Below are 112,770 nucleotides of genomic sequence, written 5' to 3'. Positions count from 1 at the left end.
CACGTTATTCATTCGGCCCGGCAATGGTATTCTGTAAATTTTGTATTTTTGTATAGCTATCCCGATTTCAATTATACGTTTTGTACTAAGGTTGTGACACCAGCGCTTGACATTGAAATAATTAATGATTATAAGGACAACAGTATATCGATTACTTTTGTTATCGAAAGAAGGTTCTCACTTGCTCTCGTGATATTTAAGTAATGTCGAAAGTCCGTCATATTGGAGTATAATAGTTATACCGAATACAGAGTGCATTGTGTCTCTGTGCATTAAAGTAACTCCTGCATATTGCAAGCACGTAAGATACGTCTTGTCGTCTAAATGTTATATTTAAACCAACAACATGGATTGCATTTGTTCAGAATAGTTTGTAGAACGTTTCTGAAACAACCTGTAGTATTCCTTATCAAGATAAGGTTATCACTGATTAGACGTCCATCGAGTTATCTTTCAACCAAAAGAAATAGTTTTACATGAAAATGAATCACGTATGTATAGAAACATGGGATTGGCTTGAATTAATTTTGTTTGAGTGATTTGTGTGACATTGTGACTACTTAATACAAAATTATGAGAAATATTAAAAAATACAATGTTTTTAGAAAGAATGTGAACCTGATATAGATACGCGGTGAAAAAGTTACAGCAGCGTAAATTTTTAAGTACTTAACCTGATATTTTCGTTTTGTATTATACTTATGTTGTGACGAAAATAGCAGTACTTGTAATTATTTTAAAAAAGATTTACTTCTTATAAATAAGGAAACATTGATTAAAACACATAACACTGTTAATCTAAGAATGGTTAGAAAACTAATTTGGGCCTGAAGATAAAGATTTGTGAACTGTGTACAGTTTATTATAAATATCAAAAAAGCGTATTTTATGATAAGTTCCCGTGCACTTATTCAAGTGCATACTTATCATAAAATATATAATATAAGATTTAATTGACGGGAAAAGGGGAAATAAATGTTATTTATAATAATTACAAAAAGTATAATAAAATTTATTCGTTACTCCATTATGTATTCATTTAACGGCAGTTCGTATAAAAGATCGATTCAGTGAGTAAAATGTCATTGTGTTTGTGTCATTTAATTAAACAGTTCTCATTGAGATTAGAGCAGTGTTGGCCTAGTGGCTTCAGCGACTCTCATCCCTAAGGTCGTAGGTTCGATCCCCGGATTTTCTTTCTATATGCGCATTTAAAATTAGCTCGAAAGGTGAAGGAAAACATCGTAAGGAAACCGGCTTGCCTAAGACCTAAAAAGTCGACGGTGTGTGTCAGGCACAGAAGGCTGATCACTTACTTGCCTATTAAATTTACAAACGGTCATGAAACAGATACATAAATCGGAGGCCCAGACCTTAAAAGGTTGTAGAGCCATGATATTTATAGATGGTAGCAAAAAAAAATATTCAGAAATGTAAATAAGATTTTTAGTGAAAACAAGATAATAAACTGTTTATGAACAATGTATAATAAGAATAAAACGAAACTTTATTATGTATTTGACAGTGTTAAAATTTCGATCAAAGTACCTTAATCCTAAGTGGTAAGATTAAATTCAGGTAGAAAAACGACACGTCAGCGACGCCTGTCTGAACTCATTACACAACCCCCCACTTTCCCGGGTTGTATTAAGCTTCGTCGATTATTGAAAAGCGCCGATTTCTATCGCAAAATTTTGTCTATTGTTCACATTTGTAAAATGTAAATATTTTTTTAGTTAAGTTAAGAAAACGAAATTATCTATGAATTTTTGAAGTGAAGAATCTTCTTTATCGTGGGAAAAAATATTACCGTCACATTTTTCGGTTACGCGTCACATATTTCCGTTACACATTTTCTTGTCCGTACCACGGTTGATTCGAAGACATTAATAACAAAAATATATAATAACGATAACAATGAATTATATAAAAAATTAACTATTACAATTAATGAAATTCTGTAATAATATTAGTAGTAATAAGGTAAAATGAAATAATTGTATTATTTGTATTCATGACTATGATAATAAAAGCCTTTTGTTAAACTTTATCTAATTTAACTTTATTTAACCAATTTCTGTAAAGAAGTTTCACTTCTTACGTGTGGACACGCACACGTCTTTTTTTTTAAATTATAACATTAATTCGTAATTTGTAAAACAGTTGTTATTTGAACTTCTGTACAACACAACATTGATGAAAAGCGTTCTTTCTTTTAAAATTAAAAATACGAAAGCATTAAAGCTTTTGATTTGTTATTAAATTTTTCAATTCCAATATTTGGAAAAATGTCTAAACTTGAAAATAGCGTTGGTAGTTCAATAAATAAGGATAAAGCCCATTAGAGACGGTCCAGCAAATCTTCGCCCGCCGAACGCCACTTACTTAGACTTAAACTGTTCTAAGAGCTATTTCGTTACAGATTTGGGATTGCAACGTCTATTACATGAACTTCTACACAAGCTACGTAGTGACTAGTCATAAAATAAAGACGATACGTTTAAAAAAACTTGAACCCTTTAATCTAGCACGATTAAATGACATACCTACTTATAATTGGTATTTACATTTTTTTTAACCTACAAAGTAATATTAAAAAATTTATTAAAAACAAATTTAAAAAGGTTGGTCCCTGTGGCTGTTTTCTTCGCTGTATTGCGATACTTATTTGTTGAGCCAGGATAGCATCAGCTCTGGAGTCACCGGTACTATCTACCAGGCACCAACTCAAATCTTTCATTAGCTCCTGACAACTTGAACCCCATGGCCCAAGAGTCTCTATTCCAAAAGGAACAAAATCGAAGTTGGAAGAAAGACTCTTATATTTGAGCCGTTTATTATCTGCCTGCCTTTCTGCTTGTGCTAAGGAGGTGAGACGGGGCAAACGTGTCCACACAAGTAGCATCCCATACTAAATTCCGTTCCATTTTCCGAGTCAAATGTTGGCTCCAAAATTGCCAGAACATTGACGGAGGCAAGAGAGCGGCGTATAATGTCGTTTAGCGCGGCGTGGCGTGAAAAACGACCTGCACTCCTTTGTCAATGTGGCCATGGTGTCCAAGGCTTTTCACTACTCACTTTAAAGCCACAGCGACACCTATGGGGACTATATACTTTTAAAATAGTATGCGTACCTTTTGTTGTTTAGCACAAATTAACATAAACAATATTGTATGTGCATACATGTTATTTATTTATAATAAGTTAAGTAGGTGTAATATTAGATATAATAATAATAACATATTCAAAAATAGTAATAATATCTCACATATTATTTATTGGCCCATCACTAATTTATCGATCATGTTTTCTTCTAGGCAATCAGGTCGTTCCTTCTTCGTTAAATCAAAGATATTCCCGCTTTCTCAGTATGAAAAACATACCTTCATACATTCACCGCATAAGTTCATTCAAAAAATTAATTAGGGTAAATATAGTACGACTTAGGGTGAGAACTAAAATTAACACTAATGAATCTATATCTAATATTCAAAATGAAGTATTGGTGTGCAGAGCGGTGGTGGACATGAAACATTTCTGTTCAGAACCACATTTAATGTAATAACGCACATAATCAATGATGTTTTTAAGAGTCCTATGCAATATAATAAGATGTCGATGTAATTACGTAAACCTATCAGCTTGCAAAGATAATGAATTTGTATGGATTCATCTTATTAAATCTTCATTGATTGATTAATAACGCATAATTAAATATATTAAAAACATTAAACTAGATAACGATTATAATAACTAAGTCCCTCTGAAGTACACAGAGCAGCTACAAACTTTGTTTCTAATAATATTTCAAGAAGCGGGACTTAGCCTTGTTTAGCAGTAACAATTAAGTTCTTTCTTTAAAATATTAATTATAAATTTTTATATTTCAGGTTTAATGTGTAATTTCCCTTTTCTTTTTTTTGTCTATTATTGTACTTTTCTTTTGTTTTTAATAAATTTTGTTTATCAGTGAAATCTGTTTTGACATTGTATTTTGTCTGTGTTTTGTTTTATAGTATGGGTATGTGTTAGCCGTTAGAGATTTAAAAATAAATAATAGAGCCTGTATAATAAATGTAAAATAAGAAAAACAAATACTCAGCCGTCGTGCAAACCTCGTAGACTACATTTGCATTCAAGAAACAATTAACAACGTTATACCAATAAGCATTTGTAATTTTTACAAATAATTTTAACAAACATTTTGAATATTGAGTAGATTCGTGTAGTTTTAAGATCGGATTTTATTTTATTTTCATATTATTTATTTCTAACCACCCAACACCAGACAACCCAAGTTATCTGGAACGAACTGGTTTTAGCAGTAAGTCATTTACATAGCTTGCCATTAATTGATTTAATTTCATATTTCTCCTGTTTTTATTAATGTGACAAAATAAAGTGGTTAATTTTGTACTTCCGACACGGCCGTAAAGCGTTTTCACATTCTACAGGGTTACCGCCTACAAAGAGGTTCTAATCCCAGAACCTTTTCCATCTTTAAAAATATCAACAATTGCTTCTAAAAGCGCCTTACTGCCCTCAATTTTCAAACAATAAAGAATAGGATAAATCGAATATCAATTGGGGTTGAAACGCTGACCCCTCGATATCTTAATACCCGAGGATCACAAATAATACGCCCACTAAGGATTTGCCCTTCATATGTTTGACCCTTGAAACGAGATAATGGTTATTTTCTGTAACGACCTGTCTGACCAATTTTGGTTATAATTGCTTGTAGTTTAGTTGGATTGTTTTTTTTGAGTTTAAGGTACATCTTCTATATACAGTAAGATGAAGAGTTTGTATTCTAAATCAAATTGTTGCGCTACCTCAGAGTCCAGTCCAGTGTTCTAAGTTAAATAAAAATGTTCAACTGTAAATTACGATGTCTATCCAAGTTTATTCTTTATAATCCTAGCATAAACTTTGTACCTAATATATATTTAATTATAAAAGATTGCCAACGCTCGGTACTCGATAAAAAAATAATAATGATAAAAACTAAAGAAAAATTGATTTCATTTGAATTGATGTTTAAATTATTATATATTAAAAATATATGTAAAGGGTTATTATTAAATAAAGCATTTAATTTCATTATAGTCAAAGTATATATGTTTTTACTAATTGCAACAAATCTATTGCGACGTTAAAAGGCCATCTTATAAATCTATAGGATAAATAACTGTATTGTGAAGATATTAGACAAAGGTTTTCAAACAGATGATCATTTGAATATTGGGTGGAACATTTACCCTTATGATTGAAGTTACCCCATTGAGGGGGTTTCTTGTCTCAGACTCAATCCGCTACTTCGATCGTTCTCAGGCTCAAATGCCAATCCTTTTACAATAGGGATGGAAGTTTATCGATAAAGCTATTAAATCAAAATCATAGTAAATACAATAGATCTGAGTAGTAAGTTATTTTAATTTAAATTAACGAAGTGTCTTCAAACAAAGCTTTTAATTTTAAAAAAGACAACGTTGTTCAATCTCGATTACGTTACAATCTTATACTACTAATAATTTTGTACGTAATAATATTAAAAGCAAATACGATAATTGTATACTAAAAATATTAAGCAGAAATTACATTTGAAAAATAATATATTATTAATGGTTTGAATTTATACTAAAAATGAAATAAAAGCCTTATCGATCTCTAAATTCACATCACGAAACCATTCACAAGCATTTTAAGTATTGATGGTAGCAGCATAAAACAGTATTGAGTCTATGTCTCGTCTAAACCTCTTGGTTGTGAAACAGGCTTATTCGATGAGTGCTATCGCTGGTGGCCTTTTAGACCTGCTCCCGTGGGAGCTGAGCCTTTTACAGTGTGTGCTCGGCTGTGTATCGACATCAATGTGACTTTAGGATATATTGTAAGCCTGCGTTTGACAAACAACATTTCAATTCATTTTCTTAATACGGCTTGACAATGTTTCGGCTGTGTGTTTCTTACAAACATTTATCTAAGAGATGTTAAGCACGACGTAGCAATAAAGTCTGTTTTGTTAAGTGGTAAGGTTAGTAATGTTATACGTTTCTAAATAGATATCAATAAATTTTAAATAAATAATTTCTCAATAAGTAAGCAAATAAAACGACCAAGCGATACCGAAGCAGGAAAATATTTACGATAAACTTAAAAGAAAAGTCAACATATCAATGCGCAAGTCGTAACGAAAATTAAATGTAGCTAAATTGTTGCAAAAGCCGCATCTGACTGTAAGTTTCCATGAAGTTATAGTTCCTCAAAGCTCGTCGGAAAACTAAGGAACATTCGAGAAAATGAAGAAGCAAGGCATCCGAGTGAAACGAAAGCTGAGGGGAATAAAGTTGACATTTTTGCAAAGCTACGCTAGAATTTCAACAATATTAAATGTGGCACTACACGAAATGAAAATAGTGTGAGGCTCCACCTTTCCGCGCTGTAACTCCCCCTTCATTTTTGTTAACAATTTTCAGTCGGTGAGTTAAAGTTTTGAAGGTATAAAGTTGAATTTATTTCTCGTACCAGATAGCGGAGATACCGCTGCAAGTAACGAATTCCTACTTTTGATATTAAATATTTCTTTAGTTGTAGTGAAGAAATAAGTTTTGCATCTTCAGAACTGATTAAACATATCTAGTCTTTGTTCATTCGATTGTAATATTAATAATAACCAACCACCCGAAATCCATTTATATCATCCTTCAAAAAGCAGTTATATTATATAGGGCTAGAATAAGCCGCAAATATCTGCAACATAATACCCATAAAAAAATTGTATGCCTTTGTCTTAGGCCTGTGTGAAACAGTTTACCAGAATTGATTCATTCCATCTTGAGCTAAAGTAAATAATTACCAAACATAATATTCAGAATACTATATTTACAACAATAAGATAAAACTAAAATTAAATAAATGAAGACAAATTGTGATAATGAGCTGGGCTGTCTTACTGAAAGCCTTTTCGATAAATGGACTCACACACAGGTAGTTTTTTCAAACCAATTTAGGGCGTTAAGTTTACCTTATACGATAATAATAACGTAACGTAACAATAGACATTTATATTATAAACAAATATTTAATAAATAAATGTACGTGAAATGTCACGGTTTCGTAGAACCACTTAAGTTTTCCGTAAAGAGTAAATAAACTCATGTATTCTGCAATTCTTTTGGTAATTTTGGCAAAACCTCGTGGAATATAAATGCAAACGAGTTGCAAGCGCACATTAGCGGGAGAAAAGCGCCGCCTATCGGGGCAGACATAAACTAGCCCACACATTACTGTACTGATACATACGGCTGTATTGTTTGGTAACAACGTAATTAATTTACTATATTTCATGATACACTAGCTAATAAGTAAACTTTTGACGACCAAGTAAAACCAAATATAAAGCAATGAGTTTCATCATTAATGCTGTGGTATTTTTTTTTTCATGTTTTTTTGTGATCATACCTGATGAAAAGGTTTTGTTAAACAGAAACGTGCAAAAAAATATATAGAATTTGTGTATCTGCAAAGAGCGAACTTCACGATTTTTAGCCGCGTATGAAATGGTTTGGATGAGGATTTTTATACATTTTCAAAAACACATCATAGATGAAACTCATTAGCATACTAGCTATATCAGTATCCAAGACGTCATTACTCATTAGTCAATAGCTGATATCGCGATATCACCACATTTATCGCCGTTGCCAAGCTAAATGTCGACTGTAATTGGCTCCGGTCCATCTGGAGGCAATTAGGAGGCGAGGCGTTTAAAAGATCCATATTTATTCACAAAGCTACAGCTAACATCGCAAATGGCACCGACTCCAGTGATTACCAGCAACTTGCTGTATTTCTGAAGTTAAGTTAAAATTTATTTGCAATATTTACATTTTGCAATTTGAATATAAAAACCTAGTGGTTAAGTGTACGATTCTCAACCCTGAGGTTGGGTGTTTAAATATCGCATCATTTATATCACAGTGATATAAAATATCATGACGAATCCGGCTTGTCCAAAATTGGCAATATGACTTGGCCTTATATCGTGTATAAGCAAAATTAATAATGTATTTATTAATTTTGTTTTGTAACATCAAACACGGATAAACTATTTTTAAATAGTTGCCATACATTGTGATGTACAAGTAATATTATTACTAAAGGCAATGGGAATGTTAAGTTGTTTTTTATATAAAATCAGCGAACACGATGTCTGTGAAGGATTATGACCTTTACGACGAATACAAATGTTAAAACATATTTATCATTCCTAAATGCGCTTTGGTAACATACATTAAAGGCGAGAATAGCGTCCAATAAATGTCAGTGTAGGCAAAGACAACATTGTCAATTTGTGTAGGACAGAACACAATGCACTAATAATATCAGTGTCTTAGAAAGCCTCTAACCAGCCCCTTAACAGTTTTCCACGGTATCGGAGGGCATTAGTGCATTTCCCAGTAATGCTCCTAAAGACGGTTGGCGCACGATGACCAGAGGAAATGAGCAGTTGCACTAGCAAGTAAATGTTGTGTTTAAACATTCGTTTAAGTTGTATCGATGTTTAAAATTATGTAACGCAAATTTCAAGCAATTATAGATTTACCGGAAAACTAATTGTGGTCATTTTTTTTTATTGTGGTCATTAATTATAACCAAAAAGTGACAAAATGATTTGTTCTAAAAGTTCTGCTTGAAATTCAGACCTAGCATAGGTACTATTGATCTGTAAGTATTGTACACAATCATTTCACACTTGAGCATAGATCTTTATGTTTAATTCAGAACTTTCAGTGATAAAATAATATATATTAAATAATATTTTATTTTTAGTGTTCTAATTACTTTAAACGGCAGTTCAACTGTGTCATTAGACTTATAGTTAAGGAGGCAGCGAAATTCGTCTCGACAGCGGTTAATTTAGGAGCATCGCAAGCAAAGTGCTCTAGTGTCTTGCTCGGACGGTCGCAAGAACTTAAAACGGAGTTACGGTCACCACTTTGACCAATAATTTCAATATGTGATCCTTTGATACACCAATTTGAGGCCTTATATATCGTAATGGTCTTCGGAATTGTTTTGATCAACCTTAACTGTCACATTTAATACATTAAAGCAACATTTCAAATCAACAAAACTATATAGCATTTAAACTTTTTTTGATTGCGGTCGATACACATGAGGACATTCCTGATTTATAGAGCTAGTGTTGATCATACAACTTGCTTTGTATATTACAATTAATAAAATGAATGAATGTATTAGAAATAACGACGTATAGTAAGTATTTCAAATACATACAGAAACAATACAAGAGCGTATTTAACATCCAAGATAAATATTACAAACTTCTCTATTGGTTCATAAATCATTTAATTACATTCTATATCCCCTAATTGGCATATAAGGGATCCATCTTCAGCAAACCGTTAAAAGGATCTAAGTGCAGGATCGAGGGTTCGATTCCCCGTTTTCTAATTCGATTGAAACCAATTAAGAGTTTAGTTGCCGGTAGAATGTCTTAGAGGTAAGATGAACTTCGATATATTGTCCATTTGTGTCCCTTTGTGTGATTAAGACGACATTACGTGAGAGGGTTAGGTGTAACTACGACTTGATATTTGTAGATATTATCAAAGAAAACATTTTTTGTGTAAATAATATATTGATTAGTACTCTTCTACAATGAAAATTAATCAGGACTACAAACAAACCAGACAATCTATCTTAAGTAAACCAAAATACTGAACTTTAGACAATATAGGTATATACTGATAGAAGAAGAAGGCTTATGAACAGTTTACGTTCATAAGCCTTCTTCTTAATAATAAGTAAACGAGTCTTGAAAAGTCAGATGCAATATTTTAGTGGGATACGACAGACTCATAACAAAAGTTAAATTTGAATAAAAATGATGAACTTACTCTAACTTAGACAGATTTATGTCTATAACGTTCGATCATTCAAATAGTAGTATGTGTAAACTGGCCCATATAAGGATTATAAACGGCTGGGCGTAAGGCGTGGCCGGGATAACCTCAATATCCGCGCATATCCGTGGGCGGATCAGCCGGATCAACAGGTGGGGATGAGCCTCACTCGATCCGCCCACCGAGGCCACGTGCCAGCATTCTTTACCTAGAACCTTCATCGGTAAGGTTAAGCGCTTAACGAGATTGACCGAGATTGCGTAAATAGCAATTAGTCGAGAATTAGGCGACTTGATGGGTTTTCTTTACCCTACTCTGACATTAGCCTTTAACGAGTATATCTTAATAGTGTTTTTCCATTTTCAAAAGTCTGTGTAATTCGAATTACAAAAATCCTAAAAGCCTTAAATTGAGTTATGTATAGAAATACGAATTGACTAGATGGCAAAGTTTTCCAATATATTCAAAAAGGCTCTCCGTTATCACATAAAACAAAGTTACATTATTGCTAACAGATTACCAAATTTGAGTTAAAATGCTCACGTTGAAATTTATTAGAATTATTAATACCTTAAATTGATGAAATTATTCATTTTGTATGGGGTACTTTAAAAGTCATTAATTTTGAATTTGGAACGAAACAGCTCATTGCGTATTTAGGCAGGTAGATACTAGGTATTGCACGAGGGAATTATACAATAACATTTCCGTTATAATACTGAACTACTGTTGTAACTATTTTATGAAACATTATATAGAATCAATTTATCATCGAATGTTAGTTTAATTTACACTAGTATCAAGCGATATTCCCTTTACTACGATTTGTTCTATTTGGAATAGATAGTTTGGACAAGATACAAGCGCTAGTCAAAGAATTAAGCAGGCCCTGCCAGAAACACGGCCACTCTCAAGGAAAGTGATTTTTAAAACTGTTTGAAATTTTATCTATACGATTTATCTCATGAACATATAAATTAAAAAAAATTTTTTTTCGAAATATTCAAGCTACGACCGACTTAAAACCTATTTCAACATTAAAACACCTTCTAGTCCTTTCTTCTTCTTGTGGTGTTCTTCCAGTAATGGAAAGGTTACTGGAGGTTGGCCGTGAAGCGTTTCTCGTACTATGCCGAAACCGAATCTATAATACGAAGTTTTGAAAAGCTGTGTAACTTGTGAAATGAAGTTATACTGATAGCCCAAAACAATAAATTACATCCAATTTCTTTTAAAACAATTATGTATATTTGTTATAATTCATAGCAATTTAGTACACATATTCACACATCCTTATTTGTCGGCGTGCCTTCTAAGACCCAAATTAATAGTCTAAACTTGGTTGGATCTTGCGCGCTTCCCCGTCTTACTTCAACTTAGTCGCCAATTAATTTATTGCTCCAACTTTGCTTTCTTTAACGAACAATATACATAGGTAATGTGTTGCTGGATTTAATTACTAAAGTTAAATAACGTTCACATGAACAATTCCCTTTGACATAGTTTATCTGCATATAATGAGACATTTTTCTTCAGGATTTCCATACACCATTCAATAATATTTTAAAAGCAAAGTATTGTTAGTTTTTGTAAAATCTTAAAAAAAAAAATTTTTCTTTTTACGTTACAGAAATTGGTGAGGTGTGGTCAAGATTATTTGACCATAGACCATTTGGCGAAATTATGTTTTTGCTAAAGGAATTTGAGGTAAGCATCTGTAGGCAGCGACTTGAATTATTCTTATTCTTTAATAATCACTAACATTAATCATTATTTCAGTAAAAACATGGGGATAGAGAAGTAGAAAACTTGTTCAACATTCTTGAAAACATAACTTATATAAAAGATACTCAAGTTGACAAAATCCACCGAATTGGGTCTAAAGCACTACCAGTGTTAAGTGAAAAATTACAACTAGCATTGCTGTTAACAGAAGATATTGAGAAGGTTTATACAGACATACAGAAGGTAATATTATGATACACATTTCAATTTATTTTAATTTTATAATATTTTTGAATACTTGTCATAATTGATAAGTTAAAAAATGCACACACTATTTATACACTAATAGGATATTTACTTCCCTTTCACACCTCTAATAGACTCATAAGGTATAATACAATAATACATCAATATAAAATAATAATTAGATTTTTGATGGCACAGCATTCATGCGATAACCACACAGGGTGAAGATTTATTTCGAGAACTTGTTAAAACTTCATAATTTGTCCGCATTATCGGGGCGCTGCGTTACGACATGTTATCAGATTTATGTGTCGTCTTCGAATTAATTAGTTCGTATCGAGTCTTAGGATTATTAATTAAGAAGATTTCTTATTTGTTAGAATTAAAAAAAAAAGATACAAGTTGGCTACGGCCACCTATATAATAAGTGAATAAAGTTATAATTAATATATAGATCCTCCAGTAAAATTATTTATAGATTATGTCCCTCATGCTTTTGCATATTGATACGACCATTCTACTTTATAAATAAAATAATCATATCTACGTATCACATATAACATATCTACGTCATTCTGGCATTGAAAATAATAGAGGGTTGAAGTGGTATGATATATGTTTATACTGTACTTTTAAAATGTTGTGCTGGTTATAAGCGTAGGAAGGCTACGAAGGGTTCTCTAGAAGATATTCATCATTGACTTATTTGCTACGATACATCGCTAAAACTATTTCAAAACATCAATATGTATGAATATAATTATGTCAGTCGATTACTACGTGCGATTGTAAACCATTTTTTGTCGACAAAGTTTTCTATAAACGAATCGAAGAAAAATATTATCTGAATCGGCACATTGTATTCAGTTGCATATATATTATTATCAAAATAATAGATGTAGAAATCTGAGTCCAATACTTATAATGTGTTTATTTATATATTAAAGTTTGTCGCATCATGTATAATGCTATATCTACAGTATATGTTACAGCTTTCTTTTCTAAAATATATGCCAACGCCAAAATTAAAAAAAATTAAAATACAATAGAAATACTTCTGTTTTAGATTTGACTTGTAATCCTTAGTTTCTTGTTAAAACAGCTGAGTAAACAATTAATAAACAATAAAAAAAAATACGTATCAAATAGTGTAATTCATATAAAATCAGTCTATATCAAACATGTCAAGCTGTGGATAGGTAGTGTTTATTCTGTCACAGCAGTTTGTCATTGCAAAACTCGTAAAACACCTCGCCTTCTTCGATATTAATCCAAGAAACCCATATCCATACGTCTTAATACAAAAGCAATAGCTCGTACAATAAAGCAATTCTAATTAGTCCCTTATTTATGATTCATAAGCCGATGTACAATAAATTCTCGCGGAATCTTTCCGTCCCACATGTGCGAGTAAGCCCGGGCATTAGCGAATGGTGAATGTTGCTACTCGCCTAATAAGAACGGGATGTAAGGAATCGCCCTGATTACTATATTATTTATTATGCTACGTGCCGGTCTTGTATACGCTTCCTAATACACACTATGTCCTGCGATACGCTTTTTACATTCGAAATACATCTGAACGAAATGTGTATGTAATTGTACAATATCAGTATACATTTATTGAGAAAAGAGCGATGTTCTAGTATTATTTTAATAAGAGCGATAAAAATGCTGTGTAATTATCAGATGCCTTTTCAGAATATTATTATTATTTATACATGTGTCTTCACTAGTAACTAAGTAGGGCTAATAAGTCTTATTAAGTTAGGCTAGATCGTAATGTTCCATGATGTCGTAGAGAAGACATATGTATAAAAAGAAAAAAATCCCCCAAATCTGATAATTGCACAGCATTTTTATCGCTTCTAATAAAATAATAGTATAACATTGCTCAAGACACTTTCTCAATAAATGTATACTGATACTGTATAATTATACATTTCACATTAAATGATGATGACTGATGCTTTTTTAGAATATAAAAAATATTATTATTCCTATTCAATGAATTCGTAATGCTTTACTTGGATATTGATAATACTTCATCAATGGATGTCTCTCATTAAAATTGACTATAATTAACGACAAAATAGACACAACTTCTACCAAACTATCTAACGTTGAGCTGTATCAGCGCTGTATTACCAGATGACCAATAGACGTGCGTCTCTCTAAGGGACAGCTAAATTTAAGTGTACTTTTACATATGGTTCCATACTTGTGTCCCTTTGGAAAAAATATTTTGTTCGCTCAAACTATCCTTGAACTATCGTTGTTAAAAGTAATTTAACAAAGTTTTTAATAGTGTGATTGAATGTTAATGCACGATATAAATTTGTGTTATGTAGAAATCAAAAATGTAAATACAGTTTACATGTTAAAAGGAAGAGACTGGCTGCCCACATCACAGGGAATCCTAGTATGGGGGCCAGTACACTTTACCTAAATATCCTGTTTATTGGGTATAATTTTTTTTTCTTTCTTTGTTTTCTTTCAGATACCAAATATTTCTATTCTCTAAAATCCCTTTAAAATTTCTGTGAAAACGATCACTATCAGCGGTTTTGTCGTTTTCGTATTAAAAATTCTATTGACGAAACGTATCCAACTGCTGAATAGAATAATCTTAAATAAATTCAATCTGATATACCCCATGTAGGTAATGGCTTTAATATTTTCACTTCACGTTTATCTCAATATTGCCGAAGGGATATTGTCTGGCAATTTTCTTGGTCGTGTCTTTCAGCTTATTCAGCCTTAGAGCCGCGAGTATGGAGCGTTAATTTTAATGAATATTTATACTGTTTGTGTATTACTTTAACTTGGATGATAACGTGCTATAGACTTAGCGAGTGGGTAAATATCGGGAAAGTTTAAATTGAGTTTAAACAATTATTTCTAAGAGTTTTTTAATTAAACTATGTGTAAGACTGTGTTGGGCTAGTGGCTTCAACGTGCGTAGTCCTAACGTCGTATATTCTTTATACTATTACTATTATTTATACAATAGACTTTCTTTCTATGTGCGCGTTTAACATTTGCTTTAAGAAAATAAACAAAACATAAAAACTGACTTGCCTTAGATCCAAAAAGTCGACAGCGTTTGTCAGGCAGCCTATTAGATTGACAAATGATCCATGATGATGTAACAGTTACAGAAATCTGAGTCCCAGACCGTAAAATTGTAGCGCCGCTGATTAACTTATGTATGTGTAAGACATAACCTTTAGATTGGTACCTTTATTGGCAATTGGATGGAATTTTTATAAATTGTCTATTTGATCAAACTATATATTTAAATGCTTACATACTAGTTAATACAAAACGTATTCACCTTGTACAATAAGACCATCCCAACCTATATTAACACCATTAAAATAAAAACTAATATAAGTAAATATGAGTGTTTATAGCTAGTACAATGTTATTTAAATCTTAAACAGCGCCCATACATCAAGACTCTAACGGTAATCTACGGCGCGCTGAATTATTATTTATGCGGTAATTACAAAAACACTCTCACGCACGCTATCTAATATTATTTATGTGGGGATAAACGTGGATGGGTAATTTTTGCATATCGCCCCCAAAATATCGCGAATTGAATGATAAGGGAACGTCTTTGTAGGAAATGGTGATATTTGTCTTGGCAGACATTAGATGCTGAATCCCGCTTATGGTAAACAACGTATAAATTGATTTTATTTCGTTAATGATTCTACCGAGAAAAATATTTAAATCTTTTCCTTTGCTAAGATGCCTTATATGTCTTTTTTAATTTGTCTTTTGTAATGGTCTGACATTTACAGATACGTTAATTAAAATGTAATTTTAAATAAAATAAATATGTCTATTCTACTTTACGACTTACATTTGACTGATGATTCAAGAAGTTTAATATTAAGTGTTTCTTTATTCTTATTTGTGCTTGCATATTGGAAAGTGTTTTGTGATAAACTAAAATTAACCCCATAAACTTCATAGTACAATAAAATATTTGTCCGGACTTTTAGAAGTCTTGGAATGGTGCCCATAGGCAGGCCTTTCGTGGCTGTCACGTTATCTGTTTAATCCTTAACTTATTTAAAATTACTTATATTGACTTAAATAAAAAGTCACAACCAACACAGTAAACACATTATTACAAAATCACGGTTAGGTAAACATCTATTTGATTGTTAAGAAATATCGTCAACTGAGGTCTCAGAAATCTATTAATTTAATATATTCTCACTACGCCGACCGTCTTAAGAAATCTTCGTATTCCTCTCGCCGTAAGCAATGTAATTACGAAACAATGCTATCGATAAAGCATTTTCGAATAAATTCAAATTTGGCTCTTGTAAAAGTTGGGCCGTATAACTTTATTATCGGTTTTCGGTAAGCAACGTATCCCGAAGTTATTTTGCATGTTAGCCAAGATAGCGTGTGTTGCACTTCTGAAAAGTTAGATGAATTATGGCTTTACTCACATTCCTATTCCTTGAACAGCTTTTAAATTATAGTATTTTTAGAGTGCAAAGGCTGAATTTAAGTTTTACGAAATCCTCATGCATTTTTGAGTTTAATTTTTATAAATAAATTCGAATGTGAAATTTGACTTAATAGTTAGAAAACGAAGGATGATAAGCCTTTAAATACATATATTTTTGTCATATATTCGAGCAACAGTTGCATATGTATATTTAACAGCTATATATTAATTAACTGAAAAACTGTTTTTGGGTAAAATGCAAGACAGTTTTCTCACTATGTTTTTCTTCGATCGAGTGTTAAATGCGAACTTGGACAGAAAGTCTATTGCCGGGGTTTGAATCTATGAGCCACTAGGCCAACTCCTTATACAATTCACATTTCATTTATTGACGGTATAATAAACAACTCTGAATTTATTTTAACTCCATATTAGAGCCAAAGTATTTTCGTTAAATAACAAAAAATGTTAAGTATTTTAGCAATGCGTGACATTAAATACCTCAAAGAAAATCATATTCATAGAGGTGATAAATTCACACCGAAGCCACCACACCTCTTTAACTTGCTACGTATTATTTTAATATACATAAACCGTAAACGCTTTGTCCCACTCTAACATTAAATATAATGTATTGCTCCATCTCCTTCGGTTTTCGGAGGATATCTTAATAAGATTCATGAAAGGACGCCATATTTTATATCCGACTCTGTCCTCTATCTTCTTATATTATCCGGGCAAGAAGAGCGTCTTTGAAATATGAGCCTGCTTGGGAATTTCCGATCTTTCAATTATACCTTTGTTGCCAAGTTTCACTGAGATATTTTGAAACTTATTCAGAAAATAGCGATGCCGTTTTATGATAGCAAAGCCTTCAAATAGGTGTAAGCGATTTTGTAGTACTAAATATTTATGAATTATTAATAATGTTATTTTTGAAAGTGTACGAGTTTAATCAAAAGACATCTTGGCACTATGTAGTATATAGATCAACTTTGTGTCAATCAATTGTTTATATTATATTGTTTTGTTAATAGTTTCGTACAAACATATTTTGTTTGTGAAACGCGTGTAAAATTACGGGGCTAAGTTTATAATAAACACATTTTATAAAGAAAAAGGAAATCTTAGCCTTCTATTGATATTACTTTGTTAGACTCTATATAAGCGCAGCTTAAAAGTTTTGTTCGCGAGACAAGGTGTATCAGATATTAAATAAAGTTACTGCTATAAATATTCCTTAACTTATAATATAGAGTTAGACGTTGAGATTATAAGATTCCACACCCAGATCTGCTCGATTCAAACAATAACTACATTATGGGTTACGCTAGTTATATATCTAAAGAACCTAGTACCCGATTAGTTAATGATTGATTTAACGAAGCTTAGAAAAGCTTATTTTGCTTCATGGTGATTTTATTTAAAAGTCTACTACTTAATATCTGAAGTAACCGTCAACATGACAAGTCTACTTGAGCCGACTGGTATTGCAAGAGACGATGGCAAGACACCGGACAGTATGAGTTTGATTTCATGGAAGATGGGCCGGGTGCTGGCACGGTTCTAGCTGTTCAGACACGCTGGCCCCTCCCCTTCTCATCTACATGGAACTAACAACAGAGCTGGAGCGGCTGAAAAAGCTAAAGCTAAAGCATGCAAATACAGGGGTCTATGCTTCGAATATGATTTTGTTGCATTCGGTTTCGAGACCCTTGGTAGCAAAAAGTTTTGTCGACATTACAGGAGATCGAATACCTGGCAGTTACCGCGGACAAAAAAATTGTGTGGAACGCTACCAGTATCTCCGGAACCTTGCCTAAAGGGACTCCTTTTAATAATATATTTTAGTTATTATAATTTAAGGTTAGTTATTGTTTTATTACTAAATGTTAAGTTACATAACTATAATTTAGTTGATATTTACAGATAATTATATTATATTTTATCATTCTTGTTAATTGCATCGATAGATTTGTTTTGTAAGTATAATTTACGTGTTAAAAGTCGTAAACATTTCTATCTTGGAAATCCATATTTGACACGTATATAAATCTTAGTTTACAAAATCGCCATGTTTCTTTCACAATAAATTCAATTTATAGAGAGATGTTAATGAAACTGCGTAAATGGATTGATTTAGCGGAATTGTGTATTAAAAGCGAAATCGCAAATAAATAATTTCGGTGCAAAACTTGATAATATTCGCTAAATTTAAGAAGAATTCCATTAAGCCGTCATCCCATATCAGAAGTATGCAAACTTTTTTCATTGACTGCAAGCTTACACCGCGGCGAAATAATACTTAAAGTCGTAAATCTTAACTTTAAGAGAACCCGGAGGGGGGATTAAAGATCAGTAATCTTACGTACAGATGAGTTATGGCATCCACCGCGATCCTCTTTATTGTGACTTTAAGAAACTAAGAGGAGATTTTGTTAGGTTCGAAATTAATTTAGATAATGATTAATGGTATCTCTGGAACCAAGCCCTCTTGGGTATTTGCATATTTTGAGGGCAAATTCGTGAGTTGCCGAATTGTATCTACGTAATACTGTGTACTTCATTGTGACTCTACGTTTACTTACGGTTTCGTGTGTAATTTGTATGTGAATACCGTTTAATGACAACAAAAGGTTTATTCTTTTACCTTGTGACATAAAAGTGTTCTGTTACCGCATTGTTTGGTGGTGGTAATACCTTTAGTTTGGTGCGTAAAATTCCATGGTTCCTGCTTTAGCAACTATAATTGACGCGAAAAGAGTGTAAGACGGACAAAGTGGTCGGGGAACGAAAACTAGGTTCAATAACGAGAAACCACGAATTTTATCTAAAATAGGACCAGCAGATAAATAATTGAAGATTGAATGGCGTCCTAAATTTGTTTCAACCGTTTAATTTCGACATTAAAGTGTACTTTTTAATGGCTGGTTCGACCGCTCAATAGAGCTGAGCGCTGCACTAGTGCTATATTATATTATCGCAACCTGAATTTGTGATAAACAAATTTCGTGACATTTCGTGTACTTATTCCGCGACTGAATTCGAATAGAATATAGTCTATAGTCAAACGGCATTTATTGGAACAAGATTACTTAAATATTGATTTTCTTAAAGTTAACAATAATGACTCTGGAGTCACGATATCGACCATTGAACAGTCGTTAGTTTACTGATGTAGTAATATTGGCAAATCGAATAAACCAGAAGTATTAACGGTTGGCAGCTGATACCAGCACTATTTCTCTGACATATGTATATGTATTAAGTTTAGCTTTGGTATTGATAAAAAATTACATTTTAAAAATAGGGTACAACAAACTTAGACTAACGGTTGCGTCTCAAAAGTTTGATTAAGCTGTATAAAGTTTGCGACATTGTCCTAATTAAACAAATTGCAAAACCCGAAGTAATTCCATAAAATTACGGAAACCACGCATTTCATAATTTACAAAAAGATTAATTAAGGACATCATGAACGAAGAAATGAGTAAGGCTGGTTTATCGCTGACAATCATCCGCCTAAACAAACAGCTTATTCATAAATCTTTGGCGCATTATTCGCGGGAAGGTGAAACAACAAACGTTACCCGAATAAATCTGCGAGGTATCGCGCTGCAGAATTATGTTTGGAATACACGGGCTTTAAGAATGTGACCTCTATAGTAGATACCTTGTTTATGTTTCATCATAAATTGTTCATATCATTGTTCTTTAAGCAATTCTATGTGTCGCAGATAGACTAATAAATGTACGATACCTTACAGATGAAACTGTGAAATCAGTACTAGTGGCAGCGTTAGATCGGCGCCAGCGCCGCACTTTCTCGTTATTAAAATCAAATTGACGGACCATCTCTAACGTATCATCACTTTAACCACATGGTTAATAACAATTTCTTAAAATCTGCGACATACTCGTATATAAAAATTTTGGCTTAAAATTTGAAACATTGAGTTCAATATTATCAATATTTCAACTGTGTCACACATTGAGAATCATCAAAATATGAAAAGTAAACTAATCTTTGTTTCTAAAAATATTAATACATTATTAATTCCACTATTGATGTAGTCCAATACTAGGCAATTTTCAAGATGAATATATTTCGTTTAATTCAATAAAGTTTAATTTGTGAATAAACGCTAACGCAAGGAATTTGTTATTTGACTTGACATTTGAGAATTGTAGTTTAAAGAATTTACATTTATTTATTTATGTTTAATACATTCGAATACGGGAAATATTAAATTTGTTTAAAGATGTTGTTGAATGACACTGGGTTTTTAATAAAATATTCTGGAAATTTGTAATCTATTTTCTGTGCCTGTATGTCTCTTTGTTATCGGGCACCGTCGCGCCATAAGACAATAGTAAGGCAATAATAAAAATGTTGAATAGCCCCCGTAATGATATTGTTCCCATAATGCATTGTCCCTGATAACGGATAAACTGTACCCAGAAGTGTGCTAGACGTTATGAATGCTTTTATCAGCTTACAGGAGGTGATATATTTCTATAAGTGATTCGTTAATCTATGGGTGCTACTCTGTTGTTTTTGTCTCTAGTGTTTGTATATACAAATCTTATAAGAAAATAAAGTAAGTTTTTTAATCTCGTATCTCGTTATAGACCCCCAGATCTTAACTTGGTGCAACACAGTTTCATGTCCTGGAGTCTTTGTTACGGAAGCGTAAAGTAGTGAAGATTCCAGATGTGCTTCCAGTGAAGTTATTTTAATATACTAGCTACCTAAAAAGCTGCCTAATTCTCTACAAAAAGTATGGAATAGTACCAAGGTCCCATCATACTTAGGGCACTCAAAGTATGTATACATTGAAAGACGGTAACTTCCCAACGTTTCGTTTTTTATCCTCGACGTTATCTCGTCAATTGTTAAAAACCGTGATGACTTAGGAACTGAAAGTAACATTAAGTCCATTCAGCTGTAAGGGACAAATACGGAGTTGTTTAAAAATATAACAAACGGGTGTTGGCAGATAAGGCTCTGTTTCCTGTGCCTCCCCCGTCACAGAATTATTTCAAAGTCCGATGTCGCACTGTCGAATTCAACACTCTTTTAAAAGTAAAGTAGTGATGTAATGTCATCGAAATGGAATTATCGATAATATACAATATAATGTATGATATATTGAGGTACATTGTCAATATACTTACAAATATGCCTTAAAATCTTTTAATATATAAAAAATAGTAATGATTTTAGTTAGTTAGTTAATAGGATGACAGAAATAGTAGTTTTCTCTTAAAGTAACGTTTTTAACAATATTTATATTGTTTTAATTCTTAAACTCTCTTGAATTAATTGAATATTTATGGAAATACATAAATGTACAATAACAATATTCTTAACCCACATCGTAATAATAAAAAAACGTGTGTGTACTTACGCGTGTACAGCGTTATAAGTAATACTTCTTTGGCGTAACAAGATAAAAATCTTTTCCAAATGTTTATTCTACTAGAAAAAACGAGTTTAACAATTAGGTATTTAATACATTGAAAGCTTTATTATAACGCATTATATAGTTAAATAAAGTTTATTTAATTATCACAAAAAACTAAAACTAACAACAGCTAACTTCAGGGTGTCGGTTTTATGTGACGTTGTGCGTGGGCATCGTAAAAAAATACCCTCATCATTTTTCCCTAACGCGCCTAAAGAAGTATAACTTCAAAATTAAAAAATGATAAATAGAGAACATATCTAAAAGTTTAGTCTGTGTGACAATGCACTTCTGATACTGGCAGCATTTCCTCGATGTATTGCGATACTTCTTGGTTGAAAAAGGAATGCAGCAGCGTTCGGGTATATTTATTTAGTTTGTGTGGATAATTATGAAAAAAGTAAATATATTTATGACGAATCGACTAGCTAAAGTATCACGTGAATAAAGTATCGATATTAATTACGAACCCATCCCTTGTAATAGATCTGTAAAGAGCGCCATGTCAGATGCTCGCCGCTGTTTCTTAATTTCCTCTTCAAGATAAGATTGGCTTTTAGGTTTTTATTGAATTTTCTCTTAGACGTAGCACTTGCAAGTTACTGAGACTGCAGACTATTTTCATAAAGGAATTCTTTTAAGTAATCAATACGGTATTATGTTGTGGGGTTTCTTTCTTTAATGTAGACCTTTACTAAAATACTGGTTTTAAATCGAAAACGTATATAATAAATATACAGAAGGGAAATCTACGTATTATTTTCATCGGGCTACAAATTTTGACCCGAGGCTATTGAACTCTTTAAATTATATGAAATTTTACAAACGATTGTAGAAATCTAATAAAATAATATCTTTATGAGTCATCTTAACAATCAAATATACAGTATGTCCAACTTTCTACTACATAGTATATACCTAAATAATTAAAAGAAAATTAAAACAAATATAAAAACTTTGGTCTCTTTAACGCTGTCAGCATTACCTCGCTGTATTGCGACACTTATTTCTTGAGCGAGGAAAGCACCAGCTCTTGGATCACCGGTACTATCTACCAAGCGCCAACTTAAATTTTTAATTAGCGTCTGTGCCAAGTGCACGCCACCTAAGAGTCTAAGAGTCTTTACTCCAAAGGAAACAAAATCTAAGCTGGAGGAAAGACTCTAATATTTGAGCTATTTATTATTTTTTGTCCGAGGGAGGTGATATGGGGCAAACGTGTCCATACAAGTAGCACCCATACCAAAGCCAGTACCATCTTCCAAGGGATTAACGACATCCCATCCGGCCGCTTGCTATCGTCTCTTGCGATCTATTGAAATCTTATACTACTAGCTGCCCCCGCGAACTTCATTTCTCCTTAATGTGGTTTTAGTTAGCCTTAATACTGTGACACAAAAGAATAATTTCACCGTTGTATCGTCACTATAATTTGAATTTGATTTACACTTCGGTCTAAGTAACACGTGGTTGGCTATGCTAACACCAAGAAAATACACGGTATTTCGTTTACTACAAAATAAATTTAATTTATACCTTAGCCTCAATAACACGTGGTAATCATGATATTGAATTGTAGCTTATATGACACGTTTGTCGGTTTACCATAGCAGTGCCATCTATTGATTACTTACTCAATCCAGTCGAAAAGTATCGACATCTGTTAGAATCTTTTGGAGTTAACAGATAATTGTGACTGTCAATTAATTATAGACAAATAATTTACAATAAAATAAAATTTCGACTATAATTAAAGATCTAAGCTATCCTATCTCTTAAGTTGGACCAGACTGCTCACAGTGTGCCAATTTAATTTAAAATCGGTTAAGTAGTTTAGGAGTCCATCGCGGGCAAACATCGTGACAGGAGATTTATATATATTAAGATTGCTTATTCGCTAAGACAGCAGCCAACTGAACACCATAAGATAAGTAAGAAATTAATTCATTTTAATTTGTAAAATCTCGTACTTTACAAAATGAATATATGAAGTAAAGAAATCTGAAGGCCGAACAATTCACAAAAATATTTGTCGATGATTTATATTGATACCATATAATTGAAGTAACACTATAAGTAAGATAAGCTAATAAAATAGTTTCCAGGAATGTTGTACTAAAGTGAAATATAAAAATGACATTAGAAATGATAGCTTCATCAGCCATTCGACGAGTCGGTTTATGGGCGGGCGGTTGGGCGGGCGGGCGGTATAAAGATTGTGCATCTGAATACATTTGCTCTTATCTCGGGAATAAACCGACTTAGCTATCGCTGCACATTTCCTTTTTAACCTCCGAAAATACTTTATTTGATAACTTTACTTTAAAAAAATATTGTTAATTTTTCAACAATTAAATTTTACATGAGGACGTGAAGAACACATATTATATATCTTTAGGAATTTGAAAACTAATTGTAATTATTTCTAATTTGCGGAAATATTAGTAAGAAATAAAATGCCTTATTAATGAACTTATCTATTCAACACTTTACTCGACATTCGACTTCTTTTTTATTATTTTTTTATTGCAACAGAAAATACAAAAAATATGTGACGCTGTAACATAATTTGTTCACAATAATAAGTAATATGAATGTGCTATAGCTGAAATGTACAATTATAAAATTAATTCAACATAAAAATATTATAAGTATAAAAAAATTAACAATTGTTTTTTCTTTATTTATCTAAAATCAACGAGACGCCAGCGAATGATAATGGGGCTTTGACACCTCGCTGACTGAAGGGACAAGTGGAGTTCAATAGGAGACAAACAAATCCAACTGAACTGATAACACTTCATACATTTGTAAAAGTTAACTTTTAAAGAGATATAATTATTGTGAGGTTATTATGTATAGTACCGTGATTTCCGGAAAGAAAACTACATTATATATATTTAGCATTGTTTGCTCTAAATGTCCATACTCTTTGCAAATAAACGTTTATTAAAAATAAATATTTATTATTCATTTAAAATTGATCTTATTAATATAAGCCTTACATGGTTATTAATATCTCTGATTTTCTGTTTTACACGCACATAGCGTGGGAGTCTTTAATTCTTTTGTTACGGCTAAAGAAGTAACATCCTAGGCACAAGTTGAAAGGCTTATACTTATATATATATAGATATATTTGCAGCATATTTATTTAAACTGTAAATATCTATATGTATGTAATTGCAACAGCGTAAATAAAATATTTCATTAAAAGAACCAAATTTTATATAATCGACGGAACCCATATTCCAAGGGTAACGTTTACGCTTTGTTTTTTTATAAGAACTAATTTCCTGAGGTTGTCGCTTTCTATGAAGAGGGAATCAGGTCTTTATCATGGAGTGTCGTTCTTAAACGGTTGATTAGCGGCCTCCCTCAACCTTCGTTTACGATTAGGCCCACTGGGACGTAATTAAACAAATTTGATGAGTGATCGTTAAAAATTAACTTGTTTAGTCTTAAGGGACTATTAAAAAATTCAGTGTTATTTTTGATTTAACGTTAAGCAATGAGTGAAAATTATTTGATGACTTCAATGAAATAAATAAGTTATATTAGTTTATAATATTACGTATTGCATCTAATCTAATAATCTTAAATAAAAATCTAACATCTAATATATTAAAAAAAAGAAATTAAATTTTCAACGGTACTAGGTACCGTAGAATACCTAACCTTATACGTATGCAATCACGCAATAAATTTAATGATTTTTACCAAAATAAGCTACCATTACAGATTAATCCAATGCGGCAAGCAAGATGTTAAAATATTTACACGAAAGGCTTACTATTTAGTATAGGAACTGAAATGAAGCAGATCTTTTGTCAGATAACTCAACGGACAATAAAAAAGTCTATTAATCTATGCAATTCATTTTTCATTTTCATACATTGTCATGTGTCCATACGAGAGTAATTGTATTGCCAATAATTAGAACATTTTGATCAAATAAAATTAATTCCTTTTAATGTTTAATATGCAATTGTTCAAATCGTGCATTAATTAAAACTGACATGATCCATAATACAAAGTGACAGATATTATGTCGTGAGTGGGAGGAAGCAGTTAAGCTGGAGATGCAGACGTCGAGCGTGGGATCTTTTCACCTGAGTCCGCGGTATACTCGTGGAAAATCAAGAATATAACACTAGAGTTGTTATTACGTTGCAAACTTCCAATTTGTTGTATACACTTTGAATTTATACTTCTTTTTGATGATTAAAACAGATACGAGTGGAATGTTATATGCTTTTATTACTTCCATGAAAATCATATTAGATTTACTCAACGTATCAAAACAACACACAATATGTATTGTGCAAGATTAAACTCATATTTATGAATATCATGTTGGCTAATTATTAACATATTTATGATCTTAGATACTGGTGTACGCAATAAAATTAATCGTAAACATTGACAGTGTTGACCTAGTGCTGGTAGGTCTCATCCCTGAAGTTGTAGTTACGTTACCCGGCTAACCCGGCCCGGGCGCAAATGTCCCTTTTGTCTATGCGCATTTATTACTCCCTCGTACAGTAAAGGAAGGCATTGTGCAAAAACCGTAAATCGGAATTAAACCAAGACGACCTCTAACAGCCACTGAAAGCTGATATATACACTTACTCGTCGATTAAGAAAAATAAATTATGCCGAAACGTATCTGTTTGATCTTAGGCCAGGCCAAAAAGGTTGTAGCGCCACAGGTATTTGTTATATCAGCTCTATATAATTGACCAAAGCCCGATGCATACGTACGATTTAGCGAGATGTCAGGGCGGGCGGCGTTACTCATGCGTTAATTTCGCACGTCGCGACAAATTAATTCGAGCGCAGATTTAGACGCGAATAAAATGCACCCCGTGGCTTGCACTAACAATACATTTAGCATTGTTTATTCAATTCATAGTAGTGGTTTTATAAAATATGCTTGCAAGGGGAATAAAAATAAAAATAATTCGGTATTCCAGTACCCGGTCCGACACTATCATTTTTTTATTAATTTCTAATATTATAGCCGATTTATAACATTTCAATTTGCTGTGTTTTAAATATTGTTAAAGTAAGGATTAAATATTAACGTAAATATAGATATAGAGCTAGAGCTAGAGCTTCAGCTACAATTTGTATGCGAAATTGGAGCCAACACCTCGAAGGCTCTAACGGTTTAAGCCGTGCCATATTGAATAAACATTTCTCTTCGAGTTCAATCATTTGTGAAAATTGTCAAAACGCAACATGATTTCGCTTCGATTATCTTGAAATATAAATGAGGGTGGATAATTGAATGCCCCACCCCGATTGGCTGCCGATGCAATGAATAAAAAATAAGCCGCGGTTCAACCGAAAAAAAAGCGAGGGAGTAAAAAAATAATATTATCCTCTGGAAATGAATTAAGCATCTCTGTATACTCCGGGGCGGAGACTATGGCATCGACATTTTATTTAAGCTTGTCATTGGCCATAGATTCAGACTTTCTCAAGCGAAAGAATATGCGTAAAAGTGGATTGTACAGATTAGAATCCTTCTAATCATTCTACGAGATGCGAGGCTTCTTGCTTTTGATCCAATCTATTATTTATTAAATGATGATTTATAAACTAACGGAAATTTAATGCATTTCATAACATAATAGGAAATACCTAAGTACGGCTCTTTAAGTTATTTTCTATTGTGTATTATATATGTACATTAACATACTCAAAAATATTGTGGCCGAGGTTGTTGTAGACTAAAAATATTTGTATTAACATTACAAATAAAGGTCCTTTAAAACAAAAAAAGTATGAAACAGTTGTGAAGTATTGTTAATTATGGGAATAATAAAACACTCTTTCCTCAGTTTTGTATCCGAAAATATCCCGATCCCTAGCGGGGTAAGTAGGGAATAAAATTAACCGAGGATGATCGCTAATGAAAATAAATTGGCGACGGGAGATTTGAGATTACACCGTCGGCCAAACGACACTCGCCGTAAGGAAACCTCAACACGCTATTATAAGAAAATCAACTTCAGCAAACAATTATTTTTAGGAATGTATGTAGCCTTGAAATTGGATCTTTGAATATAGTATTTTGAGCAGTTTTGGTGTGGCGCTCGCAAATCTCAACACAGATGTCGTGTGTTGTAAACCCTTTGTTACGTGCTGACAATAAAGACATCGCCGGAAAACCAAGACCCAAGACGAAAATGTGTTCCAAACACAGGAAATTGTATACTATGGATTAAGAAAATCAACTACAAAAACCCATTATTTTCAGGAACGTTAGGTTTTTAATTATTATTGAATTAAATATAGTATTGAGTACTGTACTAGTAGTATTTTATTGGTGTGGCGCGCGCAAATATCAACCCTGATGTTGTGTGACCAAAAGCGTGACCAAAAGCAAAGTCGAAGAAGCCAAACATACATTTTTTTTAACGTGAAGAACAATTTCAAGCTACAGAAATCTTCGAACAAGACAAAGAGAACTGTGGTTTTTCTGTTCATATACATACAGTCTTGAGAATTATGTTCTACTCCTATTTTCATAGTGATATATATATATATATATATATGTATCGGTGTTGTCAACTACCTTCCCAGTATGGGGCACGGTGATTCCATTTTGGATTACTAGTCCTTTTTTTAAATAATTTCTTCAAGATTTTATTCTCCGGCAACGAATTTGTCGAATCTGACTGTTGTACTTTTCTGATTAGTAGTATATATAAACTTCATAAATTGATTCAATGTGCATATTGCAATACATTTCTAGATCTTATAATGAATAATATTGAATATTTCGTACATTAAGTATTTTGTTTTTACACACGCCACAGAGAAAGCCACCTTGATCACTTAAAAAGTAATCCACCTTATAATTATCTTCAAGAAATAAATTGCTAATAGGGCGCGGTTATGATAAGGGGAGACGAAATGAGCAACATATCCTTGGAGGTTCATCTTAAGTCGATGTGGATCAACCCTGAATTATGGCCTCCTTGGCTTATTAAATACAATTTTACCGCCTGTAGACTTAAGTATATTTCCATGAAACGGGACACAGATTTTCTACATTTGCGCTACTTTATAATACTAGATTTTCAGGTTTTTTTACCGTAATTTAATTAAAAATATTTTTTTTCTTACTTCCTTAATGGCGTTACGGATTTTAAATAAGAAGTCTGCATTACATTACATGAAGACATAAGAAATATGTTTCTGTAAGATAAAAAAAAAACTTTTTGAAAGAATGTACTGAAATAACCCTTAGTAAAGGTATAACAAAATACTAAAGAACTTAAGAAATTATTAAATCCTTCGCAAAGCAGTTGTTTACGTTGTTGCCAAAAAATGTCATGTCAATTAATAAAGTCTGCTGTAAGTCGAGGCTTAGCCGATTCCTTGTTATATCATAACTAAGGCTTGGACGGGCCGACAGATAGGCTTTTAAGCTCACTTTCCACACAAGCGGAGATATTAAGGAATATATCTTTTACTGTTATTGTTCTGTATAGTGTCTATATAACGCTATCAAGATAGAAACTGTGTGGACTGTAGTATTGGAAGCTATATCCACGGTTCCCTCCATTACATTTATTTTTAATTCCACTATATCTCTGAAAATACAATGAAAAAAAGTTTAAGAATCCAGATTAAGGAATAAGGGATATATTTTTTATTAATTTGTTTATTTTACAGAATAAGATAATAAAATGTTACATTAGGTTCGTATAAATTTGACGCGACATTTGAATATAAAAGTAGTTTTTCAACTTACTTTTTATGTTGGTTAACTTTAGGCTATCTAATAACTAGGTACTCCTTTATTAATAGTGCACTAGGTTAAAATACTAAGATTTATCAAAATGTATATCCTTTATTAAATATCTAATAGTTATAACATCCTTTAATTTCGTTACATGATAGTTATTCATCTTTATTTGGATAAGATCAAAAATTACCCTTAAGTTTTTAATATAAGTTTGAGTGTATTTTGTCTATTTAAGTATTTCATTGTGACTAAAATAGTCTATACAAGAAATATTTTGTCTTAAACGAAATAAGTTTATTTAGCGTTCGCTTTTAGTATGAAGCGGGGCTTACGAGCGATATTACGGTGTATTAAGTTGCTGGAGTAAATCTTCCCGCTAGGCAACGGGCTTAAGAGTTTTATTGTCATACAACAACCGGCTGGTTAGCTGGCATTTTCTTAAGATGTCACTTCGAAAATCTCTGATTTATTTTTTTAATTATGGCGTAAACTTTTAATTATTGCCAATATTTTGGCATGAACATTTTAATCATGATTATATCTTAAAGTCACTGCTGCCCACTGAAGTATTTCCGAACCAATTCGACTTAAAGTCCTTCAAGAAAAGAGCGTAACTATTCTTAAAAGCAACGCACTTGCGAACCGTCTTGCATTGTGAGAGTCCGTACATCAGTTGAGCCTTCAGCCTGTTAGCCCCCAGACATATAAACAATTATAGGTGGGAATTTTATGTTTAATTTAACTGTCTATTAGTTCTCTCATGCTATTCTTCATTACTTATATTATTTTCACCAAGTCGGAGACATTTGAAATTGCAATCTGAAAACTGAACAGTGTTACGATAGTCGTGAAAAACAGACAAATACATAAATGGTAATTAAAGTAACTATTCTATGTAAAATAAAATATATTGATAATAATAAACTTTTAGTAAATATTATAATTTTTTGGACTGCAGTTGTTGAACCTTTAATAATTAGGAGTATTTTTCGTAACCTTTTGGATAATCATTATCTTTATTTCCCCGGGAAAAGTGGTCGTAAGACACATCTATTACCAGTATACTTAGCGTGTAATAAATTACTTCATTACAGGAACGTCATAATCCGTGGTTAACTAACATAAATGCGCAGGGAAGGCAGTTTGTTTAGATTAAAACTTCATGCTTTGATATTAATTATGGCTTATATTTATAACGTTTACGACAGATTACTTTTTACGCGGCTAAATATTTCGACTGAGCAAAATTGTATGACGCGTAAAGTCAATGCCTTAGAATTTTCAATTAGCAAATATTTATAAAGAGTTTAAGGTCTTAGAATCTTGCTGGTACAATATTATTTTTTTTTCGCACAGATACATTATATATTTGTTTGCACTGACTGTTTACAACACAACACTGTTGGCATACTTTTTATCGATGCAGGCAGATTATTTAATTGGCTCTCGCCGTAATTCGTGCGTTTCTCGGTAAGACACTGTAACTTGATAATGTTTTTTTTTTTGTATAGTAAAATTAATATGGATATGGAACAGGGACAAACGGATGAAGGCTCACCTTATGTTAACTGATACCGCCGCTGTACGTATAAATTTAATCAACATCAACCCTATTTTTAGAAGTTGTCATAAAGTAATTTTCGTATTTTATTTCTTTTGGGAGATTTTCGTTCTTTGTTTCGTGTTTTACTTTGATGTATGAGCTATTGTAGAGTACATTTAAGTACGCAGTGTTTGTGTTAGACCACTTCTAATTAATACAATGATTAATCTTATTTTAACCCATAATATTAATAAATATGGTATTTGATGATATATAATACATACGTACTACGTATATATGTTCTACGCTATACTACTGTGGGGTACAGCTGCAGAGTATTTGTGCTGCAGAAGCCGGCTGATCGGGGGATATGTTGTGTTTCCCTAAGGGAATAACTTTAAGTAATTAAATATTATGACACTATCTGGTAAATATATTCTTGAAGCCTTGTTGTATGTACAAAAAAATATAAACGATTTTGAAAAAAAATGTGACATTCACCAGTATAATACTCGAAACAAAAGAAATCTACGCGGGCCAACCATGCTCCAGAAGATAAACCACTCTCCATATGGAAATTATAATCGTTTTTACAACAAACTACCAAGTTAAATAAGATAATTATTACTGAATAAATTCAAATCTCTCGTTAAACGTAAATTAATCAATAAAGTTGTTTATAAATTTGACGATTATTTAAATGATCCTAATCCTTGGGATTAATTTGTTCCAATTCAAATATTTATGGCTGCTCTGACTTACAAACAATTTGTATGACTCACTTGGCAATTAAAAGAGTCGCAGAGAGTTTTTTCCCAGTTCTTCTAGCCTGCTCTACGCCCTTGTCTTGCGCACTAGATGTAAATGTAAATTTTGAATCAATTTAACATCTTTTCTGCTGACGTTCATAAGTATACTAGGTTACCTATATGAATGAAGTTATTTTGAATTTGAGCTTAACAATTTGATTTAGTCTTATATATTAAGTGGAATGAGTAGAAAATAATCGCCTTACTTCTTTAAATTGGTTTCAAATCTACATATTTCAAAGATTTTTTTTTCATAGATATAAAGACGGCTTTTGTTTTCACTAATCATTCATTTGATATAAAATTAACATAATTAGCGAAACATCACTCAAGGAGAGATAAGAAAAAGATGAGTAGACGATCAAAGAAACGTTATACGCGAGTCGGAGTTGAAAATCTCCTGCTAATTGGCTTAATCCACATAACATGATACTCAAAGGTTTTTGTATAAGATGCTGCAGTGATGTTTTCATTAAAGCGCTTGTTTTTATGTTTTATATACAATTATTTAAGCGTCCTAATAAAAACTAATATACGCATAATAATATAAAGCAGTTTTTTAATTATTGTGATGTTTGACAATTTTGTCTACGCTGATTTGAACTTCGGTCATCTCAGAGACAGCCAGCTTTTAGAAATTAACAAAAGAGGGCATCCTTGTGCACGCAAACATTTATTTACTAAAATACTCCTTTTTACGCCATGTTACAAAACATATTACTAAATCGTAAAATAATATTTTCTTAAATCATGTTTTTAGCCATGTCCGTATCTTAATACTTATTTATAATAGGTATAAAGACTTTTAATATTCTTAATCAAGTAAAATCACAACAAAAGTGTGGTGGAAGATGTGTAGATGTGGGGGATGCCGGGGTATGTTTGCCTCCGGGTGACTACCCGGATGGCTCCAAAGGAAACAATGCGATTGTGATTGACATCTTTATTTGACGTGCTTACGCGTCAATCGCTAAGTACAGACTGTCCCTCTGTGTTGTTACATTGTCCTTATAAAACTACGCACACAACTATATAATATATATATAAATACCCCTACAACTACTCCCCCCTTTTACAAAAAAAAAAAAAATGTTTCTTAAATACACAGTTATACAAGAATTCATAACACACAATTCTACAACACAATCTAGTAATAACTTCGAGCAATCACGCGTACTGCACTGTAGGTTGCATTGCCTGTGCCTTATCGGTAGGCGGCATCGCCATCGACACAGTCTTCATGGTTCACATTGCAAAAAACTAACCTACTTACGTATATCCATAAAGTAAACGCTACAGTGCAGTATCGTAACAATATCTTACATCGCTAGCTATAACTTAAGCAAAAATACTTAATCTAAACATAGCATTTTGTAATTAGCTTGGCATAGCATAGCTAAAACTGAGCGCTTAGCTTTAATTCGCGAATCGTACCGGCTTTTTAATAACACGTCCCGAACGCGTCTTTTTAACAGGCTTGGGTTCGACTTCTATGCTGGGTTCAACATCGGGCATTTGAACTAGAGGTGCCGGTTCGATGTTTTTCTGAGATTCTAACTCCGGCAACACATAAGCGGGCTTCAATCTATCTATAGATATACTACCTGTACGATTAGGAAATTGTATGACAAATACTTTGGGACCTCTCTTAATAACTCGATATGGACCATCGTATGGCGGTTTCAACGGCTTGCGCACCGAATCGTCTCTGATAAATACAAATTCTGCATCTTTTAAATCGGGATGCACGAAATATGGACGGGAATTACTATGCGATTTCGGGACGGATTTTAACGATTTTATATGCTTTCGGATACCCTCTACTAATCGTTGGGGCTCTGCAGACCCTACCTGCGTAGAAGAATCGTAAAAATCACCTGGTAATCTAAGAGTACGCCCGAAGGTCAATTCAGCAGCTGACACGCCAGAGTCGGTCCGCTGAGCTGCTCGTAACCCTAATAAGACTGTAGGCAGCTCTTCGACCCATGACTTATTTGACAATCGAGCCATTAGGGCTGCCTTCAATGTCCTGTGCCAGCGCTCCACCGCTCCGTTAGCCTGCGGGTGGTAACTAGTTGTTCGGATTCTGTTTATACCTAATAAGTTCATGAGTTCCCTAAATAACGAACTTTCGAACTGACGACCTTGATCGCTCGTGAGCCTTATTGGACAACCATAACGGCATATCCAGTTTTCATATAAGGCTCTAGCAACCGTCTCCGCGTTCATATCCCGCAATGGCAAAGCCTCGGGCCATCGCGTACAACGGTCTATCAAGGTTAAACAATATTTAAATCCGTCTTCAGTAATAGGCAAAGGACCTACTAAATCTATGTGCACATGCTCGAAACGATCGGCATGCGGGAACCTGCCCACTCCGGTCATCGAATGCCGGTCTACTTTAGCTCGCTGACAACTGATACACGTTTTGGCCCAAAGATTGATGTCAGAATTCATTTTTGGCCAAAAGAACTTTTCCGTTATTAACTTCCGGGTGGCTCGAATGCCCGGGTGACTAATATTGTGTATGCTATTAAAAACTGTTCGTCTGAACTCGCTAGGTATATATGGCCTCGCTACATTTGACGAAAAATCACAATAAATTCTTTTATTACATGTAGGTACAAATACTTTTTTAAAATTATCATTGCACCACAGTTCACTTGCATACTCGTCGGTTAATTGCGATTCGGCAATTTTTTCATAATCTAGAACATTCGGACAGTACAAAGTCTCAATGCGTGACAGCGAATCTGCCACAGTATTATTACTGCCAGTAACGAAACGAATATCTGTAGTAAACTCACTAATATACGCTAACTGCCTAACACGCCTCGGTAGCTCTTTCTCGCATTTAGTTTTATTAAATGCGTAAGTTAAGGGCTTATGATCGGTATATACTATAAGCTCTCTTCCTTCTATGACATCCTGAAAATAACGAATAGATAAATAAATAGCTAAAAGTTCTCTGTCGAAAGTAGAATATTTCCTCTGAGCCTCACTCAATTTCTGAGAAAAGTATCCTAAAGGTTTCCAACTGTTGTCAATATACTGTTGCAAAACGCCTCCGATGGCGATATTTGATGCGTCTACGACGAGAGAGATAGGTATATCGGTTCGCGGATGCGCTAACATCGCTGCGTTTTGCAAGCTAAGTTTGCACTGCTCGAATGCTTCGTCAGCCTCAGGTGTCCAAACTATACTAGTTTTATCACGCTTCTTCGCGTTATGCAAATAACGATTTAAAACTATTTGCTGTGTAACTGCATTTGGAATATGCGCCCTATAAAAATTAAGCATACCTAAAAATCGGCGTAATTGTTCTATCGTTTTAGGTTTCGGGAAATTTTTAATGGCTTCTATTTTATGTTCTAACGGCTTAATACCATCCAGAGACACCTCGTATCCTAAGAATTCTAACTTTGTCTGACCAAAACTACATTTACTTAAATTTATCGATATACCGTATTTATTGAAACGCTCAAACACTAACTCTAAATGTTTTTTATGTTCTTCAACGGACGAACTAGCAATAAGTACATCGTCTATATACGTAAATAAGAAATCTAAACCACTTAGTACTGTATGACTCATAAAACGTTGATATGTTTGTGCAGCATTACGCAACCCGAATGTCATGCGAGGAAACTCGAATAACCCGAAAGGAGTAGTGATCGCTGTTTTCTCAATATGCTCTGGAAATATAGGAACTCCGTGGTAGGCTCGAACTACATCAATTCGGGACATAATTGACTTCCCTTCTAAAATATATGTAAAATCACGGATACGCGGTAAAGAATACCTATCTGGCTTCGTGATCGCATTTAATTGTCTAAAGTCGCCGCAAGGACGTATTTCCCCATTCTTCTTGGGTACTACGTGTAACGGACTAGACCAACAACTCTTAGAAGGCCTACAAATCCCTAACTCCTGCATTATTCGAAATTCCTCCTTAACTTTTTTATACTTGTCGGGTGCTAATTGTCGAGCGCGGGAATGGACAGGAGAACCCGTCGTCTCTATATAGTGATATACGTCATGTGACGGCGGATCGTTAAAATTGCATGGTTTAGTAATGTTAGGAAACTTATTTATGACATCACGGTACGGGTGATCTTTATTAATAGTATTTAAACTAGAGCAACTAGTGTTAACTATGGATGCCAAGGAATTAAAATTAGTTAATTTATCTATTAATTTCCGGAACTTTAAATCTACCAATAACCCAAAATGTGTTAAAAAATCAGCTCCAATAATTGCCTGTTTCACATCGGCTATAATAAAATTCCAACGAAATGCCCTCCTTAACTTAAAATTTACAACTAACATTTTTGAACCAAAAGTATTAATAACCGTACCATTAGCAGCATATAACTTAAAATCACTACATTTTGATCTGGCACTGTTTTTATCTACTGGAATGACGGATACGTTTGCGCCGGTATCTATTAAAAAATTATATCCACTATTACTGTCCAAGATGCATAGGCGTTGTGCTGGGGCGATGGTGCAGGCATCCGCCTCCGTGACCTGCACCTCTAGGGGTTTCCCTTCTTAAAAGCGCAAGGGGGCACACATTTGGTAGCACGGTCTTTGAAACGGTAATGGTAAAAACATACCCAATCACTCGGCGCACGGGACTGCGAACGCCGTCGCTGCCCACGGCTGTTACCTCTATAGGGCGGGCGAGATGATGTACGGCTCTTCAGTAACTGGTCGAACTTGTGGCTCAGCTCCGCGATGGCCGCATGCACGTCGTTGTCCTGGTCTTGCCGAAGACCGCCCCTTGTCTTGACCTCCGCCAATTGAGGTGGCTGGATGGATTCTGCTACCTTGTCTGCGACGTTGGCCAGTTGATCCAGGTTCTTGGTTTCCGTGACTGCCAGAACTGCACGGACTGCTTGCGGTAAATGCGTCTGCCACAAAATACGGAGAGTATCGTCCGGAAGCTTCTCCCGAGCCAGGTCCTTCATCCTGCGTAACAACTGAGACGGTTTCTGTTCTCCCAAGTCCATCTCGCTGATGAGCTTCTGCAGCTGCCTCGTTTCTGATTCCTCAAAAATGTCCAGCAGCTTCTTCTTAAGAGCTCCATATTTGTCTTGTTCGGGAGGTGAGAAAAGGATGTCTGTGATTTGTTGTATCACATCCTTTCCCAATTTCGACACCACGATGTTGAATTTAGTATCCTCTCCCATCTTTTGTGGTAACAGCACGGATTCCGCCCTGACAAACCATACACGGGGCTGATCTGTCCAGAAATCAGGAATCCGAGAGGTGACTGACGTCACCGCTGCGATTTCTTGCGTAGCCGTCGCGTGCGATTGTGGCAATGCCATCCTATCGTCTGAATTTCGAAGTCTGGGTTTCTTGTGCCGTCGAGGTTGCTTGTGTAGTCGGGGTCACCAATGTAGATGTGGGGGATGCCGGGGTATGTTTGCCTCCGGGTGACTACCCGGATGGCTCCAAAGGAAACAATGCGATTGTGATTGACATCTTTATTTGACGTGCTTACGCGTCAATCGCTAAGTACAGACTGTCCCTCTGTGTTGTTACATTGTCCTTATAAAACTACGCACACAACTATATAATATATATATAAATACCCCTACAGATGTTTTAAAATTGATATTACGTATATAGTAAAGGTAAAATAATTACTTGTGAAGTCCCGTGTCACCAATAATTTGATGGGCTATGGGGTAGATATTTTGTAGTTGTTTAACTTACTAAAGGGCATAAGTAACTTCCAATTCTAAAATAAAAACCATCACTATTGTTCGATTCCACGATCAAAGACATCTTTATGTATCATTATTAATTAAGACAGGGTTCAACAAGTGGCTACAGCGTGCGTACCTTTGTACCTTTTTAAGAAACATAACACGAAATAGATAAAGAAATCTGAAGCCTAGAGATTGTAACGCCACTGCTTTTCTAAATTTACTCATTCTTTCTAAGATAACATAATACTTACATAAGCATACCATTTAAGTATTATTAATATATGTTTGTTGAAAATTATATATTTTTTATGTTAAAATAAAGTTATTTATATAATCTTTAGCGCTTTTCTGTTGTTTTGCTCCTCTAAAACGAAGTGGCGCAGGCAATAACAAGTATGTCACATAAGCCCTTGTTGAACAACATTGCTAAACAGAGTGCAATAAGTTAACTATTAATATGTATAAGCCGAATTGATGAGAAGTACGATAAAGGATTCACAAGATCGAAGACGACAAAGACTAGATATCGCAAGTCGCAACTTTGACAGGTGATTTGGGTCTGCCGGACTCCACCGTCGTCTACAAACGGTATCTATTGACACACGGTAGTCAATTGTACGAAATGACGATTAATATTGATTGTGTAGTATTATTGCAGACTGGTTTTTGCTAGGCGCATACTTTTTGGTGACTTCAAAAATTGTAGTTACAGTTTTGTAGTGTAGTTTTTGAAATGTAATGCGTTTCGTTTGCTTCACTATTCTGTGAACAGCTTACCCCTAAAACAAAAAGTTCTTTTTTAAATGGTGTTATCCAAGTAATAGTTGCGGCACTCTTGGTAAAAGCAAAAAAGAAATATCTCAAAATATAAAACAAAGATTTTTATGTTGTAAATGGCTACCATATCATTGAAGTTAAAGGCAAAATTTTACTTAGTTTATATCTTAGTCAGATTTTAAATTTGGAACTCAGTGTGAAGTTTAAAAAGTGTACTTTTAAACAATAGAATTATTTTTTATATATTTTTTTATTAATCTAATATAAATATTTAATTATAATTTTTAAGTAAACTTATTTCGTGTAACTTATATTACAAATGACTTTTTACGAATGTTTAGGAACAGGATATTTGAATAAAATATCATGTGATAGTATCATGTAATATTTTAATCAATAAATTTTTCGTTTATACTATAATTGAATGGGATAAACATTTAGCCAATAATTATACAAGCTGTAAATGCCTTTTGTGAGCCTAATGACTTAAATTTAGAAAAGATTTTTCATCGATTTATCTAGATTAAATAAAGTCTTCCTGCTGATGTAACCTTAACAATTAAATACATTTGGATCATCACAGCTCCACAAAGCATAACATCAAAACAAAACAATTTACCTCTATATCTTTAAAACTATAAAACAATATATGATGAAACTGCGAATAGTTTCAGCCGATAAATGCGTAAATACTGTAACAGTAACTTGACAAAGAAACCGGGATTTCAACCAATGAACTAGGCTCTACATTCATGTAAGCGTATATACATTTATACCTAGTTTGACAATGTCTAGTTTGGTATAACATAGCCTTTAGTCTAGTCAATCTTTGGATTGAGAATTCTTAATTTAAGGAATGTGCGTATTCTATAACTTTGTAGACTTTACAAGTAACGATATAATAGAACGTATTCTACAATGTGCGATACATCCTAAAGCATATTGACTCATTATACTAATCACCTTTATATGTCCTAAGTATATATAAACACGAATGTGTGAGATTATTCGCAATTTGCTTCTATAAAATAAAATTTATTTAAATTTAATAAATAAATTATAATACACACATATAACTTTATTATTGTACAAAATATGTTTGAGATTCAAATTATGGTGTATGAGTTTTATTTTTACACTACAAGCAGATGATTTTTACAATGTATCGCTGGTGGTATGGTTTTTCTTCTTCTTTTCAATGAAACGGTTTTTCTAGTAATAAATCAATAATAGACGATAATACGTTATAGTATGCAATATGCAATAACTAGTACTAACATGGCACTACACACCATCAACACTTTTCTTCAGTCTTTCTAAAATGACACAATTCTAATTCAGACCATTTTCCGCTCTGCCATTGCATGTGGATGACCTGGGTGCACATAATGTCCTGGTGACGTAGGCTCGTACAGGGACATCTTTAGCCTCTTACACTTTGCTCGTCGGTTCTTGAACCAGAATTGCACATTTTTCGATTCAAGTCTTGGAAATTTCTGTCTGTATGGCATTCTGTTTAGTTCTTCTGTATACTTTATGATGAGATTGTGTGACGGGTGTGTGTTCATGGAAAACCACTGCTCGAGAACGGGGACTTCTGAAACGGGATCGATGAAGGTTCGATTGCGTTTGCGTCTTTCTTCTGATGCTCCTGCTAATGCAAGGTTGAGACCGCTAGCGCCTTCACCGGGGATCGGGCTCACGCCTGGAAAGCCACTCATATATTGGCTCATGTACATTATACCATGGCTGAACATTGGGTGATTTGGCACCATGGGAAATGGCAGCCGATCAAGATGTGGAGAGGCAGGATGGTAATGCCGCTCTTGATTAACTTCGTCGTCTGAAGCCAGGTCTTGCTCATCATTAACGCCGTTTTCATCGTCATTGTTATTGTTGTTATTGTGCGAACTGTCGCTGTTCTTGGCCGGTGAACGCTGGGGCGAATGTATTCGTTCTGACTTCGATAGGTCCCGTGGCTCTTCTTTGATGTCATGTTCCTGAAAAAATTACAAATAATTGGTTTATACAAATCTCATAGTTTAGAGTTTATTAGTGTTCACACAAATATTTGAAAGTAATTTATAGTAGAAATAAATAATTTCCCTGCTGTCGATATTTATACAAAAATAATTTGATCCCAATCTTAAATTTATTTACCTTGATTATATCCGGTGGTTTCGGAGATTCCTTGAAGGAGTCATCTTTATCATTCTCATTGTTGTTTTTCTTTATCGTAATAAGAGATAAAGGTGCATCTGGACTCTCTGGCCTATTGTCCGTGTTCATGTCAACACCATCGTCCTCTAAATCAGACCCAGCGTTTGACAGATTATCTTCTGACATTACTGACATAGGGTACCTTCCAGGGCTGCCAGACAACTGACCCATTGGGCTCTTTAATATATTATGATCGTGGGGTGAGTAGTTTTCATTACCGACGAGTAAAGAACCATTCGATGGGCTGTGACTTCTGCTGTTAAATCCATTCATACCGAGGTGACTTAATCCACTAATATTACGTAATTCAGCACGTTTTTGGGCCGCTCGTGCGTTCTTGAACCAATACACAACATTGTTGACATCTAATGGTTTTCGACCCCTCCTCGAATCTAAATTATTTAACTCGCGAACATACTGCTGTATCTGTTGTCTACTTGGGTGTTGGTTTTCCGAAAACCAGCGCTGTAGTTTAGGTAACTCCAGTTCAGGATCAAAACTCGTTCTCATTCTAGTTTTCTGTGTTGGGTATTGACTTTGAACAGTCTGAAGAGCTGGATGCAAATGATCAGGGATTGTGTTCAAAGTTGGAGATCTCTTTAGTCCTGGAGAAGGATACCGCCTAGGGCTAAATGGAGGTGGCCGCGGAGATACTTGGGCACTCCACCACGACTCAAACTTTCTGCGAGTTTCTTCCGTCGGTTCATGGAATATATGCGGGCCCGCAGATCTATCTTGCCCCCGACATATTTGCGCCAATGTCACCTATAACAACAAGAAAAGTATTTCAGGTCTCACGCTACCGGTACCAAAGTTTGTACAACTTATAAAAAACAAAAAGATACCGCAAACAATTTTAGATGGTTTTAAAGAGGTCAGTCTAACCAGTAACAGATACAGAGATAATTGTTTGAATAAACAGTGAGCATTGTTTCACAGAACATCGCCATTAGATTATGAAAATATTAGGCCGGTTGTTAATGTATGTGTCATGCGCGCGCGGCTCGCTGCGGCAACCGCGGTGTTTACTCGGTGGTTAGTGCGCATCACATCTACAGCGCCGAAACTTCAATCATGGTTTGCTCTAAAACAATGAGCGGGTAGGGCGTCTATACAATTAGCGTCCTCCCACAACTCCTTAGCAAAATGCCGGCGTACCGACCTAACTAAGTGCTTGCACTAAAATGTTCCACCACATGAAAAGTGTACAAATAAGGTGATTCGAGACTTGTTTAAATTACACAACTATGCATCATATACATCATCTTGACGTTGTTTGGTTACGTATTTTACTCGAGGAACATCATATATCTTGTGAGATAATTTACATGTTTAGATTTCTAGATATGCCAGTAAAATTTCTTGATGTCATAAGATTACATTGTGCAATTATATCGAGAAATTATCAGGTACATATGTCGTGTATTAAATAAAATCTCATAGCTGTAAGTATTACAACACGGTACGTGTTAATTCATGTCAAGCTGAAGTTAGCGAGCGCATGAAGCGTTAATCCGCTTCTTTGTTTTGTGTTTTTAAATAGTGCGGTCATATTTGCTTTAAGATATCGTTCGCTTTAGATACACGAGATTTACTAGAGCTGGCGCCTCTGATAGTCCCGTCAGGTGTCTACGGCACGTAATTCGGTGTGTGATTGCGAACATCGCTACTACTAGTTACTTAGGACGAGAAGACAATAGGCTTAGTCTTATCTGATATTAATTTGATTCTGTTAATATTTGCTACTTTACACCTGTCAGAATTAGAGGAGATAACACATCTCAGAGATATCATTAAGAAGTATTTTACGAACCGCTTGATGCCAAATCAAACAGTTTCAAGAACATTGTAAAAGTTTGTTACGACTGGAAACTCTAGCAAATTGCGATAAATTACCATAATATTATAGAGATGGAGTTCATCTGGCGTTTAACGCCAAGTTTCTACTGTTTGATTATCTTGCGCCATTGCGATTTCCTTTGAATCATTTGTTTCAACTTTAAAACTTCTTCATTCATTTGTCTCAAGTTCTAAATTATCTCTCGGAAATCGAAAAGATGTGGTCATTTTATTGCATAAAAAATGTTTTTAACTAATTAGCAACAATACACAATGGACTATAGTATAAATAAATTATATAACCTACTTCCATAGCATAAATTCCAGTATTATTTTTTAGGAATCTAATATAAATTCCGCGTTCTCGGTTTTAATCATCACTAAAAGCGCTAAATTGAAATCTCAACCTAATGCGTGAGGGAACGCTTCTATCGCTAACCTCGCGCTTTAATAAGATTATAAGGAATTATTTTATGGTATTAATAAGATCAAAAGCGTACGTCTAAAACTCCTTTTAACCCTCTTTTGCTTGAATCGAGGGCCCGTCTTACAATATAGCGGGTGTAGGTTGTTGTATTTTATGTAATTTATTGAAGAAAATGAATATCTAAAGCGTTCTGACATCTTATCCAAGATGTAAAAGGTTAAACTGAGCATTGAAGCATATTTCTCTACTCAATCGTGCATATTTCATAAATATTTTAAAAACTGTATATTATTAACTCATTCTAAAATAACTAAAATAAAGATTTATAGTTTTACAATGATTGTATTTTGTTGATGTAACCTTTTAAAATCAGTTTATTTCGTTCCTCCGATAATATAGTTAAAAGCTCTCGTAATAAGCTATAAGCTCTTTTGTATTAACGATATTTATAGAATATAATAAAGCATGCGCGGATTAGTCTCAAAGTCAATTAAATATGTATGAAGATCTTAGAGACATTATACCTTTGCATAAGGATCTAGGTTAAGTACGCATTGATACATTACAGTTTTCTTTATTGTTGTTGTTCAATAATGTTTAAAATGTATTGTAATTTACCAATTCACGATAGTTGATATATAATATTCGATCAATATTTTTTTGTTTTTTTATGATTTTTAAAAGATACGCATGATTAATTAACTTTTTCTATTCACAATGTTGAAAGTTCATTTGTTTTGTAAATTACAGTCAGTGAATGGAAGCCTTTATTATTATAGTACACGTTTGTAATGTTGTTGTTTGAATGTTACGCCAATTTCAATAAATTGTATTAATATACAAGTATAACAACTCAACACAACACATAAAATAATCTTACACGGAAAACAAGCGCGCTTTCTTCCCACTGATCCTTATTAGATACGACTTAGGCGTTACCTTGTAAATTATAACGAGCCCCAATACGCGAGTCTACTTAACAAGACTTTGATAATCTGTCTCCATCACTCAGATGAGCTCCTCATTTGTATGTCAAGTAATTGTTAAGACGACTTAAAATATTATGTTGAGACTTACGAGTTTTTGATGTTTTCTACTTGTTAATGTAACGAAAATGGTAAAACATTGTGTCGATATTCACAAGTATGTATATAGATAGTAATTATAAGATTATCAATCATTTTGAGTTCTTAAGACAAAATTTAGTCTTGTTTATTTCAGATTTCAGTTTATGTCTTGTAATTATTATTATTGTTACTGTGAAAGTTGGGAATATTGTCAATACTCGGAATATTAATAATTTATATACATTATAACATTCTAAAACTACGCCATCGTAACTAATTTCTTCAATGTAAGCAAGCTACAACCAAAACATCAATGTACGCCGGCGTTCAAACTCATGTGCTCAGAGGTGAAAATCACGTTTGTATCCCTACAGACTAGTGCTACACTGTCCTGGTTTCAATTAAATAATCGATAATATTCATTAAAGTGAGATCGCATTTTATCTAATTAATTAAAATTAAAATAATAATTTACCTAGCAAATATTTTCAATGAGGCTGGAGTGCTATTCAGTGGTGGGCTTAAATAAAACAATGGGTTTCCAGTAATGAGAGGCGAAAGGGGGTTTATTGTATACCGATCCGGGGTTACAATCAGGTATTAAAACGTAACATTACCAGGACAGTGGAAATCTGGATGAAGCCAGTGTAGCGCGATCGTATTGTCGCCGCTTTGGTGAATGCCTCGTTTGATGTTATACGCTATGACAAGTGTTTAGATTATGAGATATTATTGGTTATAAAAGAAATATTCTTGTGTTCTGTGCTTAAAAGAGTATAACTTATATTGTACTATTGGCTTCGTCAAAGGTTTTAAGGTGCAATGTTTTTGTGCAGTTTTTCAATGCAAATTCCCATCATAATTTTTACATTAATTTCAAGGTTACAATTGATTTAGGTCGCTGATGAGTATGAGGACCCAGTTGTCAAATATGTAATATTTTTTAGATTACACTACTTAAACTAAATACTAGTTTAACACTATTTTAATATTCCACTATGGTGTACTGTCACAGATTTAACGTATATACGTATTGATTGATGAACTTAGTTTAGGAATTCCATTACAAAAATTAAGTCAATATATAAAACTCAAACATATTACAAAATGATAATAATAATATTAAAGAAGCGTAATAATAATCTAGTAAATAAAGTAAAAACCTACTGAACATACATTTAGGACAGCTAGGACAAATAGAGAACAATAAAATATGTGAAAGATCACCCATACCTCATCTAAAGGGCATCCAGTGGACATCAACAATGGTCGACTCTGCACCAGGAGAAGTCTCAACAATTTGTCCTTGATGTCTTGGAGCGGTGTGAGCCGTGGTCTCAACAATTGTATTCTTAGGGTGGCCACGGTGGTAAGTTCGCCTAAAACTTCACCAACAGTTGCCAAGGGACCATCTGAGATTCGCTCGAAGGGCAGCGGCTTCCAATTATTTATTACTACTGATCCTGTTAATAAATTTTAATAATATTTACTAAAGTAAACAAGTACATTAGATATTGGGACCTCATTATGCTCGATATTCATGTTTGCGATATAAAATATTTTTTTTTTAAATACTGTTTGAAGACCTCTAACCTTCCCAGTGGGCATGTGTCTCTGCATCCAATTCATTCATAATTTTGAGATAAATTGCCCTCTTATGCAAAAACATTTTCTGGTAGAAATCCAAAAAACCACACCCGTTATCGAACCCAAAAACTATATTTATTTATTGTATAAGTGTTCTTAATATAAAGGAAGTTGATGTGGTGGAAACACAAACTTTTAAAAATGTTTTTATAAATGCAATTTTAGCATAAATTACATAAATAATTACAAAATATACCTTTAGCTGAGGCGGCCAATTCGTGTGGATATCCGAGTCTCATCATGGCGGCCGGAACCAGCTCATGGAAGGCGGTAGCTGCTGGAATGATGACGTAGCTGTCAGTCTCAACTACTGTCCGTCTTCTCCATGCACCTTCCTCTAGAGAGGATACTGCTTCAACCACACAGTGCACTGGTAGTGTCTTACCTATAATAATAATAAAGTATGCATAAGATTATAATGGTGTAAAATTCATTTATTTGCTTTGCAATATAACGTTAGATGAAAATCTATATTAATACACACACCTTTGAAATATTCGTTAACAAGTTACACGAGTATAGTAAATTAACGACACCATCATATAAAACGCTATAAACCAAATAATTATTTAAAAAAGAATTCCTAGATTATATAATTACAAAAAGTTAAGGCCTAGTAATATTTACGACTAGTTGGATACGGCGTTTGAACTAATTAAAAAAATAAATCAGTTGCACTACCATCTTTTTAGGTCTGGGCTTCAGATATCTGTATGATGATCATTTGTCAATCTAATAGGCAAGCAGCCTTCTGTGCCTGACACATGCCGCACAGCGAATGTTAAATGCGCACATAAAAAGAAAGTCCATTGGTGAACAGTCGGGGATCGAACCAACAATGTCAGGGAGTCGTTCTGTTTAAACTATATACTATATAGTATCAATTTATTACTTAGAATATTTGTAGATAATTTAATTCACTATATTATTAACCACTAATTAGTAAAAAATCATGTCCAAATAACTAATAGCAAAAGCTGATTATTATTTCAATGTCCATTCAAGTGAAAATAAGTTTCGACGCCTGAAAATTTTTAGAAGACGTCGAAACACTGTCGTTAAGAAGGCATCTTAATTATTTAGTAACTTTTCAAGCGAAAATGCTTTTGACTTGCCCATGACGGCGTTAAAAAAAGAAGGAAACGTTAAAATAATAATTAATCCTTGTTCTGTCGAAGCGTGGATCTCTTTGTCGGGCGCTGCTTTTACCGGCACTTTGCGAGTCTTTTCACGATATTAAATAGTTCTTGCTGCTTCGTTGCGTTTTTATGATGTTGCATTAATGTAAAAATAATTTGCTTAAAAGCTACGTTTTGCTTTAAATCGCCAAAGACTACTGAGTTTAAAACATTATTTTATAGAATTATTTCGATAAATATTGGCCAGAGTTCATAAGCAACATCTTTGTTTACAAGGCCCTATTAATATGAAACTTAAGAAGCTCTTAGAAAACAATAACACGGATTCATCATACGAGTTAGATAGCGGAATAAACTAAAGACAATGTCCCTAGTTGAGTAATTAAAATTCCGTTATTCAGATTTCGAGTTAAAGTACTATATGGGTAACGGGTTTAAATCGCATTAGTAAAAACTTTCAATAGTTTTGAAATAAGTATGGCAGAGATTTAACGGGTAGTTAGGATAACACCTATGCTTTATTAGATGACTTTGTGATTTAGTTAGCAAAACCCTTTGGTCAGTTAAATCTATAGGCTCAACTGACTTTATTAATATAAGGTTTCACCATGAATAACCAAAGGGAAATTGGGTATCTCACGAATAATATAACTTATATTTACGAAAACGGAGGATCTTGATATTTACTCTGGTATAATAAAAAATTGAATTTGGAAGGCAAATAACTCTTTTTAATCTCAATAATTAGTATAATATATTATAGCAATTGAAATCAGTTCAATAGAAGAGCGTCAACTACTAGCAACGGATACTCAACAATGTGTGTCATCTGTTAATATTATTTATAAATTTATATATGATATCCAAACAATAGCGGATTATAGGGTATCTAAATAGAACATATCGCTAATCTCCAAAGAACTTGTACTGTAAATTGCATCTTAGCTCGCTACATTGTTCATTAGCGCATAACATAAAATAGCAATTAGGTTCCCTCGCTGCAAAGCTTACTCGATCTAAGCTCTCTTGAAAAGATTTCAGTCTTTAACAAAAGGGTACACCGATGTCAAGGAGCGATGTATAAGTTAGAATTAAAACTTTACGGGAGTTTCGAGACGTTGATGTGCGAAACTGAAAACTTAATCTTACGTTACGTAATGGATGGATGAAACAACAAGAGTTGTAAACATATAATATCACATACGACAATGATCGTGCATCTATAAACCTAGTCTAAGCTAACGAAAGTTTGTCTATTTCTTTAGTAATAATGTGAGGGACAGATCGTAGTGCTACGAGAACGTAGCGCTTTGCTACGAAAAATCTGGATTTGCTTTGTATATTGTAAATAATACTTATAGATTTGTTGAATATGTTATATAATTTTAAACGTTACCTAAATATTAAAATAGTAAAAACGTTTCTAACATATGAACATACTTGTTTTGCCTTAAAATAGAATTAGCAGTAGAACAAAGCAGCTGCTTAACATGGAGTTACTCAGAGTTATTAAGTCTCGCCCCTTTTATGCAATACAAGTTCAATTCAATATAAGTTTGATAAAATATTTTTAGGTTTATCACAACACTTAGGTTTAGTTTTTTAATATAAAGAGTTTATAATTTGCTATGTACCTAGTGTATAGGTAAAAATATTATAAACTGAATAATAAAAACATAATTGATATACATCCGTTTTGCGAAAAACCCAAACACTTTTATACACAATAATTATTACTCTTTATTGTCACTTAACATGCGATTAACGATACAATACGTACCGCATCATGTATGCTGTAATTACGGATAGGGATTCAATAGGATTTGCGTGTTCAGGTATCATTCGTGAGCGATGATCTATTTAGATCGGATAAATAGCGTGACGGATGCTGAAGCCTACAAACTGGCTAACCACATTCGTGACAGTATACCCTGTTTTAAGCCAGCCAATGTCCTGTCTTAATGTCAGTTATACAGTGTGGCAACAAAACAGTCCATATCGATGTTTGCTATTTTAATTTCTATGCGTCTCTCATTCCTGAGTCGTTTAAATATATGTGCATCAATTTATTTATGGCGTGTATGTGTATATAGGTACAGGTGCAGGTACAAGAGAAAAAATATTAATGAAACACTACACTCTCATCACGTTACATATATATAGTATTAACATTCGCTAGAACGGTGAAGGAAAACATCGTGAGGAAACCGGCTTGCCTTAGACCCAAGACATCGACGGCGTGTGTCAGGCACAGAAGGCTGATCACCTATTTGCCTATTCGATTAACAAACGATATTGAAATCTGAGGCCCAGACCTAAAAAAGTTATAGCACCATTGATTTATTTTTATTTTATTGCTTATTCAATAAAAACTGAACAGAATTGTTTTCAATTAATCTTCCAAATCATATTACTATTATACGAATCGTATTGTTATTTTAATTTATGGTATATGGTAATTTATGTCGACTTTTGGTCGATTTTTTTTTTGATAATTATTTCAGCTAATCTTATTTCCTTAAAGTAAAATATTAGTGTAATGTAGTTGTAATACAATCAATGGAATTGAATTTAATACTTGAAAGCAATTCTAAGTATATCTTAGTAAACCGTATTTATAGCTACCGCCTTCGTAATATTCAATCCTTTGTGCGAGAGATCCTGGAATTCTCCGCGAAATAGTGCAGTAAAAGTTGGCGTGTAAAGGAACTAATTTTTAGATTTTCTCATTCTCAAAGTTAAGGAGGCGTTTAAATAAGTTCAAGAGTACAACCTTTTACCATATTTTTTTCAAAGAATCTTTAAAATAAATGTAGAATGCGCATCCACGAGAACACCAAGTCATAGAGCGTCTGTACATATCAGACGTGAAAGTATTTGACGTATGAAAATATAAAACAGATAATAAATATATGATTTTTAAATTAAAGCTTCAGTATAAAAAAGGGTATATCAGCATGGCTCAATGTCTTATGATAACCTGTTAATTAAAACAAACAGTGAGTGAAACTGATCATATTAGACATTCGGACTAAGCTCGGTCAGGTTAGTCCAGCCATTGTTGTGTGAGCATTAGTTCGTCTGGCGAAACTTTTGGGTCTGTAAAGGGATTACCTGTCGGCTTTGGAGGCGTCCACTACTCATTTGATTAAGATTAACCTGTCTTCAATAATGAAAAATGTATCATTATTTCTTTATGAAAATTTATATACCCAATATAAGAAGTTTTACATAAGTTTTTAAGGGTGATTTCGTTAGCAACATTTTTGTGACTTTGACCTTATTGTCAAATAATGTTCTGTATGTAATTTATATCAAAAGCGTAATGCATTCTTTTACAGAAAGATTTTATAATCTGTACAGAATCATACATATGAAATGACAATAAACATGATTTACGTAAGTTACATGACATTACATGTCTCCGACACAATTGACATCTTATATCTTCACAGAGGAAGTATACAGTACTTACTACTTAGAGATATTGTGTATCCAATGAAATTATTAATATATGCTTTTTTATTTCGACATTATCGCAGTGGCTTAGTACTGTAATAATAGTGAATGTACCTTTATTAATAAATAAATGTTCTGTCTTTATAGGCCAATAGGTGACTAATATATGTACCTAAAAGTCAAAGGCAAAAATGCAAGAAATTTCAATTGAAAATATTCTCAAGACTATGTCTTTAAAATTATCTATAACGATGTCATGTCAGTGCCTGTATTAGAACATTAGTAAACTTAATATTATTAAATTAATAACGCCGATAATCTTATGTCCAAGCTAAGCTGTCTTAAATACATATCATCACTAATTAACTTAACTAATAAGCTAGATTTAGTTAAATAAAACCTTAATTATGTTAGTATAAACGAAATATATAAAGTACCAAGTTCGCGACAGCAGATGGCGTTAATACATGAAAATGGCTTATAACCGCAATATCAGATAATTATTATCTGCCCTTGTTAAAAGTATTCGGAACGTCAAATTATGTAAATATGGTATCAAATTAACAGTTTTATGTAACTATATTTATTTGTTATGACCGTCAACTACATCAGTGGTTAAGTGGTTATGTGTATATTTATTTACATTAGGATTCGTTTTTAACGAATCTTCACAAAGAAAACATATATGTATAATAACTTGTTATAAAGGTAATTTGGTGGGTAAAAAGGTGTTTTGTTTCTAAACCTGTGTAGTTCTTAGTTAAATTTGTGTTGATGAGTCATCTTTTGTATTAAAAATGTAATACAATAATCACTACCAGTGATACCTTTTTGCGTCCCAGACCCAGATTTTTTCCTCAGATTTTTTTATCTGTTTCATGATCATTTGTTAATATCATAGGCAAGTAGGTGATCAGCCTCCTGTGCCTGACGCGTGCCATCGACTATTTGGGTCTAAGGCAAGCCTGTTTCCTCGTGATGTTTTCCTTCACCGTTCGAGCGAATGTTGAATGCGTACATAGAAAGAAAGTCCATTGGAGCACAGCTTGGGATCCAGAACCTTCGACCTCAGGTATGAGAGTCGCACGCTGCAGCCACTAGGCCAAAACGACAGTAGGATTAAGTACTGTAAAATATCTTATTTCCGTAAAATTATGTACATAATTTCTTGCTTATAATTCATTGAATATAATCCATTGATTATTTTTAAAACTTTATATTTTTCTTTAGAATAATGTTAATCTAAAAAACCTGCACACTCATTGCATAGATAAAATGCGTTAGACGTTCAATGTATAAAAAATTATAATCAGCATGAAATAACGCGATTTCTTATCAAAATGGAGTTTAAAGGTTAGCTTAAGGCGTAGAAAATAAAAATAATCTTGATACTTTATTAACCTGTTAAAACCGTTTCGCGTTGACCCCTGATTAAGTTATGTAACTATTTTTAATCTCTAGAGGGCACATGAACTTGATAAGGCGATTGAAGTACACAATTACATCATTCGCTTTATATACCTAAAGGATTTCAAAAACGAAACGTCGAAACCTATACTGAAAAAATCATCAGCTGCAACCTTTTAAGGTCGGCCTTTAGATTTGTGTATCTGTAGCGTGAACACTTGCTTTTTCTGTTAATACGCTAGTAGGTGATCAGCCTTCTGTGCGTGATACATATTTTGGGTTTATGGCATGTCGGTTTCTTCGTCATCGTACGAGCAAGTGCTAAATACGCCCATAGAAATTCCATTGATACACAGCCGGGAACCTAGGTCCTCCAGGGATGACTTTTATACACTGAAGCCACGAGCTTAACACTGCTCGTTACAGTGTAGAACAGACCGATATATTACTATCCATGTAAATCGATTAATCTATATCAATAGATAAACTGTGACCTAATAAACTCTAAAAATAATTAATATTTACAATACATAAACAGAACACATTTATACTTAATCTATTTAAAAAAAAACTACGTTACTTTTGAGTGTCAAGCGGTCTACCCGAAAAATTAAAACGATTTTTTGGCTTTGACGGGTTTTCTAAGAAAGTCATAGAATAACATATCAAGTCAAATAACTGTAATAGTAGTAACCCTATATTATGCTAAATTTGAGTGTATTATCGGTAATCTATCGACGAATTAAGATTATATGTGTTAATCAGTCAAAAATCCGTAAGTTTATCTGTGACGTTTATGTAATGATATTTTTGTTCGAATAACGCAAAAATACAGTTTCAGTATAAATTATAAATCTCTGTTGTGTTGTTAATACTTAAAGGGTTATTTTTAGACAAATATTAATGTAGAAAACTTGAATTTGAATTGAGGTGAATTCGAATTGAGCTGAATTAAAAAAATACAAAATATATTTTTCTTCAGCCACGCTGTTCATTTTTAAAGGCTTCGCGTTAGTGGCACCACACAACTTCCCCCACTTTTCCTTGTCTATGGCAAGTAAAGTTAAATATAAACAAGCATATTTCTGATAAACGTAGCCTATGCTCCATTCTTAATATGGACACAATAACATTTGCATACTTAAAATCTAATTTGCTACCATTTAAGAACGAAATTTTCCACGCATTTTATAATCTATGCCAGGATTAAGGATTCAAAGCAGTGTCTCGTAGTGACCGTACAAAGCAACTTGACACCTGAGTCTTAGAGGCACATAGTGGAGCTTACCTGAAGCTCTGCTTAAGCTGCCTCGCGTTTATATTGCACTTTAAGCTCTAGATTTTACTTCACAATACCAAAATAAACTCATATTCAACAAAGCTTACTTTCTTACGTGGTATTAATACTTGTTAATTTAAGGTAAAAAGTCTTTGAACACAAAGGTACGATCGGAAAAACAATTTTTTCTCCAAAACCTATATGATCAACTTTAGATATGTCAGGTGTTAGACAGCTGAGCCGAGACCGTTTGCTAGAATTTAGGGTATTTAAAAAATCATTCCTGATGATTTTGATCAAAAGACGGGGTTGAAAAGGTAATACAATCTTCAATCTGTTTTGATTGAAATGTATCCCTAGTAAGGAAGCTGTCATCCCATACGCCTGAGATAAAATAAACAATTATTACAAACTGTCAAGGGGCGGCGGCACGTTTAAAATCAAGAAACTATTTGCTATCTTGACCTAGTTTCATAATATGTAAGTAAAAAAATTAAGTACAAAAGGTACCACTCAATATAATAATTAAAACTTACTTTAATACCAATAGACATTATAACATTTGATTACGTTATATTTGCTTAAATAAAAACATAATGTTTGTATCAATGTTCCCTATAATTAATTTGAACGCAAGCGCGGGGCGTAAGAAGGAAACGTGATCGTTATCTGAGCTGGTGATGCGGTAACTTTATGAATACATGGCGTCTGCCTTTTGTTCTGTCCCTTGTCAATCGTTAACACATTTACCTACTTACGAGTGGGTGAAAACTCGCGAAACGAACACCATTGTGAAGATCGCGAACGCCACAATACTCACGGCACGCTTATCGGCTGGCTGGCGTCAAACAACTTCGGTTTAGATGTTTGCTATCGTACGTCGTTTGTCATCTTTCGCCGGGAGCCGCGATTGTCTCTAATAAATGGCCTTTTTGAAGCGGCAACTTGTTTTCATTTTAATTGACATCGCTTCGGAAATTCTTACAATTAAGTCGCTCCGAGCAAATGTATTCGACTTTGAGTTGTCCTTGTTTAACGAGCGCCGAGTGTTATTTAGTCGCCTACTTATGTAACGACGTGTGCGTTCGTGTATTAATCCCATTTGTGTAATAAAATCTGTGCCTTAGCCGATGTGAGGAGTGATCCGGCCCTGAAATGCGTGCCTCTGCACGATAATCCTGTTAGGTTAAGAAGGTTTCTACATATTACGTGCTTTGCTACGCCTTAAGGATTAAAACATGAATCGATATTTACATAGGCGTATAATTCTATAGTAAATTTCAATAAACAGAGCGAATACATTATTCGCTTTTAGCCAGCCGGTCTTAAAGGATTAAGTGCGCCAAAGACGCAGGGAAGATTTAAAGCGAAGCTCGCCATGACAAGGTGGTCATCGCAGACCCGGGATCTTCACGGACAATGAAGACAAAGGGCGTTTTAATTATTCAGTCAAAGGAAAAGCGACTTTAATATCTCGCACGTGAACTCTATTTGTTAATATTTAATGTTACTGGCCAATTTCGGTTTAAGACGTGTAGTTTGCATGAGAGAGGACTCGGTAACGTCTGGGAGCTAAACCTCCGCCGGCCAGTGGGGCCTCCATAAATAATTAATCTGTGCCGATGTGCTCCGGTTTCCTTAATCCCACCGCAGAGGCTCGCCTCGAAAACAATTTCCAAATATCACTTACCTATGACCCTACGTATGTTTGCTTTAATCTAAGCGTAACTACATTCCATAGAGAAATAGGTTCATTATACTGGACAGAGTATACGATACTGAATACTTAAATTATTATTGTTTTCGATTCGAGTCCCTTGTGTTGTCTTTTTTAGCTTTTTATTTATGTTACCTAGGCATTCATTTGGAAGTTAGTTTTTTTAATATATTTGTGAGTTTATAAGTGGTTGTGTAAGTTACGTTGGTAATAGTTGGCATTTAATCATTAAGAAAACACTTTTTAAACGGATTGAAGCTATGTTTTATTATTATAAACTTATAATTATTTACATAATTTTAATTTGTTTTTTTTTTCAGAAGTTTCGCGTACTTTACAGCGTGCGTGGTCGAGGCGACTATATATTTTATAAAATATTATATATTTAATCAAATTATTTGATTCAGTTTTAATAGTTAAGATACAAGAAATAAGATAAGCTAGTTAATACTCATTAGAATTGGTCCAAACAATTTGTTCGTAATAGAGTGAGGTGAAGCCGTAGTAGTAGAAACAGGCGTCTTACTGAAGGCGGGCGGGCGGATAGGGCGCGGATTAGGCGGGCTTACCCGCAAGCCACTGCTCATATTTGTTTGCTAAGATGTACTCATACTTGACCATTTCGTAACACAACTTAGTTTTTCTCAACGTTACTTCAACTAGCAACTTCTTTGTGATAATGTTTTGCAAAAAATATATTTAGTCAAGATTCAAATATTGGACACATTCAAATGACGTAGGGATAATGGTAAAGTGTATTTGATTTAGTAGTATTAAAAGTACAAGGTATGAAAACGCTCCCTTATTCTTAAGTAGATCCGCCTATGAACTACATACGGATTATGAGAGAATGTGACGTATATATATATATTATACAGATTCGTAAGCTAAACATGGGACCTACATCGTTGTTATAAATAAAACTCGTCGGTTAACCGGGCCGCGAAGGTAACTCGATTTGGGAAACTAACTGGATATTGGATTAGAAACAATTTGGAAGCTTTTACTCCTACGTTGAAAGTTTATATCCACATGTTACCAACCAGTAATAGTGTCCAATGAAATATTGCAATTAAAGTTTTCGTATTAAATTAAAAAAACCCACGTAATAGATGTGCTACCAGGTAGTAAGTAAGTCATCTTACAACTGCAAGTAAGTTAATAAAAGTACATTGGTGCATAGCCGGGATTTGAATACACGAGTTTCTGCGTAGCAGAGTCCTTGAGAAATATTAGAGCGTTCGAATAATTGTAAAGTAAATACTTGTAGAATTGTGATATATTTTATTCATTAAATATATTTTTTAATGTGAAATAAAGTTCTGTAAACATTACTCCCGTTTAAAGAAGCAGCGTTGGCCCAGTGGCTTGAGCGTGCGACTGTCCACCGAGATCGTGATTTGAAATCATGAATCATGAAAACAGAAAACCGGAAACAAGGCATGCCTTAAACCCGAAATTCGCGAGCGCCTATCAACCACAGCTTTCTGTGATGACAAAAATGATCACGAAACAGAGAATCAATTGGAAATAAAGGTTGAAAGGTGACTAGTACTTAAACCAGTTTAATATGGCATGTTATTTCAATTTACACAAATAAATTTTAAATTTACTTAAAATAATTAACAAATCGGATAAAGAAGTAATATGAATTATATAAATTCATTGTACTTTATCATTCATGAAATCAAAGAATCGATGACACAGGTATTGTCCCTTAATTCGAAGAATTCATTGCGTAACTTTGTCAGACGTGCATTATATGTTTCATGGAACATTCAAGGACAAAATCAGAATTTCACAAAAAATACGCGAGTCTCAAATATATGTATTATTAAATTCGATCGCGTATCCAACGTTCAATATTCACTGACATACACAGATTTACATAGTAATTGCATATAAATTAATGGATGTAAATATATTGTGAAACTTAGTGCCTGACTTGTTAAAGAAAATTAAGAAAACAAAAATACAGTAACGGGCTGTTTTTAACGTCTGATTAGATAGATGATCACGTGGCTTATTTTAGTTTAGTTAAATTTCATAGATTTTTAACTTTAATAAATGACTCCGTACCGCAAGCTTTCCGCACTAAAATAATCGTATTATACATTTGTTAATTCATAGTTGGATAAAGAGGGCAGTTATCGAACTAATACCGCAATTCTAAATCAGAGGTTATAATGGCGTTCAATAATCAGAATGCACTTAGCGAGCGCATTTGAAAAGTTAAAAGCTCATTGTTAGGCCACAGCCACGCCGGCCGACTAATTAACATCGCGCGGTAATGCCGCCCTGTGTGCGCGCGGACTTAGCGGCATTATCGTCTAAATTGTCCTAATGTTTAGTTGCGAGCGGAGGTCATTAGTGATTTTAGATACAAATTTGAATCGACACGTTGATTGGCAATAGGGCTGTTATGATATTGCGTTGGTTGAATAAAAAGCTTTCAATCTCTTTTCAATACGAAGGTATATATAAAGTTTGTATTACGGTCGGCGGTATTGCACTCGCGTGTCCTCTGGCATTGAGTCTCCATGAGAGGCGGGTATCAAATCGGAAAAAATAGTTCTCTGGTAAATAAAAGGAAGTTTATTAAAGCTCTCTAAACAGGAGAGTCGACAAGAGATTAGATTAACGAACATTGAAATTGTGTTCTAACTAACACTGTTTAGCCAGCGCCGACGCCGCGAGGCAGCCAGACTCGATTTAGTAATTAATTTTACCGCGCGAAGTGCTCTAAATGCACTAGAAACTATAATCCTCATTAAAATGGGTATAGGCGACTATTCATTTCGCCATCAAATATAATTTTGGCTTCTAAACGCGAATATAATTATGTGTTTCGGCGAATCGGATGAACGCAGCGCTTCAATTTTACTCATTTAATATCCTAATACGTCTTTTCAATTGCATTTCTGTTTATAATTATTATGGTATTAATTAGTTTTATTGTTAAATAATAATTGTATGAGTTTTGTCAATGCTTATAGTTGCCGTATCGAACAATTAAAACGCATTCATCGAATACTTGAATTCGGTATACATGAAGAAATTAAGCAATATAAAAGACAATCCGACAGAAAACAATAATACAATGCGATCATTTCATTTTGTTCTCGGCAGCTCAATTTTTCGCATAACGCACCATCCAATGAAAACACAAATTAATCTACTCATTTTTTGCATACAATTTCATATTATTGAGTTCAAATATCTGTATGCAATGCATTGCGAGTAATCCCGTGTCACAATGATAGATGCGGATTATTCTTGACGAGATTGCATTATTTCATCATGATAAAGCTATGTATTATTTCATTACGGGCGAGAGAATGAAATTCGATGACTTATAGAATGCAAGCCGAAATAAAATCCGAAATTAATATAACAAGCGCGTCGAGAGCGCCTGTGTTGACGCGATATCCGACACGGGTTGGGATTAAACGACGTCAAATCCGGGGCTAAGCCGGCCCGGATAAAGCGGACCGTTCGCAAGCCCGGGTCAGCGGGATTTGCCCGGGTAATAAAAGTGTCTGCAGCCGATTTAGCCGGAGCCCGCAGGCAATTCGGCTCGGTTACCAATTGCTAGGTAATTTCGGCATGTGAGTGCGATCTGTCCGCACAAAGCCTTTCTAATGCCCGACAATGGGATTAGCCCAGTGTCGCCCGGTCCTTACAATTTATTAGACGGATTCAGTTGCCGAATTAAGATCAAGATATCACGAAACTAAACGTCACTTCTGATTGTTCTAACAGGTATTGAAAACATATACTATACAATTTGTAAAACAATACAGACCGGTGCTGCAATAAATACGCAATTATAAAGAGATAATGAAAGTTTTTTTAAACTAATCCTCGATCGTTCGCCGTTCGTTCAGCCGTTACGGGGGTTCGCTAATCCGGATTGGAGATTCATTAGGGTGAGATTACCCCATTGAAATCTGACTGAACGGGGTGAAACTTACTATGTCTACACACTGAAAATAAGATATACAGTGGAATCTAGATAACTCGAACATCTTTAAGTCGAAAACCTCAGTAAGTCGAAAAAAAAATTGCCATTGCGTACCGCTGAACCCCTAAATAATTCCCCTAGTATCTCGAATTATTTAGACTTTGTAACTCGATAAAAATATTATTTTCCTACCAAGTATTGATAATACACAGTTACACTCTATAAGTCGAATTTCAAAATGGTGACTCTGTAAGTCGTAGTTAGTAAAATATAATGATGTCTTACTTGGAATTCCCCCAAAATAATAGCAATAAAATCCAAAATCGGGTTCGGGGTCAGGGCTTGTAACATATTGTTTTGTCTTATACACGTGCAATTAATGAGAACATTCAAAAAAAATTATACTACAAAACTTGAGTTTAAATATTATTTAAATTCGACTGTAAGTCGAAATTTCAGCAGTTAAATCACATGTATCTCGAAGATCTTGTTTATAAGTCGAAAACTCGCTAACTCAATTTTTTTGCCGTTCCCTTGACATTCGAGTTATCGAGATTCCACCATATTTTATATGATTATAATATCAAGGAGTATAATATTTCAATTTAAGCAAAAAGATTGATTGGATTTGCAAAATCTTCGTCCAGGTTTGAGAGGAATTAACACGCACCCTGATTGAGCTTGTGTACATTGAGATACATAGTGAGAAATCATAATTTACTCGAAGCTAATAAATACCTTCATTAGAAATAAAGCCGAAACATTATCCTTATTGGATAAGACATATACATCAAAGATTCAGAAAAACAAAACGCAAACATTTCTCCGATGAAAAGGTTCTGATTAATTCCATATATCAATACAGGAAGCACTTTGTACATTTTAGGGGAAGTTCCATAGGATAATGATCAATTACTTATCAAATTAATATAAACGTATTAACTCTACAGAGGAAATTCAGTCACGGCGAAAAATACTTCATTCGCTTTGGTCCAGGTACATATGGCGTACATTGTATTAAAATTACATTGGACTAGAGTGGTTACTTGTATAATGTATCTTATATCTAGGAATAGGCATCAAAGATTTGATGAAAGCCAGTATTTATTGAATGCAAGAGACAATAAACCTAAAATAATAAAGAAATTTATAAAAAGGCAACAATGTTAAAAGTGTCTACCGGTAACACATCATTATCATTTCATATATTCTGTACTCTTCTGTACTGTTTAATACATTTACTAATGACAATTGATTATTTATGTTAAAAATCGGAGCAATTCTATTATTTCAAAGAACCCACGATTATTGTTACAAAATTGATACTACGGGTATGCATAAGACTAAAAGAAAACGTAGATGCTTGAAAGACCAAACTTTAACTCAATCCGCAACAAGTACGACTACACTACCGTGATTATACACATTATATACAAAATATATTTCCTCCAAAAGCCCGTTAAAATGATGTCGTTACTCAAAATTTTATTTTAAAATCACATCGCAAATAATATCGACAATCGTTTTTTATCGCCGATTAATTTGAAAGCTTTTGTTAAAGGAAAATTACATTGAAAATATTCAAAAACCGGACGTAATCCACACAGCGAGCTTATCTCTTTATACGCGTCCGTCCGGATTACACCGTCCACCCGGTTATCCGGCATACAATACGAATATGGAAAAAGATTTATATTCATACATAATTTTTGATATGGCAACACACGTTTAAAAATAGCAATTGTATTCATTATTAGACGAAGACATAAAGTCTTAGTGTATAGGTATATTCTTTGTATTTAAAATAAACTGTCTTACTATATGTCTAAGCGCAATAAAAAAAATCATAGAATCTAATAACATGGTATATTATTATGGTAAGGTAATTATTATGTAATATAGTAGTAATTAGAGGTAATTTCTCTCTATATATATATATTACACACACACTTTTTTCAAGAAAAGAGCGTACAAATTCTTAAAAGGCCGGCAACGCACTCGCGAGCCCTCTGGCAATGAGTGTCCATAGGCGGCGGTATCACTTAACATTAAGTGAGCCTCCTGCCCGTTTGCCCCCTACTTTATAAAAAAAACACTATATATAAAATAAATAAAGCAAAGTATTCTTTATATATTAAGCTTTTTTCACTGTACGCACGATTGTTATCTCCCTTTGGTGTAACAGATTAACGGATCGACTAAAAAGATTATTTAATTGTCTTTTGTGAAGAGACCCGTGAACGCGCGCTTCCGCCGATTAAACATTGAAATAATTTGGACTCTATTGAAATCGTAAACTATTTTTATACTACCTTCGTGGATCAGCCCTCCTATTATAAGGTAACAATCGACTCAACAAAAATTAGATTAGCATTCATGACTTCACAAAAACCAATAGAAAATAGTTTTCTCAATATCAAGAAAACGCAACCACTAGCAAGTTACGTACGCCTAACTTTGCTTGCGTATTGGCTTATCAATATGTTTAGACCAAAGTCACGAAGGTCAATCTGAAGACAGGCCAACTAATAATAAAAAAATGTCATAATAAATTTGGTACAAATATAATTACATTATTTGTGTAGATATTTAATAAGCGGTTTATATAGAAGAGTTTGTTCAACTATTTTATGACGTCTAAAGCCACACCACTCTATATTATTTATTCTAACAGTATATGAAAATTGTATTAATTGCTGAAACATTTAGAAGTCTTCAAAACTATGGACTAATTTCCACAACCCTATCGTAGGTCGTGGTTCTTCTATGTGGTACATTTAAAAACTATTCTTATAACCATAGATTCAAGGCACATTTTTAGCTGTATCATTTTCCAGCGCGCATTATGGATAAGCCAGCGGATTTGTGAGGTAGTCTAAGAAGGTAAAGACAGATTTTGTTAAGAGACTTTTACTACGCTTTTTCAAATTGGTTAATTTTAATATTATGAAAAAACAATATTTTGTAATACGCCATAAATATACAGATTATAAATTTTCATTTCATTTGAAGGTACCCTTCATGACTTCTGCGTAAAATAAATAGATTGCATTAATTTACTAACGAATTCCTGTCATACTAGCAGTTTGGGTGATAATTCTAACAATAGAAATAAGGATGGCAAGCATCCTCGATTGTGATTGGTTAACAGGATCATGTATCCAAAACGCGACAACGATTTTTTTAAAGAAACACAATGTATTATAAAAAGTTTTTGATATTGATCATCTGTAAGGCTGATATAAGTGCCGGTCTTCCAATCACAATTAACGCAAGCTTTCGTCTTTTGTTTTGAATTCTCACCTTAGTTTTAATTTCCAAACCTACTGGAATCAAAATCTGAAAATGGATTATTTGAAAACGTGATTGGTTTTATTACACGGAGAAAATTACGTAAAACTATTTTCAAGTACATTATAATGAGGCGTTTCAACAAAGTGAACTAATAATGAAAGCTGTCATATATTGAGGTCAATACTTTGTAGGTCTACTCATAACTGGACACTCGAAAAACATGTTTTGGACCTCTTTTCATCAAGACATCTCCATTAGCCGAATTGAGTGCATTTTACGCGAAACTCAATTCATTATAATACATTCTCAATTGTATTATATATATTACAACTTTAAGACAAATTGAGTCCTTAAGACATCATTTTTTAAATATATTTTATTTAAAAGCTTGTCTTCCAAATCCAAATATATGAGGTTTACCTACTGGTAGCCTTTTTTAGCCTTTAGATTTTGTTCAATGTCACTTTATAAATGCATAAAGTATAACTGTCATAGGAGGCGGGAGTCATTCGCAGTGTAAACTACGAATAGAAAACTCACAAAAATCCCAGGAAAAAAAATCACATTCACATGCCTATAATCAATGAAAAATTCAAACTGCCCCATAGCTTATTAGTTGGTAACACTTAAGTAACGTAATTATTTTCCATAAATTAAAGAAGCCTTATATTTTCTTGCATACCAGGCCGACTTGCGTTCCAGGCCAAGATAATCCCGCTTCGCTTGTAAGACGATGTCCGCAAATCCCATTCCCCTCTCTAATCCCTTATTTGAATCTTATCAGGACGTATATCAGCAATGGACACTTGTATATGTGTTGTAGGGATGTCCAAATACAATGCATACAGAACACATAAACTTTTAAAAGGTTTTAAATGATGTTTTCTCCATAGTCGCTTAAAGACTGAACATAAAATAAGACATAAAAATAATTATAATACTAATTAAAATTTCACAATTATGAATTATATGTTGATTAAACTCGTAGCATAAGATAGTTATGTTAATGTTATAAACTACCACATACCATACCATACCATATACTATACATAGTATACGCCACTTCTATTATTATACGGTATATATTTTAAAAGTAGAATCCGTGGTATTCGTTTGAATTGACTTAAATATTTCTGTAAAGATTTTTCGTATCTTTATACTTGGAATTAATTAAAAATATATTTATTACTGTAGCGTCCCTGTTAGCTTAGCGTTTAAAGGCTCGTTCACACTGAATCCGCGATTAATGGCCGATGGCCGATTGAAGCTAAATTTATGTTTGTGCACGTTGACGCTGAAGGGACGTACGCAGCTGCCGTAATCCGCCTTAAGCGAACCGAAGATTTCCAATTTGAAATGTTACTTACACCTGCTTTATACAAATTTATTAATATTAATAGCTATTAGGAAATTCTTTGGCATCATATTGCCGATAATTTACAAATATACTTCCCATGCGTTATACATAATCGTAATGAATTAATGTTTCTATTGAATATTATACAACAAACTACAATTTTGTTTCATTATTTTTTATTGTTAACATAAACTCAATAGAAAAAAGGGAATGTAAGCGGAAAATCGTTTTAAAATTAATGAAACGATGCGTTTTATAGGTCTATTTCTTGTTAGAGTAATAAGATAATATTGCTAACCCTTTGTAGAGATTAAGATTTTGTTAAGGGCGCGTTTAATCCCACCAGCCCCTCAGACGGGGTCTGCGAGACCCTTTGTCGTTCACTTCTATGGTTTTTACGATCCATAGACAAAGGAATTAGCGTTATATTATTTATTAGTCTATCAAAGCCTGTCCTAAGCCAAAAGAGTTTAAAGGTATGAAATACATATACAAACATGAAATTAGTAATAATCATTTAATAGCCGAGCAATATACACTGTACTTCTTTGATATTATTAATTATAATTCATTTTTCAGGTACGGAAATTTAACGTACTGAGTCTTTCGGATTTTGTAAAGTTTTACTATAAAACCAAACAAAAGATAAAGGTTTCACAGCCTTTAAATGAATCGTTTACTAATAGGGCATTAAACTATGCTGAGAAACGACTATGTACACTACAAGATTTCTATAAAACAACTGCTTTAATGCGGATTTTCGAAAAATATGAACTCCCAGCGGACATTATGTCGATCTTGAAAAATTACTAGATGATCCCGCCTTTCACATTTATGACTCAACAATTTTTTTATCGATCAACTGATTGTCTCCTCTTTTGTAACCGCGGATTTGTCCATACTTTTAAGTTACAATAATAAATTACCTAAATTTACACGGCAATAATTATTTTTAAAGGTAAGTTTAAATTTAAGTAAAAATATCATCTTAAAAAGATATGAAAGTGTTTTTTAATATCCAAGACGTCTATTACACATTGACTGATTAGTTAAATATTATCTCCAAACTTTATATTTATCTTAGTTAATAAATATAGAATTCGAAAATTCTAGAAATTTCGCTTAGGAACTTTTCACTAGTGATGCAAATACACGTTATTCAAGTAAACAAACATCTATGGAACCTGGATTTGCACAAGAGCTTAGTGTAAATAAAAATTCCGACGCACACATCGAAACGCCACACATACACCTGTTTGATATAATCTTGTATGCGTGTGTGCGTTAAGCTGAATGCAAGCCACAAATTGGGCTGAAGTGCAAGGGATAATCCCCCTATGATTGATGAAGCAGCCGCCCTTATCTTTGTTCTTTACTATAACGAATATGCCTTTTGACATTTCTGAATTAAATCCCATTTATTTATAGCTTGTATTAAATAAATTACAAGACGACGACTTGTATATCACAGTCAGGCAATCGGTAAATACCTCTAAGATATCTAATCTTTTTTGTTTAGTTAAAGTAATAATCTAATGTTAAAAACATATTTCCCGATCATACAAAAACAACTAAATAAAGAAATAATATGAAAAAGTACCTAAAAGTTGTCTAAATGTTAATTGTTTTGTTTTTTGAAAAGATTAGTCACAAATAGTTAATAATATTAATTTTAATTATCAATACTCGCGCCTACTTACTTTAAAAAATATCAACAAATCTTAAATAGAGTTAGCTTGTAATGATAATATAGACCTTATTCCATTCAAATATGGCTTACATTAACTTGTATGTTGTAGGTTTATACTCATATTGAAATCTATAGGATAATCCGTAGGTTGAGCCCAGTGGTAGTACCCGCGGGATAAGCAGGCTTACAGCTCGCAACGGTTCGTTTTCAGAATACAAAATAGTTAAATAAAAATAAAATTGAATTTGGTAATAAAAATAGAAACTCCATATACGAAGGGCAAGTGGGCACCTTTATGACAGGTTGCTTTCGATCTATCCCCGTGATAAGCCCTTGATAGGTACACCTATCACGTTTGTTTAGTTTTAAAATTACATCAGAATCAAAAGGATTAAAGATTCAAAAGTTTGTATAGTATGTTATGAGAAAGAGGGTTGGTCAGCTACAGCTACAGCTTTCACGGTCACGGTGTAACAATGATTAGAAACATTTACAGTTATTACGCACTAGACGACGAGAAGTTTATCTTTATAACGAAAGATAAGGATTAAAAGATAAAAAAGAAGTATAAACCACAAAACACTTCTTATGTTTTAGCCAAAATAATTAGACATTAACTATACAATTTGTTGATCAAAGAGAAAGCTATTGATTCTAAAAAAGTGCGTATAGTATGGCACTGATATGGAAAAAAACATTTTTTTAGAACAAATGTTATTAACATAAATTAGTAGTTTAAATTCCTTTTTAGCCCTCATTCAAGCGCTAGTCCATTTCTGAGTTCTAGCCATAACAAAGGATGGGACATATACAGTGGATGTAGAGCGTGGCTGATCCGGATGAGCCCGGATTAGGCAGCCGCTGCCCACCGCCCGGGAACAGGGATACATCTCCTGTGGGATTACGAAAATCCGCATCTACTAGAATAACTTGCGAGGGATTTACATTGTAATCGCCGCTAGGTAATAGAATTTTGCTTTTACATTTCAGTTACAGACCCGAAAGACAATCCTATTAGACAGTGAATGATTAGATATATATAAATTTGATAGGAAATTATTAATCTTTAAGATTCACCTCATTAAAACTAGCTCTAAGGCGTCGATATTTGCCCCGCTAAATACAAATGCCCCGTAAAATACATTTCTCTATGACAAAATATTATGTTAGTAATAATTGACATTTACTCCGTAACAAAAAATATTCACGTCGATGATTAAGACTTGTTATCCGTAACACTAATCGCAAATGGAATGACATTGAAGAAATTGGCATTTGAGTCTACTGTCTTTGGTCTGGACCGTAGCTCTTACTATGATAAACCTACTTGTTTTAAAGTAGGGTTGACGGTAAGTAAAGTAAAGTACCGTTAAGGTACGGAATTTCAGATAAAAACTCCGTGTGAAGTAATTACTTGGTAAACAATTTGCAGATTTAACAATGATTTTTTTGCCTCAGGTCTTGTTAATAAAAATCATTAAAACTATTGAAGGAAAATTGTAGTCTATGACCTGTGTCCGGTGGTCAGAGCAAAGAGGAATTTGATTAATTTTCGCTCTTGCAATAAACACGATTCCACTAAACACCGCCAAATTATAGATTACGCTAATTTATATATTTTAACTAATGAGTTATTGACACACTTATCTTCAGCCACTCGAATATTTGTTGTCTTTACCTAATTTTATTAACTTAAATCGCCTCCGTGACTAATTTCACACGATTTCTCTTCATCATACAAGGTTTACATTATATATATTTCCACGTGGAGTAGTAAACTAAGTTATAAATCTCACGTAAATCAGATATATATGGCGAAATAATGAAGAGTTAATAAGATACCGAACGCAATATAACGGGCGAGGATTAGAGACTTGACCATCAAACGTCTATTTTTATAGTCTGTCATAATCAAGATTATCTTTTAAAATATGAAGACCATTTATCTATAATGTTGGTAATATGCTAATATTAAATATGTATAAATTTATTATAATTCACATTTTTCGGCTTGTGGATGTGGTAAGTCTGTATTAGAACTATTTCAGAACTTAAAATGAAAAATTTAAACTTAGGGTTATTCATTTATTACTTTCAACGGAGCCAAACATAGTGAGCATCTCAGAGCATTAAGTCAAAGACTCGGTCATAATTTCAAATTCCGCGGACCAGTGGCAACCCTACACAGATCTCTTGTCATCACGTATACGCACACACACGTATACGTAGACGTACGGATCAGGACTAAGCCGGATTACTCGACCGTCGGATCTGGATTTTATCCCAGTGAGGTCGAGAATATTATGGATTTTCGCATACGAAAAATGTTCTAGATATTTTAAATTGTATTTCACGATTTAAATTATTTAGTCTTAGCGTCGGTTTTGGATTAAATGCTTCATATTCTTCTTTTGGATTTATTTTAGATGCATTCAGTAGAAAATAGGCAAGATATATACGAAGAGATTTTTTTATAGACAGATATCACCGAACACGCTATTTAAGAGACGTAAACTTCTTACATGAAATATCTTTAATATAGAAAGCGTTTAACGAACATAATTAATACGTTTACCAATGATACTATGAAGCGGATTACCAGTTCTTTTAAAAAACAAAAACATTATTAATGTTCATATATATTTATCTCAAAAATATTTACAATTAATCATTGCATTACAGACATAAAAATACGATCGTCAATTTGTTATTTCATTATATATTTTGAAACCAAATTCAAAATTTCACTTGTGCTTAATTTTTTTTCATTAAATTAAAGATTGCATTACTGTATAATATTCAGCTTAAAACTGAGTACTATTAGTCGTAATATAGATCGATAGAGCCGCACAGTGGAACGGGACGATTATCCGGATCATCCGGGACGGATCAGCCTCGTGTCGCCCCGAGATAAAACAGACCCCACACTCCCCTATGACTGACAATTTCCTATGTGCCTAGTATAGTGATATTAGGTTCACTTTGTCGTGGTCTTAATGCATTTCCTTAATCTTATTATTAATAATAAAAGACAATTTTTTAACGACTAAACTCAAATATGGAACCATTTCAAAAATTATTTTAGCATTAAAATGCGATGTTATCAATGAAACAGGATGTAGTGATTTTTTAAATAACGTTTGAAAAAAATTGGGGACGTTTTTACAGTATTCAAACATTAATTTTTCCTTCTGTTTTCACTCAATTAGTTCTGGTTAACTACAAATCAAAGCGAAAAAAATAACACAGTGTCATGTAAACTTTTTAGGATGACCAGTCACTATTTAAATAATGATAGACAGTTTTGTTTCATAGCTACAAATAACACTAAAAACCTAATAATTCCTTGGTCAAAGCAACATATTACATACTTCTAGAACTAATAATCCGCTAATAATTATTCATCCTCATTAGCATTTTTGATTTAAATAAAATACTAATTCCAATCCAATTATTAATATTAAAGTTCTTATCAACTATCATTAATCGTAATTTAATACTCAGCTATCTGTTTTCGATTTAAATGCGAATCTTTATATAATATGTCACCACAATTATGCACATATAAAAATTGTAACTGAATCAGGCCTATCCCAATTGTTGTCACCCACGTAGTCCTAAGCTTAAAGCTTCATTCTTGGGATTCGTCGTTTGATGACATTATTATGGGAATCGACACGTCATGTCCAGTAAAGCGGTCTCGGTTTTAGAGCTGCTGAAACGTGGAATCAAGTACGTTGTTCAATTGGTAACATACAGGGTACATACATTATCCTTTTTCTCAATCTTTTATTAATTTATTAAAATAAATTATCAAAAGTCTATGCGAATGAAATGAAATGTTATACAATCCTATGTATATTATTTTGATTAAAGCACTGTTTAATTGTCGTATCAGAACAAAAGTAGTAAAACGAATAACACTTTGTACTCGTAGTAACAAATATACGTCTACGTATTACGATAGACGTCTTAGGAAATATGAAAGGCTTTGTATAATTTTCAAATTTTAATTTCTTATCTATTTGAATCGTAACGTGCTCATTTTAAATGTCAAATTTTAATACTTTAAACTGCAGATTTCTTACCTTATTCAAATAAAAAATCTTAGTATAAAAATGAAATCGGCTTATCTGTATACGACAGGCTTATGAAGCGTCAGCAAATTACTTAAACTGTGAGTTTTTGACGAGAAAACTACAGTCTAAAAATATTTTTACCTTTTCTTAATTGACTTGGGAAAATCGGAAATTTGTATTTATATTACGAATATATTCGAATAGAAGAAATTATATACTCTAAGTAAGCAATATTATCAAATTGGCACTAGTTTTTCAAGGCACTTTTCAAGAATATTTTATAAAACCTTTAGCAACGCAAAACATGTTACTTCATAGTATCTCTTCAAACAAGCGACGAGTTAATGAACATTCTGACGGTACCCAGGTATGAATTGACAAAAAGATATATCTCCAACGTCACTATAATCCGTGGGCTATTGTGCAATCGCTAATCGGCGCGGATCGACGCAGGCGACTTGAAATTAATAATGATTTATATCAACCGATTAGGAGCATTAGGTATTAACTCGCCACCGTGTCTTTGGCGGGCCACGTGATGTATGTTATTTCTACGAGTATATTATTCTTATCTCTCATCCAATGTATCGGGCCTTAATCCCTTTATTTAAGACTGAAATTTGCATGTATAATATGACAGGTGATACTTAAAGCTAATCGGACGAGCGGAGCTTAGCGCTCTTTGTAACGATAAGTAGAAATGAAATTATGTTTATCTCGTGAATATCTTGTGCGTAGAAAAACTTTGCATGTTCACCAGCGATGCCGAATGGAATATTATGGGAAAATATCATATCTTTTGTATGCAACAACTTTTCTCATCTTGAATCAGCGTATCTAGATTCTTTGACATGGAATTTATTATAGAATCGTAACGCTGATAAGTTTTTAACTATAATACGTGATACTCTTTATTATAAGCTTGGGTGTTTTGTGTTGCACAATGTGAGTGTGTGTGTGCCGTGTGTACATCGGCTTAAGCTTTGGGCGCCTTACAGCCAGACGGGATGTCCCGGATTAGATTTAAGGGGTAAAAGAACTTGAAAGGGATAGAGCTAGACAGATTTACTTTATAAAGACAAGGATAAAAGATGGGAGATTTAGAGATTATGATTCATAAAGAGTGGAGAATAAATGGAAATTATTACGGAGGGAATCAACGTGGAGAATTAAAACGTTTGAATGGAATTCATGTCGTTTTAACCCCCGTGACTAATCATGATACCCAAAACTATGACATTAATGATATGGTAGTTCGGGTTATAAAGGTTTTAGCTTAATACGTTGTCAGTACATTTTTTTTATGTAATAGCAGGCAAAAAGGACAAGAGGCTCACCTGATGTGAAGCGATACCGCCGCCCGTGGACACTCACATTGCCAGAAGACTCGCAAGTGCGTTGCCGGCCTTTTAATAATTGGTACGCTCTTTTCTTGAAGGACCCTAAGTCGAATTGGTTCGGAAATACTTCAATGGGCAGCTGGTTCCACATAGTAGTGGTGCGCGGCAAAAACTGCCTTAGAAAACGCTCAGTCGTGAAACGACGGACGTCGAGGTGATACGGATGGTATTTTAAATACATGGACGAATTACATTAAAGCTTATTTCAGCGTAATTTTGTTGTTTAATAAATTCCCTAAATCAAAATGTTGATACGTTTATCTTATTTAAGAGTATCGATTTTAATTTAAAATTTGACGTGTAAGATATGAAAGATATCAGTAAATCAATTATAGGCAAGATTAACGCAGAGATGAAGCCGAACAAAGGAAGGGGTCGGCGCGTGACGGCGAATAAACGGTGCATTCATCGGTACACGGAGATTATCGTTTTTTGTTCAATTCACTGATTTATATATTTTAATTAATTATATAAATTACAAATGGGGATTGCAGAAATACTAATCTTGTAAGAAAACGGTGACGATCACCGTAACCGCACGCTGTAAAGCACGCGAAACGTCGGAAAAATTTAAAATTATGTAATAATTATAAGTTTATAATAATACAAATAACTTTAATCCGGTTAAAAATACTGTTTTATTTCAATGTGTAAAAGCTATTTTAACCAAAGACAATACTATGCATATTATTTGATTTAATCGCGTACCCGTTAGTTTGATCAACGTGTGAAGTTGAATAGTAATAGAATTATAAAAATATCTTCTAAAGACATGAACGGCTATAACTAAACGAAAGCAAACATCGTTCTAAATGTACCTAAACGTGATCTATACTATACAATATGTATGGAAATTATATTTATCTGTTAAAACACAAAAGCTCACCAGTGATGCCCTTATTTAGCAGGTTATTGAAGACCTCCTTCTTAGGCGAGAGATGTGGCGCATGCGAGGCTCGCTCATGCGCCGGCGTGGACGGCGGCCTTGGAACCGCGCGCTCTTCAGGAGAGCGACGTGGTGGACTCTTACTGCGACGTAACTCTGAAGATAGGCTCTGTAACACAAAACTACTATCATATTCAGAGCACAATTAAAGATAGACAATGTAAAATATTTGTATAAATAAGGCTTTGGGTTAAAAACAAATGAAACTAGATTTTGTTTTTTGTTTACTTAAAAGTTTCTAACGAAAGTATTACTTGCTAAAAGGCAACGATTAACACACACGACATAAAAAATAATTCGCCATTTAATACATATAAAACACATAATTAGATTTCAAAATCATCAACAACTTTATAGCATTTTTATGATCAATGAAGCAGTAGACGCAATGTCAAGGGAATCACATGCCAACATACAAACTATGAAAAGTCGTACCACTTTAGACGTATAAATTGGACGATATTGCGTCAGCACATCGTTGATGAGCCGGCACTGATTACGCTCAATCAATGATTGAGGCTCCACGCGAATCTGCGCTTTAATGAGGTTAAACAGACTATCAGATAAAAAGATTTTAATAAAGACGTATCAAGTGCGTCTTGGCAGTTTGAACCCAACAAGTATTTAGAACGTAGATAAACAGATCATTGCATGAATTAATTTCCCGTGGATTAGGTTATAATAAAGTTACATCACAGACCATAATTGCTCATACCCTATCTCAATTGAGATAAGCCGCAGTTGCCAAATCGGCATATATAACTTTATTGTTTCCTGATTATTGTATAATAATTTGGTTTTAAATTAATAATATTTTCAGTACCTACTACATTATTAAGTTTTAAATCTTTATTATTTTTTTAGGCTCTGTTTTTCTGAATATAACAATGTTATTATATAATAACAATAGACAAACCCCTAGTCATAAGACTGAATTCTATCACTCCTTCTTTGCTGTGCTTTAAATTTATTTAAAAAGCTTTTTGAACATTTATCTTCTGCCTCATGTTTGGCTTCTTATATATATTAATTATTAGCGTTAACCCTAAGACTAGCTTTTACCTTTTTATTAATATTATTATTATTAGATTTGTTTGTTAGTTTATTTCAGTTATAGCTAGTGTTACGTGTATTTTATGTTCTTTTTCTTAATTATGCAGTTCATGTACTTTACCCTCTGTAGGTGTTTCTTATTTTATTTTCCATACTACCAAATCTTGAAAAGGGTACCTACCGAGAGTTTACTACGCCTGCTGTTTCTCTCGGCCTCTGTCTTCTTTACCGATGAGTAGGGATGTGTACCGATACAAATTTAATGACGAAGAATAAGTCATAGATATTCTAAGGTTGACTGGAAGAAAGCGCTTGTTAGCGAGAAGGCTTGTACGTAACCTGTTTTCAATTTTTTATATTTATGTTTAGAGTTAATAACTATTAAATGTTTGCGTCATACCCCATAAGTTCGTCAAACAATCAATAAATAGAATGATATTTTTTTAATACGTTATTACCAATGTTTTTTACATTAGCATGTCAATGTTTCTAATGTTTTTTTATAAACCGCAATGTGACGCTCTTTAAAAGGGAACCATTAGCTTAAACTATTTAAAGACCGATTCCCTATTTGTCAAATAATTAAGACCCTTATAGATTTTTATTCTCGATCACCTGGAGTGGAAGCTTAAAAAACTGTTGCCCTTTAAAGGAAAAAATACGTTGAGCTATAAACTATTCTAATAAATGAGGCTTACATTACAATACATTGTTTTTAGTACATATTATTATTATTAATTTATACCTCATAAAATCAATGAAATTGTTGCCTAACAATTCTAAGCAGTTGATACATTTTTGATGACTTTACTATCGAGTCTATGAACCTACTCAGAATAATTAAAATTAACAACAAAACATTTTTTCTTCTAAATCACAATCATAGAGATCTTCTTGAGCACGAGTGCTGTCAGAAAAATTTGCTGTGGTTTCTCAGAAATTATGTTCCATTTTTAAAAGGAACAAGTGGTTCAATAAGGAAGCCAATAAGTGCCATAGACACACATAGAGTCGATTCGCGCCACAGATCTGTCTAATATCGTATTGGAATTTGTGATGCCGTTTGACCCCTGTTAACCTAGATTACGCTCCTCGGCGCCTGATTCGTCCTCTCAGCCTGATTGTGTTGTGACACAAACTGTAATGTATTATGTGTTAACTCTTGCAATCACGGCTACCACCACAATTACAATGGATACGTTCGCCGAACTTACAATTTATTCGCAATTCGCTAGATGTTTCGATGTAACTAATTTGTTCGATTATGGAATATTTTTGAGACGCTATTATAATAATTCTCAATTTTTATACGTGTCGTGAAGTGTCTATCTCGTTGATCATAACGCCTTATATATATATATATATATATATATATATAAAGTTAAAAGAAGGTTTATATACTTTTATTACGACAAATAACCATGACGAACGCTGTGACGTATTTATCGTAACGGTCGGATATTAGTTGCTAATAAATCGTCATAAAAACATGACAATCATGTTATTAGCAATGAAACACTTAGCACAAAAGGCCTAGTGCGAATCACGACCGTTATGTAAAAACCTAGCGGGATCAAAGTGGTGAATGGAAGATTTCATGAAAATTATAGAAGTGATACGTAGTAAAGAAGTAATCATACTTAAAATTGTGTAATTTAATAAAGGGTGGAAAATCCGAGCCTACGGAGGTTTATTGTGTCTCAAGAAAATTTAAATTAAAGAATGTATTAAGTACATATGCATAACAATAATTGTTATATTTCTCATCTCTTCTATAACAAACTTAATACTGAATAGGCCTCTCAACATTAAGACCTTTGCGGAAATATAATTATTACAATATTACAACTTTTTGCTAGTTAAATATCATAAATTTATTACGATACAAATTTAACATCGAATTATACAAAGACCATAATATTTTTATACGGTTTTAATTAATTAAAAAAATAATCCGACTTACGTTTGCAGTAAATCTCATTTGTCTCTGGTATTGTTTATTACAATGAAAAAAGACTATCTATTAATTACACAGTCTTATAATTCTGATTTAATTTTACATAAAATGAGCAAGCAATAGGTAAAATTGAATATTTTACAAACATATCTTGATGAAATATAACCTGTCTTATAAAAACCTTCAACCGGCGTCAAAAGTTATAAGTGTTAATTTTATACGTCATATTTGTTAGAAAAATAACAATGATAACGCTCAATTAATATGAGCGATAATATGTTTTGATTAAATATTTGTTTTAAATATATGGCGTGGGAGCCACTAATTATAGTCCATACCTAATAATATCGGTTGTATGTAGATGTGAAATATCATTAGATTTCTATGCGTGAGCACGTTATTTTCTCAACCAAGTACATTAATATTGCTATAAAATTTCCTAAATATATATATATATATATATATATATATATATAAATATTAAAGGTAAAAAAATAATAAATTATTTCAGCGAGCTCGCCCGCGATACGAAAAGAAGCAATTTGCAGAACGGCATATTTAACTACAACTGTTGCGACTTTTCTCTTTTATAAAGCGTGTATTGGGCAATTACGTAATAATTCATACAAAAACTATTAATACGTAATTAAACACGAGTTTCTTGTACAAACAGAGCTCAAGTGCTGTCAGTCGGCATAATCTCCGAATGTCACGTAAAGATCATTAGGAATAATACACGGTTCTCTATTTACTAACTTATCTCAATTATGTTTGATTACTGTATTTGTTATGCTACTGTGGCACTAAATGCTTGTTAATTTTTTCTATATTTTCACGACGATACTGATTTGGCGAAGAATATAGAATGTGCCGATGGGACTAATGTGGGATATTATTTAAATAAATATGAATGCGGTTTTAGGCTAATTGTTATGCCTTCATACTAAAGCTCAATCAATAGAACAAAACGTTTATATGAATTTCACACAGAGATGTTATTTAGACATTATAAACTAAAGTCTATAAATTATAGCCTGTTTCTTGAGGCAGGTTTACGTATAATTATGGGTTAATCTAAAGTCTCCCATTACCGTGAAAGTGTTCATAAAAAAACTTGCCAAAATACTCAAAATCCACTCGCAGCTAACAGAAGCAGAAGAAGTACCAAAAAATTTTATGTGTAATATAACAACATCTATAGAATTAGTAGTCAAGTTTTATCCAATATTGTGAATATAATCTCAAAATTATAATATTTTCATTGTGTTGCTATGATTTTTTCAAACATGACAAAAAGCAAAACGAAATCGCTGTCCTGTTAATTCCACACTTTATATTACAAATGTTTAGAATTACTTTACGTTCTAAATCTGAGTTATGCCAACAGATCACAACGAGCTTATCTAGTCAGGGTAGCTGCGTAATGGTGACATACAAACAAGCACCAAAACACGATAGTAACATTTACCATGGCATTACGCGTTTTGTCTATCGCTATGAGCCGCGATTATTTATGCCCCACTTATTTGTTCGAGATAACGTTTAGAAGTATCTTCTATTTGTGTAAGATGCGAGTTTATCTTTTAATTCTACAGCTGTCAACGAGTCATGCGCTGTTTTTCCCTGACACACACGAAGCTTGGGTCAATAGGAATGGTTCCTACATATTTTATTAAGTTAAACTTAGTTTTTTTTTTAATTTTATGGTTTGGTAACGAGACCTTTCAGCCAAGTCTTATTTTCGGGCATTAATTTTCACTCATTTTTAATTGCGTGTAATTTCGCTTGTTATTCAAATGTTTCATTTGTTTATTTAAATCAACCCTATGGTATTTTAATGTATTAATAATATTTTTACCAACATCTCCACCAGATAGACACCAATCATCTATCATCATCAGTAAATCAATCCCTTTCCTTATTTATAAAAATAAATCGGTGCCTTTATATCGACTTATATGTACGCTGTGATAAAAAAAACAGTTTAATTAAAATTAAAGCGATTCCTTTTTTTGAAGGGGGTATATACCCCCAACCTTTATTTTAGCGACCCTCTCCAGTATCGCCCGCAAACCTTTATGCTTGCTGACTAAACCTCATGAATCATTATAGATATTGTAGGCATTATCAAACTCTACAACTTCTCTCTAGAATTCAAAAGGTATTTTAATTTTTCTGGTAAAAATTACACTCACAAATACGAGGCTTTCGATTGATAAAGGAATTTTCAAATTCGGTTCAGTACACCTCCTACAACCTTCTAATTTTACCTCTTTATATATGTAACATTACGAGACGCTACACTGCGAAACCTTAATAAACGGCTAGTGAAGTCATAAAAATTATGTTATATAACTGAATTAACATTTAATGATGATATGCGAAATACGCAGAGAGCAAGATACAAGCGATAAGGGATAACAAATTAGCCGCATAAGTTTGATACACACGGTTGTTAGGAAAAATAATTAAATTTGCTGTTTACTTAAAGCAAAAGAATAATGGTATTAAAAGTATAATCCATACTAATAAAGAGCAATCCGTTTGTACTCAAGCATGACAGGAACAATGGCTATTTTTACAAATATTACAAATATATCAGATACCTTGATAGCATACCAAAACAGAATGTCTTCCCTTTAATAGAGACTTTAAGTTATTGGACACTTTCTTATGTTAAAAATCCTTATTAGTAAAGGTTGGTCTCAAATTACTTATAAGTCTTAAGTCAAGCTAGATCATATGTTCCATGATAGTCGTAAAGACACATTTATAAAAAAATTGCCACCACCACCAACCACAACGCTCACACAGATACCGAGTCACAAGAGTGACTACTATCTGACTGAAGTACTATTAATAATTATTATATGCAAATATCGGCTATTTAATAAAGTCATATTGTATTGAAGTATCAAGTAATAGAATAAAAAAATCCGTCATATTCGCACACATCGAAAATATGTTACTGAGAGCCGTGGCTCCCATATTATGAGGTTAAATTTGGATTTATATTTATCAATGCTTTATTTAGTAAGAAATATCGAGGTCGTTGTTGACTCCGTGATTATTTTTAATGATTTAAGATAATGATTTTATATGATTATTTCCCTTATGACATCCACAGACTCGTTATGTTAATCAAAGCGGTTTGTTTCGTAATACACGCGTTTATTTCAACAAAGTATACCATTTTTACGTATAAATTAATTTAACTAGGGCAAATTGAGCGTTGACAATTTAGCCTTTAAAAATTATAAAACTTCAGTTTTCACAATTTTGTCTAAGTCTAAACCACAACTCCGTAACTAAATATATAAAAATTGTACTGATTATCATTTCCACATAACAAAACACCATACTAATTATTTAATCAGAGTACTTGAATTTAATGTGACATTTTCTGACAGTGGCACAGATCCGGTATAGATAAAAAATATTTAAAATGAGTAGAATATTCATTTCTCGACTCTTAAGATTACTTTTTAGTTTTCTTTTAGTTTTGTATTTGTATAATTGGTCTTCATTATTAGGTAATTTTTTTCTAGCGATTAGTTAGCTTAGCGATAATCCTCCCCGTTGCTTAATTTATATTCTCTGAATGTATGTTTTAAAAAATCCACGTCATAGAACATACAGCTTGTAATAATGAATTTAAGAGAGAATGGTTGTAGATTTTTTTAGAATGAATTTTTTTTTACTAATCGAAATAAAATGTCATCGTAGTGAATCCTATTTAATTATAAACCAATTCAGTCTAATATAAAACATTTAATATTTATTTTTTTCTACTTTATAAAACTATATATTATATTTGGATAAATTGTATATAATTAAAAGCGTATTATATACGCATGTATAGTATGGTCTTCGTGCATTAAGTAACACAGAGTAAAAACTTATGTTAATTTCCCTGTCAAACAAAAATTATTTTCGAAGATGATCCACAAATTGTCCAATGAAAACCACCACCGTGTCCACCGTGGCTACGAGGATTCATTTATATGAATGTTTAATTTCACCCCCTCTACAGTCTCCTTTCTCAGAACCAACACAAACTTTTCCCACAAGAACAGTTATTTCCCGAAGGTACATTTTCTATGCACGCCGCAGTACATCTGGGCCTATATATTCCAAGGGCATACTATGTAACGATTGTCAAACATCCGTTGTACTACGCTTACAGTGGCCTTATTCACATCGCAATCGCAGCGATTCAAATGTGACAAACAGTTTTACCGTTTCATTAAATTATACAGAATCTGACACATAAGTCGTTTGAGGCTAGATTTTGGTTTCTTTATGATGGTTTTGTTGTAGTGTGTGTTAAATTAATATTCTTATTCATATACTACAAACTCGAAAAGGTTATTCGATAAAGGATCACCTTTATCACTCTTGTGTTTTATTAAAAAGAAACGCCTTTAAAAGAAATATATATTATTAATTAATAGGATTAAAACTAAATGCTATAGGCTATCTCAACAAGTACAGTTCAAATGCGAATAGGTACACACTTACACAGGCTCTATTTACGCTAAGTAATTTATTCATTAATTACTTTTCATTTGGCGTCTTAAGATAGGCATCGAAACGTACTCACAAGATATCTCCTACATATTGTGTGCTTAGAGATGTTTATATACGTATAAGAAAGTCAAAAGCATGGTACTGGCATGAAATAGAATATTTATGCGATAAAAAAAATATTTTAGCACAGAACATCACAAATACTTCAGTATTAAAGATAATAAAAAATATTGTGTTACTAGTGTTCACTTTTAAACAATTATTAAGCTGTAATTAAAACTATTATATACATTTAAAAAAGAAAAATATAAATATATATACTATAATTAATTAACTTTGAGGCCTTAACAAATAGTTTGAAGTAGCTTTTCAAGCTTGCATGATTTTTTTACATGTAATAGGAGGCAAACGGGCAGGGTAAGATCACCTGATGTTAAGTGACGCCGCCCATGGATATTCAGTCATTGCCAGAAGGTTCGCAAGTGCGATGCCGACCTTTTAAGAATTGCTATGCTCTTTTATAAAATAGCTAAAAATGCAAGACAAGAATCTCCAGTAGGTTTGTGTAATTTTTCATACATTTTGTGACATCTGCCTGACACTCCTTTCAATTCGGCTGTCAGGATGTCTTAATATTATAGTTACCAACTGCCATAGTTTCGGGTGCAACGTAGTGTGTGCAAAAATGTGTATTACTGTTATAAAACTAGTATTTATTTATTAAATTCGTTGTATAAAAATTACAAATAAAATCAGGAAAAATATTAAGAAGGCAAACGGGCATAATCGCTAGTAGGCTTCCAGGTAACCATTGTTAGGAAAACAAATACTTAGGGAGACAGTACATAATAAACTTAAATATAAAATAAAAATGTTGGTGCTTAAGAACATTATTAAATTTTAAAATAAACAAATAACAAAAGCGATTATGCAGAAAATAGGGTATGATTAAGATTTTTATAAGTCTTTTGGATATATCTATATAACGTATAAATGTTTCTCATTAGAATCCTTATTATCATATCAGTAGCAAACAATACCTATATACATGCATCGTCATTTGACACCAATTTTAATGAATTCCCTAATTCCCACATTCTATGTAGTAAATATTTACTACGGAAGTGGTTGTTATCTATAATTGTTTGTGGTCTATAGTTTTATCGCAAAGAAATGTTATTCTCAATTACATTCATTTGTTAATTACTATATGTATTTTAACATTTAACTGTAATAATTTTGGTAAAGTATTTTAAAAGGTTCCTGGTATTTTAAACACTTTTGTATGAACATAATGTGAAAGCGGGTCGTTATGTGTATCCACACATATGTCGTGTAGTTGTCAATAGACAACATAGTCACGTCATTAAGTTAGTTTATAATAATCTTTATAAATGAAAAAAATAAATATATATTTTGTAAATACTAATTAAATCTATTTTTTTTTGTATATTAGTTTATAGTGCATTAGTTTGTATAGCAGTCACATGGGTTCTACTTCCCCACAGACATAACCAATTTAATAATTAGTCTTCCAAGACCAAGTAAAAAAATTTGTTGCACGAAAAACAAATGACGTTAAAATCTGTTCGTACCAGTTTGGAGCAGTATTGGTATGAGCAATCTATTAACACCAGCCCGCTACAAAAACATAATTAGTGTCATTTACACTATCTTTGGATGGGATAAACATGGGAATATTGAACGCACCAAATTGGAAACAAATGGTTGGACGAAAGTGCTAACTCAATTTGTTCGGCTTTCGCTAACATGAGGAATATTCCTTGTTGCAACACTCTACCACTGTATTATCTACTTACGTGTAAAATATATCATATTTCTTTTAATTGTTATTCGAACATAATCTATATATATAAATGATTTACTATTCCCCTGGTCACGGCATCACGCTTGAACGGCTGGACATCGCAAATTATTTTTTTGTTGTGTTTGGTATTATCAGGAGAAGGTTTTTATGAAAGAAAATTGCGCGGAAAATTAAAAAAAATAAGAATACTTAACCACCATATTAAGTTATCATGACTTTTGTTACTATAGCAATTTTTTTAAGTGCATAGCGCTCTTACCATACAAACTTTTTTCTTGTAACCTTATAGCGTTTGACATAACATTGACAATATGCGTGCTGCAAGAGCTCTAAGAGGATGTAAGAAAAGTGAATATCGTTTAAAATAAATGCATCGAACGGAGATTTTATATTGATAAAATAATTACAGTCGCTAATTGTTTGTGGCATTAATCTTGAAAATCCATGTTTTTCACATGGCCAGTTATTTGCGCACCAGAAAAACAAACAAAGAATGTTGTATATCATCAAGCATTTTTAGTTAATAATACTTATTCGAAATCAATATTCATAGTTAAGACAGGACAACGTCCAACGGGCCCACTAGTAAAGAATAAATATGTACGTTTCAAGAACTTTGTTTCCCATTACAAAATTATGTTATTTCACATGAGAATCTTAACATTATAAATACGACAGGATACACGACACCATCAGACAGCCGTCCTAATTTTACTCCTCTAGGCTGATTAATTTTTTTAACGTTTAAAATATTAGATTTTAGACGGTAATATATAAATAAGAATAATAATTAAAATTTAAAAAAAAAAACTTTATTTGACTCAAAAAATATTACATTTTGTACTTACATTCTAAAGCTTGTAAACATACAATAGGCAACGAAACGTTGAGATACAATATTCATTTTGGTTAACCTTACACATAATATACTTCTATGAGCCCCTGCGTTTAAACTAGGCCTACCCTGTATCTTAAACGCTAGTTTCTTCCAGTGTCAATAAGAAATTGGTTAAGTTGTTTGTCATTAGATGTTTATAAATTTTATTGTTTATTAAACTAAATGAGGGTAGAATCTATTTAAGTTGTTGCAATGGGTTAGACCGTAATAATATTATCTAAATATCTATTATTATATACATAATATTATAATTACATTATCATTATTTATTTTTATTTTATTTTATTTACTTATTTACACTTCGTTACACTACAAAATAAAAATAAAAATTAACATAATTAAATCAAAAGGAGGGCAACTGGCGGCCTTATCGCTTACGAGCGATATCTTCCAGGCAACCACTGTGAGTAAAGAAAAAAGAAATGTATTAAATAAGATAGGCAAGTAGTGCAAAATACATGTAATACACAGTTATTAAAACAAAAACTAAACAGGAATAAAATATTAAAGATACATTAAAGAGTAAAAAGACACATAAATCACGATAATTTAAAATAAGTCTCACGTCACTTAGTAGTTAGTAAGAAAGTTAGGGATTATTTACAGACATCAGCCTTTATGTGCTCCACACGTCTTCCATTTTGTGGTCTCAGACATGCCGGTTTTTCGCGACGTTTTCCTTTATCGTAGGTATAAGTAATAATTGCGCTAATAAAACATTTGTTTAGGAGCACGGTCTCAGGGTCGGCACCTCTTACTTATCACAAGGACAAGACTACTTTACGAAATATAATTATTGTTTTGCGCTTATTAAGAGCCATTATATCTGTCATACAAATGTTTTCCACACATAATTACTTATGCAGTTATTATTTCTTCAAACTTCAAACAACTTATTTAAAAATACCGTCCGGTTATCTATCAATAATACCATACATGTTATTAGCAGTTATTTGGCCGGAGACAGCAAAACTCGACCCTAGACTTAACTAGGAAAACTGTGTGGAGACACCAGCTCCCCGTTTCTTATCAAGCAAGCGTCATTGGTAAGCATAATTACCGAAGCCGGAGTAACCGAAATTGCAGAAGCAAAAGGGGCTGGAACCACGTGAAGTCAAGTTAAAAGAACCTAAGATGGATAAGGCTGGAGTTGAAGGACATAGGATCTTAAGTCAAGTAAGTTATTACTGTTATTAAGGTCTATATAAAAACTTATTTCAAATTATATAGCGCATATAGAAAATCTATATATTAAAAATAAATAAATACTAAAAACTTATGAACGTCGTTGAAAAAATATGATAAGTACTAGTTCTTAAATAAATGCGTAGAATGAACCAGGAGCAAAAACTCTGCTCCACTCTATAGTATAATATTAGAATAGAAAATACATATTATTATCTTATGAATGATATTGAATTATAAATATCAATTCGAAAAACGTAGTGTAACTAAAGCGCGATAAACAAAAAAACAGAGGACAAAATCTAATCGCGTTAAAACAGCGCAATTTTAAGCTTATAATCTCTCTGTACTGTAATACCGACAATTGATACGATAAAAGAAATCTGTGTATTAATCCGTTGCTAAGCTGATAACGGTCAATTACGACTTTATCGGCTGTTTATTATCAGAGAATAATCTACGTGTCTTATCGACTGTGATTTTTTCCTTATTATTTAAAAAATATTCTAGGTGTGAACGTGTTATCGATTAGGTATTTCGCGAATTCGATTTTTAAATTATTCCTACATTTACGCTGAATCGTGCCTAAAAAACGCGATGATAAGAAGTATACTCAATGATACCGTATTCTAAGTAATAATACATAAATACGTTAAAAACTATAAATATTTTAGTCATAATGACAAAGGAACCCTAATAAAAAGGTAATCTCAGCTTTACCTTCATATTATCGCGTTATCGTAATTCTAAACTGCTACGCTATTTACCTTATCTGTTATTATTTTAATCTATATTTTTTCAGTACTAATACTTTGATATATTTCCGGCGAACATACTTTTCATTAGATTAAATTGAAATCTGTTATTTTCTTCCTATAATTAATCAGTTTAAAACTAAAAAGGTCTCTTTATATCAAATTCAAATATGAATTTAATTATTCGTCATGGCTGTTAAAACAACCACTTCATTATAGGAAACTGATAAGTAACTATACGGATTTACAAGTTCATCGCTCAAAACACTCAAGATAATATGTACTCAATACATAAACCATCCAATAATCAACCATAGATTATTCACTTTGACGATGATTATCTGCAATTAACTCTGAAGTACACAGATTACATAAAATAACCTAGTTTATTTATTACAAGCGAACGAAACAGATATCACAAAGTACCTACTTTGAATAATCATACTTATTGTTTTCGCAACGTGTCTCATAAATTATGCAATAATGCAACATTTAAAAGGAGCGTCTAGAGAACTATATGGATATAATGTAGGAACTCGAACGCACCGGGAACAAAAAATCAATCAATGGGGCCGCGGTGACCCGAGCACATTAGATATTGTTGACAAAACTTCCTCCTCAATTAATATGCATCATCAGGTAATGTCGCGGACGTGGCCTGCGCCGACGCACCCGCAGACTACATTTTCGCATGCGCAACACATCCATGCTAAATTTTAGGCGGGATGCGTTCGCTCATGTAAGCCAACAAAAGTTACATTACATCGACGCCTCTTTGTCTTGCCAGTTCATTGGCTCCGAGTTAGACAGGGATGGACGGGCTAGCGCCGCCGCGTTTGGACAACGCACGACGCATTCGGTGAGAGCTGGTTTGGACGATCGCCGTCGCGCATTCCCATGCAAGGTATGCCCGCGGGAGCTATGTTGGCAATTTAAATATTACGACCACTCAAAAACGTGAGATGTCGGTAGTAAGAAAGCCCGTGTGGGCTTCGACTCGCCGAATCTCAGATACACTGAATCCATCCGAAAAAAACATTTTATAATTGTGAAACGACATTTTTTCGTAATTAAATCGTACTTCTTGCGACCGTCGTAAGCGGTAGGCGCAATTAATAATGCCCTGAAGAATCCCAGCACGACCAGATTATGCGCTTTAAATGTGTGGGGTTTTTGGCAAAAAATTTACAACAATGAGCTACCCATTATTCGACATTGTTTGCGCAATCGCCCACGTTGATTCATTCCCATGCCGGCAAGGAAAAATAATATTCAAATGGATTCACGCGCGCGCGCCTCCGTCCGAATTTTGCAACCTCTTTTGATGCGCCCGCGCCGATTCCGGCAAATCCGTCGCGTCGGAAGTGCGTGGCGCGCGCCGCCGCCGCCCGATGTTCACATGAGTCGATGACCTCGATCAGGACCCCGATAATAGATATCACAGCTCTATTGGGCAGATTAAGAAGCGCAAGATAGAAGCGTGTAATGACAGGGTGACAATGAGCGTATTACGCTTTAGCCTGCATATAAATCGAAACACATTAGCATGTAATGTCCGCAACTATATACATTTAATAGATATCAATGAATAAATTTATTATATTATATAGTTATTATTTTTTCAATTGAATTGACAAATCACGTAGCATGGTAATGAGTGTAACTGTAACGAAAAAGTGGTAATGAGTGCAAACTATCGACATTTGGTATTCCCCTCACTAATCCCTGATACGTATACGGTCGCACAATGCACTTATTATTCGACAGTTCAATTTCTAAGTAAAGTGCATACAGATTGAATACAACGATGAAATGACGTGTGCGTCTGCCCTTCGAATGTTTGAATATTAGTTTCAGAGAAGTCGATACAAAGTATAAAATGAATCTATTAGTATTTCATCGGATTATCTATACTAAATGAGGACAAGTTGCGAATATATTAAATAGTAATCTAGAGGTACATTTAAATCGTTTAAAACATATTATACATGTATAAAATATAAGATTTTATTATTAAGTTTGTTATGGAAGAGCTAGGAACGCTGACACGTATTGTATAACTTAAAAGTGTTCCCAAATCTTACACATTATAACAAATTGTTTCAAATTTTGCGACTGAGGGGGAAAATAGCTGCTGTGGTCTCTGGCAGAATGACCAGTGCTGTGGAACAACTCTGCTCTTCAGCATAATGCTGAGCCAGGGCCAATTACAACCACAGCACACACGCATTACACAATTAAACTTTTTTCTTTAAAAACAATTGTTATCTCTCTATTATTATTATTTTTGTAATTATATTTATTTTTTTGATTATTGTTATTTTGTGTGTTTCTGTGTGTGTGTTTTGTTAGTAATAAATGTTATGTCTATGTCTAAATGAATAAACGCATTTTTATTTTCATGTATTTATTCCCAAAAGTGACAAAATGAACTACATTTTATAAATGACTAATAAGTCACGAAATGACAATAATTATGGTAAAACAATTCGACAAATCTGGTTTTAAGATGGAAAGCGGTCACAGTTTTTGCTGACGGTACAAACGTGTCGGGCACTCGAAACAGAGGGATTCTGTTAAGGCAATTAACTGAATCTTTCCTTGTAAGTGAGGTAGCGTTTACCTGGCTTTTATGATCACAATGAATATGAATATGTCCTGTCATTGTTTATACCATTACGTCAGTAAAGCTTTGAAACACATCCTTAGACGGGATGATCAGTTTAGCTTTGACGTCGCTTCAATAGATTCTACCTGATTTCAAATTTACGATCGCACCCTGCATAGAATTTTTAACGGAAGGATAAACTTCGTCCTTTGTATCCTTTCGGCTCGGTTTAACAAATTAACTTATCGCGTTAAAGTTAAACAAAATATTTTGTCGGGAAAGCTACCTAGCTTAAAAATAAATTTGTGACATAAAAGTCCTGGACCTTCTTAATGGGTATTTGGCAGGTAGGTTCTGAGCCTTGTCTAATACCCAAATGAGCCGTTCTAAAACTTGCTTGAAAATTAAAAATGCTTCTAGCGTGAATGTACGATGTGTGGAAGTGTGCCAACGTACATCTTTTGTGAGTTGGAGCACTTTTTATAATTACCACTGAATTGATTTCTGGGTTATTTGTTTAATAACTTGTATTAACTGAAACCACGATTGACCAAAACTATGGACCACATATAACATTGTCTAAAAGTTGGTCGGTGAATAATTATTGGCGGAATTCTGAATTTAAAAATCGAATACTATAATAGCATTCGATATTCTATAACGTATTGTTTTATACGAAAAAAAAAAACAAAAGACGACTATTGTGCGTCAAAAGACTGTCCAGGTTATATGTAGAGTTACTACTTAAATCCGCAAAATGACAAAAGCGATGTTTACCGAGACGCAACATTAGATCGTCGTGATTCATTGACTATCTATCAATCGGGTCTGGAAGCTGCCACGAAGCAGATTAGAGTTCGTTCACACAGGATTTTATTCCTCCACGTATCACACATATCGATGCATGGCTCTTACTCATTTGTTGTTGTAATTGTAAAAGGGATGGCGGATGAGATAAGTGGGTCGATGACATTTGGCTCCGGCCGATTACTACGATTATGCACTTTGTGCGTTGAACTTTAACTACGAGCTTTTGATATACGACTAGCTTCGATAGTGCACTTGATGCGTATGACCTGCGTTTACGATGTTTGTTATGTTTTATTGTTGCTTGTAAATCTTTAGCAACGCTTTCATTATTTAATGTCATTCCTACTAAGAACCCTTTTCAGTAATACCGTCATCACACAAGTGCCTATGCAGTAACGATTAGATACATAGATATAGAAATAAACTTATCAATAATTAAAAAATATTTTTTTACGTCAAAAGCTAGTTAGTCTTTTAATTAAACACAAGTTCTCGCTTAGTGCTACTTAGTGTAAATAACAAAAATCTTGAAGCAAACAATAGGTCGTAATCGTAACCAACGTACATATAATTCCCATGCACCGATAAGGGAATATATCTCCTCGATAGAAACCACTATTACCGCTATCGCATCCGTTGATAGCCTGATCGCCCCTAATCTATTACCGTCTATCCTTGACGAAACAATTATAGCATAGTGTTCGAATTTTAAATTATATACAGCCGGAAGTTATTGGTTTTAGTAGTGCGATATATTCTGTGGTTTAGATTTGATGTGTTCACATCCGATAAATGTATGTCGGATTTTTTGACACTTTTCCTTATGATATTGTGTATTTATTACATATAAACGAGTAATATAAAGAAAATGTTTCGTTATTATTGCGTCAGAATTGATTGCTTAACATCAATTATATCGAAAGCGTCCACAGAGTATTTATTATATTAATGTATGTATTACGAATTAAACTTAAAATTGTATGAAGAAACATTACATCTAACTAAAACCATTCATTTGTTTTATTATCTTTACGCAATCAATAAAATCCCGAATTCAGCATTGGACAAAGGTAGATTTAACGCAACAGTTGAGCGCAAACTAACAATCCCACCTGTCAAACCGTTATAGATCTTTGACAGACATTTCGCGCTTCGATTTGTCTCTGGATCTGAGCCTATGGGACTACAGTATTAATTCGTCTATACCTATAGTTTAACCCAGTAATCTGCGCTTCAATGACCCCGAGTATTCCCCAAAGGTTACCGTGTCAATTGTCGTCAACTAAACCATACGTTGTTCTATGCGTTAATTAAAGCACTGATTCTAAATATAGGCACTTATGCTATACTCTAAGCGAGATGCTGATGTCAGCAAGTCGCTCAATGAATGTGTCGCAATAATAGAGAGTGCACAGAGGGTAAAATTATCAATATTTATCAAGGAGAGTTAAGTTTTATCAATAATTTAATTAATTTCCTCTTCAATTATAAAATTAAAACCACATGTATCGAAAAATATCGTTTCCTAAATAACCAAATTATTTCATGTTTTTTTGTTGTTAATAGCAATGAGTAAATATAGACCTCATCTGCAAACGTAGTTAGAGTTAGTATAATAACTTTAGTATTTAACACTACTTCGTGTTATATATTTAAATCATTATATTAAATACAAATCCTACAGTATTTTATAACTGTAATAAATATCAATTAAAATTGACACCGAGATTCACATAACAAAGAATCGTAAATTAAATAATGACATTGGAAAACAAGTTTTATAGAATATAAACGATTTGTGAGTGTTACAAGTAAATATTATCTACGGAAGGGCAAAGGGTATCAGGATTAAGAGACAATGTATACGGTTGACTAATATAGTTTTGAATTTATAAAGAATTATTTCAACCAAGGATAAAACTAAAAAACAAATAGTTTAGTCTATTGCGTGATTGTGTCGGGTCTCTATTATTTAGACAAGGCCCAATCGCATTCCATTTTTAAAGAAATGTCTTTTGTCTGTCATTTGTTTTTGACAATTTGTATTCTTAGAAACCAAAAACAATACAGTGGCAGAAATTTCTCTTACTTTTTCAGCACTTTTGTAGATATTTTAATAGGTTTAACGATGTAGTAATTTTATTATTATTTTATCATTATAATTTATACATTTAAACTACTGTGAAAGAAATGAAATGGAAACCAGTGGAGCTACAACCTTTTAAGGTAGTCTGTTCTGAATCTATTTCGTGGTCATTCTCTTTTCTGAGGTTTCTGTCACCTCACGAGCGAATATCAAATGAGCACATAGACAGAAAGTCCATTAGTGCACAGCCAGTGTCGAACCTACGACCTCAGGGATGAGACTCCACACTGTAGCCATTAGGCTAAAAAAAAAAATTATATTATGAGCCTATTTCTTCACTGGCTGGAAAATTAAATAAAATACCAATGACAGTTGCACTATTTGTTTTTGTTTTTTACTTCACTATTATAATTTTTCTTTTGTGTTGTACTGCATTAATTTCTCTATCAATTGAAGAGGCTTTTAATTCAGTCCATCAACACACCCTTTGTAGTTTTGTATGTTAGCATAATTAGTACAAGAACGGCGACGATACATGGTATAATAATAAGAGGTATTATAACACCATCATATCATAATAGCTACTCAGTTACTTGTGTTTCATAAGTCACTTTTTGCGATTATATACTATTAACATCCACTATGTGAAACGAACCGATACACAAATTAAATAATATCAAATAAGTCTTAAAATACTGTAGTAAGAAGGTGATATGACACTTAAATATAGAGTATTTAAAATATTATTAACTTACATAGTAAATAAATAACTACAAATAGATAAATAGTTAATTAGATACATCATTGGATAGATTTAGACGGATGCTCACCCAGGTGTATCATACAGTAGCACAATTGCGGGCGACTTCATCTATAATTATGGAAATAAATCTTTAACGAGCGGTAACATTGCCGTATAATGTACTAAGATTACATCACACACACCATATATTTTTCAACCATGCACCCGTAATTACAAACGCATCGCTACGCAAGTTACTAGCTTATCGCGATATCACTTTCTGATTTAAGCGCAATTTTTAAATTTTTTCGTCACGTTTACTATGCGCAAATATTATGCGTTACACGAGGGTACAATTATAATAATTATTATTTCAGATATAATCTAGTTTATTGACTAACAGTAAGTGAGATACACGGAGTTTGTTGGTAAATTCACACGCAATTTCGTTTTAATAAATTCCATTATACTTATGCAATGCTCTTTCTAGAAACAGTTCAGGCCATTTTCGACCCCCTCATAACTTCGTTGTGGATAAGAAGCCTTTAAACACATAGCGACTGAAACTATATACGACATCCATATAAAAAAAGTTGACTTGTCGATCGCATAAATATATAATATGCCAAGTCAATGTATTTATTAAAAGTATAAAACATTTTTAATATTGATATGGTCAGTCATGTTGTTAGGTTATGGATATATAAACCGACTTGGATCTCACTTTTTTACGATAGCAACTATATTTATATATAGTATATATATAAAATATATATTTTTATGACATATACATTCTTTGTTAAGACTATCATAGTCATAGTACATAACATTTTAAGAAGTATTAATATAAAAATAGTGCCACGTTTTTAGGTCTGAGCCTCAGCTTTCTGTTACACAATCATTTGTTAATCGAATAGGCAAGTAGGTGATCAGCCTCCTGTGACTGACACGCCGTCGACGATTTCGGTCTAAGGCAAGCCGGTTGCCTCAAAATGTTTTCCTTCACCGTTCGAGAGAATGTTAAATGCACACATAGAAAGAATGTCCATTGGTGCACAGCCGGGGATGGAACTTACGACCTCAGGGATGAGAGTCGCACACTGAAGCCACTAGGCCAACACATCTTCTTATCCGGTACACTCTTGACAGAGCGGTCGTGATCGCTATGTAGTAGTGGTATTAAACGGGGCAGATGTGATGCGCTTCCCGAAGTTGCCTATTAGTGGTCATCCTGCTGCACTCATTGAGTGTATCTCCTACGGCAGACTTGATCTGGTCAGTCCAACGCGTAGGTTCCGCGCCGTCTATTGCCTTCCATCTTCCCCTGGACGACAAGGCGTTCTATGGACTGAACACCACGCCGAAATATGTGTCCGAAGAATGTAAGGATGCGAGATTGTACTGTTGAAAACAGACGCTGCTTAATACCGAGTTCTTGAAGTATCGAGACATTTGTACGAAACTCGGTCCACGAAACCCTTAACATTCCCCTCCAGCACCACATTTCCAGAGCGTCTATTTTCTGTCTTTCCACATCTCGCAAGGTCCACGATTCGGCCGCGTACAGAAATATGGGGAATATAAGAGTCTTCACGAGCCTGGTCTTCGTGGCTTTTGTTATATTCCTGTTTCTCCATATTTTTTGCATCTTGTCCATAGCCGTTCTTGTGATGCCCATACGTCGTTTGACCTCATCGATGCATCCGCCATTGTTTGAAATCTGAGCCCCAAGATAAATATAAGATTGAACTACGTTTCATTTCGCAATTTGAGTCACTTGAGGCGAATTATTTCTGGCACGGCCAACAATCATTACCTTGGTTTTGCTGCGATTTATCTTAAGTCCAAACTTCGTTCGTTCTTCGTTTCATCCTTGACAGAAGCTCTTTCAAGTGTTGCGAACTGGATGCAAACAGAGTGGTGTCATCCGCGTAACGCAAGTTCGCAATCCGGTATTCACCAATTGTTACACCGTCTGTCCAGTCTTCCAAGGTGATGCACAAACACTGCTCATATTATTATTAAGAGTGTAATTATTCTCTTTATTTACGTAGTAATTACGTTAACAGTAGGTACCGAACCTATAGGCCCTATAAAAAAATCGGTAGTATTTCCACAATAGAATAAATTAGGAGACACCTTCGCAATGGTCCGTCTTATTTTCCAGAAGAAGTTTAGTTCTTTCTGCATCAGATTAATTTTTAAACATTTGACGTATTTTTTTATAAAAAATATTTTTTTACTAAATTTGATTTGAATCTTTTTCATGTAGATATTTCATATTTTAACTTGCTCCTGTGGTCTCTTTCTTAAAATAATTTGTCATAATCTGCGTTGAAGTAAATAAATATGTAATTAAGTTAAAGCATTTTTTTTGTGTCAGAGTCATTTCGAACGCACCTGCAACAATTGTTTTTTATGGGGCAGGAGGCATACCAGCAGGTCACTTTGAATAAAGTGATAATGGCCGCTGATGGACAACTGCAACGCCGGGGGCTGGCGAGTGTGTTGCCATCTTTCAGGAAAAAGTTCCTCCTAGCGCTTCTTGCTGATAAAATGTTCAGTTGTTTTTAAATATTTCATTTATATACAATAATGAACTGCTTAAATGTTGAATATCGAAAAGAATAAATAAATGGTAGGATAAAGATAGGTGAATCATTCAAGTCCAAGTTACGCGTAATTAATGGATTACCCTAAAATAAAGATCTTATCTTGATTTAGTTGATAAACGAATGAGTTTTTATCGAGATTATCTTTCAAATTATTGATAAATAATAGATATTGGAACGCATGAACTGAAATTAAACTTTTACATTACATAAAATTACATAAAATTACAAGTAAAAAAAAAATCACATATTGTATTACTTGCAACACTGAATAGCAATTAGATACAAGATAGATTATAAATAATGTAGTATTGACTATAGACTATACAATGTAATATTGACAAACTATAGACAAGTAGATGATGATCTTTCTGTTTTTTTTTTTATTGATAAACGGGCAGGACGCTCACCTGATGTTAAGTGATAACGCCGGCCATAAACACTCTCATGTAATTTAGTATTTCCGTATATTATCTGTAAATTTTATTCACTTGTTGTCACTGGTCACTCTTGTCAATTAAGGGTCCTGTTAGGACAGGATTGTTTTTTTATAAATAAATGTTTGCTGTTACAAACTTTTATATGCAATACCTAGAATAATAGTACCGCGGTGTTAACCCTAACAAAGACTTAAAGGGACGACTTAACCATAACACGTAGTTATGTATGAAAGCATCGAATTGAGGACTGGTGGTTATTGGGCTGTGTCACCGGGCCTTGCGGCAGTACAGGGTGGAATTGTTTGTCTATTTTATTAACTACAGTTTTAAGTTAACTATAAATGTGTGAAAACAGGATAGTTATTTGAAATCTACACATAAAAAAAATGTGTGCGTATACTAGTGTACACACGTAAGGAGTGAAACTTCTTTATGACCTTATTTTTCGACAAATTATCTATAATATCCAATTTTACAGAAATTGTTTAAATAAGATAAAGTTTAACAACAGGCTTTTATAGACTTGAATACAAATAATTCAATTATTTCATTTTACCGTATTACTACTAAGATTATTACAGAATTTCAATAATTGTAATATAATTATTACTATCATTGTTGTCGTTATTATATATTTTTGTTATTAATGGCTTCGAATCTCCTCGAATCAACAGTGGTAGGGATAAGAAAAAGATGGCATGTAACGGGAAAATGTGACGTGTAACCGAAAAATGTGACTGTAATTTTTTTCCAACGCCGATAAAGAAGTTTCACTTCAATAACGTTAATTCAATAGCTCAAAGAGTCAGCGCCGCCTAACGTCTTAATTGGTACTACCAACAAATGTCGCACGCACCCGAAATACAAAAAGATATTTGGTTATCAATTCCACTACATTTATCTAAGCTGAAGCCGAAAATTATACATTATATACATTCTTAACCTACATGGTAATCGTAAATACAAAACACTTAAATAAATCTGAAGGGTTCCTGTGGCAGTACCTGTATTGCTGCGTTTCATCGCTGTATTTGGATACTTATTCGTTGAGTGAGAAAAGCAAAAGCTCTGGACTCACTGTCTTATAACTAATTATCCCGAAAAAAGTTGACGGAAAGACTTCAGTTAGTTTATTATCCAATATATCTAATATAAAAAATGAGGCCTATAAAACTAATCCGTCCCAACACACACGAGCATACATTTCGCGTAAACAAAGCACTTAGTCGTGGGGGTGCATGCATGTTTACACTCGCATGTGGGTAGGTTAATGATAGTGGGTTTCCGTCCGTCACACCTGAGAGCCTCCAACCGCCACTGGGATATACCCCTCAAACCCTACCCCGCACCCCTTAATTCAATGACGCATTATGCGTGGTATGAATATAGAGCTGTTCTTACAATTATAAAAAAAGGTTTGCTAAACGTAAATTAAAGTAATAGTGTAGGGTTAAAAAGCATATTTAATTTATAAGGTATTTCGCGTTTTTATATTATAATGATTTTGGTATCGTTTATCTGTACTGAAAACCTTTGTATCATCGTGGTAGCAACCTCACAGTATGTAAAAAGTTGAGGTTTCTGATATGACCAACTGTCTATTAGAACCTTTTTGCACTTCGAAAAAAAATATTTTGAACCATTTAAAAAAGTAGTTTCAAATATAATTTTATTTTTTAATTTCATTGTTAAAATGTTAGTTTTGCTCCGTGCTATATTGCTATATTTAGATGAAGTGATAGTGTTTGTATTATATTTGTAGTCTTTTCTACTTACATCATATATATAATCAAATATTTGTGTCTTTCTATCTATGATCTTAAAACAGAAAATAAGTTCAATATTTTAAGAACTTTCATAGAAATATATCGCAAGTAATTTTACTTTTTTTATAGAACATGGGACAAACGGGTAGGTAGGGTCATCTGATATTAAGTGACACTCATGGACACTCTCAATGCCAGAGGGTTCGCGAGTGCGTTGCCGGCAAAAACTGAGTCGTGTGTAATATTTATTCTAGTGTAATTATAACAGTGACATTTCAATGATAGACATTGTAATGTTACACTGATTTAAAATTACTTATCGATAAGACTAATCATTATATTAATTAAATTACACAAAGCATTATGAGTGGGATTCATGTGATTGCAGATAACATAAAATCGATAAGTGATTTATATATTATATATAGATTTGATTTTAAGCATACCATATTTTATTACTGTCGCGATATACTTTTATCTATAACGTGTTTATTTTTCAGTAATTAAGTAACACTTGAGATCGGTCAACACGAAGGTATGCTGATTTAAAAAAAAGGATTTTTAACGGAAGACTATATCAGTCATGTAGCACGCCTCACAAATCACAGGTGGACGAAAACAGTAACTACATGGAGAGGCCCACCAGGCAAACAAAATCGCGGGTCCTTAATGGAACTAAGCTAGCTCGGGATACAGAAAGATGGCAAGCCTTGGAGAAGGCCTTTACCGAAGAGGGTTTCTGATAGATACTAATTGTAAAATATATTTACTAAAACATGGGATCATTCGATATGATTATATTAGGAAATAATTTAGGGCTAAAATAAAAAGAAATAAATATGTATCTGTCAAGTATCCTAAACTTAAAATAAAAGAAAGTAAAAGTGAGTTAATATTGATATCTACATATAAAACTATTAATATATGACATACTTGTACCATATACACCTTGATAACAATATTGAGTTTTTTCGTATAGTTGATAAAATACGTAATTTTCTACGAATATTGTATCAGCCCCATATAATTACCAAACGAGACTTCTGCGAACCATAAAAGTTTTAAAGAATAGTAAGAAGTTCAATTAATCCTAATTTGCCCGCCAAGATTAAGCCCGCGATATGGTATTATAAGAACCCTTTACTTTCAATTCCCTTCCATTTTAAGCCGCTTCAAAGGAGTTTGACAAACACGGGGCTTATAATGCGTAACGGAATTATTTGGGAGCACATTGCTTGGTTTTCTACTTCGCTTATGGCCCTTAAATAATGTCGGTTGATTAGGAATAACGTTTATAAAACGAACATTGCGTCGACAAAGGCTGTAATTCTATTTTTCCTCATACGTATATATTTCTCAACTACCTACTTACTTTTTTTGGTTACCTAAACTAAATATGTACTAGAATAAAATAATAATAATTAATATTTCCGATACTTTTTATTTAATTTAATTCCTCCAGCATTAAAGATGTCACTGTAACAGGGACAGGGTTATATAACATTAATTAGTTATTTCCGATGTATAGGATTTAGTACAAGATAGAACAACTTCATATTATTATTAAAATATTTATTTAATAATAAAAATTCAATCATTATAAGAATTTGCTACATGTATCCTTTTTGGTTTCATATATGTACAATATAAGATCCAATTAAAGAATATTAATAAGAATGTACGAGCCAAGGCTGTACATTTTGCTCACTGTTTTATTACTTTTATAAGCGTGGCGATTTCCTAAATCTCGTCGTTTACTCTCTTCAACTGTTACATTGCATTCATTCGTTATACGCGAGTGATTAATATAGAATAAAACTTTAATCCTTTGTTATTTAAATCATTCGATGACCTAGGAACCGTACAAAGAAATATTAGACCACTAATATAACAGAAATATAGAGATCACTAAATACTTCAAATAAGTGGTATAGGACGGATCTTTTTAGCTTAGCAATACGATTATTATGTACGTATGTGATATAACGACAGTTGTGACATAAGTAGGAAACAACACGCTTTCTAAGCATAAAAGGGTGTTAAGACGGTTTTACTAAGATTAATATATTTTCTTTTGTTGAGCCGATGCTTAGTTATATATTTTTAAAAACCTTTGTTACTATTAATTATACAGGTTATGTTGTTAATAAGTATAACTTCTCAATGTATAGACCTTATAAAAAAATAATCATTTTATTTAACTTTTGGTGCACATGCAAAAGTTGAATGTGGTTGTGGCAAGAGCTTTTAGTAATAAATCTCTATTATATATTTGTATAATACTGTACTGTATCACATTTTCTGTTCATATTTCATTGTAGACAGTTTGATACCTATGTCATCAAGCCTTTCAAGTAGCATGAATGTTGGTTTTTTGTTGCTTAGGGAACAACAACAACTACTTTTAAAAATAGAAATTTTAAAAATATTCTTGTGCGAAGGCTGACAAGTTAACGGGTGAAGTATGGAACATGGAAAACTAAGTAAGATAAACCGTTGGTTACAATGCATACGAAGAATAGGTTTATCGACGCATTACCAATCTAACTGTTATCGTTAAGTTAATACAAAAACATAATTATTGTAATGATCATCCCAGTATGGGATTGTTTATGCAAATATTCATTCTAATTAGGAAGGAAATTTTTCATCACACTTTGCATATGAAGCAAAAACCACATGCATGGGGTATCGGTTCATTGTCGTCGAGTTGACTGATCTATAGATGTTTATAAGCCTATTCCTACATTTCCTTTACGCGGGTACTTAAAACTTAATCAAGTAACACGAGCATTTTAGTAAAATTTTCCTAATTGTACACTAGTAAAATTTATTCCCAAACCTTTAAGTTTCGATTGAGAATAAATGGGTCAGAGAAAAGAAAAGGAAAACTCATATTCAAAGGCTAAATTCATTAGAAGTGACACTGTCGAACCGTGGGTTACATAAAACTTGATGATACATACAATACTGGTATGTTTTGTAACATGCAAAAGTATTGTATACGTAAGCCACGTGGATTAGGTATATTACATTACGAAAATTCCTATAAAGTTTTCATGTGTCATTCTCACTTAGGCGCCCAGAAAGGCGTACTCAAGGACCTTTATTAGGTCCTGTATTGTAATAATTATTTCCAGTTCGTGATCACTTAGGCGTGGCGGTTTTGTTTTTCGGCAATCTTGCCGCGATTCTCCACTCGAGCTTAAAGCTTCCGCGATACTTTCCTATCACATAAACATGCACTTCTCATTCTTAGTTTAAAAAATCTTTATCGGGCATCAATGGAAGCGTTTGAGATCGTCGGCAGATAGTCGTGGGCGGAGAATTAATTACTTAATTTCAATGCGTGCGCAAACGCGTGTGATTTCTAACGCAATACTGCAATTAGGTACTAAGGCACTTTTTATTTGTTTGATTATCGCTATAACCTACCACACTTTAATTCTTTATTTGAGAAATGTTTAAAGAAAATACTATTGCTTGGTATAATTACACAGAACACACGTAACCACCCCGAATAGTTTGTGCTCAACTCGAACAACCCCCTTCTCTGAACTGGGCAAGCCATACCTCGGATGGTATCTACTTTGTTGTCACTCCCAGGGAGGCCTTCATCGTTATTTTTGTGAATAATTTAATGAGTTGTATTAATACGAATGTACTTACCGTTAATATCTAGAATTAATCCGATATATATAGTTAGCTCTTATGACGTCACGATTCGTTCCTTTAAAAATAATTTGCGTATATGCCCATATAGCTTGCTCATTTTATATCTCATTTGGGAAAATTAGGTGTAATTAAGTTAAATTATGGCAGTTACAGAGTGGATTCCTTACGTGCGTGCGTTAAACGCGTTTGACCGAACCTGCGATTTCCTCGATTTTAAATAAGCATAGTGCGTGACAAGTGCGCAGACGCACACATTTTTACACACATTCTCACTTTCGTGTGATCTTATCGCGGTTCGATATTCATAATACGCAATTATGTAGGTTGATGCTTAAATATTAACTAATTTTATTCAGAGCTTTTCAAGACATTTATAATAAACTTTTATCATCAATGTTTGTAATTAGTTGTAAGTTATCGTTTTGCAAGCTGATTATATCTAAAAGTACTACATTGATTTGAAAGGGTTTTTATTTTGTTTGAGAGAAAGAGATTCTGTCAAATTGGATTCTGTAAAACTATTTTTAATTATTATTACTATGTAGGTTAATAATATTGTATATAATGTATAACTGTGTGTTGAACTTAATATCAGTTATATGTGTTATGTAGGTAACCTTATGTACAAATAAATAATTATTATAATAAATAAAGAAGACCTAACCTAACATATACTGCCTGTTCTCAAATCTGCGTTGAACGGACGAGAAGAACTAGCAATAAATTTTAAGTTAAGTTTATTTTAAATTTATATTTCATCTTGTTATAGTTGTTGTTGGTATAGTTTATTTTTAATTTATTTTCAAACAATGGGGGTTTGTATAATTTTTTTTAATAAAAACGGTATAACAGTTCCATACGTAATTGTTAATGCTCTATAAATATTTATTTGCATACTCATGTGGTTAGCAGTGGATTACTAATATCAGTACAATAAAAAACTTATCAAGCAGTGGCCATTGGACTCAGGGCTGCCAACATTATCACATATTATGTACCTGCCTATTAAAATCCTGAACTTGTTTTCACAAACACACAACAATACAAATCGTTCCTCTAAATACAAACAAGATGATGATGACTATGTATTATACATGTTGTATAATATATATTATATGCACTATATATTATACAACATGTATAATATATAGTGGAACTAATTCTTTAAGCGTTAAGCAAATTTTCCAGTTAGATATATCGCCATCAGAACGCTTATCTACATTAGTTTATAGATAACCCATGAAAGCAACTGAGGAATTGAGATTCATTCGTGGGCCACAAATTATTATAGTAATCATTTATTTGGAAGCTTGTGCATATTTAATAAATACAGTATTTAGATATACACATGAGATAGACACATACTTAAATGGTTATACATTTAAAGAATTCGAGGTATAAAAATGTTACGTAATAATTATATAGCTTTAGATTCTGTAAAGGGATACTAGACAAAGTCAAGTTTATGTTACAAATTTGAAAAGCACGTTGAAACGGTCTCATAAAAAGCTTAACGTCATGTCCCCTGTCCCCCTAATACATTTTTTACCGCTGTGTGCGTTTCCGTAATTTCCCTGCGCAGTCGCCGATCGAAATGATTGCTCACGCGTTTCGCATCACTCACCCCTGCCCCTGGGATAACGCTTAACGATTTACATATAATATAGTATGCAACACGAGTATATCAATCGCTTTTTGCTATAATGTAACGAACCTGAACATATACGGATTCTCATGAGGTGAGGGGCAAAGGTTTTTGCGAAATGATTTATGTAACTATGACCCATTAACATTTTTATTCCATGGGAATAACGGAAATCTGCTAATGAACTTTGACGAATTGTTCTTTAAAATAATATGAACCGTAGTCCAAGTAGGGATATATTTTTTGTCTAGTTTATTTTGTTTCAATAAAACATGATTTCTTCGCCGGGACCTATCTGTGAAGCGTAGGGAGGAAATATAATATGATTCAGAAATATACTTAGAAAAATATATACCAAAAGAATAGCAAAAGGTTTTTAGTTATTTTTAGTTGGAATGAAATAAATCATAACGACATAATATTCAATTGCTACACGGCTTTACAAAAAGAAAACATAATATAATTTTATTATGAATAATAAAAACATTTAGTTTTAATTATTAAATAATTCGACATTATTACTTTTAATATTTCTTTTGGAAGACTCACACTAATAAAAAAACCATTGTTTTATAGCGCTTTGTTGTTGTACAAATTTGTAATATTAAATTCAAAATGAAGCATTTTTTTTAAATCTATTAAGAGGTTTCGAGATACCTATTTTTAACTTAAAATTGTAAGAGCAAATCTGAATAAACGCTAAACCTCGATAACGATTTCTGAAAATATGAATAAAAAACAATGCGTTATTATTTTCAACATGCACCACATGGCCTGGGCGTGGCGACAGCCCTATTGTTTATACCACGATTAAAACCAATTCAAATACTAACTCGCACTCAAAAATTAAGCTCGAGTGGTGCTACCGAACCTTTTGTTTTAGACACAATACGCACTTGGTTCACAAACTGTGTTCAACGTCGCTTTGCATGTTTAGGGCTGATCCTTAATTCGAGCACTTTTAATTCTTATATTATTAATTAATACCTTTTAAAAATGTTAGACTTATTGTAGAAACTTTAAGTACCGAAGCGATTTTTTAACATCTATTAATAATGTCAAGTTTTTATGTACTTTTAATTTATTTACACATCATTATTCTTTATTGACAGTTACTACTAATGCGATTGAACGACACAATAATACCTACACCGAATTTGCTACATAAAAATCATTAAAAAGAAATATATATATATATATATACATTTACCCAGATCTTATAACTAACAATATAGCAAGCAACTCTTGTGAACTCAGCTCATTATTATACTCCTTACAATTGTAGTAGTAATTAGATTATAATGAATATTTGCTTTATATCTATCGTTTAGTTTCAACCACCCAGCAAATATAACTGGAAAAATATAATTTTGTTGAAACACCAATTAAGTTACTGAATTTGGACATGTTTTGAAATTATCAAGCCATACTAAGTATGGATTAAACATGGGGTGCTCGAAAGTACTCCAGGCTGCGCCGGCGCAGACGACAGCTGAGCTTTGAGATTTTTAGTAATTAACCGTTCTATTGTGCCTTTATTAACGACGTGTATGGCGATTGCTATCACCGACTTTCCCCTTATATTACTTATATGGGAAATTAATAAATAATTTATCATGAGGACAGTTGCAGCTTACCTTAAAACAAGGGCTTAGTGTTTTTACTGCGGTATTATACGAGACAAAATGCTAATATTGAATATTGATTATTATATAATTAGTGCTTACAAGCTTAGTAACGTTGTCTCTAACAATTAAATAACGTAGTAGAACATATGAAAATTGCAGAGTTCTTGGCTTCGGACAATACCTTTTTTTATTATTGTCCCTTTCAAGTAAGCTTTGTCTAGATCTTGTGTAGTTTTACACTTCTTGTCAAAAAAAATTCTCACAGTCGTTGCCTGAACGTGATCGCTCGAGAGCGATAAGAAGTCCTTAATTTAATTATTTTTAGTATACTACATTTCTATGTACTTACATCGAAGTGTTAATTTAAATAAAACATATCATATAATAAACACAGCTTTGTTCACATTTATTAGTTTACACTCAATATTAATATGTTTTATCATACTTTTCGGCAACTCATACAATGCACGTATGACAAAATACCCGTAAAGATTTCACGAGGTAGAACTAATATACTTTGGCTGGAGGCGAATTGTGAAAAACAAGAATAAAGCAGCCAAAATGCCACAACTTGTTTCGCCTACAGCTGTAAATAATCCCACACGAATAATGAGTATCCCAAAGCGAGTCGTGTTTGGTGGTAATGTAAAAAGTGGACCATAATCACGCGCAGTGTAATATTTACGCATACTTTATCGTCAATCAATAATTAATATCTGGATGCTGAGACGCTCCCGAATTTCGCCGAGAACGACGGGATTGCGTTCGGGTAATCGAACCGGCAAAAAATGAAAATGAAACAAATGCGAAATACTCCATTACGTGGACACAGACTGCGTGGAGGTGTTCTTTTTTAAAAGTGATTTATGGATTTATTATATTATATTTATATTGTTGTATAAAAAAACTTTTTGTACATATTATGCATTCCATCTTTGGTATATTTTTTATATATATAATTTATGTTAGCTGTACGATTATGAAATAAATATATAGTTGATAATTAGAATATAAACCAAAAATCATTTTTAAATTAAGAAATTAATGTCATACTTAAATACTTCAACGAAAGTTTTAAAAAAACATATATATTAAAATATGCGCATGCGCATACATTTTCATGAGAATAATATTTAGATATATCTCAGGAAAAACCTCTTCGAACGCATCTCCACACCACTCCTGTTCGTTCAGGCTCACATTACGTATGCAGGGCGCGGCGGGCCGTGGGCTACGTCAGCTATTTGCTTCTGACCAGAGGGCTAAGCCATTCAAGGCTAAGGAGCGGGGCAAGTTTTTGGTTAACTTGATCCACTCAGCACTTAACTTTCATTCCCAGAAAACAGATTGATCGACAATGCATTTCCTTAAAAATGATCCCAAACTGGAGCAATGGTCAGTTTTTATTTGGTCGTTCAAGGCGGCAAAAAAACATAATGAGTACTTATTTTAAATTTTTCATTGATAGCATCTGATATTGATAGTATGAGAAGGCTGTGTAATTAGTAGTACCTTAATTCGGTTCAGAAATCAAGTTGAAAATACTTTTAAAATTAAATTTAAAAGACATGTGAATATATGAGCACCATGTCTATATAATAATTTAATTATTTCCTTTTTTTATAATACCAGGCGCCTTTTTTATTTAAGTATAGTTCTTTTGGTATAAGTACGGTCACATATAGTCATCAAATCAATCAATGGCGCTACAACCTTTTTAGGTCTGGACCTCAGATTTCTGTATCTGTTTCATGATCATTTTTTTAATCGAATAGGCAAGTAGGTGATCAGCCTTCTGTGCCTGACACACGCTGTCGACTTTTTGGGTCTAAGGCAAGCCGGTTTCCTCCATCCTTCACCGTTCGAGCGAATGTTAAATGCGCACATAGAAAGAAAATCCATTAGTGCACAGCCGGGGATATAACCTACGACCTCAGGGATGACAGTCGCAGGCTGAAGCTACTAGGCCAACACTGCTCAAGATACAATAATTATCAAATCAATATATATAAAGTATTGTAAAAACTATTTAAAAAAATAATTATGGAGTTTTTGCCCTTACCTTTTGGAAGGGGAAACTAGTCGTTCTTATTGTAATTTTGACTTTTAGAAGTGCCTTTTTTATTAAAAAGGCACTTTTGAAAGAATCATTTATTCTAATTAGGCCAGTAGGCAGGCCTATAGAATAGAATAAATGATTTGACTTTGACTTAACTAAACTTTGATTAAGTAGAACTAGTATAGTGCTGTGAATATTAGCATGTGTTATCTCGGACACACGAACACATTTACATTATAGAACACTGAGATTGTTAATCAACATCATATCTAAGTTATTTATTATTATTGTAGCAAATTAAGTCAACATTATATTATTTATTATAAACTTATTAGTCGTATAACATAAATTTCAATAAAATTAATCAGTAAATATCCAATTCCAAATAACATATATTTGTTTGCATACTCTGTGCTCATATCCTATTAACACAATCTGTAACAAACGCGCGTCCATTATTAATTGCACTCAGGTACTGAGATTATCCTTATTAGAACACCGCAAAGCTTTCCTTACGAACCGACACGTCTTAATTTAAGCAATATCGGATTACTTAATGTATTGTCGGCAATCTTAGGAATGTTTAGTTTTAGACAAAGCTTTCCATGATCGCTTTTCCAACGAATGCTTCATGGTAGTATTTTTACGGTCACGTATTGGTTTTGCTAAATTATTTAAGATATTTTGAAAATATTAACAAATGTCTGGCCATAAAAGGTGATCGATAATCAATAATGGATATTCGATAAAAAATTCACACACACGAAAGAAAAGGTGACCTGACACTGACAAAAATTCTACAACAAATAGTAGAATTTTTGGCAGTTCATTCAACCGTTAATAAAAAGTTCCGTAAACATTTGCGATTCATTGACTAATGTAACTAATACAGCGAATATGTTATATTTTAAGTAAGTCCTAGTTGTAGGGTATTACGGTGTATTTTAATTACACTAAATTCCTTAATATAATCGATGACATTGTGTTTTGTGTCCTGAAATCTGAAGTAGTAAAATCGTACATGTCTTAATTTTCAATATTTTTTTATGAATAATTATTATATAAACGTTATACACTGCAAAACAAAAAACTTATTAACGACAGAACTTGTGGATTAGGTAAGTAATAGAAAAAACGTAACTATTTCGTAATGTGTTACGAAAGTTAATTTAAAAGTGTAATTGACATTTGACAACTTGCGGACACAATCGCCTTGTCATATGATAGAACTCTTTGGTAATAAAACCTTGATCACGTAGAAAAATTGTGAATTTAATAATTCAAAATTAATCACTCGCTGTTCGTTTGTCTCGCTTAAACTCGAGAATGGCTCAACCGATTTGGCTAATTACAATCTCGAAATATTTGTGGAAGTTCAGGGAAGGTCCAAACGGTGCGAAATAAAAATAATAATTACAGAAAAGTACTAAAAGCGACAATTGACTTCGGAATTATTTGATATTTTTTTGTCTTTTTAGAAATAAAAAGTTGTCACTTGGTTGACAAATATAGATAGCAGCACATAGAAAAGTGTGTTTCATTGCTTAGCTAGATCCGATCTCTTTATACTTTTTTTTTTTCATTTAAATGTTAAGTTTTGACTCAAATCTAGATTACTATATAAAGTCATTTTAAGTCTTCAATATCAAAAAGTGTAAATTTGGGAGTATAAAATGAAATAATTCTCCTTTTTTATTAAGAAATATATAAAACTCAAGAATTTATCGAAAGTAACGAAAAAGGAAAACAAATCTCTTCTGATATACTTTTTTTAAGGTTAAATATTTAAAAGACAAGTATGTTACCTCTGTTACGTGAGTACACTGCGTTCACTGCGTCGTTCGCAGTAATTGCTGCCCGCGCGCAGATTATCAGAAGCAAGTGCGTTCGATAAGGCAAGCTCACGAATGCGTGTTATTAAATTTATTCCTTTTTCGCCGGAATCTGCATAATAAGGGGGGCAAAAACACAGGTAACCGCTAGATTGCGAGCCCCTAAAGAAATGCTTTTGTTTTGCATATACACAATGAATATTTAGTGAGCTTTAATATGCCTAACACAGATTAATTTGTCACAGTGATAAATCAATGAATATCTTTGTAGACTTGTCTTATACAGCCGAAGTAATTTATGGATTGTCTATTCGTGTCAATAAGTAAACTTTTAAAGAGATACGGACTGCTTTATATGAGGTAACTTATTCAACAATAATTTACAATAGAAAAAATATTTATATTATCGCCCACGTTGCGTGAATCCTCTCACGTAACAAATTAAAGAGGCCTTCTCTTGTAATTCATAACTCATTAAGGTCATGAAAGTATCGAATAATTGACTTCGATTGGCAGTTGTTTTTGTCTCGAATAAGCTTTAAGAACTCTGGCTTAAGGAATACCATAAGCCAGTAATTTATAAATGTTTTGTTTTTAAGTCTTTGCTGTTCCCACGAAGACCTTCATATAAACATTCTAAGTGAAAATAGAAATTGTCGTAGAACTTTTATTTTTTATAATTAGTAATTATGTGTTTATTATCTATATATTGTTAAATGAGTTAGTTACACTTCAGACTTAGGTGTTATGTTAATATTGATAATAAGATAACTCGTAAAGATTATTTAAAAAATTGTTGTATTTTTCCATAATTATTTAAAATGTTTAAGGTTACGTACTTAAGAATTTCAACATGTCCTTACAAGAAACAGATCGTTACCTTGCATATACAAATACAGAGGGCATTATTCTTGATATTCAGACCTCATTAAGTATTATACTTTCAAAATTTGTCTCAGGTGCTCGTGAGAAATGTGCTCTGTAACAGGATCAGAGGTAAAAACTCATCGCGCGTGTCAGCAGCCGTCCAGCCAGTATCCGTAAATTATGGTTAGTTTTTGGCGTCGCCTGCGCAATGCAGCCTCGCAGCTTTTCACCTCCCCCCGTAACTACCTCACCCGGTCACAGACCCCGCGTCAATCTCGAATTATCCCGCACTCATTTTAATAATTTCCCCAAAAAACGTAACGAAGATCTGATCTTCGCCGGGAGGCTTCGACTCTGCTGCCTCTTGACAAATCGATAAAGCGATATCGATTTGTTGAGGCGTGCCGCTCATTGTAACGCCAAAATTAATCTCGGGGTTTAGCTACGTCACAAAGGCTGCGTGCCGGCGCGTACGGTGGCTATTACGGACACGTTATAATTACCTTTTTAAATAGTTTTTTTTTTCATTCTCCATATTAAAACGTCAATGTAAATAACTTGTTAGCCGCAATCTCATTTCTGGCCGATTGGATATTACAATAGTGTACGTGATTTGAGAAAGGTAACGGTGTCTCCGCTTTATCCGCGAGATGGAGCCCATTATTGGGGCGCGTGTCTACAAGGCTATGAAATAGTCGATATCGATTTGTTAATCGAAAATTAAGTGTATTTAAAATAAGTATATATCAATTGAAAAATCAAACATTCTATAGACAATTCGTGTGAATAGTTTATCGCACAATTCTGAATAAAATCTTGTTTTTAATAAAAAAATGCATGTAAGAATCATCGAATCTCGATTGCAGTACGTGTGTAATTGCACGGATTTATCTATTACGAACCGTCATCAGTTTTTGTGGTCGGCACGCGCCGACTTTCTATATACCATCTGGATGTAATTTGAGTGGTTTTTTGCGCCCAAATTATCTTAGTCATCGTCACGGGATAGCGGTGATTGGTTTATATTGATATCATAGATTTGTTCAAACTGTGAAGGTTGTCTACAAATCATCAAGTAATTAATGGTTAAACCACTATTGTGGATTTGAGAAGTTAAGGGTTTCAATATCTCCAATTCCCTAAAGGCCGGCAACACATTCGCGAGCCTTCTGACTGAGATACTTTCTAGACGGTATCACTTATCTAAATTTCCCATAAAGTAATATTTATAAACTGCAGCTTGTGTCAACAAATCATTTAATAGATAAAATTGATGATTAAATTACTACCACACCTCAGTATTTGTGTATCTTAGAAATTCAGGGCTTCAATAAATACCAACTGTCTAAAGACCGGCAACGCACTCGCGAAACTTCTGGCCGAGACACTAGACAGTTTCTATCGGTGTCATACCACTTATATAAATATTATTTCCTTCCTATATCGGTATTCCTTATCGGACTTTCGAGGAGATGTGCAATCTCAAAAAAACTCACAATTTTCATAAAGTCACATTTTATGTTTTAATTCGCCATTATGATGACTTCAAGTTCATTAAAATATTTAGGTAAATGACAAAATGCCTTGACTACGTGTAACTGGAGCAAACCTATACATAATCCACGATAATGGATTAACTCGTACATATATTTATAAACAGCACTATCGGTTTAATCAGAAAGGCGATTCGTATAATGTCCGCGCGATTACATTATACCGATAACGCTCATAAAAAGTAGCGTAGATAAAATTGTTTAGAATTTTAAACCGTAGACTATAGAAAAATTAAAAGTAAATTTCTTATTTCTATAGTATTTAGTTTTTAAAATTAGACCATTAAACACCACAGCTAATAATAGAATATTTGATCTATGGTTACAGATGATACCTCTGAGAACTCGCGGTTTGCTTACTTTTAAAAACATATCATTTTTATATGAACTTATTATATTTGTCGTATTTATTGCCTTGCATTAAAAATTATTTTACAGGTAGGTTGAAGCAGGATTCACGTTAAACATTAAAATAACTATGAATTATTTCAAAGCTGAAAACCACTTGTTTTTAGTGTTAACAATATATTTACAATGTTACAACAATTAAAACCATATATAGATATAAATATCATATAATTTTAAGGATTCTTTCTATGGAACGCTTTTTTGCTTAAAAAGCGTATCAATAGAGAATAGAAATATTGTTGAAACACTAATAGGTGTTTCGCAAAATCAAACCGCAAGAACCTGTTCACAGCAGATTAAAAACCTATTAACTGCATAATCTATGATAAGCAATTTCCCAATACAATTAAATGAATCTCGAGAACTCATTTTTAAATTGAATTTTCTAAATTCCAATTTCAAATTTACTATCGTTGACAATCAATGTCACTCAGTTTGAATTTTAAAAAAAAACAAAAGATACTTGTTATTATTGTAAGTTTTTACAGACTATAAATTTTTTTAGTTAACTAACTACATGTTATTTAAAAATTGTTAGAACCTTATTGTGCTAACTTTTACAATCTAAATAAAACCGGGAATTCCGTTAGTAATGTAACAAATGATTATTGAGCAAAACATGTACGTAATGGGTGTCCAAACTATTCGTATTAAATATGAAAAAATACATTCCTGCTTATAATGTTTACAATGAAGAAGACTGGCATTTCTATAAATTATATAATAGGTATGTTTTTATTTCAAAAAATTGTTTTACTTCAATAAATCATTGACATGTATTTTCTGGCTCAAATACTTTTTAAATGTTGTCATGTGATTTGAATATTTAATCAGGTTATAACTAAAATTACCTCTAAGCCGAGTTTAATGAGGCTAACCACATCGTTAAGGATAATTAAGACAAAGTAAGAAACCTTAATCGACGGATTTAATAGATTACAAATTGCAAACTATTTAGTGGGCAACATAAACAATTGGTCTTATGATATTTAAATATCCATTATCCGAAACTCAAATGTATCAATTAATAAACTTTATAAAAACTTCAGAAGATAATAAGTTAAATTTAGAATACTAAAACTTTTTTTAATAGAGATTTTGTACTACCTTTTTTTTAATCTACGTAACATTCACCAAGAATACACGGCAAATAAAAAAATAACAAACAAATCTATCATTCCAAATGCAGGAATCTGGTATTTTTGCAATGCTTAATAATTTCGTTTTTGAAACATTTATTACTTTTGACTTTTGCAATAGGTACTTTTTATATTTATTTTATAACATTCATACTAATTTAGCTTATCAAGACGAGCAGTTGTTTGAGTGTAGGTAGGAAACAATTGACCATATCTAAGTTGCCGTAACAGTAACGTATAGTTTACATTATATTGTCCTTTCTCAATAATACATGTGTTATTTTACGAAATAACTCTATGTTAAATCACACACTCTTTTACATAATAATAAAATCTAAAAATTGATAAAAATCCCACTTGCCTGTGAAAGATCACTCGGCGCCTCCGACTTGACCGTGTTGGCCGCAGCCCAAGCTTCAGCGAATGTCTCCATTGCACTCTGAAAGTCCATTTTTTTCGAGTCACGACATCAACATACCGAAACTGTCACTCATGTGTTCGATTCGGCGTAGCCCCACACACGTGCGTTCGTGCCGGCCGGCGGCGCGCGACTGGCTCGGCCCCGCCCAGCGAACCGCCCGCGTCGAGAAAAACCGATACCACCACAGCCTCCCGCTTCAGCGCTTTTCTTTTTAAGCCGATATTTTAACGAGTTTCTTTTTTTCATAAAGCCCAGCCCACGGTGGTTGGGCGGCCTTTGGATTATTTACACTTGTAATTCACAGATCGCTACTGTACTTAATTTGTTTCGCTGGGAGGGTGTTAGGCGTTATCTTGTAACGATTATGCGACGCGCTGATAGGTGTCTTTTTTGCGAGGCGCATCACGGTCACGATATGAATTAAAATTAACTAGCGACCACTGAATTTCTAGCCGACCGCGTCAATCTTTATTCACTTCAACCAATATAATGGTATAGGTAGTAGACGTTCATCGTTCAATTTGCATACTAATTTTGAATTACTTTTACTAGCCATAAAAATTGTTAATTGTGGTATCCGAGCAGACGGTACGAAGCATTTTTATTCATTAAATAAAGCACCCCCATTTCCCGACTGCTCTGTTCTCAAGAAAAAAATTGTCACGGCTTCCTATAATTTTGTACGTGGCCGTTTAAACGGTATTACCTTCCGGCAAGCGGCATTTTATCTTAATTTCCATAGCTTTCGCCATATTACAGGTCATCTCTGGGGAAATATAATGGAAAAATCACACGAAAACAACAGACATAAGGCAGTGCAACCTTTATCATTTAGATGCTTTAATTAAAACAAATAATTTTTAAATAATGATCTAAAATATCACACACCATTATATTTAATAATAGGTATTGTTTACGTATCTTAAGTTACAATCATAAAGCGGCAAATTGAGATTTGGTTTATTGATCTCTTATTATTTCTGGACATACCTACATATTTTATTAAAAAGTACGATGTTATATTTTAATAAAATGTTTATCAAATAAATTATTATATACGTTTACGTGTTTTATTACGTATTTAAAACAATTATATATATATAAATAACATATAATAATTACAATTAACATACCATCAAATCACCTCTTCGCGTTTGACAAGATTATCCTAAATCCGCAGCTTATCTCAATTGTACACAAGAATGTTAACAGTATTGAGATAATCAACACAATAATACAACCGTTATAACTTCGTAGAACAAGTAGGTCGCTTTATATCGACCGGCTAGTAACAAAGATGTTACCCGGCCCGGATAAATCGTAGACCCTAGGAAACAATTGCTAACCGGGTATACAATTTAATTGTTTTATTACTTTTATAATGTACTCCTACTTTCTTAAACATTAAATTTTGACCACGTTGAATATTACATATTTCGATTGTACGAAAATCCCATGTGTAATTATTGACAAATAATTCGGATTAAATTCATTTATTTTTCATACAGTAGTGTAAAACATATTTTTGTATATTTTCCTCCGTAATTTAACAATTAATTATAAACGCGATTGAAAACTAAACTTAAACAGAATATATTTTACGTTTATTTTAATTACGGGCGCATGGTGTTTATGATGTTTTCATAGCAAAGTTGTTTAACAAATCAGTCAATCCGTAATCATGCAGCATAGCTCTCGGTATATATTTTTAATGATAACAAACTTCATTCATTCAATTTATACACATTTTAACAAGTTCAAACTATTGTTAGGAAGGTTATATTTTTATAGAGATCAAATACAATTATTCCCAAATCTCGTCTCGTAAATTACAATTTACACAGCAAGACAACGAGACCTGAAAACAGATAGGCGATGTATACTACATTTTTTAATAATATGTATAGTTTTATAGTGAAATCTCTTTGGTTCCAAACGGTACACTGTACACATATGATATACGTAAATTAACCAAAATTATTCTTGCATTGGAGCTCGATGCCAAACACGCCACTATGGCTCATAATTTTAACAGCTACTTTCACTTAAACAATTTTGTACATTGTATATGCTATTTATTTATTAGTAATCTTACAGCTAACATATATATTATAAAACCCAAAACTTTGAAAATATACAAAGCCAAAACTGATTACATAGATAAACAATATGACACAGAAAACATAAGTTGTATTAATAGACAAAAATACAAAAAATAAGATAAAGGAAAATTGAAATTTAACATTAAACAAACGACAATAAATTTTAATATATCACTAAATAAACATAGTCAGTCTTCCCGCCTCTTCAAATATTTCCTCACATCCTCTTTGGTGTGGTGGAAAATATCAATATCCTCATAATCAGTTTCATAGTTAGATAAAACCCGAAACATTGGTAAATTGTACAGGTGTTCAGGTTCAGGTTACAATTGGTGTTCGTACTAGGCACGCTATACACGTTTTGTTTATAGATATGCATTATATAGTACAATAGCTGTTAATATATGTCTAAAAATTACAATTACGCTCCAAACTTTTTTTCAATACGTTTCATAATTCATTAAGTCGCAACTAAAACTATCACGTCTTCTCCAAAACAGTTATTTACAACAACAAAAAAATTAATTTCATTGCGAAAGGACTTTATACCACCACTAACTAATCGGGGATCCTTTTTATAATCAATATTGGTTTGGAGCAAGAATTATCAATCATAAAATGATTAAGGAAATCTGGTATTTGCTTACCGTAAAAAGTTCTTGTAAATATCTTATAATTTACAATAATTTAAATTTATAATTTACAAATTATTATAATTTCGCCTATTTTCTTCATGCTTACAAGTTTCTAAACAATAGAATTTTTATTATTAAGT

At 33.1% G+C, this 112,770-nt stretch overlaps 1 protein-coding gene across 1 annotated transcript; it reads right to left on the bottom strand.

Moving 5' to 3' along the window:
- Window positions 1–38,868: 38,868 nt before the first annotated feature.
- LOC123716381 (homeobox protein dve-1) lies at window positions 38,869–110,007 on the bottom strand. The gene is made up of 6 exons (XM_045672096.1): window positions 109,834–110,007; window positions 71,337–71,505; window positions 45,862–46,050; window positions 45,252–45,481; window positions 40,626–41,450; window positions 38,869–40,465 (listed from the first exon to the last, which is right to left on the bottom strand). The coding sequence occupies exons 1-6, from the start codon at window positions 109,921–109,923 to the stop codon at window positions 39,803–39,805; spliced, it is 2,166 nt and encodes a 721-aa protein (XP_045528052.1). The 5' UTR covers window positions 109,924–110,007; the 3' UTR covers window positions 38,869–39,802.
- Between the last annotated feature and the right edge of the window lie 2,763 nt (window positions 110,008–112,770).

This window comes from Pieris brassicae, chromosome 11, assembly GCF_905147105.1.
Source record: "Pieris brassicae chromosome 11, ilPieBrab1.1, whole genome shotgun sequence".
Lineage (NCBI taxonomy): Eukaryota > Metazoa > Arthropoda > Insecta > Lepidoptera > Pieridae > Pieris > Pieris brassicae.
Note: the sequence above shows the minus strand (reverse complement) of the source record. Positions and strands in the feature narration are given on the sequence as shown.

Excerpts from the sequence above, each read along its gene's own strand:
- LOC123716381 (XM_045672096.1), bottom strand. The coding sequence starts at position 109,923 with ATGGACTTTCAGAGTGCAATGGAGACATTCGCTGAAGCTTGGGCTGCG. Across the intron at positions 45,482-45,861 it reads ATTGGCCGCCTCAGCTAAAG|GATCAGTAGTAATAAATAAT; the intron begins GTATATTTTGTA and ends ATTTATTAACAG. Across the intron at positions 41,451-45,251 it reads CTGGATGCCCTTTAGATGAG|GTGACATTGGCGCAAATATG; the intron begins GTATGGGTGATC and ends TTGTTGTTATAG.